Source organism: Vipera ursinii (assembly GCF_947247035.1).
Source record: "Vipera ursinii genome assembly, chromosome: 6".
In the NCBI taxonomy this organism is placed as follows: Eukaryota; Metazoa; Chordata; class Lepidosauria; order Squamata; family Viperidae; genus Vipera; species Vipera ursinii.
In genome coordinates, this window is record NC_139515.1 from 46,502,629 (window position 1) to 46,646,807 (window position 144,179).

Here is a 144,179-nt window from a genome sequence, read left to right on the forward strand (position 1 = left end):
GACTTATTGATATTTAATGTAAAGAAATTTAAGTAGTTTGTCTCAAAGAAATAAACCTATTCCCACTGTTTCAAAAAAAAAGAATATCAGAATCAGAACCAATACTAAAGTTTCACTGAAACGCAAAGTAACTAAAGCAACTAATAGATTCCATATTTGTTGCAGATAATTTCTGCAGAGCCATATGACATAAACTTACAATATCATTCGTAGCCCTGCCCACACTTTTAACAACTTTAAAAATGAATCTGTGTGATTATGATACTGGGTAGAATTTTCAGTGCAGTATATGCAGAGATTATTTTATTCAGAATAAATAAGAAATGTTCGTAAATATATCATTTTAAAACATACAGCAGTAATGGTGAATGTCCAATATTCATTACAATTCATTCATTCGTTCCTAAGACGTCTTCTTAACCCAATATTTAATTCTGTTACATCTTGATTGGTTATTTCCGTCTTTTTTGGTTCTTCCATGGTACTAAGTAAGTATTCATGATCAACATGCTGATACTTTTTTATACCATAAGACTCTTCCATATCTTCAAATGTAGTATCATGCTCACATTTTTCATACATATCCTCATCTATTTTGGCTTCCGGATGTTCGCTGAATGACTGTATTAGATCTTCAAGTTTCTCTTGGCATGTATGGTGGCTAATATCTTAATACACACAAGAGGAAATTGGAACACAACATTACAATTAGGTTGTTTTTGCAATTAAACCAATTTACTACCAGAAAATTAGAAACTTTTGTTTTTCTTACAATAGAGAGTGCATTGCATTAGTTTGATAGATCACCAGTTATGTTATCTATTAAATCATAAAGCAAGTTGTTGCAGTTGCTCAAAAAGCAAGTTAATAGGCAGTTAATAGGTCATATATAATATGGTAGTTAGTTAGCAAGAAACAATAAAAGCTCTAGCCTTGCCTGGAACTTTAAAAATAGATAAAATGGAACAAGCCAATTCATATGCACAAAAGAATATGCAGATTATTGCAACACTTGAGGAAAACCTGCTTAAAAATAATGATCAAGATATCTAGTGGTGATTTATTAGAGAGTGTAAATTCCTCCAAAAGTACCTTGTGGTTTCATGGCCGATTTGTCTAATCCACTTTCTTTCATCAGCTTTCTAATGGACTCAAGTTGTTCCATAATTTCATCTTTCTGCTCAGAAGCCAAAGTATTAATACTGAAAAGCCAAAAAGCTGTATCAGATTTAATCATGACAGAAAATAATTACAAATTTATTAAAATAATATTGAATTATTTTGCATTATTGCTAAATTTAGATCAACCACATTAACTATATTTTACTTAAATGAAACTAAAATTCAAATTAAGATTACATTGCTCATTTCTAATCAGCCCCACACGATATTAGGTGAAAACCAGACTAATATAAAATTCATTATATTTCTATTCATGTCTTAAAGCTATTCCAGGATCTTTTACATACAGTACTAAAACACAGATTAATACTCTATCCAAACCAGCTTATAATCTTAAAATCTAATTACTTTTTAAATGGTATTGTTGAATAATATCAGTATACTCTTTTAAAAGTACTGGAAATTCCTTCAATTTGTCAGCCACTACATGATTTTAATTATATTAGAAAGCCATTGCTGCAAAAGTTCTAAAATACAAATCTGCAATTATTTGGATAATGCAGAAACAGAATCCAACTAGATTTACTTTAAAGTAGGCATAAGCAACTATAGATATATTTACATTCTTGTACTTCAAGACACAGGTATAGCAAAAGAAATAAAGTACACTTGATGTAGAAGTAACTTTATTATTTCATTTATTTAATAGCATAATTAATGCTATAAGTTGTAAATTATCTCAGTAATATGATAGTAGTATAAATTTTTCAAAAATAAATACAAATTATGTGTTCAAAAGAAATGGTTAAAAAGCAGTGATGACACCTTTAAATTCTAATTATTGTTCCTTTTTACCCCTAAAAGGGGTAAAACTGTCTCAGTGAAATATCAGTTGTAATAAGCATTGCAAAAAAAAAATAGGAGAAAATATGCCATCCATGATATATTGACATTCTGTTCTTATTTTAGGTTCACAAACATGCTCCCAGATCTCGTTACCATATCTGAAGGTAAACATAACATTTAAATGAAATGCTATGATTTAATCTGACTCACCAGCTTGAAAGTGGATCTAACTGAGTCAATAATGAATTTAACATTTCTTCTGTTTGTGCAAGATGTTGCTCCAATTCCAAAAGTTGATGCTCTAAAGTGAGAATATACACTTTTTAAAAGCTAGCATAAATCAAACTTAAGATTAAACAAAAAAAAGTAAAGCAATAGGCAGAGGTGGAAGTATAATAGCTACAGTTCGATTCAGATTATAGGATCTGAAAAAAATATTTTTCTAATAAATAGGACACAAAGGAATTCCTACTGGGTTCTAAAACAGACTGTTTTATACCCTAGATGTTTTTCAAAAATGATTTTAAAAAGATCTGAACACGAACTGAAAATGAAGTACCTGTCATGGTTCCGACAGATGCAATTCTTCAAAGAACCTCGAGGCATCGTTTACCTTAAAGAGTCTTTAATCAAAAGAGCATAGCTTCCGCAGGTACATGGTCAAGCCGAAATCTGGATTCCCCTCCCCTAAGTGCACAGTATCAAAGCGCAGTTCCTCCCTCTAATTAATCGTCATAAATCACATTCTCCAATTAGTTTGAATTGTAAGCTTTCCCTCCTGTTAAACAACCAGCCAAATTCTTATCTTCTCTTATTTCAAAACAACCCTGACATTCTTTCTACTCCCCCCAGTATCAACTAATTTTAACTATAAAAGTAACACACAAGTTTTAAAGAAGCAAAGCTGCCTCTCCACATGTTGTCAAAGCAAGAACATCTGATGCTAGCAGCGTTGACAGTACCATTTCTAACAAACAAAATTATCATTGAAGGAGAATATTTGTAGCTCAGGGTTGAAATGAGGGGTCCTTGGGTGTTCCCTGAGCTTGCTTGTTTTCTTGCAGACGTTTCATTACCCTAACTAGGTAACATTATCACTGCTAGTCAGGAGTGCTGTTTGTTTCTCAGCACTAGCTAACATCATCAGTGCTAGTAAGGAGTGCTGCTTGTGCTCCTTACTGGCACAGATGATGTTACTTAATTAGAGTAATGAAACATCTGCAAGAAAACAAGCAAGCTCAGAGACCACCAAGGAATCCCTCAAACAAAATTACTACAAAACCACAATGCATTGAAGAGGAATTTAAACTGATTTTGTCCCAGTAAAATCAACCCAATGAATACCCCACTTAGATACAGTTTAATGTTGTATTTCTCTGAAGTTATATTTACATTGTCATGGTATATACAATGTGGCCTAATTAGCAGTCTGTTTATTGAATTTAAGAATATTTATATATCAATTCCAAACTTATTCTCTAATAGTACTTCTATATAAACAATGTACTTTTTCAGTTGGAATAGAATGCTGATTAAACCATTTTGTATGCAGTTATGCAGTATACTGTTTCTCCAGAGTTAAAACAAAATATTGCTTAATAATTAAAATGAAATGTCATTGTTTAGCTGCCAAAAGAACTTTGCTAAATAGCTTATGTGTTTATGAAGTCAGATATGATTCCATATTGCCAAGGAAAAAATTTACTGCAATAGAACTTCCATTCCAGCAAGGAACTGAAATAGGAACCTCACAATAAGCATACCTGGGACGAAAAGAACTCAAGTATATATTTTTCTATAAATATTGGTGATCTTTCTCAGCCCAATAAGGAATATTTAAAGAGTGCAAGTTACTTCTGCATAGTAAATGGATCATTTCATCTTGAATGTCTTTATTCACTTTGAACATTATGTCAGGGTCTAGGACATATTATTTATTAGGATTCTCCAGGTAGGTGAATCTCTTTTTCATATAAATTACTCATTAAAGCTTTAACTATGCCATTTTCTGAACTGAAAAATAAAGTCTCTTCTGTGTCTCCAAAAAGCTGTTGCACTCATCTGCTGCAATTAGGAACAACATGAGCTCCACCTTTTAAAACGAATGTCAATCATGAAAAAGAAAGTTAAAGAAATGCTATTCCACATAACTTTTTTTTTCTTTGACAGAATGTGAATGTATCAGCAAAGTACATTAAACTTTTGGCTGTTTTTCAATTTCAAGACATTATTCTCTTTGGATAAGAAGTTGTTCTCTGGATGAACAGAGAGTTTTTACCACAGAATTGTACTTTGAAGACAAAGTTTTCCACTTGCCAATTAAACAATGAAGCAATAATAAAAACTGAAATGGGAAGCTGCGGTTAATGAACTCGTGTATACATCTCAATTCTAAGTTAACATTTGATAATTTATACTAGGTCAATAAGGATTTAAAAACTATAAGCAAACATTGTAACCCAATTCTTACCTGTTTCTTTTGTTTTTTCTTCTGCATTTTTTTCTTTTTTTGATAAATTTTCTTCTTGTGATTTCATCTATAAAATCAGAAAACAATTTCTATAATAGCCTCAAATATGTAAGACTAATAAAGTAACAGTACTATATAAACAAAATATTTACATATTCCAAAATATTCCTACATTAACATGTTTTCTGTTTCGTTTCAGTACTTTAATAAAGTCAATAGCAATCCAGAATATTCAGATAAGTAAATTATAATAAAATTATAATTGTATTATAAACTTTATAATACAATTATAAAGTAAATTATAAAAAATGCCACCTTTTTCAGGTCAAGACTTTACATGCTTTCAGTTGCATAATGCAAATTCCAGAAAGTTAGCAACACAAGGACAAAATGCAATTTAATTTAAAATATAGCAAATTTAATTACTTCTCATATTTTATTTTATTTATTTATTTATTTTAATCCCATTTATATCCCGCCCTTCTCCAAAGACTCAGGGCGGCTTACAATTTAAGCACAAACCAACGTGCTTAGCAATAGCCTTCATTCTATGTATATGATTGCTTATTATTGCTCATTATTTTCCAATTTTGTCTCAAAAAGTATTTTGAAAGGTCTTAGGAGGGAGCTGTCACAAAAATCATGCAGAAAATACAAGCAGACCTGGAGATGCAAGTTGTGCACTCCCCCTGTATACTGGTACTTTTCATTAGATTATATGTGCCATGATATTTTAACTTTTACTTCAACATTTACTAAGATAAAAATGCTTGAATTTCTATGTGATACCATATATTGGGCAAAATAAGATATATTTATATAGGTGTTTATTACAAAATATTTCCACCTGGCAGTCCAGATTTGATTTTTTTTTATATTTACCTTTAAGAATTTGTATAAAGCAAACACACCCACACTAATAGCATATAGCGGCATTAGGGTTAATGCAAAGTCTTTACGATTGTCTCTAGTCCGTTCAGTCTTCAACTCCTTCTCCATTGCATTTCTCATTTGCTGGATGCTTTGATATGTTTTACTTTCAGGAGTTTCGAAATTTGTTGGTGTATGCAGACTTTTCTCAGCTGCGCCTACAAAATAAACATTTTAATAATTCAGAACCAGTTAAATCCAAAGCCAGTTAATAAAAACTAATGCTGTAATCTGATATTTATGTGATGAAGTACACTATATGTATAGATAGTTCCTGTCAACAAACACATTAATAAGAATCCCTGTACTATTTTAGCTTTATTAATAGTTTGTGAGAAAAGGGATAGAAATGATTATAGAGAGAACATGGATGTTTTTCCTTGAGACAGTGAAAGTCACCAAAAGCCAATTTTTTTCCTTTCTAAGAAATAATCCAAAGCAACCTGATCAATATTGGTGTGTTCCAAATATGTTGAAGTACTAACCCCATTTTCCTTAGCTCATACTGGCCAAGCTGTCTAGAAACGGCATAATAACCCAACAAATAGGGACATTAGCCAAGAAAGGCTAATTCGAGCTATAGTTGAACATGGTGTCAATGTTAAGGAACTTCTCTGTAAGGCACTTTAGGACTAGTTTCTTTTTAACATGTCCCCTTATTGCAGACGGAACCCTGACATCAAACCAAACAATTATGGAAAGAAGAGAGCTTTTTATTAGCAGAAGTGTTGTGACAATTTCATCAAGTTACAGTTTAAGATGAGGCTTTTTCATTTGCTTTGCTCTGTGGCGCCAATAACCAGTTCCCCTTTCGTTAACAAAATCTAATTCATTGGAAGAATAAGCCGTTATCTCTCTCTCTCTATCTATCTATCTATCTATCTATCTATCTATCTATCTATCTATCTATCTATCTATCTCTTTCGAACGATCCAAAGCAAAGCTAACAGCTATTCAAGGAAAGCCCGTTAAGAAAAATTAGAGCCGCCTCCCTAGCATCTTTGTCTGCCACGAAGGGACAGAATGTGGAACAGGGAAGAAATGGGCGCCGGTACGATACCGTGTCGGGGCTGGTGAGGAGCTGGCCGGCCAGAGGAAGTTTTGGCACTCCGCGGAAACTTCCCTCCCCCAGTGAATATCCTGGGCATCACTACGAATAGGCAAAGCACCAGCACGACGGAGACGAACACTTGTTGCATCGAAGAAAACGTCATGGCGTCACGCAGGGACAAAACTGCCCGCCGAGAAGGGGCTGTCGGCTTTACTATCGGTCACCTACAGTCACTCAAATAAACAAATACTAGCTGGAAGGAAGCTGGAAAAGGGGAGCGGAAGAAAAACAAACCATAGATTTGCGAAGAAAGACCTTCATCTTCGGTTTATTTTTTGTAGCGCCCCCTAATGGGCTCCAGGCACTGCTGGCGTGGCGATTAAGTGGAAGGAAGGGAATTTCCCTAGAAGCCACGCATTTCTAGCACAAAATCTTACTTTTGTTCACAAAAGAGCGAAAACCATTGCTTACAATTGTTTTAGGATATTATAAATATGTAGTTCTGCAACAAAGTTGACGAGAAAAAGGTAAACTGTTTTGGAATCAATTCAATTTCAGCACATTATCAGGGCTGTAAATGCAGAAAGAGGCTAATAAATTCTAATATCATACATAGTGTGTGTGTATATATACTGAATACTGGATACTGAATACTGGATACTGGATACTGAAAAATGCGGCTGATATAAAAAAAATTGAGTGTATGTCGATATTTAAAATATAACTTTGGCCAAAATGAGACACACATAAAATACCCTTGTTTCTGGAGAGTATGGCCATGTGCCAGTGCACCTACAACTATCTTGCTTACCACGCAGGACAGGAGGGGGGGAGCTGCCCCACGCACCCCGCAACCGCTTAGCGTGCCAGAAGGCCCCCGCAGCCAGGCCTACCACGCCCTAACATCTGTCGCGCCTCGCCTGTTCGGTAGTGACTTCTCCCAGTTTCTCCTTCTTCCTTTGAACAGCCCTTCGCTCCCATTGCTGTTTTTACAGTCCCGGAGTTTTGTCCGAAGCCTGTGCAGAGGGTCTTTGAAAACGAAGCACCGCAGCGATCGGGTAGGGTGGGGTGGGAACTCTTCCCTTCTCTTTTGGACCGGCTCCCAAATGGGCTGGAAGGAGCGGCCCAAGGACTCCAATCTGGCTTTACAGCAAGCAAGGGGATCGGAGGCATGTGAATGCACGCTAGTCTGGCGTCTCAAAAAATGTTTTTTTCCCCCTGCTGAATTTTCGCTGCCATAGTGTTTAACTTTCTTTAAAGTTTAAAGTTTACTTGATGCAGAATGGGAAGAAAAGAAAGTTAAACAGTATAAATCCGGCGGGAAATCCAGTTTTTTGAGACGCAAGACTAGCGTACAAAGCCAGATTGGAGTCCTCGGGCCGCTCCTTCCATTCCATTATAGAGCCGGTCCAAAAACGAAGGGAATGGTTCCCACCCCACCTGATAGCTGAGGGACTTCGTTTCTAAAGACCCTCTGTACAGGCTCCGGACAAACTGAGATCCGGGACTGAAAAAACAGCAATGGGAGCGAATGGCTGTTCAAAGAAGGAGAAAGTGGGAGAAGCCCAAGGGAGATCTCCTCCGACAACCTGCAAGCGGAGGCGGGGAGAGGGAAGGCAGGCGATCCGGACGAGCTGCATGGCAGCAGCAGGCGGGGGTGCTGGTGGAAGCCTTCCCCTGCCTGCCTCTGCTTGCTGCCGCCGTGCAGCACGTCTGGATCGCCTGCCTTCCCCGCCCCGCCTCCGCTTGCAGGGTGGCGGAGGTGGTCTTGGGCATGAAAAATGCTTTGGAGACCCTCCTCCATCACCCTGAAGAGCGTGAGAGCGGTAAGACCCAAAGGGCTAAAGGGAGGAATCGAGAGAGAAAACCTCAGTATCGGATTGAATTAAAACTTGGAAAAACCGGAGACGGGAAGGCCAGGAGCGGAGACTCAGATTTATCATAACCGGTTCGCCGAACTGAACAAAAAATAAGGTATCAGGTATCAGTTCGGTTGAACTGGTGCGAACCAGCTAAATCCCACCACTGCTTACCACCTACAGCCATTCACTTGAAGAGTTACCCCTCTGCTCCTTTTTTATTTTATCAAACTTTACTTTTAAAAATCTCTCCCCTCTCTCTTTCACATGTACACTCCTCAGTTGCCTGACTGCAGGAAAAATTGATGCAATAACCATTTCCCTTGCCCTGAGTCAATGCACAGCCTCTAAAAATTGGGGGAAAGCAAGCATGCATATTAATAGGGTTAGTGGACCATCAATCTATGGAACAAATTGGTATTTTGCATTGCATCCCCACTAGAACCAGTTTACTTTCTGTGTTGCCCTGTCTACTGGGCTTACCAGTCTTCATCTGTCTCTGTTGTCAGCCCTTCAAAGTAAAACAGGTCAGGAAACATACCACAAGAAATACTAAAACATTTTTTTTCCTGCTAATGGATTGTGGCAGAAATGAACAGTTGACTAGGATGGACTACAACTTGGGACTTTTATCTTCAGAGTGTGGTCAAAAAAATCAAATTGATAGACACAATGGTGTGGTCAAAGCTCCAACTAATTTTAAGTGTGTTCCCTAAAAAAATGGACAGATCATACCATCACAGCTGCCATCTTGATATTTTTATTATACCCTGCTTATGCCCCTGTAATTGAAAGACCCTTAAGTTATTCTCAAATACATTAGTTTTAAAGTAGTATTTCCCTCCTTAAGTTGATGTTACAGTGTACTACTACAGCTTCAAAATGTACAAACTTGATAAAGTTTCTCAGTTTATCTTCAAAATAATTCATGATGTGTTATGGAAGTGATTGGAGATGTTTTTGGGGGATGTTGGGAGACAAAGATGCCCTTTCTCCTTTGGTCTTTAATAAGCCTCCACCCTAACTATCTCTCTTTCATTGTGATGTCATCACAAACTTTTGGCATCACTGTACCCACTTGTGGCTACCTCTGCTTCATACTGATCATCTCCCCTCCCCTTATCCTTTTGACAGCTATTTGTCTCTAGAGCAAGAAGCCTTTACTATATTTCATTAAGGGAAAAGAGGAACATTCTTACAGTAGAATAGGCCAGTGTATTCCCCTTTTTTCTCTAATTCTAAGTAGAAACATGCTATAGAGCAGGGCTTTTCAACCAGTGGTACATTGGCACCTGGCAGGTGGTACACGACCATCCTAGAAAAGTAGCGGGGGAGGGGAATGGCAGCACCGCACAAGCCTGAGTGAGAGACGGCTGGAGCTGCAGGGCTGTCAGGGCTCAGGGGAAGCGCCAGGATCAGCGCCAGGGTCCAGCTGGAGCTCGGCGCTGATCCCGGTGCTTTTGAGCCCAGAAGAAGCGCTGATCAGCTGGAATGTCTTGTGATTTAGATTCAGATGCTTGGCAACTGATTCATCTTTATGATGGTCACAGTGTCCCAGGGTCATGGGAAGTGACCAAAACCTGCTGCAACCACCCAGCAGACAGGGAATAAAAACCAAACACCCCACCCCACCCCACCCCTGCTGCCAATCCTCAACAGAAATGCTCACAACAATGAAAACCTTGGACAGGAGGAAGAGCGTCGCCAGGCTGGCAGGTGTCTCGCTCAGCTGTGGTTTGGGGGCACTTTTTTCAGTGCCATTGTAACTTCGAACAGTCACCAAGCAAACTGTTGTAAGTCAAGGACTACCTTTACTTCATCACTTTTTTTCTTTTTATTTCTTTCTCTCTTTTTTTTGGTCATCAGGTTTTTGACACCTTGCTAGGCGACTGGTGGTACTCGAATGTTGCCATATCCTAAAAGTGGTACAATGGGTGAAAAGGTTGAAAAGCCCTGCTATAGAGCAGCTTTATTGATAAATCCCCTTTGAAAACTTATTTGAAAGGTTATTAAGATATAGTAATACTTCACAGATTTATAAAAAGCTGATGGTATATATTCAGTTAAGAAAATTTATTTTGCTTTTCTCACTTTTATGTTAAATGCTAAATCTCACTCTATTAAAAACAGTTTAGACATGAAAAACTATGATACTATAATATTTCAGAAGATCATAAAATTAAATTGTAGATATGGTTGTCTGTTTAAGAAATTGATTTCTCGGTGCTTTTTTAATTACTTCCAAAAATATTAGAACATTCAGAATTTGGCGAGGAAAACATCTCACTTTACAGTTCTACAAGGCTGAAAATTTAATAGTGCAGTTAAGAGAGACAGATGACAAAATGTAATTAAAGCTGGGTCTTGCAGGCTTTGCAGATATATAAAATATCCTTAGAAGTATACGGAATCCTGAAACTACATTATCTGGAAAAATGTGTGGATAGAATATGCCTCCAGACAAGCATTTTACAGTGATGGTACCATTGATAAACATTATGAGGAAATAAAATTCTAAATTTAAGATTATTCAGGAGTTTACAAATGTATGTGGACATACTATTTAGATTATTTTATCATTTTTATCAAAGAATGAATAAATAACCCAAACATAAATATGTGGTTTAAGACAGTATAGTTATGATAGCTATTACAATAATTCAGCAAAAATAGCTCTATATACAGTATTTTGAAATTAATCTTCTAGCACAAGAAAATCTGTATACATAACAGTTTAGAATAAATGAAATTATTGTAAAGGCACTCCATACATAGAATAAATCCAGGCTTAGCTGTTAATAGTTGTAATTTAATTTGGTTCAGCTTTCAAAAAATGTTTGGTGTGATTAATCAGAAGGTCTCCACTATTTTATTCTGGATTTATCTGTGCAAGTCTGGAGTGATGTCAGTGGAACATCTTTAGATGGAGTGGGCCTTGCTTTTCCTTGTTGCAGTGACTTAAAAATACTGAGGAGTATAAAACTAGGCTTTTATGGATATTTTGTCAGTTTCAATTTCTTCCTCCTGGGAAATAACAGAACTAGTATCAAGTCAATTTTAGTTCTCCAGCTGTACAAAATCTTAATTTCTTGCACAATGATGTGCAACTGTTGTTTCCTTCCTGCTTAGAACTACTCTGTCACTGTGACTTTCTATTTGTGTCTATTACCCTTTCAAAATTAGAATATATTTGGCACTGTTTAATTGAACACTTGTGTAGAAACATTTTTATGATTGGGGGCAATCTCATATGTTTCTTTATTTCACATTTTTCTGAAATTGTCAGATGCCCAGATGGGATGTGGGAGGAAGGCTAGACAAACCAGCCTACTGAAGTTGAGGCAGAATCTGCAAATAGCATAATTGCACAATGTTGTCAAAACCGTTCATTTATACTACAATGCTACAGTTAATGGGCGTTTTCCTACTATTTGGTAACCTGCTAAGGGAGATAGTAGCAAAGCTAGGGGAGAAAACCCATTTAGAATACTGTGGCTGGTGGCCCAAAGATCAAAACTACACAATTCTGCATAGAGTTGCAACAGAAGCAGGGAAAAGGGACTGATGTGGGCAATCCATTTTATGCTGACATTTTGTACTGACAGATTTTGCTTTGTCAATAATAGGGGAAAATATAGTAAGACAGAAAGAACTTTATTTCAATCATTGACCAATAAAAGTACAGTCAATAAAATGAACAACACAAAATGTTCATTTTAGGAGTAACGCTGTAGTTGTTTTCCCCAGCTCAAAATGGAAATATTTTGTTCCTTCAATTTCAACAACTGCAGACAGAATTCAAAAGGTCACAAAAGTTGTTCAATGGACTGGTGGTAGGATTGTGGATTGCTCACCCTTATTGAAACACCCTATAAAATAGAACAAAAGTATACTTGAGATATCTCCATTAACAACTGAAATAAAGTAGATGTAGAGATTTAAAACACCAGAAAGGTGCAAGGTAATTTATCTTTCAGTATCTTACAAAGTATTAATGCTTGTTTATTGAGGTTTCCATTTCTCTCAGGGCAAATAGATACCCATCAAAATATCACTGGATAAAACTGAGGAAAAGAAAATCCAAATCAGATATTGTTTCAGTCAGATTCTTCTGTACAGATTTATAGAGATACTTCCCTTATAGTGAAATTTTAGTTTTTTACAGAGTAGGTGCTATTAGGTGTTATTTTCAGTCTTTAACTGGATGGAAAGAAGGCCTTTACTGCATTATGTGATTGAGGTTTTGTTTGAATTACAGTAATACATTTTGGAGAAGTAGCATTACTTTCACATGCCATTTTTATAATAATGTCAATATGCAGCTTCCTGTTTATCATTAGTTGAATTGCTGTTATTACTTCTACATTGTTGATTTTCACATTATATTATTTAACTAAAAAGCGATCAGAATACTCAACTGATGCTATCCAGCCTATTGTGTGCATCCTGAGTCTTAGAGTGACTTTTCTTGAGACTATCATATACATCCGTTGAAGGAAAAATCTCCACCAGGGTCCAATCCAAGCCAGGAATAATCAAAATGGAGACTGCTTTAGAAAGGAGGTTGCAGTTTATTGAAGAGGAGAGCCAGACAGAAAGATGTTTGATAATGATGATAACTTTATTGTCACTTTGAATGTACACCAATCGGCATACATCAAAATGAAATTTCGTTGCATACAGCTCTCAAACAGCATCTTGATTTGTTTCAATACGACATGCATATTCATACATATATGGAGATCTAAACCCAGCACATTTTACAGGCCTAACCCAAAATAATGCCTCCCACAGAGCAGATGAGTAGAATGGGAGGCAGATAATTTGTTGACATTCAGTGGATCTTCATCTGACAAATCCTGAATTTTTTTCAAAATAGAAAAGTATATTTAGAAAAATGCAATAGGCTGTCCAATTTTCCAGACATAACTTCTGCTAACAAAAAAAAAAGTATGTTTATTCATCCGAGAGAAAAAAAACACACGCCCCTGGGTTCTTTCCAGGAGACTGCTGGCTAAGCCTATCTAGGATTAAAAATTGAAGTGGAATCCAGGGTACGACTTCTGAAAAACAAACTTCACGGACTAGGATAGAATTTACTCCCCAAAAAAGCCTGATGCGATTCAGAAGAGGGCTAGCAATCCTAACGGAGGAGGAGGAGGAAGGCGCTGGAGACTGAAGCAATCGTTTCCCACAAGTTTTGCAAGCCCGGCAGGCCACCCTTCAGGAAGATCCTGGGCGCCGGGCTACCAAGTTCCGCGACGGCGGCTGCAGGAAGACCATTAGTGCGCGCGCCGTTTCTCGCCAGTTCGCCGTTGCTGCGACCATGAAGAGCCTCTGGTGGTGGGGCGCGGCGGAGCTGGTGACTCTCCTCCTCCTCCTCGGAGAAGCGAAACGTAACTTTCCGCCTTTGCCTGACATCACCAACCGTACCTTTATCAAGCAATACGTTGACATCCATAACAAGTTCCGCAGCGAAGTCAAGCCCTCTGCCTCCAACATGCTCTACATGGTGAGCGGTTCGAAGGCTTGCCGGCGAGCGGGGGGCAGAAAGCTCGGGGGCATTAGAGGGGGGAAGGCAGCCAGGGGTCTGAGGAAAAGAGAAGCCTCTGCCTGTTAGCGTGCCGTCCCTTAGACGGGGGGGGGGGGGGGAAACCCAGTTAAGACATTCAAGTTCGCCCGCGGAGGGTGCTGCTCCCTGGGTCCGAAAGTCATTCGGATTGGTGCCTGTGATAGTGGCGAAAGTTTGTGGGACCGTCGAGCTGGAGAGAACGGATATCTCAAGAGAAAAAAAAACAGTTTTGTTTTTTCCCCGTGGAGCTTCAATTTAATCATTCCTCCAAAGTTAATTCCATATCCCACAACCAGGACTGAAAGGTTGGGACAAGGGCAAAGTCACCCAGCAAGTTTCCAAGCTTCAACCAGCAAATCTGAACGCCTTTATCTCCATGTAGTTTTGCGGTCCCAGGGGAACGCACCATGATTCCTGAGCTGTTTTCCATAGGGATTTTCCTGCCTACTTTCACCTTGTGCCTATTATCAGTTTACTTTTTCCCAAATAAGGGGATAGACGCATCCTTTTCACGAGAATATTTTTTATTGTTTGGTTTAGTTATATATACACATACACACACACACACACACATATATTGTTGTTGTTAGTTGCAAAGTCATGTCCAACCCATCGCGACCCTATGGACAATGTTCCTCCAGGCCTTCCTGTCCTCTACCATCTTCTGGAGTCCATCTAAGCTCACTCCTACTGCTTCAATGACTCCATCCAGCCACCTCATTCTCTGTCGTCCCCTTCTTCTTCTCCAGTGAGTCCTTCCTTCTCATTAGGTGGCCAAAGTATTTGAGTTTTAGCTTCAGGATCTGGCCTTCTAAAGAGCAGTCAGGGTTGATCTCCTCTAGGACTGACCGGTTTGATCGCCTTGCAGTCCAAGGAACTCGCAGAAGTCTTCTCCAGCACCATAGTTCAAATGCCTCAATTCTTTGGTGCTCAGCCTTTCTTATGGTCCAGCTTTCACTGCCATACATTGCAACTGGGAAGACCATAGCCTTGATTATACACACTTTTGTTGACAGGGTGATGTCTCTGCTTTTTAGTGTGCTGTCTAGATTTGTCATGGCTTTCCTCCCCAGGAGCAAGCGTCTTTTAATTTCTTGGCTACAGTCCCCATCTGCAGTGATCTTGGAGCCCAGGAAAATAAAATCTGTCACTACCTCCATTTCTTCCCCATCTATTTGCCAGGAATTGAGAGGGCCAGATGCCATGATCTTGGTTTTCTTAATGTTTAGTTTCAACCCAAGTTTTGCACTCTCCTTCTTCACCCGCAACAAGAGGCTCTTTAGTTCTTCTTCACTTTCTGCCATTAGAGTGGTATCATCTGCATATCTTAGGTTGTTGATGTTTCTTCCGGCAATCTTAATTCCAACTTTTGATTCATCTAGCCCTGCCTTTCTCATGATGTGCTCTGCATATAAGTTAAATAGGCAAGGCAACAGTATACAGCCTTGCCGGACTCCTTTCCCAATTTTGAACCAATCAGTGGTTCCGTGTCCAGTTCTCACTGTTGCTTCTTGTCCCGCATATAGATTTCTCAAGAGACAAATAAGATGGTCTGGTATGCCCATCTCTTTAAGGACTTGCCAGAGTTTGTTATGATCCACACAATCAAATGAAGCAGAAGTAGATGTTTTTCTGGAACTCTCTAGCTTTCTCCATGATCCAGCGTATGTTAGCAATTTGATCTCTAGTTCCTCTGCCTCTTCGAAATCCTGCCTGTACTTCTGGTAGTTCTCGATCCACATACTGCTGGAGTCTAGCTTGTAGGATTTTAAGCATAACTTTACTAGCATGAGAAATGAATGCAGTGGTGCGATAGTTTGAACATTCTTTGGCACTGCCTTTCTTTGGAATTGGAATGTAAACTGATTTTTCCAATCCTGTGGCCACTGTTGAGTTTTCCAAATTTGCTGGCAAATTGAGTGTAGCACGTTTACTGCATCGTCTTTTAAGATTTTGAATAGCTCAGCTGGAATACTGTCACCTCCACTAGCTTTGTTGTTGCTCAGCTTTTCTAAGGCCCACTTCACTTCACATTCTAGGATGTCTGGCTCAAGGTCAGTGTCCACCTCATTGTGATTATCAGGGACGTTAAGCTCATTCTTGTATAGTTCTTCTGTGTAATTTTGCCACATCTTCTTAATCTCTTCTGCCTCTGTTAGGTCCCTGCCATTTTGGTCCTTTATCATGCCCATTTTTGCATGAAACGTTCCTTTCATCTCTCCAATTTTCTTGAAAAGATCTCTGGTCCTCCCTATTCTATTGTTTTCTTCTATTTCTTTGCATTGTTCATTTAAGAAGGCATTCTTATCTCTTCTAGCTATTCTTTGGAATTCTGCATTTAATTGGGCATATCTTTCTTTTTCTCCCTTGCCTTTCGCTTCCCTCCTTTCCTCAGCTATTTGCAAAGCTTCCTCAGACAGCCATTTTGCTTTCTTGCATTTCTTTTTCTTTGGGATGGTTTTGGTTGCTACCTGTTGTACAATGTTGTGAACCTCTGTCCATAGTTCTTCAGGCACTCTGTCTATCAGATCTAATTCCTTAAATCTATTTGTCACCTCTACTGTATATTGAACAGGGATATGATTTAATTCATACCTGACTGGCCTAGCGCTTTTCCCTACTTTCTTTAATTTAAGCCTAAACTTTGCAACAAGAAGCTCATGGTCTGAGCCACAGTCAGCTCCTGGTCTTGTTTTTACTGACTGTATAGAGCTTCTCCATCTTTGGCTGCAGAGCATATAGTCAATCTGATTTCTGTGTTGACCGTCTGGTGATGTCCATGTGTAAAGCCGTCTCTTGGGTTGTTGGAAAAGAGTGTTTGCTATGACCATTGTATTCTCTTGACAAAATTCTATCAGCCTGTGCCCAGCTTCATTTTGTACTCCAAGGCCAAACTTGCCTGTTATTCCGGTTATCTTTTGTCTTCCTACTTTAGCATTCCAATCCCCCATGATGATAAGGACATCATTTCTGGGTGTTAGTTCTATAAAGTGCTGTAGGGCTTCATAGAACCGGTCAATTTCATCCTCTTCAGCACCGGTGGTTGGGGCATAGACTTGGACTACTGTGATATTGAATGGTTTGCCTTGGATTCGAACTGAGATCATTCTGTCATTTTGAGGATTGTATCCCAGTATTGCTTTTCCTATTTTTTTATTGACTATGAAGGCTACTCCATTTCTTCTGAGGGATTCTTGCCTGCAGTAGTATACCTGATGGTCATCTGAATTAAATTCACCCATTCCTGTCCATTTTAGTTCACTGATACCTAAGATGTCAATGTTTAGTCTTGTCATCTCTTGTTTGACCACGTCCAGCTTTCCTTGATTCATGGATCTTACATTCCAGGTTCCTATGGAGAAAAAATCTTTACAGCATCGGACTTTCCTTTCACCACCAGACATATCCACAGCTGAGCATCCTTTTGGCTTTGGCCCAGTCGCTTCATTCTTTCTGGCGCTACTAGTACTAGCCCTCTGCTCTTCCCCAGTAGCATATTGGATGCCTTCCGACATGAGGGGCTCATCTTCCAGCGTCATATCGCTTTGCCTTTTGGTACTGTCCATAGGGTTTTCATGGCAAAGATACTGGAGTGGGTTGCCATTTCCTTCTCCAGTGGATCACGTTTTGTCAGAACTCTCTGCTATGACCTGTCTGTCTTGGGTGGCCCTGCACGGCATAGCTCATAGCTTCATTGAATTACGCAAGCCCCTTCGCCACGACAAGGCAGTAATCCATGAAGGGTATATATATATATATATATATATATATATATATATATATATATATATATATATATATATATATATATATATATATATACACATACACATACATACATATATATATATATATATATATATATATATGTGTATGTGTGTGTATATATATTTATTTATTTGTTTGTTTGTTTTTATATACCGCCCTTCTCCCGAGGGACTCGGGGCGGTGTACAGAGCAAGGTAGGTATACAGTTAAACAATAGTAAAAAACAAATGAAACCCCAAGAGCTATCAGGCCAGGCTGGACTGCTGGAACAGGTAGGTTTTTAAGTCGCGCCGGAAGGTGCGAAGGTCGGGGGCCATCTGGATTTCGGTAGGCAAGCAGTTCCAGAGGGTTGGCGCACCCACTGAGAATGCCCTCCCCCTGGGGGCCACCAGCCGGCATTCTCTGACCGGTGGCACCCTGAGGAGGCCTTCTCTGTGGGAGCGCACAGGACGGGGGGGGGGGTGTTGACGCTGGCAGTAGGTGCTTCTGTAGGTAATCCGGACCCATGCCATGTAGGGCTTTGTATGTCATCACTAGCACCTTGAATTTCACTCGGAAGGCAACTGGAAGCCAGTGCAGCTCACGGAGAAGAGGTGTGATATGGGAGTATCGGGAAGCCCCCAAAAGTGTTCGTGCAGCTGCACTCTGCACCAGCTGAAGCTTCCGAGTGGCTCTCAAGGGCAGCCCCATGTAGAGAGCGTTGCAGTAGTCAATATATAATGTTAAGAATTTGTCAAGGCTTTTTGAATGCATCTTGCTAATTAACTCTTTCTTTCCTGCTTTGGCCTGACTCAAGGCTTATCCACAGGATATAGTCAACTTATGACAGATCATTATTTGTGTAAATTATTCAAATTGCTAATAAAGAATTTGGGAGGCTGAGATGATCATTTCGAACATTATGTTCTCATCAGTCAGTCATACCCTTTATCTGAGATTCGAACCTGGGCTGATTATATATTAGGCAGTTGTTTTAACTTCTTGAGCCACAGGTTCTTTCTCTCTTTTATTAGCTAGAAGGCAAGGGAAATATGTGTTAAGAATTTGTCAAGGCTTTTTGAATATATATGTGTGTGTGTGTGTGTGTGTGTGTGTGTGTGTGTGTGTGTGTGTCACATGTTAACTATTTAGATTACCTTGCTAGGCCCCAAACATGGGGCAAATCTTTATTTCCTGTTTTCAGCCTATCTTGAAGGCCATCGAACAGGCAGTAGTCACACCGGACAGCTCATATATTTGTGTAAATTACTAACAAAGAATTAAGGGAGACTGAAATGCATTTCTAACATTAGTTTTCATCATTCAGCCATACCCTTCTGAGATTTGAACCTGGGCTGATTGCACCTTAGGCAGTAGGGTGCAGTAAGGTGCAATCAGCCCAGGTTCGAATCTCAGAAGGGTATGGCTGACTGATGAAAACTAATAAGTTAGAAATGCATTTCAGTCTCCCTTAATTCTTTGTTAGTAATTTACACAAATATATGAGCTGTCCGGTGTGACTACTGCCTGTTCGATGGCCTTCAAGATAGGCTGAAAACAGGAAATAAAGATTTGCCCCATGTTTGGGGCCTAGCAAGGTAATCTAAATAATTAACATGTGACACATATCTCCCCTTGCAGAAGCTAACAAAAGTGAGAGAGATCCTGTGGCTCAAGAGGTAAAAACAACTGCCTAAGGTGCAATCAGCCCAGGTTCAAATCTCAGAAGGGTATGGCTGACTGATGAAAACTAATAAGTTAGAAATGCATTTCAGTCTCCCTTAATTCTTTGTTAGTAATTTACACAAATTATATATATATATATACATATATATATATGTTTAAGTATTTGTCAAGGTTTTTTGAATGGACCTTGCTAATTAACACTTTCATTCCTGTTTTGGCCCGGCTCAGGGCTTATCCACAGGAACTAGTCAACTTATGACAGCTCATTATTTGTGCAAATTACCGTATATACTTGAGTATAAGCCGAATTTTTCAGCCCACTTTTTGGGCTGAAAAATTCCACTTCGGCTTATACTCCAGTCAACAAAAAAAACTTACCGAGGACTTGTGCGCGGCCGAGGCTTTGGTGCTTCCGGGATCGCCCGCACCTCTCCCAAGCCACCGCCGTCCGAGACCTGCCGAAGTTTGGGGAGGTTTGGGGAGGTGCGCGCGCACCTCCCCAAACTCCGCGCCTTGCCTGCCTGCTTCTTTCCGCAGCGGAAAGAAGCAGGCAGGCAGGGCGCGGAGGAACGGAGACTTGCCGACGTTTGGGGAGGTTTGGGCGCCTCCCCAAACCTCGGCAGGTCTCCGTTCCTCCGCGCAGACCTGCCGACGTTTGGGAAGGTTTGGGCGCCTCCCCAGGTCTCCGTTCCTGTTTGGGGAGGTTTGGGCGCCTCCCCAAACCTCCCCAAACCTCGGCAGGTCTCCGTTCCTGTTTGGGGAGGTTTGGGCGCCTCCCCAAACCTCCCCAAACCTCGGCAGGTCTCCGTTCCTCCGCGCAGACCTGCCGACCTTTGGGGAGGTTTGGGCGCCTCCCCAAACGTCCCCAAACCTCGGCAGGTCTCCGTTCCTGTTTGGGGAGGTTTGGGCGCCTCCCCAAACCTCCCCAAACCTCGGCAGGTCTCCGTTCCTCCGCGCAGACCTGCCGACGTTTGGGGAGGTTTGGGCGCCTCCCCAAACGTCCCCAAACCTCGGCAGGTCTCCGTTCCTCCGCGCAGACCTGCCGACCTTTGGGGAGGTTTGGGCACCTCCCCAAACGTCCCCAAACCTCGGCAGGTCTCCGTTCCTGTTTGGGGAGGTTTGGGCGCCTCCCCAAACGTCCCCAAACCTCGGCAGGTCTCCGTTCCTGTTTGGGGAGCTTTGGGCGCCTCCCCAAACCTCCCCAAACCTCGGCAGGTCTCCGTTCCTCCGCGCAGACCTGCCGACCTTTGGGGAGGTTTGGGCGCCTCCCCAAACCTCCCCAAACCTCGGCAGGTCTCCGTTCCTGTTTGGGGAGGTTTGGGCGCCTCCCCAAACCTCCCCAAACCTCGGCAGGTCTCCGTTCCTCCGCGCAGACCTGCCGACCTTTGGGGAGGTTTGGGCGCCTCCCCAAACGTCCCCAAACCTCGGCAGGTCTCCGTTCCTCCGCGCAGACCTGCCGACCTTTGGGGAGGTTTGGGCGCCTCCCCAAACGTCCCCAAACCTCGGCAGGTCTCCGTTCCTGTTTGGGGAGGTTTGGGCGCCTCCCCAAACGTCCCCAAACCTCGGCAGGTCTCCGTTCCTCCGCGCAGACCTGCCGACCTTTGGGGAGGTTTGGGCGCCTCCCCAAACCTCCCCAAACCTCGGCAGGTCTCCGTTCCTGTTTGGGGAGGTTTGGGCGCCTCCCCAAACCTCGGCAGGTCTCCGTTCCTCCGCGCAGACCTGCCGACCTTTGGGGAGGTTTGGGCGCCTCCCCAAACGTCCCCAAACCTCGGCAGGTCTCCGTTCCTGTTTGGGGAGGTTTGGGCGCCTCCCCAAACGTCCCCAAACCTCGGCAGGTCTCCGTTCCTCCGCGCAGACCTGCCGACCTTTGGGGAGGTTTGGGCGCCTCCCCAAACGTCCCCAAACCTCGGCAGGTCTCCGTTCCTGTTTGGGGAGGTTTGGGCGCCTCCCCAAACGTCCCCAAACCTCGGCAGGTCTCCGTTCCTGTTTGGGGAGGTTTGGGCGCCTCCCCAAACGTCCCCAAACCTCGGCAGGTCTCCGTTCCTCCGCGCAGACCTGCCGACGTTTGGGGAGGTTTGGGCGCCTCCCCAAACGTCCCCAAACCTCGGCAGGTCTCCGTTCCTCCGCGCAGACCTGCCGACCTTTGGGGAGGTTTGGGCACCTCCCCAAACGTCCCCAAACCTCGGCAGGTCTCCGTTCCTGTTTGGGGAGGTTTGGGCGCCTCCCCAAACGTCCCCAAACCTCGGCAGGTCTCCGTTCCTGTTTGGGGAGCTTTGGGCGCCTCCCCAAACCTCCCCAAACCTCGGCAGGTCTCCGTTCCTCCGCGCAGACCTGCCGACCTTTGGGGAGGTTTGGGCGCCTCCCCAAACCTCCCCAAACCTCGGCAGGTCTCCGTTCCTGTTTGGGGAGGTTTGGGCGCCTCCCCAAACCTCCCCAAACCTCGGCAGGTCTCCGTTCCTCCGCGCAGACCTGCCGACCTTTGGGGAGGTTTGGGCGCCTCCCCAAACGTCCCCAAACCTCGGCAGGTCTCCGTTCCTGTTTGGGGAGGTTTGGGCGCCTCCCCAAACGTCCCCAAACCTCGGCAGGTCTCCGTTCCTCCGCGCAGACCTGCCGACCTTTGGGGAGGTTTGGGCGCCTCCCCAAACGTCCCCAAACCTCGGCAGGTCTCCGTTCCTGTTTGGGGAGCTTTGGGCGCCTCCCCAAACCTCCCCAAACCTCGGCAGGTCTCCGTTCCTCCGCGCAGACCTGCCGACCTTTGGGGAGGTTTGGGCGCCTCCCCAAACCTCCCCAAACCTCGGCAGGTCTCCGTTCCTGTTTGGGGAGGTTTGGGCGCCTCCCCAAACCTCCCCAAACCTCGGCAGGTCTCCGTTCCTCCGCGCAGACCTGCCGACCTTTGGGGAGGTTTGGGCGCCTCCCCAAACGTCCCCAAACCTCGGCAGGTCTCCGTTCCTGTTTGGGGAGGTTTGGGCGCCTCCCCAAACGTCCCCAAACCTCGGCAGGTCTCCGTTCCTCCGCGCAGACCTGCCGACCTTTGGGGAGGTTTGGGCGCCTCCCCAAACGTCCCCAAACCTCGGCAGGTCTCCGTTCCTGTTTGGGGAGGTTTGGGCGCCTCCCCAAACGTCCCCAAACCTCGGCAGGTCTCCGTTCCTGTTTGGGGAGGTTTGGGCGCCTCCCCAAACGTCCCCAAACCTTGGCAGGTCTCCGTTCCTCCGCGCAGACCTGCCGACCTTTGGGGAGGTTTGGGCGCCTCCCCAAACGTCCCCAAACCTTGGCAGGTCTCCGTTCCTGTTTGGGGAGCTTTGGGCGCCTCCCCAAACCTCCCCAAACCTCGGCAGGTCTCCGTTCCTCCGCGCAGACCTGCCGACCTTTGGGGAGGTTTGGGCGCCTCCCCAAACCTCCCCAAACCTCGGCAGGTCTGCGCGGAGGAACGGAGACCTGCCGAGGTTTGGGGAGGTTTGGGGAGGCGCCCAAACCTCCCCAAACAGGAACGGAGACCTGCCGAGGTTTGGGGAGGTTTGGGGAGGCGCCCAAACCTCCCCAAAGGTCGGCAGGTCTGCGCGGAGGAACGGAGACCTGCAGAGGTTTGGGGAGGTTTGGGGAGGCGCCCAAACCTCCCCAAAGGTCGGCAGGAGGAACGGAGACCTGCCGAGGTTTGGGGAGGTTTGGGGAGGCGCCCAAACCTCCCCAAAGGTCGGCAGGAGGAACGGAGACCTGCCGAGGTTTGGGGAGGTTTGGGGAGGCGCCCAAACCTCCCCAAAGGTCGGCAGGAGGAACGGAGACCTGCCGAGGTTTGGGGAGGTTTGGGGAGGCGCCCAAACCTCCCCAAAGGTCGGCAGGAGGAACGGAGACCTGCCGAGGTTTGGGGAGGTTTGGGGAGGCGCCCAAACCTCCCCAAAGGTCGGCAGGTCTGCGCGGAGGAACGGAGACCTGCAGAGGTTTGGGGAGGTTTGGGGAGGCGCCCAAACCTCCCCAAAGGTCGGCAGGAGGAACGGAGACCTGCCGAGGTTTGGGGAGGTTTGGGGAGGCGCCCAAACCTCCCCAAAGGTCGGCAGGAGGAACGGAGACCTGCCGAGGTTTGGGGAGGCGCCCAAACCTCCCCAAAGGTCGGCAGGTCTGCGCGGAGGAACGGAGACCTGCCGAGGTTTGGGGAGGTTTCGGGAGGCGCCCAAACCTCCCCAAAGGTCGGCAGGAGGAACGGAGACCTGCCGAGGTTTGGGGAGGCGCCCAAACCTCCCCAAAGGTCGGCAGGAGGAACGGAGACCTGCCGACGAGCCGCGGCCACACAGGGTATTCCTGTGTATTCAGGCTTGCAAAATGGCGGATCGAGCCTCTGCTGGCGGCAGAGGCTTGCAGAACGGTGGATCGGCTTATACTCGAGTCAATAACTTTTTCCAGTTTTTGGGGGTGAAATTGGGGGTCTCGGCTTATACTCGAGTCGGCTTATACTCAAGTATATACGGTATTCAAATTGCTAATAAAGAATTTGGGAGGCTAAGATGATCATTTAGAACTATTTATGTTCTCATCAGTTAGTCATACCCTTTATCTGAGATTCGAACCCGGGCTGATTATATATCAGGCAGTGTTTTAACCTCCTGAGCCACGGGTTCCTTCTCTCTTATATTAGCTGGAAGGCAAGGCAAATGTATGTTTAAGTATTTGTCAAGGTTTTTTGAATGGACCTTGCTAATTAACTCTTTCATTCCTGTTTTGGCCCGGCTCAGGGCTTATCCACAGGAACTAGTCAACTTATGACAGCTCATTATTTGTGCAAATTATTCAAATTGCTAATAAAGAATTTGGGAGGCTAAGATGATCATTTCGAACTATTTATGTTCTCATCAGTTAGTCATACCCTTTATCTGAGATTCGAACCCGGGCTGATTATATATCAGGCAGTGTTTTAACCTCCTGAGCCACGGGTTCCTTCTCTCTTATATTAGCTGGAAGGCAAGGCAAATGTATGTTTAAGTATTTGTCAAGGTTTTTTGAATGGACCTTGCTAATTAACTCTTTCATTCCTGTTTTGGCCCGGCTCAGGGCTTATCCACAGGAACTAGTCAACTTATGACAGCTCATTATTTGTGCAAATTATTCAAATTGCTAATAAAGAATTTGGGAGGCTAAGATGATCATTTCGAACTATTTATGTTCTCATCAGTTAGTCATACCCTTTATCTGAGATTCGAACCCGGGCTGATTATATATATATTGATATATAATATATATACTGATATATATATATATATTATATACAATATATATATCAGTATATATATTATATATCAATATATATACATTAGTATTTTTGTATATTTTTGTAGATATGTGTTGAATTACTTCTAAGCTGCAATCGTACTCAAGAAATTTATATAGTAAAAGAGTATATAAATTCAATGAATAAATACGAGGGCAATTCGGAAATAAACCTCCGTTTGGTTATCAATGACAGACACTTGCAGTTACAGAACTTTTATTATATACATTGGAAAAATACATTACTTTTTGACATAATCGCCATTCAAATTGAGGCGCTTGTCATAATGTCTTGCAAGGTTTGGAATTCCTTAGTAGCTGCTCAGCGTCAAATCTAGGCTATGGGGGGGCGCGAGGTGATCAAAAACATTCCAACGAGCTGCTTCAAAAGTTCTTGGGTGCATCTAGCGGTGTGCGGGTGAGCATTATTGTGAACCAACACCGCACCGGAAGTCAGCATGCCCCGACGCTTGTTATGAATGCCTTGTCTGAGTTTTTGTAACGTTTCACTGTAGACTTCTGAATTGATGGTCAAACCACGTTCCATGAACTTCACTAGCCTTCGGCATCTTCACATTTGGTGGGATTTTCTATGGCGCCATTTCTGGTGTGTTGGTTCACAATAATGCTTGCCTGCACTCCAGTAGACGCACCCAAGAACTTTTGAAGCAGTTCATTGGAATGTTTTTAATCATAGACACCCCCCCATAGTCCATATTTGGCACCGAGCGACTACTACTAAGGAATTTCAAACCTTGTAAGATGTTATGACAAGTGCCTCAATTTGAATGGCGATTATGTCGAAAAGTAATATAATCTTGTAGTTTTCTAATGTGCATAATAAAAGTTCTATACCTGCAAGTGTTTGTTATTGATAACCAAACAGAGGTTTATTTCCGAATTGCCCTCGTACAAGAAAATGAATGCATGTGTTTAAGAAAACAAAATGCAAACCATGGCAACCAAGGTATCCATTCGGTAATGATAAGCATCTGATTATGAATCCTGCCAGTGATCCCTAAGCCACATCCAGAGGTTTAAAGTTAAGTCATTAGAAGCACGTAAAAAGCATTTAACTTTTAAAAGTGAAGTCATTAAAAACATATCTAAGTATCAAAGCAAACAAGTTGCTGGAAGTTGAAACATTCTCCAATTCTCTCAGAATGTTAAGTTTCAAGTGAGCATTGAGTCTGGCTGCTGGACTCCATCAGCAGTCTCAGCATGAAAAGATTGGTTACTCATCTTGTGAGATGGCCTCACGAGACCGATGGTTCGTTAAGGTGCTTCCAAGTAAAAGAGCAGCACGCAGGGATGCAATCAGATAAAGCTTTATTAACGATAGAGTAAAGAGAAAGAGTTCCCTGGCATGGAGGCATCCATGCCTGGATTGAGCTCATGGATCAGCAAGCAAGCAAGTAGGAGAGAGAACAAAGAGAGCAGACGAGAGCAGCCCCTGAGCAGAGGTTTTTATGGGGGTTCTCAGCCCCTCCCTTACCAATTAACTCTCTCCAATGGGGCTGCAGGGGCCGGGGACCCCTGACCCACCAGTGGGAGCAAAGATGCCTCTTTGCTCCCATCTGATGACCTTTTTGGGGAACTGCCATGGCTGGCACAAAAACATCTAACACATCTAATAAATCAGAAGATGAGAAAGGAAATAGTTTTTAAGTTCTGCAGTGGGGGGATTATTCTCTACTATGCTGCAGCAACATTTACTTTGCTGATACTAGTTATTTATAGCTCCCTTTTTCATTTTAGGACAAGTTATTTCTGCCCGTTGCAGGGACCTTTTAAAGTTGAAAGATAACCTCTAATAAGAAATCTCTCAGTGCACAGATGGATACCAAAACTAGCTATAATGAACAGAATAAGGCTAGTATTTATTTGTATGTAACCCACATTAAAGTTTGTCACTACTGCCATAGAGGAAGGAAGTTAAAAGCAAATGTGGAATACTCTGTTCCCTAATCTGTATAATTACTACTGTTCTTTCTGCTAATCCACATTTCTACTGGTAACATTTAAATACATTTTTAAAAAACAATGTCTGGAATATGCAACCTGTGACAGAAGGAAAGGGTATGATCTAAGAAAAAGCAAAAGTAATTTCTTACCTAGTAATAATTTCTTAGAGGAATTACGATGATCTTGTCCTGGTTCTAATAGCTTTTTTCTCTATTCCTTTAAAAATGGGAGTTGCCAACATGTGCCACATACAGTAACTCTGGCTTTATATACAGTACTAGGTGGTGATAGTTCACAATATTTTTTTCTTCACATCTGGTAAGCAGAAAGATATTTTACCTGAACATCTCATGGTGGTTCTTATTCAGATTATGATCCATCATGATAATTGATAATTTATTTTGAAACCATATTGCTTTGATGTACACTTGCATGTTTTTAATGTACTTACATTAATCTCTAGATGTATAAAGTGAAGCTTGGAGGAAGCAAAAGTGCAGAAGATCTACACATATTAAGTAAACTTAATTCTGATTTACCGAGAGGTAGGGTAAGAATAGAAAGTTGAGAAGAATATCTTGGAAAAAGTTATAGCTGATCAGTTATAAAATCAATCTACATTGCAACAGTTTGTTGCACAACCATCCTATTAAATTTTCACTGGAGACTATTCTGCTTCAATATGTAATCAGTATCTACACATGTGATTCAAAGCATAGGTATAATGTTTTTCTTGTATATATATATTAAAATTATAAATTTTATTTTTATAATTATAGTTTTAAAAATGCAAAACCAACTTTTTATACAGACATTACAGGTAAGTAAGAATCATCTCTGAAAATGTTTTAGGTGTTATATCTTCTTGAAAATTCCAGATTTTAATAAAAAATAATTTGCTTTATATGAACTATGTGCATAGAAATTCCTATCAGTATTCTGATGGGTCTCAATTTGATATTTGCGCATTTACTAGAGGGAGATAAATATGATTAAAAGCTTAACTGATAATTTTATCTTTTGCAGACATTTGATTTAGCTTTAGCTAGAATTGCTAGAGCATGGGGAAATAAATGTGTTTGGAAACATAATCCTAATCAAAGGTACCATCCTGATCGTAAATTTAAGCCAACTGGAGAAAATATGTGGTTGGGAGGTGCAAGCCAAAATTTCTTTAATGTTAAGAATCCAATCACAGCATTTCACAATGAGGTAAAATACTACACTTTCTCTACCCATCACTGCACCAAAGTATGTGGACATTATACCCAGGTAAGATGTGTACTTTTGTGTTCACATAGTCCATTGTGATAGTAAATTATGAAGTACTGATTACAACTGCTTAGTAGGTGAAGTTATTGTGTAAGATTGCATATTTACAAACATAATGGTAAAAGGCAACTGGGAAATTCAAAAAGGAAAAAATTAATTCCGTCTGTAAACATTTGTTTATGCCACCTAACTCCAAATGACTCTGTGCTGAATATAATTCCTCCAAAATAAAAACAATACTAAGAGAGAACAAACAGTAGAACCAGACCTTAACGAAGAAGAAAGATGAGCAAAATGGTAAACAAAGATGGGATCAACCACCTAATCAAGACCTAAGAGAATAGTCAGGTCTGTATGCTTTTTTGGAACACCAACAAGGAGGGAATCATCCAAATCTCAGTGGGTATCTCATTGCATAATGCAATTGCTGCCACAGAGAAGGGTGTTTCCTGGCATCAGATAGATGACATTGTTTAATTGAAGGACCCCAGAGTGCATCAACACTATTAGTTTTAATTGGCCAGATACCACAGGAGATAGGCAGTCCCTCAAATAACCGTGTCCTGTACCATGTAGCAGTTCATAGGTGATAAGCAGTACCTTGAAGCAAATTGGTATCCGGTGCAAGTTATGGAGCAAAGACGTTACATAGTCATGTGGCATGTCCATAACTGCTCACACTGTTGTAGATGTGGACCTGCTGCTTTTGAGGCAGCGTTGCATAGAGTGCGGTGCAATAGTCAAGACATGAGTGGCTATCTGAAGGGCCTTCCAATTGAGGAAAGGCTAAAACTGCTGCACCAGATGAAGCTGAACAAAGACTTTTCTAAAGATCTCTAGATTTCATAACAGCCTTGAATGAAGAAGTGCAATCCCATCCAAGTTCAGAGATAAAATAACTCAGAACCAGTTGGTCCTGGAAACCACAACCACTTCTTCTTGGTAGGATTCAATCAGAGACAGTTTTCCGCATTCTACATGCCTTTATATCCTGAAACAAAATATCAAAAAGTCTCAGCCAGCAGTTATAATTGCTTATCGTCAAGTAAACCAGACCGAGAATCAACTCCACAGGAAGGCTACAACTATTGAGTGGCTATAATAACAGAATCTTGGAAGCCTGGTTGTGCTATGTCTGTTTTGGCCATTTGTTCATACATTGGATTGTTTTGGATTTAAGCCATGTGTCTCCTCATGGCTTTGGCTAATAGATCTGGCCTTTGTCAAAAGTTGTTGTCTTTATTCTCTCTAGTTATCATCAGCATATTGATTATACTAAACCCAAGAGTGATGTAGGATATCACAGAGTGGGTTCATGTTGATGTTGAATAGAAAGAGAGAAAAAGTTGAATCTTGTGGCACCCTAATTGAAGAGGGGCCTAGAAAATGACCTTTCTCCCCAAACAACATCAACAGAATTGTCTCTAAAGAAAACAGGGGAATAACTGCAAAATGGTGCCACTCCTTTGCAATATCTGGAGCCAGTCCAGAAGGATACTATGGTCGAGAAATCAAGGAGCAGAAGAATGGATGCACCACTCCCATTGCAGATTTGCCAGTGGTCTCCTACAAACACAATCAAGGCGGTCTCTTATCAAATCCTAGCCTGAAACCCAACTCAAACGAGTCTAGATAATCCCCTTCCTCCAGAGTTCTGGAGTTCCTGGACTGCAGCTACAGTCTGACCAAAAGGGAAGGTTGGAAACAAATTGGTTTTGATTCTGGCAGGCATACTGCGTACCATCTCTCCCACAAACAGTGAGGCATCATAGCATGGACCCAGTTACAGATCATCTCCTTGGCTGCTTTGACAATGTGGAAGGGGCCCAAATGCAGCACATGGGTGGCTAAATTAACAGCACAAAGAATCCTGAGCCAAGGTCTCAGCTGAGCTGCCCGGTATACATCCTTGAAAACCCTCAAACATTTGGGACTCTATAGGATTCATCGCTTTGAACATTCTGATTGTCTCCCTATAGTAAATGAGGCACCAATAAGACAAAGTAAACAAAGTGGTCTGTCAATGGCAATGGATTGGTGTTAATGTCCTTTGCTACCACATCAGTTACAAGTTTCTCAAGACATTTTTTTAAAAAAAAAAACATCTGACATGCAACCCCTGGTATGTGTTGGGCCATCAGAAACAAATTCATGACAGTATTCCAGACTCTACACGACTAGGTGGCATATTAAAATCTCATATGCTCTTATCACCAGCCCAGGAGTGGACTGTTCAAAGTTACGATGACACTGAAAAAAGTGACTTATGACCATTTTTCAAACGTGTGACTGTTGCAGCGTCCCCAAAGTTACATGATCAAAATTTGGGTACATGGCAACTGACTCGTATTTATGACAGTTGCAGTGTCCCAGGGTCATGTGATCAGCTTTTGCATCCTTCCAACAAGCAAAGTCAATGGGGAAGCCATATTCACTTAATAACCGTGTTACTAGCTTAACAATTGCAATGGTTAACAATTGTGGCAAAAAAGATTGTAAAATGGGGCAAAACTCACCTAATAAACATAAATTTTGTGCTCAATTGTGGTTGTAAATTGAAAACTACCTGTATTTTGTTTGAGGCAAATTTTAATGTAATTAACTCCCTCTTTGAGGGAGATGGGTGGTTTAGAAATGTGAAAAATAAATATTTATTGGCCAAATGCAGATCAAAACAGAAAGAGATTGGAGAGAAACTGACATTCAAAACAGGCGTTCTTCCTTTTTCAGGTAGTTTGGGCTACTTCACACAAAGTTGGTTGTGCTGTTGTTTACTGCCGTTACATGGATGGAAAGGAAAAAAATAATAACATTTTAGTGTGCAATTATGCTCCAGCGTAAGTTAACACATATTAAAGAAATCTGAAATTGTGTTATGCATTTACATATATTATTTTAAACAATTTATTTTCAATTAGTTTGCTGTCTGTAATACTTTAAATGTTATAATTTGACATATATTTTTATTAACTTTATTTTAAAAAATCAGCTGGTGAGTTATAAGGAAACTGCATAGAAAATTTTCAAACGGTGCCAGAACATGACTAGAAATTTATGACAACCCATGAAAGAATGGGGAGGAGGGCAAAAATGGTTGGAGCAGTTTCCTGCCTCTTTTCTTCCTTTCTTCCCCCTTCCCTTCCTCCCTCCCTTTCACCATTCCTTTTCCCATCCCTCAAGAGATGGTACATGTGTCAAGGAAGCCACATGGAGGGCAGTGCTGGTCGAGCAAGGCACATAAAGTGGCAGCACAGACAGGAATGCACTGGCACTGTGGAACTACCTTCCTTTTCTTACCTTTTCAATGGCTGATGCTGGGTGGTGAAGGGAGGAAAGGATTGCAAGACTGGCTGGGAAATTCACAGAATGTTGAAAATGAAGGTCATGTGACTGAAGTAGCAGTCCACCTGCACAACAGCCTTCCTTTGGGAAGAAGTAATACATCCATATTTTGGATGTATTCTGTAAGTTAGCCCATTTGAGGTACCTTCCTCTATGATACACTGTTTCATCCAGTTAATGGTCATGACAATTAGACTTTTAGTAGTATATAGATTTCAAAGTTACATCTTAACTTTATATAAATGTGTAAGTAAATGTAATCTCTTTGTTAGAGGCCACATATCAATGGTAGAATACATACTGTATTTTATATAGAAGAACCCAATTGCTAGCACAGGTAGTCCCTAGGACCATTTGTTCAAAGCTACTGAGGTGCTGAAAAAACTGACTTATGAACCATCATTGTACTCAACAAACATTGCACCATCCCCAAGTCCATGTGATTGTAATTTGGGCACTTGGCAATCAGTTTGCATTTATGATGGTTGCAGTGTCGCACGATTGTGATTTGTGACCTTCCCAACCTGATTTTCTGACAAAATCAGTAGGGAAAGCTGGATTCACTTAATAATGTGATTCACTTAATGAAAAATGGGTATAAAATCAGGTCCAGTCACATGATAACTCATTTAACCATTGAGAAATTCTGGTTCCAATTCTAGGTATAAGTCAAGGACTACTTGTATGTAAAAATTATTAAAAGTAAATCTAGTTCTATGAATTAATTGAAAAGACTTTTTCTTTATTTACTCTGAATATACTGTTAGGCAGCTTCATGCATCTCATAAATAAATGTATGTTCTGGAAAAAAGGTGGCAAGATAAATGTCATTACGTAGTATTTTTTTTTTAACTCCAAAATTTACTTGAATTGTTTTGCAATTTTATCCTGTAAACCTTTTCGTACTATTCAAAAAAGAAAAGTTCCTATTTTATAAATTATAAACTAGTTTTGATCCTGTCAGATTTTCTATCAATCACATTTTTGCCTAGCTGGTGCTATTTTCAATTGTGCAAGGGGGAGGAAAATAGGCAGTTTTGATGGTGGAAGAAGATATGCAAATAATCTTATACAATTTGCCCACCATGTATTTGTTGGAGTGAACAAGTACAGTTAAATATATTTACATCTCCATCACAATTTACATCTCTCTCCATTGAAAAGACGGGGGTCCCTCAACCTGTGGGCCGCAGCCCACAATCGGGCTGTTGGCCACTGGGCCGGGTGAGTGGCTGGCCAGTGCATGCATGTGTGCACACTTGCACGCCCCACTCGCTGCAGTGTTGCGGCGTCACACGGGTGCTAGCATCGGCACAAGCGCACCTCCCACTCATGCTAGTGTTACAGCATTGAGCCAGGCGCTAGCGTCGCTGCAAGTGCACATTCCTCCCACTCACGCTAGCATCGCAGCATCACTTGGGCGCTAGCATCGCTTGGGTGTTTGTGGCCCTATTTGTTTCATGCAATCGCAGGCTGTTAGTGCCCGTAAAGGTGCCTCAACACCACCATCCCCCGCCCCGGGCTGCCAACCCAGAAAGGTTGCGGACCCCTGTTTTAAGCTATGGAAAGAATCGGCTGGGAATAGAATGGATGAGGTCTTGGTTTATGAAATAAAGAGATTAAACTTTCCAACCTTCCCCCTGGACATTGTGCAACACAAATGAGAGCATCAGGGAGCCTGTTGTGAAGAAAATGATGAGCTATAAGATTGCAAAGGTAGGAAGATTATGGAAATTGAAGAGCAGAAGAACAAAGTGAATACTACCCCAACTCTTACATTCAGTGCTCAGGTCATTTATTATGCCTTTCAATCTTAATCAAAGAGGCAGAGCAAGTAGGCTGTATCTTAATAGGAAATTTGAAAAACTAGATATTGTTGGCTTTCAACTTCTATTACTAATGGGCACTTCTGCAGAATAGGGGAGGTCATGGGAGGAGAACTACAAACAGCGGAGTTTGGAACATTGTCATAATTCTGGTGGAGGCAGGGAGTATATTTCAGAACATGTTGGATTGACTCCTGTTTAGTACAAGAATCCAAATGAAATAATTCCCAACCATGGCTTTCTTTTGCTTAAAGACAGAGTGGTGAGTCCTCTGTCACATAAATTGTCCCATATGACAATGTGGTACTAACACAACTAAAATAGATTTAATCCCAATATAGATCCTTTTAAAAGAAGTTATAACCTTTGTGAAGAATGAAAACATCTAGAATTCATTCTGATTAATTTTCACATGAAACTATTAACTCATATACACACACATACATGAACTTTAATTTGTATTTCTGGTTTATTATATTTTCTTCCATTACACAAAATTATGAGATATAAATATTTGCGAAATTGGACATACTTTATTTGCATTGCTGACAGAATAGTACAATGGAATGCATCTATTATTTAGCATTACTACTCTTGAGGTCTGTCTCTTTCTGTCTATCTATCTATATCTATCTATCTATCTATCTATCTATCTATCTATCTATCTATATATATATATATATATATATATATATATATATATATAATATATATATATAATTTATTGGGTACCCATCTTATCATAGAGTAACTGGGCAGCTTACAGTTACATCTAAGTAAAACAAAGTTAAAATCAAATTAAAAATTAAAAACACATGGGGAGGGTGAGGGCAGAGTGGTGCATCTGTTATTCCGAAAAACATTAAACATGAGTCACTTAATTGTTATTGTTTTAATTTAAAAAATCAGATTATTTTCAAGGATTATGAGATTTTAGCACTGTACCACAAAGGATAATTGACATTCTCTAAGAAATACCATGAGACCCAAAACTTGTTCAAGATTTTGCATAACATTTTGACTTGGTATCTTCAGATAAAGTCATTGACATTTTCAGCTAAATTTTCAGTTTAGCTTTGTCTACTTAACAATATTTGGTATGATTTAAGAATATATTCATCCACTGTTTTTTAGAGGCAATTACCGTGGAGTACGCCCTTATAAAGAGGGAAAACCATGCAGTAACTGTCCAGAAGGAAACACTTGTAAAGACAATCTCTGTAGTGAGTACAAATCTGAATAAAATAGTAGTTCCAGGAGAAAACAAGAGAATCATGTTACAGTTCATTAAAATCATTTTGATTTTCAGTCTTTTCAGTTTTTATTTTGGTAGAGCAGTGGTATTTTTTTCTCCTTTTGGGGGAAAAAAAGGTACATGGGGTTTCTTTCCATTGCCCAAATGAGTATCTTATAAAAATAGGAGTAAACATTCCATTATAATCAATTTGATAGTTCTGCTTGTATTTTAAAGACTGGTTAATATGGCATCACTGCTACGGCTAATTTTTTATTTTTTTTATTTTAATTCCATTTGTATCCCGCCCTTCTCCGAAGACTCAGGGCGGCTTACAAGCTTAGCAGTAATTAATGTATTCATTGTGTAAGAAATGAAAATGTTTATCAAGAGAAAATATTCTAAAAGCTTGTCTGAACCTTGTTTGTTTTTAAAAACAGGAAATCCTGAACGTGAGAAAGAAAACAGCATTCGTATGTATTACAATTGCCTTTTATATTTTAAATTTACTTTTAAAAGAGGATCATTACATTCCCTCTCTTGTTTTTTTAACCTAGGTTATTCACGATGGTATCCACCATTTGAAAGTCGGATTATATGTGATCCATCTTGCATTGCTGTTGCAGTTTTAAGGCCATTGTTAATGTTTTTAGCATTTGGTGTTGTTTATTACTTACAAACCTGTTATCCAGGTTTAAGTTTTTCTAAATAATCTTCAGTATTCTGTATGCATAAAACTTTGACTACTTTTGTTAATTATAAGATTATATTTACATGAATTGTTACATTATTTTCCTGTTCTATCTTTTAAAAGTAGATTTGGTTCAATTCATCGTTTTTATGGAATTTTGTGAAACAAATTCTTAATGTTTCTTAATTTTGATTACTGTACTAATAAAGTTCCTTTTTTGTTCAGATGATACTAATATAAACCAAAATATATTTAATATGTTCCATGTTTTGTAAACATGTATATTAAAATAAGAGAGTTGTGATTAATAAATATTAATATGATAAATTGCACATACCTTCTGTATATATTGAACTCCGTTTAACTCAACGATGTATGATTTCACCAGCAGTCATGTTCAGAAAGCACCTATATATAATTATTGAATAGGACACAATTGTGTGGCTCATGGTTGCTCCAGCACTGCATTTAGATCTAGCAAAGGTGCAAGGTCAGGATCCAGTAATTTAACAATAGCAATAGCACTTAGCCTTATATACTGCTTCATAGTGCTTTACAGCACAGGTCCCCAACCTTTTGGGCACTAGGGACTGGTTCCATGGAGAAAAGTTTTTCTGCAGACTGGAGAGTGTATGGTTTTGTGTGCTGCCTGCATCCCACGGATGGGGCTTTGCTTCTTTGTGCAGACTGGTTGCTAGCGTGCCACAGACTGGTATTGGTTCACGGACCGGGGGTTGGGGACCCCTGCTTTACAGCACACTCTAATCGTTTTACAGAGTCAGCAATTGCCCCTAACAATCTGGGTTCTCATTTTACTGACCTCGAAGGGATGGAAGGCTAAATGAACCTTGAGCCAGTGAGGATCGAACTCCTGGCAGTCAGCAGAACTAGCCTGTAATACTACATGCTAACCAATTTGCCACCATGACTCTAGATTACTGTACTAATGCAGTACTGTATTACTGTACTGTACTAATAAGGTTCCTCATCATATTGACAAAAAGTTTGATAAAAACAATATTAGCATTCTGAATTATACTCTGCATACCATACACACATACATTTGTTGCTCCTATTCATACCACAACCAGAATGTGGTTCCCTATCCTCTCATTACATGTAGTCTATACTAACTGAAATTCTTGTAAATGGTACAGTTGGCATGTAAGGTCTATAATGTCTAAAGATGAAATTTGGCTGATTTCTTGGTTTGTTAGATTCAGTCTAAATTATGGTCTGTTTCTATAATTCAGTCCAAAGTATTTGATAGAAAACATAGGCTTGCTTTTTTTGTATAATGATTTTACCATGTTTTCCCTATATGTATACAGCCTCTATTCTGGCTGACCACAGTGAATTAAAAGGAAAAAATAATAACATCCTAACAGCCAAAATTCTCTGGGTCATTTACAGTAAAATTATCCATCTTCAGTAAAACAGTTCTACCTTGATTATATGGCTAGTACCAGTAAACAAAAACATCTATGGCTATTTTTTAAAAGGAGCTGAAACATCAAACAAAAACTGTAGAAAGCTAGGATAAAGCGTGAAAAATTAACATTTGATCTGAGAACACACAGATGCCTTGAGCTATGGAGGACAGATAGCCCTTGTTTAGCTACCACAATTAGGATCAGCAACTTAGTTACTACAGTAAATGATACAATAATTAAGTAAAAGATCATGTGACCATGACTGTGCTTATGATTTTACTTCAGCTTTTCTTTTCCCTACTCCATCACTTTTTGGAATGCTCATCCCTAGCTGTGATAATTAGCAAGGAATTAATACTTATTTTTACACTCATTGGAGAAGAAGGAATTACAAGAGAGTAAGCAGGCATACTATAAGGAATACACATCAAAAGGAATGTGGTAGTGCTGCTGTTTGCCTAGTATGTTTGCAGCTTCAATTTTCCAGTTTATACCCTTCCAGGTATTTCCAAAGGGACTTTGAATTGATGGTATTTCATGGTCTCAGCTGTATTCAGGAAATAAGCTGAGAAATAAAATATTGGAATTTGCAGGTAGTCTATTTTCCCATCTGCAAGAACTCTTGTTTCTTTATTGTTTCTAGGGTTAAGATATTTCAAGGACAAGGTGAAAGACCTTTTCCAAAGCTCCTCACTAGAATTGAGAGGGTTGGCATATGATCAAGTAAAAACATGCAAAAAGATGTAAGTGGGGAGATGTAAATAATTTATTTTTTTCCATGTGGAGTGGAGTAAGAAGACAGGACCTCTGGTATCAGACTGCAATTTTTGTTCTTATTTTTCAGTAGAGTAACAAACTTGGCAAGTTGGTACCTTCATATGGAGGAGATGTAGCAGCTGGAAGTTCCATACAATGCTGCATAATGAATATTTGCCCCACTGAATATTTGATAAATTGTGTGCATCACATTTGTATTTATTCTTACAACCAAATGGAAGGGCCTTTTCCAGGATGATTTGATCCCAATCTGGCTTTTTAAGTCTATCAACAATGCAGCCATTGCCATTCAGATCCATTCCATTTACTTAACTGCTGTTCATTATTTTTTTTCTTCTTCCATTCATTCCAGCATCATGGACTTCTCAAAGGAAATGGGTCTTTACATAATGTGTCTGAAGTATAATGTGAGCCTGCTCATTTATGCCTCAAATGAGGACTTATGATCACTTTTTTCCTTTTGGGGAAACTTGTCTAATACAAACTTCAAAAGTATCAATACTCTTTCTATCCTATTTCTGCCTTTCTTGCCACAGTTGTTAACTGAATTTGGCTTCCCCATTGACTCTGCGTCTCAGAAGTTTACAAGAGATGACCCCAGGATAATGTAGGTAATGTAGGGTAATGAGAAGCATAATTGCTTTATGAATAGACTCTGAATGGCCCCTAATCAATTTCTGTTTTCTTAACAACTTTAATAACTTTGCTCTAATTATTTATTGTAAAGAAAAAATACAGCAACAGTTAAAAGTCTTGATTCAAACAAAAAGAAAGTCTCACTGGGGAAATTCATGAATGCTGTTCAAGGTCATTTAATAGTCTCTTCATTATCAGTTTGATCTGGAAGCAATCAGTGAACATGGAAACAGTAATATGATAAATGAACCAGCAACCAAGATATTGACTGTGACTTTACATCTGAATAAAGATCATTGGTGAGGGATGGACATTGTCACCTAAATATAGTGCTGTGTGATTTTTGTAGTACATCTGATAGAAACTTACTTATCCCAAAACATGGGATAGCAAAGAAGTAAACCTAACTTCACTGGACAGCTTTTTTGACAGGCATCCTGAGCAAGCCAAGAAAAAAACAAATGTGGAAAAAGTGTGAGGAAAAAAAATAATTTTTTTGCAGGATAAATTGAAAAATAGAAATTCAGTAATTTTTTTTATTCTGATAATATTTTGTTTATTTACTTGGAGGAAAAAATATGTTTACAACCCAATTAATTCATTGGTCAAACATCTCTCTCTCTCTCTCTCTCTCTCTCTCTCTCTCTCTCTCTCTCTGTGTGTGTGTGTGTGTGTGTGTCTGTGTGTCTGTGTGTGTCTCTGTGTGTGTGTGTTTCGTTATCTTTTCTATTTACTTATTTTCTGACTGTTGATGCAATTCTTTCCAGCTACTATATAACTTTTAAACCTACCTTGGCAAATGTAGAAAATCTCCATGGTCCTAGTATGGCAAGAACTGATTCATTACAATTGATAGAAATACAGGACAATTATTGTATTTATGTATGTAATGCTATTTACTCATTTTGTTTTGTTCTGTTCTACTGATAAAATCTGGCTTCTTAAATCATTGAAGTTCCTGATATTTAATTTTAAATTTGGATTTCAACATTTAATGCAAACCATAAAAAACAGCAATGAATATTTTAAAATTAGTCCGCTTGCCAATATAAATCAAAGGACACTTTATGTTCCTTCATTACTTAAGATTTACATACAAGAGAGTGTAAAACGGAGCAATTCAGTGGGTGAAAGTGACTCATCACTAGGCTCTGCCTTGAAGGTATTTGCTCAATTCATTTCCGGGTGCCTGTAATCTTTAACAGCGGAACCAAAGATGAAATAAAAGCCAAGTAGAAGTTGCCAAACAGAATAGCCTAAGAGACTTTGTTTACAACTTGGTTTATGTTTAAAATATTTTGGCTCATTGTGTAGCAGTCCAGAATGACAGAAAAAAACCTGATCTTTGGTGTTTTATTGTTCCTGAAACTACTAGTATGCTGTTGTTTTTATACCCAACATACCTTACCGGATATTGAAAATGCACAATTTATTGAAGAATGTGTCGGAGTGCATAATAGATTCCGATCCAGTGTGGACCCACCAGCTAGCAACATGAAACGGATGGTAAGGGAATCATCATAATCTGTAGCAATGATAAATGTACAGTTCATACTTCCTGTAGGTTTAGAATTGACTTAGATATTTCTAGTTCTTTTAAGAGGATTTTGCTATGCTGAAACTAATTCACTGACAAGGTTTGCTACTGATTCTGCTTCTTTTGAAGCTTTGGAAATTTTGAGCAGGCATAGCAAACATCAACTCCAAATGGAAGCTATGAGAACTCCTACTTTTGGCAAAATAGTTGCTATGGGAGACACAACTAGTCAAAATACCATTTACACTTTAACCCTTTAGGTTCTTTTTTGTCATCCTAACATTTGTTGATCTCTTTTCTGAGCAGTTAGGTATATTTTCAAACAAAGCACTATTTTCCCCCCTTAAAAATGTCTCTAGCACCCAGGACTACCTGCTTCATGGTATGCCAACTTCAAAAATAATTAAATTATATAATTAAAAAATTAGATGGGATAGAAATCCCAAAGAATACCAGTGTATCATGTTATTATTCCTTAGTACTTCTGACAAATGTAGTGAGTTGGTGTAAAAAAACCTGACCTTTCTGGGAGGAACAAATCTGGCATATCAAAGCCATGTTTTGATAATTGTTTCACTAAACTTACCAACTATTTGTGCAGCGAACAATCACACCAATTGGGTCAAACAGTTACAAAATTTCACTTAGTGATTGTTCAAAGTTACAACAGTACTGAAAAAAGTGATGACCATTTTTCACTTAGCATCCCCATGGTCATGGGATTTACATTTAGATGCTTGACAACTGACTCAATGGCTGCAGTGTCTCGGGGTCATGTGATCACTTTTTGCGACCTTCTGACAAGTAATGTCAATGGGGAAACCAGATTCTCTTAACAACCATATTATTAATTTAACAACTGCAGTGATTTGGGACTTCCAGTTTTGCACAGTAGTGACTTGTGGATTCTCTGCACCCCTGTGGCTAATTTCGCCCTTCCTGGGGACCCTAAATGGGTCTAAATCTCCCCGGAGTGATGGCAAAGAAAGAAGGGTGCTCCAGCGACTCTGGAACAGCGGTTCCATTCGATTTGGGGAAAGCCTTCTAACACAACAGGAGAAAGGCTGGCTGTATTGCATCGACCAGCCCAAGCTACTAGCAACCGAAGTCCAAAAGCACTAACCAGCACAACTGTGAACAGTGTGCTTGAAACTGGGTTAGCAATTTGATCTTCTCTTTTCTACATTTAATTTCCTGGAAAAGATCCCCAAGAAGCAAAATACCTCTTAAAGGGAAGGAGGGGGATTTTTGCCCCACCCTTATACTAACGGAAGCGGCGAATTAATCTTTTTATGGAGGATCAAAATATATGGAAGTGAAATAATTATAAAACCTGAAATTTGAAGCCTAAATCTGGATAAATCTAAAATTGTTTAAATGGTTAAAACTAATTTTATAGATAATTGTTTATTTTGGAAATTGAAAAACAAATAGTTGCTAACACCTAGTAGTGGATGAAGACTATGACAGCTATGACTTTAATATAAAACTTGGCAAAACTGGGAAAAGCAAATCTGTGTGACCTTCAAAGTTTTAACAAAGAACAGCTGTGACAAACAAAATACAATAATCTGGGCTGTAGACAAAGAGAAAATTATAAATTTTAGAAAAAAAAACTTTTTTGAACTATTTCGATTATAAATATCTATTTAATCGGGACTCTAAAGCTATTTGCAGAGAAAAGGAAGGAAGAGAAAAACTCAGATTCATGGCCATCATGGATCAGAGACATGTAGAAAGAACATCAAGAAAACATAAATATTTTACAGGAGGAGATGTATACTGCAATTAATTCAAACAACAATGACTAAACCACAAAGAAATCCAAAATAATTTTGAAAATATAAATCAATCTATTTCTAAGTTTACAACAAAAAATTCCTAGACATCAACAGACAAGAAGCAAATAAAACAGATAAATGGATATAGAATTGAGAATAGAGACTTAAAGATGGAACTTAACAAAACAAGGAAACAATTTAATCCTAGTGGGGAAAAATTCACAAGAATTGGAAAAACAACCTATCCCTTAAGACTACAAAATAAATCTGAGGACAAGAAAACAGATTGGATAAAATGAATTGTAGAGATGTCAGGAACATCAGAGAGAAAGGAAATAATAAGAGAAGCAGAGAAAAAGAAAAAGAGATTTTCAACAAACATGGAAAGGCAGAAGCCCTGTACAAAGACACTTCACCTGATTTATTTTTTATATCTACAGCAACATTTACGAACATACAGAAAAACTTTTTGATTCAGCAAAATACATTGATTAAGAAGATACTGGGCAAAGGAAAAAGACTAAACTGGAAACCAAGAAAATAGATGATGGGACTTACCAGAGACAATACTTAAAAAGAAACATTTGTTTCAATATGGTTAAAGAAATAGAAAAGTTTAGGAATATATATGTCATTTCAAGAGGGATGAATTCACTAAATAATATAGTATCATTTCCCCCTTTTTTGTTCCCTTTCTTGATATTAGTAATATAAAAAAGTTGAAATGACTTATATAAAGGAAATGTTTTAGATACTTAAATGTGATTGAATTTAAGAAAATTATAATGGATAAAAATGTTTTGAATAAGAGTTAAAGGACTAGATGACTAGATGTATTAAATGGAATGTTTAAAGATTAAATATATTTTTCATTATGGTTAAAAAATAAGAAATTTAGGAAATAAATATATATTATTATATATTATAAATATATAATATATATATATATATTAGTATGTTATTTTTTATGTTTCTTTACTCTTGGTCTCCTTTCTTTTTTTCATTGTTTTATCTATTCCTTAAGAAATGTAAAAGTGTGGGATGGTACATATGGAAAAATAGAGTTAAATTTTTAAATGTAATTAATTTTTGAGAAAATCTTAACCAGTAAGAATACCTAGATTTGGTGGGAGAAACAAACTAAAATAAGGACTGTAACAGGATCTATAATAAAGCAACCAGAATGATTGGATAGCAAAGAAATAGTATATTGATGTGATTATTATTTTAGGAATATTAGGAAAAATTATATATTTAAATATCTAAACAATAAGAATTGTATTAACTCAAGGTTTGCAAAAGAGGATATTTTGGGAAAAGAGGAAATCAACTAAAACCATTCTGTGGATTATGGATTATAGAAATCAATTGTTAATGATTGTTTTACAAATGTAACCCAGACAACACACTCTTCACCAATTATTACGTAATTGATTTATGTTTTTTTAAAAACTCAATAAAATAATTACAAAAAACCCCCAAGTGCAGTGATTCATTTAACAAATGTGGCAAGAAAAGTCATAAAATGGAGCAAAACTCACTTAACAAATTTCTCACTTAACAACATACATTTTGGGCTCAATTGTGGTCGTAAGTTGAGGACTACCTGCATTTAGGGAATACCAAGTTTCACCCACTTTCTCCAAGAAATGCTACTAGCATCCCATGAACCTTGACTTCAGGAACATGTTGGCAATGCTTCATAGTATCACAAGCCACCCAATGTTTGGGGTGTACGTTCCATTCTGGGCCTTGGCATAAAGTTCCCCCGCACATGTGTGCTAGTCATTTCTAACTCTAGGGGCCGGTGTTCATCTCCGTTTCAAAGCCGAAGAGCCGAAGAGCCAGCGTTTGTCCGAGGATGTCTCCATGGTCATGTGGCTGGCATGGCTAGACACCAAAGGCGCACAGAACGCTGTTACCTTCCCACCGCAGTGGTCCCTATTTTTCTACTTGCATTTTTTACATGCTTTCAAACTGCTAGGTTGGCAGAAGCTAGGACGAGTAACAGGTGCTCACTCTGTTATGCGGCACTCGGGATTTGACCCGCCAAACTGCCGACCTTCTGATTGACAAGCTCAGTGTCCTAACCCAACTGAGCCACCGCGTCCCTTGGGCCTTGGCATACAGCTCTGTAATGAATACATGGGCTGTTTCTCCTAGCCCTTTCTTGGTGGCCTACATAGGTAAAAGGGGAGAACTGCCTTAGCTTTAGTTGTTCTAGTTCTACCAGGTAACTGGCTAGTCAGTTTAATCCTATGCAAGTCTGAATATCCGGTGGGCTAAATTTAAGCCATAAGGGATTTATTGATCCAGCTAAGCATTTTATGAGAACAGGGACTACACAAGCTTAATCTTAGCCAAAAGGCTGAGAACCAGTGGAAATGGACTAAATGTGTATCCCATTTAATGTGACCAGCTATTGAGGCAAATTTTAAATAGCAGCTGTGAGAAGAAAACCACAACCAGTGTGTTGCAAAATGAACAAGGTGTCATAGTCCCACAGGATCCCCTTTCCCCTAACAGGCTGTTACTTTTAAAAGAAGAATAGTGTATAAAATAATGTTTATGCCTTTTCTGACTTTACTTCAAAGATAGTATGCTAGTTTGATTCATGGATTACATGATTTGATTTTGGCTTAATGTAGTTGTAGTTTATTCCACAACATATGGTACAATGCAATCATAATAATGTAAAATTTTCACATTTTTGCTATCTATTTATATAGTTACAGTCATATCCATACTGATGAGTCATGAACAAGCAGGCAGCTAGGTGTTTTTGTAAAAACTACAAAGCAGAATACAAAGCCAGGGCAGGAGGCATTGAGCATTCTGGTTTATGTATTCCCCTATCTGCAGAAGTGAGTTAGTAGTGAGGGATAAAAATTATATACAAATCTATGTGGCAGGGTGGGATGGGGAATTACTTTGTAAAAGACAATTGCATTATTTTGAAAAATAACCCAGGAATATCAAATAACGTGATCATAATATATATTATGCTTTTATAGAGTTGGGACGATGATCTTGCAAAGACTGCTCTTGGCTGGGCAAAGATGTGCAAATTTAATCATAATCCTGATCTCCAATCACCAGGGAAGGCCCACCCAAACTTCACAGTAATTGGAGAAAATATTTGGACTGGAACCATTTGGTATTTTAATGTGACTTTAGCCCTCACTGCTTGGTACAATGAAGTCCAACATTACAATTATGCTACTCAAAGTTGTAAAGATGTATGTGGGCATTATACTCAGGTAAGTCATTAATTATATCTTGCATTATGACTTCTAAAAATAGCAGTTGGCAGTTATTTAAAAAACCTGGATTAATGCAATTATATCTTCCAAATTGCTTGATTCCACTTGGCAAGCCTGCAATTGTAGTTTAAAAATTGCTTACGCCAAAAAGTGACCAATCTGTAAAGGCACATGTTGAGCCACCAGAAATTCCACCCCCCCAATCCTAACTTTTAAAAACTAATTGCCATTTTCCATGGCCCAATGGCTTTGTGCCTTGGTTATCCCTGTTGGCATTTGCTGTGGACTGCCATTGAACCCAATCTCAAACTTAACAGCAACTCATTAGCTATTCTTGCATCCATTTTATTTAATAACCTGAAGGAAAAAGAAATATGCATTGTTTTGTCCAGTGACAGAAAATGTTCCTTCTCTGATACTTTGGGCCTAGCCAAAATAAATCATCCATTTCTACTGATCCTTAATGGAATGATAAAAGTCACAGACAAATTTTTATCAGGTGTTTTTATTATATAAATATGTTTACACATGATCATTTGGAACAAACAACAGTTGAATCTCATTTATTCAGATCTCTGACCATGGGAACAACTTTCCATATGTTTAAGGAAAGACTCTTAGGTCCTATAAATCTACAGATTCATCACACAAAAATTCATTTCCCTATCCCCATCCCAATCTATATGTGAAAAAGCTGACACTATTCTGAAAGGTTTTATTAGTATTTACAGTAGATATGAAAAAATAAGAGAGAGTGGTGTTTTCAAAATAATTTCATAATCTAAGTCTATGCATCTCATCTGAAAAAAACAGCAGCAGTGAGTTTGGTTAGGCAAAGCAGCAAGGGTACTTCACATAAGTTTGTTAAGTTTATTTTGGTATATTACCTGTCAGTGATTGATTTAGTATGCCTGTAAATTAATTCTTTGTTAATATTTTGAACACTAACATCATATGTCACCATTATCGTTAAAGAAAATGCTACATAGCAGGTGTCCTATTTTTAGCACAACTGCGGGCTAGTAGTATACACTAAATTACCACTGAATATACCAATTTATTTTCAGATGGTCTGGGCAGATACCTACAAAGTTGGCTGTGCTGTTCACTTTTGTCCTATAGTAGAAGGCTTTCATGGACCTAATGCCGCACACTTCATTTGTGACTATGGACCTAGGTAAGATTTTTCAATTGCAATTTGTGTCAGAAATTATCTTAGGAAGATCTCTAACTCCTTTAGGAATTGAGAAACTATGTCTATTCAGGCCCATTTACTTCTTTGATTATAGCTCAAGATTAAAACGCACAGTAAGAACAAATGCTGAGTTCTATCTCCAGAATGCAAATTTAGCTTTGGTTGGTCATGTACCAGACCTATCCATACCAGATTAGTCTAACTTTAATTACATGGAATGGGTTGAATTATGAGGAAATCAATCCTATTAACGTTCCGGATCCTTTTAAAGCACTGGGGCAAGATTTAAAATCCTAAATAATTTAGGCTAACCTTTCCCACCCTTCAGATATGTAAACTACAATTTAAAGAGTTCCAAACCAGTATGTTTAATATTTTCTAACTGGTTGGGGAATTCTGGGAGAATATCCATACATCTTAAAAGTTGCCAAAGAGAAACACTGTACTAAAGGAAGGCCTGACAGTAGGCTATTCCTTTAAGATTGTTAATGCCAAGGACAAAAGCATTGCAAGCAGCAACTGTGTAATTCCACTGGAAGATGAATCCAGGGACTCTCACTCTCTCTCTCTCTCGTGTGCCCATAATCCTTGACTATGAAGATCTTTTTGATTATAAGCTTTTCAAATAATTAAGTAAGTTCTCAGCTGAGTTTCATAATTTTATTTTGGTGGATTTAATTGTTACTACTTAGACTGTTTTGTTTTTGTTATTATTACAAGTGAGAAACTAAGACTGGGAATTTTTTTAAAAGCAGAGTAGAAATATAGTTGAAACAGAGAAAAAAACAGGTCCTAACCCTCTTCTCCTAAGGTCTTCTGATTTTACTCATCTTGATCCTGCCTTAGTGTCTTATTAGTTACAGTGCCATGGCATACTTTTTTAGAGAAGACCTTACTTGGTATTCAACCTTTTAATCCCATGAGAGAGAGATCCCACACAGCCTGTGACCTTACTTGCTAGTGAAAAAAAAGTGGAAATAAAATAAATGCTATGTCACCTTCTGTTCCTAGTAATTTTAAGTATGTGGCTAAGAAAGGAAGTAGCTTCCTTCCTTCCCCCTTTGGAGAGATCAGTAGCACAAATTATAATGTATAAACTCCTTTGTAACTATATGTAGAAACAAAAAAGAAAAAATAAAAGTGTTGGACAAAACATAGTAGTCTAAAACCAACAGCAAAAATTCCAAGAAAGCTTTTTTTTAAAAAAAGTATTAATCTTTGTTCATGTGTTATCTTGAAGTTCAGGTCATAGTTCAGCTGAGTGTGTTAATTTCTCAACGATTCATTCAAAGGATAGTATTTTGGTAATTACAGATTTCAGTGATGTGGTTAGTGATTTTTTTTAAACATTCGTTCATTTATTGGTGTTGAGCACAGAAAACTGGAGAATACGGTACTTAAATACTATTCCTTTTTTAGTGAGTTGAAAGATTTAAAGCAAAGTTGGTATTCAATCTCCCTTTTATGTAAGATGGGAATAGCAGAACATAAAGGCAAAGGCTGACAAAGAAGAAAGGAATTCATTGCACTTTAAACACTATTACTGAATATTTAATAACCATTTTTTGCTTTTAATATAAATTTAATAGTCCAAACAATCAAATTCAAAGTACTTTCATAAATCAAACTGAAATGATTTGGAAATAGTAAAGAATACTAGCAAATAAATGTCCAGCTTCAGTTTCAGGGGTCCATCTCATTGATTTAAACTTAGGAAACCTCTTGTTATATTTGGCTGTGTTACTAGTAACACCATTCTGTGGTTTTAATGACCAGTACTTACCAGAAATTATTCTAGATTATAATTCAGTTAAAGCACTGACCTGAAAGAAGAAGAGTGGTTGAACTTTTTCTCCTGTCTTTGTATCAAGTGAGCTGACAAAATTGTTGTTTTGCACAGTGGGAATTATCCAACATGGCCATATAAATCAGGAGTACCATGCAGTGAATGTCATGGAGAACCTTGCTTACACAGACTTTGTGGTAAGTAAAAGGACTAGCATGCATTTCTTCATCTGTCACAATTAGGGTCTTTAAAAAAAAACCTTTCAAAACAGAACTTCCATGAATAAAATACCAATCTTTAATTATCTAGGAAGTCTCAAATTTACACAAGTTTCTTCTATTTATATTAATTTGTTATTAGTCTAGATGCAACTGTAAATAACTTTTGAAATTTATTTGTAGGTGAAGTATGGGTGGCGCCATATTGTGATACCTACTGCATCATCGTTCTAGTCCTGAGAACATCTTCATTTTTAATAACTTTTGTAACTGTCTTTTTTCTGAAGCAACATTATCCTAGAATGTATACGTATAAATAAGCTGGAACAAAAAGTAAGCACTTTTGTAAAGTATTAAACAATGACGATAAAAATAGTAAGACATCCATGATTTTTAGATACATTTTCAAAATATTTTTTAGGATTTAAAAAAAGTACAAGTAGCAGAAAAAGGTCTTCCACAGATAAACATGAACTGAACATAAAGTTATCACTGACAACAACATTCACCAAGTACCATTCTACTCTGCTCTTGGCTCTTTGTTGATCTGAGTGAAAAAAAATAATTCAACATTCAATTGCATCCAGCATTTGGAAAGCAAAGTTCTCCAGTAACATAAAGAAAACTTAAAGCAGTCCCCTTCCATAAAGATGGAGGAAATATGTAAATATGCAAGCCTAGTAAACAAAATCAATTAATAAACAATCTACATTTTTGTTTAGAAAATGTTTCAGCTGCCCTCAGAAAACCTGTTATTTCTTGCAATGTTCTAAACAACTATCAGTCCCATGCAATAAAACAAATAAAACCAAGTTTGTTGGTATTTGTACACTGTACAAAATATTCTCAATGATAATCCTGCATATACTATCATTTTTACACCATTAACTTACACCAAGTCAACTGTTTATTCTAATGGGATATCACACGTATGGAAATATTTCCCACATTGTTTAAAATACAACAAAGCAACCTGTCAATTTTAGATTAAAAACGTGGAAAGGTAATTTTCCCTTTCTTCCCTCAAGGAATGCAACTTTTCATCTTCTATGATGTTAACTGACAATAAGGCAAATAAACAAAAACAAATATAAAACTGAGTTCATAGCTTTCTTCCTTGCAAAAAGTGAAGTGCTATAACTTTAAAGATGATTTCTTTTTCTTTTCACCTGCTGCAATTTTTAATTTAATCTCTTCTTCTGGTGGTGCTCCAAGCTTCTTCTTTGCTTTTTTAACCTTTTCTTTAATTGCTTCAATATCAATCTTTGTTTCACTTGTTGCTACACAGTAAGAGAGTAATTTTTTCTCATTAGTATGTCTGATCCAAGAGATACGCAAAATTTTCAAGCATAACAAGTAAATCCATTTTTCAATGAAAGCATAAAACACAATCAAGAGTTACATGCCAAGCTAACAAATCCAGTTGTATAAAAGTGGCATACAGAGATGTTGCTAAAGAGTTTACAAGTTGTAAGCTTCTAATTCAGCCATAAGATGTAGATTTTTGGATCCAAAAATATAAATTAAATTTGAATAACTTCCAAAGCATATTAATAGTATTTCAGATTAATCTAGTTATTAATACTTTGATTAGTAAGCATGGAAAGGGACGCGGTGGCTCAGTGGGTTAGGACGCTGAGCTTGTCGATCAGAAGGTCGACAGTTTGGCGGGTCAAATCCCGAGTGCCGCTTAGCAGAGTGAGCGCCTGTTACTCGTCCCAGCTTCTGCCAACCTAGCAGTTTGAAAGCACGTAAAAATGCAAGTAGAAAAATAGGGACCACTGCGGTGGGAAGGTAACAGCGTTCCGTGCGCCTTTGGCGTCTAGTCATGCCGGCCACATGACCATGGAGACATCCTCGGACAAACGCTGGCTCTTCGGCTTTGAAACGGAGATGAGCACCAGCCCCTAGAGTCGGAAACAACTAGCACGCATGTGCGGGGGAACCTTTACCTTTACCTTTAGTAAGCATGGTCTTCAAGCTAATTCTTAATCAGCCAGCACAGGAACTTTGGGAAAATAGCAGTTATCTGAAACTACCTTTACAAAGGAATTTTTTAACTGTTTTTGTCTACAAAAGGTAGTGTCCATGCTACAAGAGTAGAGTTCTTTAGTATCAGTGATTTACCCCATCTTGCTTAAAATTACTATTATTGGGCTGGATCAATTCTTGGTCTTGCAAATCACAGCCTATTAATTTTATAAATTAGCTTTTTTAGATTTAAAGAATATAAATGTCAAGAGGGATGTATTCTTGTTACCATGTGTATTTAAAAAAAAACAATGTATTTCCTTGAATTAGAATATAATTATCATTTTTAGCCTCAGTCTTCTCAACAGAGAGCCCTGGCAGTAGTAATTTATTCTTTAAGTAACTGATCAAAATGCTTCCTCTCAATAGGGAGACTGTCATTTGCAAAATGTTAAGTATAATAAGAAACTAATCTTACTTTTCTTTGGTTTCACAGCAGGCTTTTCTTTAGGTGGAATAAAAGCTTTATTTCTTTCCTGTTGTCGCTTGCTAATTGCTTCTGCTTGCTTTGCCTAAACATAAAAAAAACATGTAGCGTAGCACATACCAAATTAAATACATATTAGGTTAACAAATCAATCTTCATTCTGGTCACAACCAGCAACTATGTTAATTAACAAAGAATTCAAGAGACTGTACCTTTATCTCTTCTACTCTCTTACGCTTCTTCTGACTTTCTTTCAAGAAATATTCACCACTTGCTAATTCTTTATCAACCTGTAAAAGTAGCATGAGCATACATATTCCACAGTAAAAATTGTTGCCTTGGTTCCATATTTTAAAAAACAGTTGTTGTGATTCCTTATTTAAAAAATCAGAAGTTAATGGTTTTCATAATTCTGACATCACTGCCAAGTATATTGAGAAAATATACTATTAAACATAAAACTCTTTTCATATATACACAATAAACTTATATTATTAATTTAACCTACTAAGTTCATTTTGGGTAGCAAATCATTACACACACATATTGCAATGAAAGACTATTATTTCCAAAAAGCTGCAATTGGTTATTGTTATCTTTAGTCTATATTTATAGGGAAACGTTGGTTAAATTTCACAATACATTAAAATAAGGAATGGGGAATCTATGCCATCCAGATGATATTAGAGTTATTGTTGACTTTATTTATCACATTTTGGAACAGCCCATCTCCCACACTATATTTGAGGGCTACCTTCTCTCTTAAAACAACTGGTACATCATAGTTGGCTATCCATGTACTACAGACATCAGCTGTCAGAAAACTCTTTTATGTTGTTCAGTAACATTTCAGATTAAACAGACCTGACTTTCTGGTTGTGGAGGTGGGAAGGGAGTGTATTCTTTCTTGGCATTTTTCTTCTTTGGTTCCTTCCGTTTGTTCAAATTCTTGTGTTTGAACTTGGGCAAAAAACGTTCCCAGCTTTGCTGTCTTAATTCAGGATCTTTTAACAATTCTCTTTTAATCATTAGTGTCTGCAAACATATTAAAATATCAAGCAGTAAGTTAGAAGAAAAATTATATCAATTTATCTAACCTAAGGAAAAATCATGAGGCTTCATATCATATCCCGGATATAAAATAAACTCATTTAAAATTGTATAAACACAGGAGAGTGTTTCAATTATAAGTAACAATTAGCTCAATTTAAGGATTCTTCTGTTTCAGATGATTTTTAATACAAGTAGTCCTTGACTTACGACTATTCCTTCATCAACCATTCAAAATTATGACACTGCTGAACAAACCTTTGACTTTTCGGTGGGTGTGGCTGCTAAGCCCAATAGTTTTAAGAGGTTTTAGTTTCACTTTTGTGGGTTAAAAAAATATTCCAGAGACTTCTGTTTTTGCACCTGTAGCGCATGGCCGCACGAGAGCAGACTTCTGCTCCCCACGGCTAGTTTCGTCCTGCTCGGGGGAGCCTAGATGGGTCCAAAGTCACCCTGAAGAGATGACTGTGAAGGCGGGGCGCCCCGTTGATCACAAAGCAATGGCAATCGCTCCCTTTGATCCGGAGAAAGCCCTCTGAACCTGACAGGAGAAAGGTTAGCATGAGATCTGCAGGTAGCCCAAGCTACTTGCAGCCAAAGTCCCAGAGCACGAACCTGAACATCGGTGAACAGCATCCTTGGAATTGGTGAGAGTACTGACCTTCTTTCTTCTATCTACTAACTAAATCCTTGAAAAGATCCCAAAGCAAGAAAACTTGCAGAAGTTAAGGGAGGGGACTATATCCCCATTCTCTTATACATGGAAGCGGTGAATTAATATTAAAGAAGGAAAGAGGTATACTAAAATTTGATTTAAAATACTACAGTCTGGACAAATCTAGGAACTAAAAACCTGTCATGCTTATACCCTAAAATTTATTGATGGAATTTTAAAAATATATAACAAAAATAACTTTTTGAATGAAAAAAAACTAAAAAAATAACTGCTGACATCTAGTGGAGAATCAGAGAACAGAAAACTAACAATAAGGACTCAGAAATTGGCAGAATGCCTAGAAACAAAGAAAAAGTTGTTCCTTTGAATTGCAAATAGCCTTGAAGATAGCTGAGAACAAAGGAAGAGCCAGCTATAAGATTAAAAAGTGTCTGAAACAAAAACAAAAAACTCACCTGGACTGTTGCTTAAATCTAAGAACTGTTTATGGAAAAGAAAAACCTTGGCTTTTTGGCTAATCTTTTAGAGGAGAATCTACAGGAAGGATTTAAAGTGGCTTAACACACTGAACTGTAATTTTGACTGACTGATAAACTCACTTTTGAATTAAAACATTGATGAAAGAATATTTCAAGGGGGGAGACAAAATTGATATCACATACGTATCAGAAAATGACAGGACGCCACATTCAGTATTTTCTCCTGAAGGACTTAGCCTGGAAAATCAAGTGCCTCCAGAAGCAATACTTCAAGGCAAGATAAATACTTTCCAGGAGGAAATATATGTAATGTTAGGACAAATACAAATGACAATAGACTCAAACCACGAGGAAATTCGAAACAACATTGATGATTTAAATAAGCATATTTCCAATGTAAATCTACAATTAAAAACACCCAGGAAATAACAACAAATGAACAAATAAATCAGTCAGCAGACTACAAATTAGAAGAGTGTGATCAAATTGATGAAATAACAAAGGAAAAGAATTACAATTTGACACAGGAAAAAATCTACAAGGTTCTGATACAAGAAAAATGGAATGGACTATAGAATTATCAAGAGAACCATCAAAGTTTGGGAGACAGAAAGTATTCATCTTACTTACTTCATCTTCTGTACTCCCAACAACATTTGTTAAAATACAGGAACTGCTGGGTAAGCGGATTACATCAACTTACTCAGCAAAAGAAGATGACCAGAGACAGATACAAGAGATTTGACTCGTCCTACCAGCTGGACTATTATGTCAATAAACATTTATTTGAATATGGCTAAAAGAACAGAGAATTTTGAACATCAAGGGGCCTTATAACAAGAAGGATAAGAGATTTAATTAATATACTATGTTCTATAATATATGAAATGTTAAAATAGCAGGCTGATGTAACTTTTATTAATATACATGAAATATAAACTGATTAAAAAGGATGTTATATCTAGATACTATAAGATAGATAAAAAGTATAGTATTTTTATAATGCATGACATAAAATATTGGGATGATGTACCTAAACGGGAAAATTTGGACAGTTAGATGACTAACATATGAAGAAATTATGACTGATAAGAATTGGATTGAATATAAGAGAAATTAAGCGAATAAAAATTATAAAAATAGGATGCATGCTGAACTAATGAGAGGATGGTAATGAGAATAATATAAGCTGAAACAATGTTATATATATATATATATATATATATATATATATATATATATATATATATATATATATATATTGGCTAAGGTTGAAGAAGGAGAATACAAATGGGAGAAGGGAAGATCAAAGAGATATATCATTAATTAATGTATTATTTATGGAATTATCAAATTTAATTATTACTGATTGTTAATTATTATTCTCCTTTTTTACTTGTTAAAATATAAACCAAGACAACACGCTGTACACCAGGCACTGGAGATTGTTATAGTTAAAAACCAATAAAATATTTATAAAAGAAAAAAAATACTGGTGTACAGTACTGAATAGATTTATATTGAAGAAGTTGATGTTAAATATGTAAACCCAGACATGTTGGTTTACTAAGCTCTAAAGACTGTAATTTTAAAAAAATCAATAAAACTTATTAAAAAAGAATGCAGAGATTGGATAAAATTTTGTCCAGGGTTTTAAAGCATCCCCACAGCTTAAGAAATTTCAAAATTCCTGAATGAGAATGAGCTCTGCAGATCAAAGGTTTAGTTTGACCCAGTATGCCACTGTAATAAATGTAATAACTACCTTTAAAAAAAAACAAATGTTCCTAGAGATGACTTCAATAGAAGGAGCCATTGAAATGGAAGCAGCCACACTGTAGCATCCCATAACCTGCACACAACCTGCAGTAAGTCTCCTAAGAACTCCCTCACCACCTAAGGCACCCCATGTTCCATTTAATAATCTGCATGGTCACTTAAAGAAAGCCATGATATGGTCCTAAATTGAGCCAGGTCATGTGGTGACCCGCTCAACAACCCCAATCATTTATGACCAAAAGTCTGGACTCTATTGTGGTTGTAAGTCAAGGATTACCTGTAGAACCAATAAACCGCAGACATGCAAAAAATAAGAAGCAAATTGCACATTTATTTGAATTTTGTGTTCACATGAATTTGCAGTCTTAAATATTTAAAGGAGCAAATATATACCCTATAGATTTATACTCTGCTGAATTAGGGGTTGCTAGGTATAGAAAACTTCCATGATCTTTTCAAGGATGCTCCCTTGGGTAGTTGGAGGAATTTGTCATTTTCAACAGCAAAGAAGCTGAAAACAGCTAAAAATCAATGTAGTATGCAAAGTTACTGCATTCCCTTGTTCTCTGACCATGCCTTAGAATAAGTTAGAATTACAACCTGTATTTTCTAGAACTGACATCTTTATTTTAATTTAATGGGTTAATTATCATTCTCTGACGTCTATTGAATATGCGGTTTGGGATTCAATTCAATCAATTTCACTGCAGAATTCTGGGAAAACATACAATTCCTCTGCCCAAAACACAGCCAAAATTATTTTAGATCAAATATTTTTATTTTACCTTGATATTATAAATGGGATGAATATTCTTCATGGTATCCAAGACAACTTTCCTAACCTAATTTTTAAAAAAGACAAGATTGCAAACTGATTTAATTTAAACCAAAGGTGAGCAAACATTTTTAATCAGATAGCTACATACTGTACTCTTGTTTCTGCCCTGCCCAAGTCCTGCAGGTGTAGGACTAAAATTTTGGTTCCATTTCTCCTTCTGAATATTTTTTGTGGAGCAGTAAGAGTGTAGGGGCTGTTAAGAGGCAAAACTGGTATCTTATACCCTGAAATGGGAGAAAATTCTGGAATTGCTAGTGGATGCTAAAGGCTGCATGCAACCTGTAGGATACAGATTTAATTAAAATATCTAGTTCCTAGATGATTACATTTCTAATACCGGAAGATCATTTTAAAACCAATGTTATTTTCTATAAGTATGATTATGTGTCCTTTAGTAATTTCAAAAAATTAATGAAGACATAAGTGGAACAGCAGATTGGCAATTAAATTATACATATTGCACAAAGGCTTACTAGTGTGTAAGAATTTGGATCAGGTCAAATTTGTATTTTATTCTTAAGTTGCACACTGTCATTTTTTTCGGCAGTGATCAGATTTCTGCTAGCAAGACATTCTGCTTCATCTATATCGTGTTTTGTCTTCCACAATATGACCATAGAGTTTAGCTTGTTAGAAAAAATTATGTTAACACAACTTCAATATAACAACTGATTTCTTAGGTAATTTTCTAATTTATTACTATTATGGACCAGTATATAGGTTCTTTTTTAATGTATATTCATTTTATATTAATATATAACATTAACAAATGAAAATGAAAACTACTATTACAGCTTGAACTGAATGTGCAAAATGTTCTATCCCAAGATGATCTTACCTCTTTTAAACCACTGAAAGGTCCAAGAGCTGAAACAGTGTTCCCCTGAACCATGATATAGCAGCTGGTTAATATTTCTAGCGCCTATGTCAAAATAAGATAACAGTATACATTTCAGGATGCAATACTCATAGGTACGTATTTTACTGAATATGAAAACAAGCATTCAGATCATATTTACAGAGGACCTATTTTTGGAATAAGCATGCCTTGGAATGAGTTACAAGAACAAAGACATACCTTTAGAGTAGATCCATTTGGACCAATAAGCCTCTGTCTTCTTTTTATAAATCTTTCTCGGTTTCTGACCAAGGACCCTATTTTAATGATGTCACATGCTGTATCATCTTCAAGGATACGTACAGACTAGATGGAAATCAGAGATAGTTTCAAGTTAAATATATACAGATATAATCAAGTATCTAGTTATAAAATATTCATTTTCTTCTAATAAATTATTTTGAATCAGGATTCTTAATCAGGCTGAGTTTGTTATCAGAGCTCTTGAAATTAAAGTTTAGAAAGATAGAAAAACAAACCTGCTCAAATGGAACACTTCTCGCTAAAAGTTTTATTAAATCTCGGGCTCTGATGATGATATATGGATCAAAGGTCTTCTTTGTTGTGCTGACAGTCATGCTTCCTTCAATTAGGTCTAAAACTGCATTTATATGCTGTAGCGTAAGAGAACAAACTATTCTCAGAAGAACGGAACAAATTCTTAATGATCTCAGAAATGTATGTAATCAATAAAATTTACAAACAAAAAAAATCTATTGGTATCTAGGAGCAAAGAGGAATTAAACATTTCCATAATGCTAAGAAACCTTAAGTAGATGCCTTTTAAAATTAAAAGGACTTATATGAAGGAAGTTTGGATTTGTGTTGCCAATCAGGGACTCAGGCCCATGCTCCAATGAGGCTTCCACTGCAACCTTTGAAATCTCCAGGTCCTATTTCCTACTCTTTTTCTTTTGTTATCTCTTCTCTGCCATCTCCCAATAGCCTGGATATTTTACTTGGGAAGTCAATCTGGAGCCAGAAGAAACAAGCAAATGGTAGAACAGAGGGGATGAGCACAAGGGCATATGTTAAGGAACATAAGTCATTAATTACATCCTGGTCAGGGCACCCCAAAATCTTGGAATCAGTATTATCCCTTTTGCTTTCAAACGTATTTGTGACAGAAGCCTATTAATAAAACATCTGAGATACATGTATTTCTAAATAACTGATATGATACATACTGTACCTAAGTATTATAGGAACTCTTGTGCAGTCAAAATAGAAATCTCTTGCTTAAGGAACATATTACTATAGTCTTCTTTATCTGCATATATGGAATTCACAAAGTAGACAGTGAATGAGAGAGTCATCTATAGTTAACACCTATTATTCATCAATATAGCTAAGACATGGTTTTCCTCAAAATACATGCTTTTTAAGTGGTTTGGTAACATTACCTCTGTGAAAGTATAAGTAAAGATTCTTACATGTTCCTTCAAAGCTTTCTGCACTAATGGCCAGCATTCCTTCAAATAAGCTTCTCTGTATTTAGGGAAAAGAGTAGCAAAGCTGCTTTCTTCAAGAAGCCCCTTGGGGTTATCTTCTTTTGTAAAAGGTGGTTCTTTCCATCCATCAGGCACAGTGAGAAGTCCTGATTCATCTTCTGTGGGCAAAAATATTTATGTTAGAATGTCTTTCAAACATAAAAATATTTGGATTAAAGATTATTAACTGGAGAAACAGAATGTTCAGCAACAAGTTCTATTCCACTTCTTCAAAGAAAGAATAAGCAGACAAGTTTGCATCTAGCAATGAGGTTCCCTAGTTGGTCAAAAGGAAGCAGTGCTATGACAGTGCCAATCTGGAGGCAGAAAAAGAACACCTGGCAAGGAGATGCATTTCATTTGCCCCTTTGTTGGTGCAAAATCTACCATAGTCCAGCAGTGGTTGGTTATAAATGCAGCCGTAAGACTTTTGTAAAAAGGATAATTAAATAACTCAACTTTTTAAATAACTGGGGACTTCTATGTATTTTGTTGCAATCCACTTCAGTAGTTTACACTGCAGCTTTGGAGAGAGAAAAATCTAAAAGCAGAGCATTTCCTAAGACCTGCTGTTGGAAAAAAAACCAAAAATCCTCCCAAAACAGTTAACAGTGAAGCAGTGTCTCTTTTCTTTCACACACCAGTGTGATTTGACAATTCCTCCTCATTCTAGACATACAAAAGTACTTTGTATCCAGATGTGTGTGTTTGTGTGTGTGTATGAATGATAATAGAAAAGCTGGTGGGCCGACACTATTGTATGCCTTTATACATCTTCTCTTGAAAGAAAAGCACAGCTACTCAGAATTTAGCTATTTTGCACTTTAGCCCAAAACCATTCACAGCAATTAATAATACACTGAAAAAACAGACCTGAACACACTAAAAATTCAGCTATAAATTGTCCGACACATAATTCTAAGATGAATTTAATTTAAAAATAAATGACATCCACTACATAGTTATTATCCACGGAGAGAACAACAATACCCTATCTGATTTGCAAAAATACGCACGGCCAAAAGTTGTTTTGTATTTCTTAGTGATATGGATTTTGAAGCCCAGATATGGTAATTAGCACCGAGCAGCAAACAGCCAGCGACCTCAACACAATATGTTCACAACCAACTTCAACACAAATTAGTTTATGCGCCCAAGTGCTCCCTTTAAAAAAACAGCATAAGCCAACACAGCGCGACACGTCCAACTAGCAGTCACGCTTCGACAAGGGAGGATGGTATCACCTGGGGTCGTGTCGTCGGTCTTGGGTAGTCGGGTCGCAGCTCCGCGTTTTCGGCGCCCAGCCTTCCCAGACGCCGCCATCTTGCTTCCACTTCGCGGCTGCGCAGTCTCCGCCTCTCAGCGGCCACGTGAGAAGACAGAAGCGGAAATACGGAGATCCTGGGAGGATGGAGGAGGTCGGCGGAGTACTCCGTAGAGATACAAAAATAGGATATTAGATAACTTAAAATTGCGGTAAATTTCTCTGGCGAATCTTTTTCCCAACGCAACCTCGTATTTGTCTATCATTTGCGTTGGCAATAAAATGAACCTGGAATCAGTTTTAAGACAGAATTGTTAATAGAGAATCAATCAAGGGGAGTTGACTTGGCGATTCTTTCCAATTTTAGAAACCTACAGCCCTCCGAATCGTAATTTCAGAGGATGCTTTGCAGTAGTGCACTCTGAAGAAGCCTTCATTATTATGATTTCTGAATTAAGTACCGACCTACTGTATTGAAAGCTGGTCTTCTAATAAGAATTCTTGTTTTGAAGTTCTAAGACAACATTTTTCTGAATAACTGTTTTATTTGGGTTTAGCTCTTATCAAATTAAAAAGTGCCAGTTCCAATTCCTTTTACAAAACCGATCCAAAAATTCTCATAATTCCTAAAGTTTAGTTGCAATAATTAAGAAGATAACACTAATCTTTGAAAGCGTATTTTATTAATTAGCGGCTACCAATTCTACAAACACTTTTTCCATGTTAAAGTTGAGGTTGATTCAAAACAAAACCCTACAGTATTTGGCATCCTTTGTAATGCCATACTTCATGGCTACCCAAATGCTATAAAAATCTCCAAGATAGCAATGACGGCTAACTGAGCCTTTGGTAGATAATATCTTTAGCAATATCTCAGTTTTTTACTCTGAGTAGTTTTTTTAATACTCAATATTTAAAATATCGCTTCTGGAGCTGAGGAATCAATTACACATTCTCATTAATGGACAGGAAATGGGTTTTCTTGAAAAGTGGCAAAATAATAACTATAGCACTAGGTTGAAATTTCTGCAGTATCAAGTGGTGTGTTTTCATCAGATCAAACATGACTTCTATAATGTGACATGTAAGTCATTTACTAGTTCCTTTTTCTGTGGGTCTTAACAAATTACTAGAGAATTCTGTGATTCATTGGATCATTATTTGAGAGAAAGATAGTAAACCTGATGGGTCTAGAACAGAGGTAGGCAACCTCGGCTCTTTTATGACTCATGGACTTCAACTCCTAGCTGGCTCAGGAATTCTGGGAGTTGAAGTCCATGAGTCATAAAAGAGCCGAGGTTGCCTACCCCTGGTCTAGAAAGATGATTAAATTTTGGGGTGACAATGCAGGGGATAAAAAAGAATATAAGAAGAATATACTTAAGAAAATAATATAAATAGAAAAATAATTTTACTGGCAAATGAACTTCAATAAAAAGTTCATGTTTACTTACCTAAATAGATAAACAGAATGACCATGAGAAGGCAAAAAATAAAAATAAAACAGCGGTACTAGGAGTGATATCCAACTTCCTGCACTCCCCATTGAATTGGTTTGTTGGACACTGAATTGGTTTGTTGGAGACCTATCATTGGAGACTGATAGGGGAGCATCAGAAATTGTTATCATGTGACTGAGGATGCTGGCCATGATTTTGTGAATAAAATTAGTCTGAACATCATGGAAATTTCAAATCCATAGGAGTCATGGGTCTTATTTTTTCATGTATTCTTTAAGTTAGCAGATTTTAGGTACCTTGGTTCAAAAATTGTTATGGTATAAATGCATCATTTGGGCTATCTTGAGGGTACAAACAGATCAATACAACGAGAATTTTATTAGTATATCGAGAGATTATAATTGTTTCCCAGTCTGTTTTACAACTCTGTGATTTCTAGATAATATCTAATAGAAGTTGTAACCAAGTCCAAGCTAATTTGCTTATCACTTTTAAAATCAGCCGAGACTGGGTAGATATACTGCCATCCATTTATGCTAAATTAAAGATTTATATGGTTTATTATTTCAGTGGTTTATGTGAGAGGGCATGCTGCCTGAAAAGTGGCTAGCATCTGGGCTGATAGTGCCCTGCCCCTTTGACCTAACTCTAACAAAACATAACATAACCATAACCCTCCCTCAGGCAGCCATGCTGCCCAGCAATGAACAGCTGTAAAAGCCAAGCAAAGAGACAGCTGAGTGGGGTGGATGATGTTAGTATTGTTCGGAATGTGAGAGGAAAGATGGTTTCTATTGCTTTAAGGCAGAAATGTCAAACTCGCGACGTCATGTGACGTCGCACGACGTATCAGAGCTTTTTCCCCATTGCCAGCAATGGGGTGGGCAAGGTTTCCTCATGTTGTGTCCGGTCCACAGGCCAGCAGTTTGACACCTCTGCTTTATGGGAACAGAGCCACTGGGAGCAAACTAGTGCTAATAGACCAGATATAGGCCATGGAGGAGGAGCTCCCTGTCAATCATGGAATGACGGTGTGATCCAAGAGAAGGCCTCCAACCCAGCAGGAGAAAGGCTAGCTGCACTCTGGTGAGTAGCCCAAGCTACTGGCATCTGAAGTCCAAAAGCACCAACTAAGAACAACTGTGAACAGCAAGTTGGAGCTGGGTGAGAATGTTGATCTTCTCTTCTCTATTTTGAAACTGATTTCCTGGAAAACATGCCCAAGAAGCAAAAAAAATCTCCAAAAGTGAGAAGGGGATTACAATGCCACCCTTTCATAGATGGAAGCGACGATTTAATTTTTAGGGGGGGGGGCAGAAATGCATTGAAATGGACAAATGTAAAGCTATAATCTGGATAAAACTGAAAGCTATGGAAATTGTTAAGATTTTCTATTTAAAAGAATATTGATGAAATTATAAGAAAATGATCTTTTTGTTTTAAAAGTTAGAAAATAAACACCTACTGACATCTAGTGGTGGAACAGAGTATAGAACTACAGCTGCCCTGCCTCAGAAATTGGCAAGACACTCAGAAACAGAGCACAATTCATCCTTTTGATCCTCGGTGACTTAGCTAAACAGAGAACAGCTAACAGAGGAAAGAAAATACACTGGGCTGTCTATTGAAGAATGCGAAATACAATTGCTATGAAAACTGCTGACCTTCGTAGATTATTAACACTTACTGAGCTCAGATTTTTAAGTTTAAGAATTGTTTGCAGAGAAAGAAAAATTTGACTTTTTGGCTATTCTAGGGGGGAAGTTACCAGATTGTTTTTAAATGGTTGAACATTTTGGACTGTTTATAAAGATAAGAAACATATAAAACTATAGTGTTTGGAATTTAAGACTAGTTGGTTTTATGAAAATGGAGGTTGCAAATACAACTAAAAGAGGTAAGAAACCACATGCAATATTCTCGTTTAAGGTCCCCAGTCTGGAACATCAGAGAACTGCAGGAGTAATATTTCAAGACAAGACAAATATCTTCCACGAGGAAATGTATGCTATGTTACAACTAATGCAAATGATAATTGCTTCAAATCAAGATGAGATTAAAAATATTTTTATGATACAAATGAGCACATCCTTGACCTAAGTTCACAATTAAAAAATTCTCAGAAAATGGTGACAAAGAATGAACAAATAAATCAGATAGTAGAATAAAAACCAGAGGAAAGTGACCCAAAGATGAAAGCCATAAATAAAGAAAATTACAGCTTAACACAGACAAAAATCCGCACAATTTTGCTATAATATTGGAAATGGAAAAGACATCTTTCAAGACTTCAAAACAAAGCAGAAGATAAGAAAGAAGATTTGATAAAATAGACAGTAGAGCTGTTAGGAGAACCACTAGAGTTTGGGAGAAAAATGCTTTTTTTTAGTAGTAGGGATCACAAATTATAGTAGTTCTAGTAGTAGGAATTCCTGGGGAAGTGTGTGAGAAGGAACTGCAAATATTACCTATTGTGTCCTTGTGTGTGGGTTGCCTAAAGCAGGGCCTTTTAACCGGTGTCTGTGGTACATTGGCATGTGGCAGGTGGTACCCAGCCCAGCCCAAGTGTAGAGATAGAGGTCATATAAAGGTTACGTAGAGGCCGTGCGTAGCAAACTGCCATGCCTCAGTACCTGTTTACCTCAAATGTCTATGAGCTCACCTAATTAGCACCACCAGGAACCATCAAGATATGTGAGACTCTACCCTGGCTGGGATGTTCTTAAAGATTGACAAGGAGAATACACCAATAACGATGCTGTTGCCATATACTCTTTGCTGCTTGTTAAAACTGGAGAGAAAGCAATAAACTCTGTGAAGGCAGACAGACATTTTGGATATCCTGCTATGACTGGTTTCTGAATCCATCACCCAAGGTAGCGGGGGAGGGAACGAGCCAAAGCGGCGGAGCGCAGGACTTGCCTTGAGAGAGTCCTCGGGGGGCTGCTGGGGTGAGGCAAATGCCCCAGGATCAGAACTTCTGGCACACCCAGAAGATAAAGGAGAAGGAGGGAGGGTGGCGACAGGAGAGGCTATAAAAGGCAGTTTGGGCGGGAGGGGGAGAGATGCAGCCTTGGAAGGAGGAGGAAGAGTTAGCTGCACTGAAGGTAAAAGAAGGAGGAGGGGCGAGAGAGGAGAGGACAAAAAACAGGCCAGGTGTGCACACAGGTGGCAGTGACAAACAGGTAAGAAATGCAGCTGGGGAAGGGTTGCAGCATGAGAGTTCTTCCCTCCCTCCCTCCCTCTCATTCTTCCTTCCTTCCTTCCTTCCTTCCTTCCTTCCTTCCTTCCTTCCTTCCTTCCTTCCTTCCTTCCTTCCTCTGTGCCTTGCTGCCGGTGGCCATGGCTTGAAAGTCCACTGTAAATTGCTGGACAAGAGCTGCAAGGCTGAAGCGCATTCTCCTCACTGTGTGGAGTGGCGAGGTGAACCGGCAACATGCTGAACCTGCCTGGGCGTGTGCAGAGGCTGAGGCACATGCGCTCTCCTCTGCCTCTGCATGTGCACAGGCAGGTTCGGCGCGGTAAGGAAAATGCACCACTGCCTGCCAAAACCAGGGTGGGGTGTGGGCGGCGTAGTGCAGGTAATGTGGACTCTCATAGCGCTCGCAGCGTCCCTTCTCCTGGAGTCCACGGGTGTGTGAAGAGGGCGGGGGCCATTTGCTGGTCTACTTCAGGGGATGCCTGTTTTTCTCCCTCTCTCATTACAAATATCTTCCCACCACTCTGCTCTTAAAGCTGTGAGGCTCTTGTCCAGCAATTTATAGTGGCCTTTCAAGCCATGGCCACTGGCAGCAGAGCCACCAGCCGTGCTGGCAGCCTGTCCCTCTCCCGTTGTCCCTTCCTGGGCACGGAGGGTGGGAGGGAAGGAAGGAAGGGACAATGGGAGGGACAGAGGGAGGGAAGGAAGGCACCCATGCTTGTCCCACCCCCCTCCACCAGAGATGCACGGATCCCCCCCACATCCCCGCCCGCACCCCTCACTGGCACCCCACAATCTGAGTGATGACCTGGCCACGCCCCCCCGGCTATTGACTGCATGTCAAAAAGTTGCGAAAGGTGATCAAATGACCCTGGGACACTGTGACCGTCATAAGTATGAATCAGTTGTCAAGCATCCAAATGTAAATCACATGACCCTGGGGATGCTTCAACAGTCATAAGTGTGAAAAATGGTCATGTCACTTTTTCCAGTGCCATTGTAACATCAAACAGTCACTAAACAAATTGTTGTAAGTCGAGGACTACCTGTACTTTATCATTTTTTTCCTTTTTTGTCATAAAGTTTTTGACACCTTGCTAGGTGACTGGTGGTACCCGGATATAGCCTTATCCTAAAAGTGGTACAATGGGTGAAAAGTTTGAAAGGCCCTGGCCTAAAGGCCAAGAAGGCTTGTGCTCAGCCGAGGCCCACTGACCGTGGATGCAGATAAAAACCTGTGACAGTTAATAAAAGCTTTTTCAGCACTGAACTTTCCACTAACAGATCTTATTTTGGTATTATAGCACATGGATCTGGCTGGCTGGAGATTGCGCTTATCCATCACTCCAGGATCTATACCACAGTTTTCCAAGATGCAGTTCTGACCATGAATCAGGATAAGGACAGTGTTCATCATCCAGCCAATATTTGTGTTATTTTTGAAGAAATAATCTTTTTTTTCCAAACCCCCATAGTCACAGCATAAAGAGAATTGCACAAGCAAAACCATGGTGTCCTGGAGTTTGTCATAAATTTTGGAAGGCAGAGAAGTACTTTTGGAGTGAAAACATGGCAACTCTATGCAATGAGTGCACCATATAACTTTCTGAGTGGTAGAATATTGATACCTTACCAGCCCTGTCCTCTTTAAACTTTTTCCAGCCTTGAAGCTTGCTGCAAAATTAAAAGATCACACTCAGTAAACATAAAAAATACATTTTACATTTGGATATAGGGCGTTCACTCCATTAATATTCCAGGTGATAGCCTTAATCTCCATGTGTGCAGAAAGTAGCAGATTCCTGTATCACTATCTCTGCTCTATCCTCTTCTACAGTACTCTTGACATTGTTCTGCCACAAATTTCTTATCTCCATCCAGTTTCTCAGCTAACTCTAAAATTAGTTTATGTGTAATCAGAAAATCCTTGGCTTTTTCTATAGAGTTCAATCTGAATCTTTGCTCCTGATAAGTAAATATATTAACTTTTCATAATTTTTATTCTAACTTGTATAAAAAACAAGGGTTAGCTAGATGTAAAATAGATGAATATCTTACCAAAATTATTATAATCCCAGAGGCAAGTTGTGAATGACAATAACACTCTTCGAAATATCAGAAGCTATTAAAAAAATGAAACCAGGTAAAGCTCCAGGACCAAATGGCCTTACAAGTCAATACTATAAGTGCCTCAAGGAAGAACATCTACAGCCACTAAAGGGCATAATGAATTATATACTTCAGGAGGGAAGAATACCCCAAAAGTGGAAGGAAGTGAATATTGCATTATTACTGAAGGAGAGCCAAGATCCTACAAAGACAAAGAATTACAGACCAATTTCACTATTGAACAATGACTACAAATTCTTTGCTGCAATTCTGGCAGATAGACTAAAGAATATTTTACAGGTATTGGTATTCATGAAGACCAATCTGGCTTTCTGCCAAAAAGACAGTTAAGGGATAATGTGAGGACTGTTCTGAATATCGTTGAACATTTACAATACCACAGTGAGAAACAGGCAGCTTTAATATTCCTAGATGCAGAGAAGGCCTTTGACGATTTAAATTGGACTTCTCTAAGTTTAAAGTCCTGGAAGAAATGGACTTTGGAGAGAGCTTTATTCAAAGAGTTAAAGCTATTTACACGTCACACAAGCAGTTAGTTAATTAAAATGAATGTTTTATCAAAGATGCTCTTTCTGTTCCAGACAATACCAATACTTGCAATGGATATTCCATTTAAACTGGCAGAGAGATATTTCTAAATTTATATGGCAAGGAAAGAAACCAAGATTGAAGTACAAGTTATTGCAAGATGCCAAGGAAAGAGGGTTCTGGGTTTACCAGATTTGAAATTGTATTTTGATGCATGCTGTTTGGTTTGGTTAAAAGAGTGGATGAACCTCCAAAATAAGAGGCTGCTTGATTTGGAAGGCCATGAATTAAGGTTTGGATGGCATGGCTATTTATGGTATAAAGTTAAAGTAAATGTTGATTTTAATAACCATTTTATTAGATGCATGTCTTAAGAGTTTGGAATAAATATAAAACAAGGTTTTTATGAAATTGCCCCTATGTGTCTCCTCAAGAAGCTTTTTTTAAGAAAAGAAATGGTGGTGAAGCCGGACTGGTGGATGTATGATAAAATAATATCTTTCAACTCTGGAGACCCCATCCTCAAGTCTAGGGAAGAATTAGAATTAGAGGTTATGCTTGCCACTGGTTTACATATCAACAAATGAAGAAAAGATTTAAACTAGACAAGAAAAGCCATAGTTTTGAGTTTGTTAAAACTGAATTGGAAGTCCTACTATGTGGTAGTGATGATCATATAATTGCCAAGGTCTATAAAACATTATTAAAATTAAATTTGGAAAATGAGCATGTAAAACATTGTATGATCCAGTGGGCAAGGAATTTTGGGTCTAATGCAGGGGTAGGCAACTTCGGCTCTTTTATGACTCATGGACTTCAACTCCCAGAACTCCTGAGCCAACATGTCTCAGTTTGGAAACTCCTTTCCCCAGAAAGGGAGTTTCCAAGCTGAGCCATGTTGGCTCAGGGATTCTGGGAGTTGAAGTCCATGAGTCATAAAAGAGCCAAAGTTGCCTACCCCTGGTACAATGTGATGCTTGAACGATGGGAGAATATGTGGGTAAAAGGCATTAAATTATAACTTAAAAGAAATTTTTTACAAATTGATGTATCTCTGGTATTTAACACCAGATATGTTATCTAGAAAGTATAAAGGTATTTCAAATGAATGTTGGAAATGTAAATGTAAATGTGATAAGGCAAAAAAATATTGGAGTAGGATTCATATATTAATGCAGAACATTCTTAAAGTGAACGTAAAGATTAAACCAGAAACTTTCCTTCTGGGTCTAATGGAAAGTGAACTGGGGAAAAAATGGAACTCTGATTTTATATATGGTGACGATAGCAAGATTGCTCTACGCACAAAAGTGGAAGGATGCCTCAATTCCTACCACAGACAAATGGTTACAAAAGCTGATGGAATTAGCAGAGGGCCAAATTGACTGTGCCGATAAAAGAAAAGAGTACCTTTGTTTCTGCTTGGAAACCGCTTCTGGACTTTGTGCTTGAGGTGGAAAAAAAGGATATTATGATTTTGGTTTTTATTGATTAGACTGATTTGCCAATACAAAAATGGCTAGTGCATACTACTATAGAAAATGTAAAAAGTTGAGATTTGATTTTAGTGTTTCATTTTACTGCAACAGAGAGTGTCAGAAGTAAATGCCTTTTGTTTCTACTCCTCCCTTTCTTCACACTTTTTTTTCTTTTTCTCTACTGTCGTCCCCTACTATTGCTTTTGTATTTTCACATTTTATGTTATAAATCAGACATGTCAAATTTGCGACGTCACATAATGTCGCACAACATATTGGGACTGTTTTGCCATTGCCAGTAGTGGGGTGGGCACGGCTTCCACGAGATGTGTCTAGCCCGCGGGCCGGCAGTTTGACACCCCTGTTATAAATGAATAAAACTAAATTAAAAAATAAACATAAATTGTACATTTGAATGTAGTTTTTTGTGAGTAGTGGTACAGTATTTTATACAGATGATTAATTATTCATAGAAAATTTAGATTTCTCTGCTGGGTGAAAACATGATTTTTTTTTCATAGACGTTTGTTGGAAATTGGATATGTAATGTATCTGATGATACAGTTCATGACAATTCAATTATGAGAAGCCTCTGAAGAGGTCTTTCCATTTAAGATTGCAAATGTGGTATGCAGATAATCTTCACCAATGCAATTTCATTGTGCCCAATGAATCAAGGAGATACTTTCACATCTTCGTAATTGATAAAATGTTATAACCCCACTGTATTATTATGAACTCTAATCCAGAGGGCTTTTTAACAGCACACATAAATATTCAGTTGGGTTTCTGAAGAGCAAAAAATGCTGATCTTGCTCAATCATCTTGCGGCAATTTCTTGTACGCATATTAAGCAGCTATTCAGTTTCCTTTTAACTGCATATCAAAAAAGGGAAAATCATTGAACAAGTTCCATGTTTACTGGAAAAACAAAACAATGATATTCAGCTCTTTATATTGTTAGCTTGCATGACAAAATACCTTACAAACAATTCTTCAGTAATAACTTGGAGAAAAGGCTTGAAATATTTCATTGTTACATTATTATATGTAAATATATTTTGAATGTAAATAACAATAAAATGAGACATATTGCCCTTAAATTAAAAGATGTGAAAACTGGGCTTCAGGTCTCCTGACAAGTGCTGAGGGAAGAGGAAAAGACTAAGGAAAGGCCAGTATTTTTACTACTACTACTAACTATGGTACTACTACTATTACGTAAATGATATTGCTTCATTGTGAGAGTGACATTTCCAAGAGTAAAACTATGATACATTAATCTGTATAAATTTACACATTAATGCTGTTCTACAACCTCAAATACTCAAGACAGTGCGGTTGGAGCTGCATCTCTGAGCTGTGAACAATTTTTTTTTAATTTTAATCCCATTTATATCCCGCCCTTCTCCGAAGACTCAGGGCAGCTTACAATCTAAGCACAAATTAAATGTGCTTAGCAATATTCACACTAATAAGGCAGCAATTTTTAGCACAAAGTATGCAGCTGGAAGCAATTCTGTATGAAATATTCAAAGAATAAGGGTGAGTTGGTGGTGAAAATATAAGAGCCTACAGAGGCTCACTAAATGATTTTGGGCCAGTCACTCACCCTATAGCGGTGAAAAGGAGGACTGTTGGAACTCCAGAATGAATGTTGGGATAGAATCAAATAAATGCTGTATGACTATCACATAAAAAAATAATAATCCAAAAATCATTATATGACAGTGAAGAGGAATAAAAAAATGCCATACAGTGGTCATCTGTATTTATGCTACCTGATTTGATACCTATAGATAACTGATATGGAATTGCTTCTAGTTATAGATTTCTCAATGAACACTGCTGCCATCTACAGATACGATATCCCAAATTCTATTGTGTTGTTGTCTAAAAAATCCCTGTTTATATTCTGACATATTCTACACTATGCCATGCACCATTCTGGCTCTCAGTTCTTTGTATTCAATGCTAGGTTTTTGGAATCTAGTTATGGTAGCCATACAAGCAATGAATACGAATGTTGTTTTCCTTTCTGTCATTAGTGTGAGGCTGCAGCCACCCTTAAAACTGAATCCTACTGTTACTTAAGCTGCAGCTACTGCTATTCCACCAACTGGGCTCCTGGAAACTGGGACATTTTTAGTGCAAATACTTTCCTCAGAACTTGCGGGACATGGTAACCCTTAGTTCAGTGATAAATGGCATGGGTCCGGATTATTTACGGGAGTACCTTTTGCCGGCGTTAACTTCCCATTGTCCTGTGCACTCCCACAGAGAGGGCCTCCTCAGGGTGCCGTCGGTCAGGGAATGTCGACTGGCGGCCCCCAGAGGGAGAGCATTCTCTGTGGGCGTGCCTAGCCCACAGCTTCCTGTTGAGCTCCGGATGGCTCCCGACCTTCGCTCTTTTCGCTGCAACCTGAAGACTTGGCTATTTGAACTTGCCGGCCTGGACTGAGGGACTGGGATTTTAGATTTTAAATTTTAATATTTTAAATTTTAGAATGTGTTTTATTGTTTAGGGCTAGTCGGTTTAATTTCATTTTAATTTTTGTATATTATGTGTTGTTTCATAGTGTTTTAATTGCCCTGTACACCGCCCCGAGTCCCTTGGGAGAGGGGCGGTATATAAATCATAATAATAATAATAATAATAATAATAATAATAATAATAATAATAATAATAATAATAATAAATGATCACAGCTTTTGACATCAACAAATTGGGTTAGAAAAAACTTGTGAAATTGGAAGATTAGTTAGAGCCAAAAATTGTGCACTAGATAGATCAGTGATCTGTCTCAATTTTTAATTGCTTCCTGTATTCCTGTAAAAAGATGTACTGCAGCTCTTAAGCTCGTATTGATTGATGAATGATTTCAAATTGTTTTCAACTCCTAACAACCACATAGTTTTTTCCCCCAATGATTTATCCCTAACCTGTTCTTTCAAGTCTCCCAATGGTGCACTCATTGCACATCTACTTTGATGCTGGTTGTTCTCTTCTTCTCTTTCCTTCTACCTTTCTAGAATTAGATCCTTTTCCAGGGGGCTGGGTATTCACAACATGTGTCTAAAATCAAATCAACCTTTATTGTCAAAGTACAACATGTGTACAATGAGATTGTCTGAGCCTCCCTTCGTGCACTTCTCCAACACGTTTCACTGTGAGGACAAAAGAAAAGAAAATCCCTAACCCAGTGAATTCTACTAACAAACACACAATTTTATTGCACCATGTGAGCTTATTGCACAGCGCGCCAGCCCCACAAGTCTATCATACTGTGTTGACATAGAATAATATAAAGCATTAATAAAGGAAATATAACAGAGGAAACTGGTAGAGATTGGATTTAGCTGCAAAAAGTGTGTAAACATTGTGAAAATATTGCATTGTCTTTAAATGGATACTTACAGTAGAGGAAAGTTGGTATCTCTGTTAAATTTGGGTTTTAAAACCATCAGTTTGAATTGACCAAATTGACTTGGTCTTAGGGAATTAGTAGCTCATCACATCTAGAGACTGGAAGAGACGCTGCAAGAATTGAAAAGCATATACAGAGCTGATCTGATAACAATATTCCTTTTCCCAATCCCTTCCAAAGATTCAGACTGGAAGGAGGAAAATAAAATGCAGGGAGAGATCTTGGAAAGGAAATATTTTAGGCTTACTGTGTAACTGTCAATAGAAGGTGATTTTTTTCCTCCTCTACCACTAGGTGGGAGTCATTGTTCAATGCATTTTCTTTGAGACTTGTTTTTTATTTGCCCTTCGGTAATGTACATTTAGAGAAGCATTTTATAGGAAGAAAGGTCTACTGCTGTGTAAGCTTCCTACTAATCTAAATCAGAGTTAAAGAAAATCTTCCACTAGACTGTAGTGCTGAAGCTTTCTAACAACTGTTCAACCTTTGGGGTATAATTAAATCATACTGCAATCCCATCAAAAATTGGCAGTTTTCAACTGGTGAATCATAATTACTTTAATAGGGGTTTTGATAGTAATTATAGCTGAATAGACTTCCAATAAAAATCTGTTTGAAAAGGTTTTTGTAGTTTATTCATTGGTAGTAACTGAATTTTCCAATTGCTGGAGAATCTAAGCTATATCTATACACACACTCAATTGAAATATCAGTCATTGGCTAAGCATCAAACTGATATGTAAGAGTGTTGCTTTAAAAAATTCAGATGGGAATTGTAATAAATTGTAATTTCTTCTTCTGAGTCAAATGTGAATTCTTGTTCCTTAAGATTTGTTTTTGTTTTTGAGCATTTGAATCACTTGAGCTAGAGAAAGCATTTATTATCTTAATAAAAATAAGACACCAGTAAAACAAAGGAGCTAGGATAGCATCCCATAAAATGCACTAAACGTCAAATGAAGGGCAACTGTCGCATTTTTTCACTTTGCCTCATTTATTCCTAGGTCTTTTGCCTATTCACCTCCCTTGCCAACTGGAGGAAATAACAAAATAATAATAACAACAACAACAATAATAATCCTGCTTTCATAACAAAGATAAGTAAGTGAATGAAATAGCTTGTGAGGGACCCTGTGAAAAATAGACTACAGCAGTGATGGCAAACCGTTTAGAGACCGAGTGCCCAAACTGCAACCTAAAACCCACTTATGTATTGTCGGGTGCCAGGTGGGTGTGGCCCATTGGGTGGGTGTGGCCAATTGGGTGGGCATGGCTGTGGTGGTAACGGCAGACTGGGTGGGACTAAAAAGTTCAATCAATTCCAACTTTGTGAGATCTCTTTTTTTTCCTGCGAGAAGTTGAAACTGATTTATTGATTGAACCTTTTTTTTCCTTTTTTTGCACACGGAGAAGGCCTAAAGCGAAAAGGTTTTATAAAACCCAGCTGAAAGCCTAGGACTGGGGTGACGGTACACGTGCCCACAGAGAGGGCTCTGCATGCCACCAGTGGCACACATGCCATAGGTTCGCCACCACGGGACTACTGTAGAGTCACAGATTGCAGAGAGCCATGGTTTATTCAGTTTTAGATGAGACTCCCTGGGTGTTAGCTCCTGGCCAAACCTGTCTAGCCTAAATAGTAGTAAGCTGCAAGTAGTCCTCAATTTATGACCACAATTGGTCATAAATTTCCATTGCTGAGCAAGGCAATGGTTAAGTGAGTCACGCCCAATTTTATAATCTTTTTTCTATAGTTGTTAAATAAATCACTGCAGTTGTTACATGTATCACATGGAAGTTAAAAAAACAGGGCTTCCCCCATTGATTTTGCTTGCCAGAAACCAGCTGGGAAGATCATAAATGTTGATCACATGACCCTGGGATGCTGCAACCATTATAAATACATACTGGTGCCAAGCACGCAAATTTTGATCATGTAACTGTGAGTATGTTGCAATGGTCATAAGTGTGAAGACTGGTCATATGTCACTCTTTTCAATGCTTTTGTAACTTTGATAGTCACTAAACAAATTGTTGTAAGTCAAGGACCACCTAGAGTTAGTATGCAGATGGGAAACTACTGGAGACTGAGGGCTACAGGCTAAACTTTGAAAACATATCTGGGAAGAAGTCAGTGGGCAATCATTTCTGACCATTGCCAAGAAAACGACACAAACTTGCCCATAAAATTACTACAGTTGAGCTCGACTTGAAGGAGAATTTACATGAATCCAGAATTACTATTACTGCTTCAATAATCTGATAATGTTGCTCATGACTAGAATGAATAGAAGAACTTGGCTAGACACCCAGACATAACTTATAGACTAAACCAGGGGTAGGCAACCTTGGCTCTTTTATGACTCGTGGACTTCAACTCCCAGAATTCCTGAGCCAGCATGGCTCAGGAATTCTGGGAGTTGAAGTCCACGAGTCATAAAAGAGCCAAGGTTGCCTACCCCTGGACTAAACCCTTTGATGTCCTTGGAATTTATAGTCCTGGAGATAGTGGCTGGAAAAGAAGAATCTCTTTGGGTTGCTTTTCTCTACGGAATGGATTATAATTAAAAACATAAATTGTTTTGAAGTCATCGGACTTCCTTGGATTACAAATACAGCTTGACCCAGAATTTTATAAGCTGTTTTGAGACAGAGTGAAGGGCAAGAAATTAGTGTTAGCAAAACACTTTGGACTGTAATTTTGAAAGATTGACAACACAGAACCTTGGGATAAATGTTATATTTTTTCTTTTTTTCTCTTTCTTTTTCCCTTTTTCTTTTCTTTTTTTTTTAACCTACTTCTCCTATCTGTTAAGAGCTCATTGGATTATAAATTTTGAACTACCCGGTGGATTACAAAGTATGATTAAAAGATTAAGATGAGTGTCCCAAATTTATCCAAAGCTTGTAAAAAAAGTACCCTCTGCCCCTTCCTCTACCTCTGCAAGTCCCGTCTATCAGAGATCAATTAACACAATGTTCCAATAAGAAAAGGCTAATAACTTCTAGAAAGAAACACAAGCGAGACTGCAAGCAATTCAAGAGGCAATTGCCACTCATATGGCAGCTACAACGAAAAATCATGAAGAGATGAAAGATGATCTTGATAAAATGAACCAAAAAAATAATAATATGGATTTTCAATTTGAAAATTTTAAACAGATGATCACAAAAAATGAATAGATTCAAAAAATAGAAGATAAATCAGCAGAGGTGGACCAGAAATTAGAAAACTTAAAAGATGAAAACCAGAAATTGATGCAAATAAATGGAGAACTAGAGGATTCAATAGCACTTATGGAAATGGAAAATGCTTCTTACTTTTTAAGATTTCAAAACATAATGGAAGATAAGGAAGAAGACCTTGTAGACCTGATAACAGAATTACTAGCTGACGCATTAGAAATTGGAAAACAGGAAATGGAAGGAGAATTAGATCAAATCTATTAAGTCAATTCAAACTACACAAGAAGAAACAAAGTTCCTAGATAAGTACACGTAAGAGACAAGATTTTGTGAAGAGAGATGACCCTTTGAAATATAAAGAAAAAGATATTGTAGTTCTCAAACAAATTCCTAGGAGAATAAGAGAATATCAAAGAGAATATCAATTTCTAACTAGAAAATTAATTGAAAAAGGAGTGAACTTTAGATGGCTGATCCCAGAAGGGATTTTAATTTATTGGGAAACGTTAAGCTTATGGAGAAAATAGAAGAATTTGGAGAATTGGCAGGGTTGAAAATAAACAGAGAAAAGACTAAAGTGCTTACTAAAAACTTAACAGAAAAACAAAAACTTAACATATTTCGCTTTTTATTTTTAGTCCTTTAATTTCTGTATCTTGTCTAATATTTGTATTTAGAACTTCCAAGGTCAAAGTAAATAACAACGGAGATAATGGACATCCTTGCCTTGTACCTTTTCTTATCTCAAAGTTCTCAGTATACTCTCCATTCACAATCACTTTCGCTGTTTGTTTATTGTATATTGTTTTAATCATATTTATAAAGTTCTGTCCAAAGTCCATTATTTTTAATTGCTGAATCATAAATTGCCAGGAAACATTATCAAATGCCTTTTGGGCATCTAGAATTATTAGTGCCAGTTGTTTCCCTGGATGTAATTCATAATATTCCAATACATCCATTATCACTCTTAAATTATTTTTAATTTGTCTCTTTGGTTAAAAACCATTTTGGTCTGAATGTATAAATTCAGTTAAGAATCTTTTCAGTCTCTCTGCCATTATTGAAGTAAAAATTTTATAACCCACATTTAGTAACAATATCAGTCTGTAATTTTTTCATCTGTGTCGAATCTGAATCTTCTTTTGGTATTAAGGTAATATTTGCTTCTGTCCGTGTATTTGGGAGTTTTGCCTCCAACAAAAGTTCATTGCAAACATCTTTCAACGGTTCACTTAATATATCTTGTAAAGCTTTATATAACTCTGCCGGTAGTCCACCTGGCCTGGTGTTTTCTTGTTGTTGTTGTTTTTTGTCTTTCCATCATTGTTATTTTTTCCTCTAATATAGTCTTACAGATTTCTGAAATTTTGGGAAGATTTGGAAGATTATTTTCTCTCTTGGAATTTCTTCTATGTCATACAGTTTCTTATAATATTCTTTAATTATCTTTTTTATTTCTTCATTTTTAAATTGTAGGCAATTTAATTAATTTAATTTCTTAGCCTGATTTCGTTTGGCCCATCAACCCCAAGGGGTCAGAAAGTTGCCCTGGAGTGGCAACGAAGAAGGAAGGATGCTTCAGATGGCAGCCAGTCTGGACAGACTGAAGAAACCATCCAAAAGGATGGAAGAAAGGCTGCCTGGTAAGCCCAGACAGCTCAAGTCATTGCCAGCCAGAAGTGAGGAGCCGCAGCTGATGGTGAACAACGTGCTGAAACTGGGTGAGCCTGTTCTTTTATTCCTTTTCCTTACTTATTCATTTATTTTATTATATTTATATACCACCCTTTCCCGAAGGACTCAGGGCAGTTTACAGAGTGATTAAAACAAAAAATACAAAAGTTAAAAACAGATTAAAAAAAATTATATCCGTCCCTGAACAAATAAAACCCCAGTTAAAATTAAAATTAAGATTAAAATTCTTAGCCTGGGCCAGAGAGCTTGAAGAGCCAGGTCTTCAGGTCCCGGCGGAACGAACGGAGGTTGGGGGTGGTCCTAAGCTCCACTGGCAGCTGGTTCCAAAGGGCAGGCGCACCCACTGAGAAGGCCCTATCCCTGGGTGTTGTTGGCCGGCAGTCTCTTACTGGCGGTACCCTGAGAAGACCCTCCCTGTGGGAGTGCACTGGACGAAAGGAGCTTGATGGACTTAGAAATGTTGATCCCCTGATTGGGAAGAAGCTATGCAGTAAAGACCCCAGAAGGACTAGGGAAGAAGAGAGTTAAAAGCGGCGAGCAATTACAAGAGGGAAAGGATTTTAAGGAAGACAAAAGAATTCTGAAAAATCAAACTTACAAATTACCATACACATTTTATTCAAATAGTCATAAATCCTGGTCCAGAACTGACATGATTTGGATGACATCTGAACTGAGGACAAGTATGCAGGAAAATAGAACCAGGTACATGGGCAGATCACAATCCCTTGAAAATGGCATGGAAAGGAATACTAAAAAAATCAAGATGGACTTTGAACAAATCTATATTAAAAGAAAGATAATTCATAGAATTAGCAAAAAAAGAAATGAAGTTTTTCTTCAAAGAAAATAAAAAAGAAGGTACAACATTACAAAATGTATGGGATACAGCCAAAGCATACTTTAGACTGAATAAGCTAACAATAATCTTCTCTTCCAATGTTGAAAATCAAAATTAAAGCATGCACAATTTAGCCACGCTCTTGGCTAATTATTATTATCAGCATTATTCTGAAGGGTTAAACTACTCCCTTTTCTAATGACTGTAAATCCAGAGGTTTTTTATAAGTTTTTTTATTGATTTTCCAATATTACAATAGTATCTTTAAAAACCCCTTCATGGATTACTGCCTTGTCGTGGCGAAGGGGCTTGCGTAATTCAATGAAGCTATGGGCTATGCCGTGCAGGGCCACCCAAGACGGACAGGTCATAGCAGAGAGTTCTGACAAAACGTGATCCACTGGAGAAGGAAATGGCAACCCACTCCAGTATCTTTGCCATGAAAACCCTATGGACAGTACCAAAAGGCAAAACGATATGACGCTGGAAGATGAGCCCCTCAGGTCGGAAGGCGTCCAACATGCTACTGGGGAAGAGCAGAGGGCTAGTACTAGTAGCGCCAGAAAGAATGAAGCGACTGGGCCAAAGCCGAAAGGACGCTCAGCTGTGGATATGTCTGGTGGTGAAAGGAAAGTCCGATGCTGTAAAGATTTTTTCTCCATAGGAACCTGGAATGTAAGATCCATGAATCAAGGAAAGCTGGACGTGGTCAAACAAGAGATGACAAGACTAAACATTGACATCTTAGGTATCAGCGAACTAAAATGGACAGGAATGGGTGAATTTAATTCAGATGACCATCAGGTATACTACTGTGGGCAAGAATCCCTCAGAAGAAATGGAGTAGCCTTCATAGTCAATAAAAAAATAGGAAAAGCAATACTGGGATACAATCCTCAAAATGACAGAATGATCTCAGTTCGAATCCAAGGCAAACCATTCAATATCACAGTAGTCCAAGTCTATGCCCCAACCACCAGTGCTGAAGAGGATGAAATTGACCGGTTCTATGAAGCCCTACAGCACCTTATAGAACTAACACCCAGAAATGATGTCCTTATCATCATGGGGGATTGGAATGCTAAAGTAGGAAGCCAAAAGATAACTGGAATAACAGGCAAGTTTGGCCTTGGAGTACAAAATGAAGCAGGGCACAGGCTGATAGAATTTTGTCAACAGAATACGATGGTCATAGCAAACACTCTTTTCCAACAACCCAAGAGACGGCTTTACACATGGACATCACCAGACGGTCAACACAGAAATCAGATTGACTATATGCTCTGCAGCCAAAGATGGAGAAGCTCTATACAGTCAGTAAAAACAAGACCAGGAGCTGACTGTGGCTCAGACCATGAGCTTCTTGTTGCAAAGTTTAGGCTTAAATTAAAGAAAGTAGGGAAAAGCGCTAGGCCAGTCAGGTATGAATTAAATCATATTCCTGTTGAATATACAGTAGAGGTGACAAATAGATTTAAGGAATTAGATCTGATAGACAGAGTGCCTGAAGAACTATGGACAGAGGTTCGCAACATTGTACAACAGGTAGCAACCAAAACCATCCCAAAGAAAAAGAAATGCAAGAAAGCAAAATGGCTGTCTGAGGAAGCTTTGCAAATAGCTGAGGAAAGGAGGGAAGCGAAAGGCAAGGGAGAAAAAGAAAGATATGCCCAATTGAATGCAGAATTCCAAAGAATAGCTAGAAGAGATAAGAATGCCTTCTTAAATGAACAATGCAAAGAAATAGAAGAAAACAATAGAATAGGGAGGACCAGAGATCTTTTCAAGAAAATTGGAGAGATGAAAGGAACGTTTCATGCAAAAATGGGCATGATAAAGGACCAAAATGGCAGGGACCTAACAGAGGCAGAAGAGATTAAGAAGAGGTGGCAAAATTACACAGAAGAATTATACAAGAATGAGCTTAACGTCCCTGATAATCACAATGAGGTGGTCACTGACCTCGAGCCAGACATCCTAGAATGTGAAGTGAAGTGGGCCTTAGAAAAGCTGAGCAACAACAAAGCTAGTGGAGGTGACAGTATTCCAGCTGAGCTATTCAAAATCTTAAAAGACGATGCAGTAAAAGTGCTACACTCAATTTGCCAGCAAATTTGGAAAACTCAACAGTGGCCACAGGATTGGAAAAGATCAGTTTACATTCCAATTCCAAAGAAAGGCAGTGCCAAAGAATGTTCAAACTATCGCACCATTGCACTCATTTCTCATGCTAGTAAAGTTATGCTTAAAATTCTACAAGCTAGACTCCAGCAGTATGTGGATCGAGAACTACCAGAAGTACAGGCAGGATTTCGAAGAGGCAGAGGAACTAGAGATCAAATTGCTAACATACGCTGGATCATGGAGAAAGCTAGAGAGTTCCAGAAAAACATCTACTTCTGCTTCATTGACTATGCTAAAGCCTTTGATTGTGTGGATCATAACAAACTGTGGCAAGTCCTTAAAGAGAGGGGCATACCAGACCATCTTATTTGTCTCTTGAGAAATCTATATGCGGGCCAAGAAGCAACAGTGAGAACTGGACACGGAACCACTGATTGGTTCAAAATTGGGAAAGGAGTCCGGCAAGGCTGTATACTGTCGCCTTGCCTATTTAACTTATATGCAGAGCACATCATGAGAAAGGCAGGGCTAGATGAATCAAAAGTTGGAATTAAGATTGCCGGAAGAAACATCAACAACCTAAGATATGCAGATGATACCACTCTAATGGCAGAAAGTGAAGAAGAACTAAAGAGCCTGGTGTTGCGGGTGAAGAAGGAGAGTGCAAAACTTGGGTTGAAACTAAACATTAAGAAAACCAAGATCATGGCATCTGGCCCTCTCAATTCCTGGCAAATAGATGGGGAAGAAATGGAGGTAGTGACAGATTTTATTTTCCTTGGCTCCAAGATCACTGCAGATGGGGACTGTAGCCAAGAAATTAAAAGACGCTTGCTCCTTGGGAGGAAAGCCATGGCAAATCTAGACAGCACACTAAAAAGCAGAGACATCACCCTGTCAACAAAAATCCGTATAGTCAAGGCTATGGTCTTCCCAGTTGCAATGTATGGCAGTGAAAGCTGGACCATAAGAAAGGCTGAGCGCCAAAGAATTGAAGCCTTTGAACTATGGTGCTGGAGAAGACTCCTGCGAGTTCCTTGGACTGCAAGGCGATCAAACCGGTCAGTCCTAGAGGAGATCAACCCTGACTGCTCTTTAGAAGGCCAGATCCTGAAGCTAAAACTCAAATACTTTGGCCACCTAATGAGAAGGAAGGACTCACTGGAGAAGAGCCTAATGCTGGGAAAGATTGAGGGCAATAGAAGAAGGGGACGACAGAGAATGAGGTGGCTGGATGGAGTCACTGAAGCAGTAGGCGTGAGCTTAGATGGACTCCAGAAGATGGTAGAGGACAGGAAGGCCTGGAGGAACATTGTCCATAGGGTCGCGATGGGTCGGACACGACTTCGCAACTAACAACAACATCTTTAAAAAGCAACGTGGTGTCTGGGTTACAATAGTTCCATTTTGTACAAATACATATTATTACAAATCTCCAATTTATTATAACCAGAATTTCCTCTCTTTTTTCCTTTGATACATATTATCTCTTATCTAAATAAACATACTTCTTATTTTTATCCATCAGTTATTAAGTAGTTTTCTTACATTTATTAATACTTTAATATTTTATATTTTAACATTCCATCTTTAAGACATCAAACACCTTATATATTTTTCCAGCTTTAATTTTGCATTAATACTAAAATTAAACGTTTGAAAGTTTCTCAATTTTATATTTCTAGGTGACCTCCCTTCCCTTTACACAATTTCTAATACCTGGTGATATAGATACACTTCTTATTTATTTCATTTCCATATCAACAAGATAAAGCAATATGATATTCTTGTTTTCATTATAATTTCCACATATTAAAAATTAGCCAAAAATTTCTCCGATTTCAACATTTAATACATCCTTTCATCTTTCATATCACCACATCCATGTATATTGATTACATTATATTACTCTTAATATATATACATCTTAATCAATTTCATTTAAACAGCTCGGTATTTCAATTTAACAGTTAATATTCATACATCTGAGTTTGTTTTTATTTTTTGTTTTGTTTTTTTTAATTAGCTAGTATTTTAATCTATTCATCAAAACAATCTCTCATAATCCAAGTACAATCCTGTCTAATCTCGTATTCCGTTTCAGGCCTTTTAGATATGTCCATTCTTTTTCAGTCTTATTCTTGCTTTTTTCCTTTGCCATATGATTTTTCACTTCTTTGCTTCAGGGTCATCAAAGAATTCTTGTATTGTTATATTGTATTGAAGTGGTCCTCCAATCTTCCTTTTTGAAGGGTTGAGGGGGTCTGATGAAAACACCAAATCCTCTCATTATCTTCATCTCTTGATATAGTTGTTCTGGACTATATAATTTTTCTTCCATTCATTTCTCATTTTTATCTTCAAGTGTCTGTGTTTGTTGAGTAGTTAATTCTTCCATCAATATATTTAATTGTTCAATTTTTTCTGTTGTGTTCTGTTCCAATAAATTATTAGTTGTAGTCAAAATTTGAGTTTGCTTTTCCAAGATGCTTTCTGGTTTTTCCCCAAAATCTTTTATTTCATCACCGGCTGTAGACAGAAACTGATAAGTTTGGTAGGATATTTTCAACATAGCATAGATTTGTTTTTGCATTTCTTCCATAGTGGAGTTTCACATCTGGTGTTGAAGGCTAGTCTTATCTTGTTTTTCTAAGGAGCCAGCCAAATCTCTTCTCTCTCTGTTTTTTTTAAAAAAAGAGTATCAAATTTCAATTTCAATTTCAAGTTTAGGCACTGAGTGTCCCCCAAGCACTTTCTTTTCTGTTTCTTTTAGGGAGGTATCTGTAAATCTCTTTCAATTATTTCTTCTATTTTGGAAGAACAGAGCCAAATTTTCAAATACGAGTAGGAGGTAAGAAGTAGATAGTCAAAAGCTTTTAGTCCACAAGTTATAAAGTTCTAATTGAGATCAATTTGATTTTTTCAACTTTTTTAAAAAAACGCCCTGGAGGTTAGATTGCTGCTCTCTTGAAGGGAGGGTTGAAACTCCCCCCTCCCTCTCCACAGGGGGAAAAGTACTTAGCAGCTTATTTAGGTGAAAGGAAGAAGATTGGGATATCAGAGGGGAATCTTACCAGTCTCTTCCACGCTACTTTAATGTTGCCTGGTGGTAAGTATGACTTTGTCTGTCTGCAGCCTAGTAACTGGCCATGTTGCTATAGCCAGTCTTTCGTCTGCCAGTTCGAAGGGAATGCAGGCACTAATGGGGGGGTACAGCTCCCCCACATTTCTGCAAAAGCCCCTTCTTGCTGGTCACCCCTGGACGTGGAAGATGAGAGCCATCCTCCAGACATCCATGTTGGGTGCATAGGCAAACCGGAAGCCTCAGAGTAAATTATTGGCTAATTATTATTATCAGTATTATTCTGAAGGGTTAAACTACTCCCTTTTCTAATGACTGTAAATCTAGAGGTTTTTTTAATGTATCAGTATCATAATCTTGTCTTCCTGGTATTATCTTTTAATTCACACACCTGAAAAAGATGGCAAACTTATATTTTTATGTTTATTGCTATTTATAAAAGGATGGCATTAAAGAGAGAAAGAAAAAACTGGAAATAATGCAGTTTCACCCTAAGTCCTACTAAAACACTGATTTTGGTGGCCATCAGTACAGGGGTGATCTGGATCTCAAGGGGAACATTGCTTCAGAGAAGAGGGGCAGCAATTAAAAAGGGCCATTCCTGGGTCCAAATGATGGCAATTCCTGAGTGAAGGGACCTGAGGGCTTACTCTACTGTCAAATAGGCAAACATAATTGGGAGATCGTCCTGAAGATATAAAGTCCTAAGCTATGAATGGCTTTTAAACTGACAACCTACACCTTGAATTGCACCCAGAAGCCAATATGACTCTCAAAGTAGTAGCATCAGATGGGTAAATCATCATTACTTGAGCTTCTGTATCCTGGACTAACAGTGGACTTCAAGATCACTTTCATATGGGAAAAAAGTGAAATAATCCAAACAAAAGGTGATTAAGATGAATGACTAAAAAAGGGTCTTCTATTCTAGGAAAAATCATAAATGTTGCACCAAATGGAATAATACAAATATAGCCCCTTTACAACAGCTGCCATCTACTCTTTAAGCAGGAGCTAAGAGTCAAGATTGGGTTAGAAAAAACTCGTGTGAAACTGGAAGACTAAAAGCTGAAAATTTTCACTACATGGATCAATGATTTGTCTCAATTTTTAATTGCTTCCTTGTTCATTCACTTGGGCCCTCCTTGCTTCTCTTTCCCTCCCTCATTTTTTTGTCCTTTTCTCCCTCACTTTATTTTTCCTCACTACAGCATCTGCTGTTAGCTAATGAATCAAACTGAATGAATTGACCATGCCAGCACCCTCCCTTAGCAGTGAACTTTCTTCCCTGCTGGTCAATTTATTTGGGGCAGAATTGGCTGAGTCAATGGGACAATTCACTGCATCCTTGAAGGTGCAACACTAGCAGGGGAATCAAGATTGTGTAAAGTCAGGCAACCAGCAAGTGCCAAAGCCACAGAGAGGAACTATAGGTCAACAGAAGAGCAATAATTGAGAATAATCAGAAATGAGAGACCTCAGTCTGAAATAGCCAATTACATATTCGATGATTCTGTCTGCTCTGGGCCATCTAACTATGCTATCAAGAGAATGGTCAGCAAAACATACAAATTTTTACCCATTTTGCAAATACTGCTGAAAGCTCTTGTACTTAATGTTGGCGAGTCAAGGATGATTTCATTCTGTCTTTGTGATGGATTGGGGTTGAGATGAAGGCAAAGTCAAGGACATGTGGCAGGAAAAAATATATTGCTGGAGTATATTTGTAATGTGCTTATAAGGCACTGAGGAACTCAATGCAAAAATGAAATGATAACTTTTTTATTTAAGTAGCAGGATTTTTTTTATGGCTGGGATGGTAGTACCTAGCTGAAGTTAAAAAAAAAACTGAACAGAATTTGACTTAATTAGTTTACATGTATGTAAATGTATTTAAAACATAAGCCACCCTCATACAGCTTGCTACTCGGGGCAGTAAAAAAGATTTCAAAGAAAATCAAGTCCTGAATAAGGACAACAAAAATATGTACCATACAAAAACCAACATAATAAAAGAAAAACAAACAAAAAGCTTAAAATATCTAAGCAACTTCTAAGTGAGGCTGCCAATACACTTTCATTGCATAAAATAGGTTCAAGAATCATTCTGGCCCAATGTCTTGGACCCTTCTCAAGAAATCCAAAACCTAGGCTAGATTGGTAAGTTGTACAGCAAACTGAGTCACTCAGTTTAAAGGAGTGTTTATCAATCCTTATCTATGGCTGTAGTGTAACTACCTCACTATTTCAAGAGGCAAACAGGGCTCTTTTTTCTAGAAGTTTGATATTTGTGAACTTTCTTGCAGAGATGTTGGAGAAGGCAATGTTATGCTGGAGTTGACTGTTCTATATTTTTAATCTGTTTGCAGTATATGTTCTTGCTTACCCATCTCTGTTCCTGAAAGGATCAGATGGTTGAGCACAGCTGCACATTCCAACTCTCTCCATAGGGGTAATTCACATTAATAGTTTAGGAAGTACCTCATGTATTTTTGGAGGAGATATAAATAAATATAATACTTCCTGTTTAGCAGCTTATCAGAATAGTTGATCTCTGAGGTGGGGCTACTATGCTAATTCAATGCTTCCTTTTCACAATCATTTTCAATACTTAATTGTAAACTCATCATTTCAGCTGGATGCTTTGCAGAATTGTCTAGGGTGTCTCCATAAACTCTTTCTCTCTTTTTTTTAAAAAAAGTCTTTTAAAGTTAAAAAATTGAAAACTTTTTGAGGCAGAATATTGCTTAGAATTATGAAAATTTATTCATTTATGTGCCTCAGAAACACAGATTTCAAAAAGTTACACATGATTATTTGGAATGTAGTGCCCAGAACCAGTGAAACTGTTCACTCTTAATCAGCTCAGAAGAGCTAGAAGTATGTGGATCAAGAGGAGTTTTGCCAGGGTGGGAGTTTCCTTAAATTTCCTTTCAAATCCTTCAGTCCTAAAATGTAATGGCTAGATTTGGAAGAGAAATCTGTTTTTGACAACAACAAAAATAAATAAATCTTGCCTTCTGTTGAGTATAGTTTAAAATTTTTGTAAATAAAAGTCAACAGTAAAGGAACAGTCAAGAAATATACTCAAGACTAATACTTGATACAGTAGTCACGAAGGCCTTAAAAATATTTAAATGCCATGATGTATCTATATCTACAAAGATCAGAATTGTGCAAGTAATGATATTCCCTGTGACATTCAATGGAAGCAAAGTTGGGTTTTGAAAAAGCAGGCCAGAAAGAGTATTGACAATTTGGATGTTGGAGAAGACTCCTAAGAATGTCTTGGGTAGGCAAGAAAACAAACAACTGGATCATTAAACAAATCAACCCAGAGTCCTCACTGGAGGCACAAATGATCAGGCTCAAATTATCTTATGATGAATATGTTATGTATTGCGTTGGTTTGAAGCATGAGGCGAGACGAGTAGGTGAAAACAGGAACATGCTTTATTGAGCTGCTGGAACAGCAGCATCTGCACCGCTATTTATCAGAATGGCCACTAGGTGGCAGCCAATAGGTTTAAAGTACTACAGTTCCCACATAAATCAGCCAATGGCTGAGCAGGAGAATCTAAGTCTGGCTAAAACACCCAAGCTGTTACACAGGCAACCGTTAGCAGCAATTACAACACATGAACTTTGCACACAAGAAAAAACCCAATACATTACAGGATACATTATGCAAATACCTCACTCTAAAGAAGGCTCTAATGCTATGAAAAGAAAAGGAAAAAGAAGAGCACAACCAGCAGCAAAGAGGATGGATTTAATTAGAGTGGTGATAGGTGCACCACTGGAAGATCTGAAGGATCAAGTTAGGGACAGAATGGAGGTCTGTTATCATGGAGTAAAATTATGTGTTCAGTAAAAGACAATATTAACTTGATGGTGCATAATCAAACATAATCAATTTAATCAAAGCATTTGTCACCATTTTTCAAGATATTAGAGATATTTTTCTATTTGTTCATATGTTTACAATATAACAACACTATTTGTATTTCTGCAGATATACTGTAGAAGTGAAATTTCCTTTAAAGGAAATATTTTTTAAAAAACAGAAACAGAGGAGATATAAAGGAATAACCTACATGTGAGTTGGGTGGCTATATAAATTTGTTGAATAAAAAATAAACAAAGTTTCTTCCATGAGATCAGGATAGCATTCTTCAGCCTACAGACTATGTTTCATCCCAGCCTCATTTTTTCAAATTCCACGAGTCCTCAAAGTTGTGTGGTCATAATCTCTAATTATTTTCCTTTTTTGTTTATAAAATAAGATTTCATGCAATCTGAATTGGATGATCCCTAACTTGCATAAGATTGAGTTGCCTCCACCCACACTGGTTTCTTCGGTAGGAGAACTAAAGAGGTTGGCTGCTGTCTTTGTCTGGAATGACTTTTGACTTCTTAGTGTAGCTAAGAACATCCCTGGCAAGTATTAAACAGGGCTAAACATGCTTAGCTTCTAAACTCATACAAGGTTAACCCTAGTCTCAAAACCAGAAAAATGACCAAATTTCTTCAGTTATGTAACCATACCCACTACCATCCTTATGCTTTTAGAAACCCAAAAGTTTTGGCTTTTTTTTTTAGATGATCCCTGGCCATCAAAAATGACCAGACCATGCAGTGAAATGATTACTCTGGAATTCAGTTAAGATGTCTATTACTTTAACACACATCCCCTTATAACAGTGTGTGTGTGTGTGTGTGTGTGTGTGTGTGTGTGTGGTTAATTTTCAATAGGGAAAATGTGAGGAAATCCTGGGTATAACCTTCCAGTTATTCCACTGGGCTATTACATATTACATAAAACATATGTCTGTGAATAAAACAAAGCCCATTAAAATCATTTAGGGAGAGGAATTGCTTCTGGAGATACTTTTTCTGTAAACACGTATTTAACAAAATTAACTTGCTCTCAGGGAGATTTTTTTTTGAATACTTTTGTGTTATTTCCAAAACTTTCACATAGCCTTAGATTATTTTTAATTGTGTTATTTTCTAATAATACACACTAAGTAATGAATGTACTTACTGTACTTATTTCAGATATTCAGCTTATCGGACATAAAGGTTCTGTTTTCAGTCTTCCTACAAAGGCACAGTACAATGTTCTGGCATTTTTAGGTTATAGAGCAAGATCATAGGATGGTGGTGGTAGGTATGGTTGAACAAACTTCCTGCAGGTTTGATCTGACAAGCAGCCCAATTCACTCAGGACACAGATCTGTAAATAAGGATCTTTCTTCTCCTCCAGAGCATCACCTCCTGAGCGATGCCAGCTGCTTTGGCTGTGGGTGTGGGTGTGGGTTTGTTGAAGACAACAAACACTGTCCCTGTGAATGTATTTGGCCATCCCAAGGGCGGCTGGGCTGTCAAAGCCATTCCACACAGGGTGAGAGAGGCAGCAATCCTCTCACTTCAGCCACAATTTTACCTATGTACAGCAAAGGAACTGTACTAGGAGGAAACCATAGCATCTTCCTTTATACTGCATCGATGAAAATGGTAACCACTCCAAAGGTGATGATATTTCTTTCTATCCTAACAAGCCCAAACGAACTAGGGAAGCTATTTTTAGGTTTGTAATTTATCTAGCCTGAGTGTGTAGCTTCTAGGCTTTCTAGCTGGGATTCTTATTCTTTAACAGCCACACTTGATATATCCAAAATGCTTTGTGGATATCTGTTTGAATGGCATCATGCCAGCACATCAGCATTTTCTCCCATCTTTCATTAACTACACTGAAATATATTTAGATGGACAACATACTAATTTAATTTAATTTAATTTAATAACATTTATATACCGCCCTTCTCCCTGAGGACTCAGGGCGGTTCACAGGGCAGAATAAAATAGTGAATACAAACATTAAAAAAGATTAAACAAATTGCCCTAATTAAAACAGTATAAATACAACACTAAAAACCCCCAGAAAAGTTAAAAAAACAAAAATAAAATAACCCCAACACTCCCCCTCAGGCTAGGCCGGCTTGTACAAACAGAAATGTCTTAAGATCGCGACGAAAGGAGCGAAGATCGGGCGCCATCCGGAGCTCAACCGGTAGCTGATTCCACAGCTCCGGAGCGCCCACAGAGAAGGATCTCCCCCTGGGGGCCACCAATCGACATTCTCTGATCGGTGGCACCCTGAGGAGGCCCTCTCTGTGGGAACGCACAGGGCGCAGGGAGCTTGATGCCGGCAGCAGATGTTCCCTGAGGTACTCCGGCCCCATGCCATGGAGTGCTTTAAATACCGTTACCAGTACCTTGAATCTCACCCGGAAGACAACTGGCAACCAATGCAGCTCACGGAGCAGAGGCGTAACGTGGGAGTATCGGGAGACTCCCAACACCACTCTCGCGGCTGCATTCTGTACCAGTTGGAGCTTCCGAGTAGTCCTCAAGGGCAGCCCCATGTAGAGAGCGTTGCAGTAGTCCAGACGAGAGGACACGAGCGCATGAGTGACCGTGCATAAATCGTCCCGGCTAAGATAGGGCCGCAACTGATGCACCAGGCGAACCTGTGCGAAGGCCCCCCTAGTCACGGCTCCTATATGGTCTTCCAAAGTGAGCCGTGAATCTAGGAGGACCCCCAAGTTGCGAGCCCTATCTACGGGGGGTAATAGTTCACCCCCCATAACTAGAGGTGGAATGTCCGAATAAACCCGGGACGAAGGTATGCAAAGCCACTCAGTCTTGTCGGGGTTGAGCTGGAGTCTGTTCCTCCCCATCCAGACCCGAACCGCCTCCAGGCAACGGGACATCACGTTGAGGGCATCACTGGGGTGGTTTGGGGTCGAAAAGAAAAGTTGGGTATCATCAGCGTACTGATGGTACCCAACTCCAAAGCCACGAATGATCTCACCCAGCGGCTTCATGTAGATGTTGAACAGGAGAGGCGAGAGGACCGACCCCTGAGGAACTCCACAAATGAGAGACCTCGCGGTCGACCTCTGCCCCCCTGCCAACACCGACTGCGAACGTCCCAAGAGATAGGAGGAGAACCACTGTAAAACTGTGCCTCCCACTCCCAATCCCCTGAGACGCCGCAGCAAGATACCATGGTCGATGGTATCGAAAGCCGCCGAGAGGTCTAATAGGACTAGGACAGAGGAATGCCCCCTGTCCCGAGCCCTCCAGAGATCATTCACCAGCGCGACCAATGCCGTCTCCGTGCTGTACCCGGGCCTGAAACCCGATTGGTACGGGTCTAGATAATCCGCTTCATCCAGGACCAAAGGGAGCTGATGCGCCACCACACTCTCAACAACCTTCGCAAGAAAGCGAAGGTTGGAGACAGGACGAAAGTTGTTCAATACAGCCGGGTCCAGGGCAGGCTTCTTGAGGAGAGGCCTCACCACCGCCTCCTTCAAGACGGCGGGGAAGATACCCTCACTCAAAGAGGCCGATATAACTGCCTGGAACCAGCTGCGTGTCCTCTCCCGGGCTGCATAAACCAGCCAGGAAGGGCACGGGTCCAGTAAACATGTGGTGGTGCTCAGCCTCCCCATGATCCTGTCCACTTCTGTTACTAGATAACAGAAAGACCATACCGTCTTCAGGAAGCGAAAAATACCAGTTGCAATGACTGGATACTTCATACCAATTTATACTTAACATCTTTAAATTCTAGATTAGCCACAGCTTGTGAAGGATTGCTTGTATAATGTAATGCTTTACAAAATTGCAACATAATGTATCTATGCATTACAAAAAAAATCCCAAGCACAGCAGAAAAAAAATATTAAAAATCCAAAGCAATTTCGAGAGTTTCTGGTGACGTCGCTGAAAGATGGGCACTGGGGAATGAAGCTCCATTCCCCAAGCCCAATTTCTACCAGCTGGGGAGTCCAATAGGACCGAAAGTTGCCCCGTAGAGAGTGAAACTTTGCTGATCCAAACTTTGCTGATCCAAAGAGCACTTGGGACCAGCAGGAAGAAAGGCTAACCTCACCCATGCGGTCAGCCAGAAGCAGCTGATTGTCAGAAACATCGAATTCTAAAAGCGGAAAGCAAAACAGCTGATCCAGGTGAGACTACTTTCCTTATCTCTCTACAAGCGGAATGCTTTTCTGGGAAAAAGCATTCAAAAGCAAGAAATCCTCAAGTTCCAGGAAGGGGGGGGTTCCTTACCCCTCCCTCCTGAACTATAAGCAGCATTTTAAGCTTTGGGGAAATTAAAACTAACTTATAACAATTTTGTGAAGATAACAGGCATAAAAGAAGGATAATTTGGGAAACTTTTGGATTTATAAATCTTTTTTTGTTTATTCCTTGTTTAACTTCTTAAGCTTTTTTTTAAAGTATGGTGGGAACAGACATCTAATGACCTCTACTGGCAAAACTGAGAACTACATTTAATCTTGCTTTTTTCCTCTTTTCTTTATCTTACTATTTTGATTGGAGTTTTAAAACTTGGCTGTATGCCCAGACACAGCTTATAGTTTAAACATTTTGATGTCCTTGGAATTTATAGTCCTGAAGATTGTGGCTGAAAAAGAAAAGACTCTTTTTGGATGGCCCTTTTCTACAGGATGGATTACAATTATAAATAAAAATTGTTTTTTTTTAAAGTCATCTGACTTCCCTGGATTACAAATACAGCTTGGCCTGGAATTTTTACAAACTGTTTTGAAAGAGCGAATAACAAGAAATTTCTTTGAACAGAACACTTTGGATTACAAATTTTGGTATATAATTTTTTTCTTTTTTCTCTGCTACTTTTTCCTTTTTTTCTTTTTTCCCTATTTTTATTATTTACCTCTCATATTTGTTAGGAGCCTGTTGGATTATAAATTTTGATTTACTTGGTGGATTATAAAGTATGATTAAAAGATAAAGATGACTGTCTCTAATCTATTTAAAGTTGAAAAAAGGAACCTCTGCTTCCTCTTCTGTTTCTGCAAGTCCAGTTTATCAGAGATCAATTGATACAATGCTCCAACAAGAAAAGGCTAATAACTTCCAAAAGGAAACTCAAGCGACTCTACAAGCAATTCAAGAGGCAATCGCTACTCACATGGTGGTTACAATGAGAAATCATGAGGAAATGAGAAGTAATTTTGATACAATGGATAAAAAAAATAACAACATGGACTCTCAATTTGAAAATTTTAAACAGATGATTACAGATAATCAACAAAGAATCCAAAAAGTAGAAGATAAATCAACCAGGGTTGATCAGAAATTAGAAGTCTTAAAAAATCAGAAACTGATGCAAATAAATTGAGAACTAGAAGACTCGATAGCTGGGATGGAGATGGAAAGAGTCTCATACTTTTTAAGATTTCAAAATATAATGGAAGATCTCCTAAACTTGATAACAGAATTATTGGCAGACGCATTAGGAATTGGGAAAGAGCAAATGGAAGGAAAATTAGATCAGATCTATCGAGTCAACTCAAACTATGCTAGAAGAAATAAAGTCCCCAGGGAAGTACATGTTAAATTTCTCAAAAGATCTATAAGAGACGAGATTCTGAGAAGAGTAAGAGATGAACCTTTGAAATACAAAGAAAAAGAAATTGTAGTCCTCAAACAAATTCATAGGAGAATAAGAGAATCCCGAAGAGAATACCAGTTTCTAACTAGGAAATTAATTGAAAAAGGAGTGAATTTCAGATGGCTGATTCCAGAAGGGATTTTAATCTATTGGGTGATATCTTCATTCTTAAAATGATGTTGATATTGAATTGGGTTCCTTCCAGCTTTCTTTATCTTCTTCTAGAGTGGATGTATACAAGTGCAATATTCAACTCTTCATATTCTTCAGTAAGGCTTATCCGTTGTGCAGGAATCTTATTTTGCTTTGTGGGAAGTTTTAATGTCCACAGTGTATTCAGCTACACTGCACATGCTTTAAAATAGTCTCAAATAGACTACTACAATGCTCTTTGCATGGGGCTGCCCTTGAGGACCACTCGGAGGCTCCAGCTGGTGCAGAATGCGGCCGCACGAGTTGTGATGGGGTCTCCCGATACTCCCATGTAACACCTCTATTCCGCGAGCTGCATTGGCTCCAAGTTGCCCTCCGGGTGAGATTCAAGGTGCTGCTGATGACCTACAAAGCCCTAAATGACATGGGTCCGGATTATTTATGGGAGCACCTTCTGCCGGCATTAACTTCCCATCGTCCTGTGCGCTCCCACAGAGAGGGCCTCCTCAGGGTGCCGTCGGTCAGGGAGTGCTGGCTGGCGGCCCCCAGGGGGAGAGCATTCTCTGTGGGCACGCCTGCCCTCTGGAATCAGCTCCCTGTTGAGCTCCGGATGGCTCCTGACCTTCGCTCTTTTCGCCGTGACCTGAAAATCTGGTTATTTGAGCTTGCCGGCCTGGACTGAGGGATTGGGATTTTAAATTTTAGAATTTGATTTACTTGGTTTGGGGCTAAATTTAATTTAAATTATTTTTAGCTTTGTATGCCATGTTTTAATTGCCCTGTACACCGCCCCGAGTCCTTTGGGAGAAGGGCGGTATATAAATCTAAATAAATAAATAAATAAATAAATAAATAAATAAATAAATAAATAAATAAATAAATAAATAAAATAACTAAAAACTATAAATAAAATAAATAAAAGAGGTACTTCAGCCTATACACAAGAGTGAGCACAGCATCTCTCTGCTATTGGTTAAAGAGCTGAGACTTTTGCAGGCTCCTGTATAAGCCTTAGGTAGAGAATGTGTCAGATATGCCCTTTTTGTTAAACAATTATTAAATAATGCAGACAAAAAACAATATATGGAAACTAATCAAGGAGAGAAGCAATCTAGAACTAAGGAGAAATTTCCTGGCAGAATAATTAATCAGTGGAACAACATGCCTTCAGAAGTTGTGCTCCATCACTGGAGGCTTTTAAAAAGAGACTGGATGGCCATTTGTTTGGAATGGTATCAAGTCTCTTGCCTGAGCAGGAGGTTGGACTAGAAGACCTCCAAGGTCCCTTCCAACTCTGTTATTCTGTATTCCCTTCATCAGCTATCTGAATGAAGCCCTGCTTTGAAACCTTTCAGCAAAATGAGGAATCACTCTAATTCTGTTCAGTGGAACAGCACCATCAGAGCACAGGCAACAGCATTTTCTGCATATTTGCAGTACATGCACTGAAGATGTTATTCACAAAGGAAATATATGATTGAGGTAGACTGACCCCCATCTCTGCTTTTTGCTGAAGCAGACAATTTCATTTGCAAAGTGAAATACTGCATTGATGCAGACTGCCTACAACCTGCTTGCTCATACTGTTTATAACAAGTCATATCAGCTCTATTGTTGCTTATCTTCCAAAGTTATGAACATTATGTGTTCTTAGATTAAAATCCCAGCCAGACTTATTTACTGATCCTACCTCTGACCAGTAACTCTGATAGTACAGGAACAAAGGAGCTTGTTCTGATCATGTTTAAGTATTATTGAAATTTAGTTGATAATTTCCATTACTTATTATGATTGGTTGCACAGTCAGCCAAATGTTTATACAAGATTTGGCATTTTTATCTACCTATTCTCAAGGACTTGTAATAGGCAAATGTTGTTTGATTTTGTTAAAGGCTTCATCGCAGGATGTAAACTGCCTTTTGCAATTGACCAAGGGTGGCTTTTCTAAATGCCAATGGTGTTGTTCTAGTTGTTTGGAGATTGCACCCAAGGTACCTATTAGTTTTGGTACTATATTTGCTTTCTTTTGCTTCAGTCATTCTACTCCTATTTGCAGGTCTTTGTATTTTGTTATTTTTGTCCTAACTAGCTTTGTAGGATGAACCAGTGAGATATATTTAGTTCCTCATATCTGAAATAAAATTCTGAAATTACGTTTGAGTGTTTCAAATACATCTGAATTCTAAATTTTCTTTTGTCCTATGAAGTACAATGAAAGCTGCATTTAGAAAACGTTAAGAATGGGGCTGAGAGAGAAAATGAAATGGCCATTCATTTGGACTTGAAGCATAGCTAATGAAATGCTGCAGAGGAGAGTCTTAAGGAGGCCCTCAGTTCGATATGCTTCATCGGTAAGGATCCTGCTATGCTATATTTTTAATTTCGGTAACACAGGGATAAACACATTTGGTAAATGTCAATGATATTAAAATATACTATTGTAAAAGAAAGAAATGTTTTCCATTAACTTTCTGTCAGTGAATTCACACATGTTCTGTACAACATTCTGTGAAATTTGTTTCCCATTTTTGTATCAACATCTACCCAGTTTAGAACAATAACTCTTAACATCTCTTCTGGTAGATAGTAATAGAATTCATTGTGCAGCAGAAACTCAAGCAGATTGCAACTGTCCTAGCATGCATAATTTATGGTTTCATAATTTTCATCTAATTTATGGTCTTGGGTTTTTTAATATAGCTAATATTCTTTGAATAATAATGGTCAAAGTTTCAGTCATTAATTGCAAAATATAATTAGAGATGATAAGAACATTTGAAAATGTCTTCTCTGGAACAATCAAATAGTTTGTGTAATTATATTTTAATCATTCTAAAGATTATCCTCACTTGTCAGAAATTCAGATGAACCCCAAGCAGCTGTGCCCTCCAGCTGTGCTAGTTGGGATTTCTGGGAATCTAAGTCCCAAGACATCTGTTGGGACTTAGATTCCACATCCAGGTGGAAAAATTCTATAAACATGGTTATGTTGTAAGCACATTCCTTTTCCCTTTTTTCATCTTAGAAATTTTAAACAAAACTCATACATGTCTAGCATCAACAATTAAGGTTTATGAGAGAAGGAGTGCACAATTCAAAGCTTCAGGCCACCTATAGACACCAAAACCTTGTATACTGTCCTGAAGGATCTCCAAACACTGTCTCTAAGTTGTAATATCTAATGTGATATTACTTATTCACAACAAAATATAATACTAAGAATAATTAATTATTTTTTAAAAAAATTTAATCATGTTAACTTGTTTCTTAGACCTGTCTACTTTTTTATTCAAAAGCCTCAGGGGAAAAAATACCGTGGTCTTCTATGCCCACATTGTCACTGGCTAGAAGCAATACAATTGAAAAATGCAAGCAATGCTTGCTATAATGTCATATTCTTCTATTTGACCTTGGGCCAGCCATTTGATTTGTATGACTGCCAGTTCCTTTTGATTCTGTGGACATAATATTTCTTATATTTGTCTTACTTTGCTTAAATATCTACGTCTTTGTAATGAAAAGGTTTCTTAATGTGTGTACATGCCTAGTGCCTAGCACAATGTGATCTTGATCTTACTGGAGCCTTTAGGCACCAGAGCATGACTGACAGGTTATCTTTGCAGGCAGCCCAGTATGAAAAATTATAGATAGCTCAGACAAAAACAAAGCAATACTTGTCAAAACAATTCTGAGATGCAGTTAAAAGCAAACATCAGCAATATCTGTGTACTTGGCAAATATAATATTATTTCCTTTCCTTCTTCTGTGAACCTAAATACAGGTTTATAAACAACAATGAATTCAGCAGAGGGTTTTATATCGCTGTGTCACATATTTTTAAATTTTGTTTTCCATGCAGGCAGAGAAGATTTCTTCTATGCAGTTCCATACTGAACTTCCACTATTTTGGCTGATCCAGGCTTCTCAGACAGGGAGACATGAGATGAAAGCAATGTCTTGAGCATACTTCATATAAATGCAATTACCAGGACATGCTTGTATCATTGTTAAATGGAGGAAAAATTACCACATTTCATTATCAATATTGATATGTGTCCATTATTTATATGTGTTTTACATATTTGCTAAATGTTATCTCCTGGTACACAAATATATATATATACACTAATGGATGACTCCATATTAAATTTATGCCACATACACATACAAAATAGAGTAATTCTGACTCTATTTTTAATAATTGCTGGCTCTCAGAACTACATTTTCAAAATAAGCCATCCTGAATAAGATGCAACAGATCACTGTACTAAGAAAACCTATGGAGGTGGCATTTGCCAAGCAGACAAAGAAGAAATATAGTATTGGCAGGTTGGAAATACTATCTATAAATATGAGATTTATGCATACCAATTTGGAAGTAAGTCTTATATCAATCAGGGGAATTACCTTTGAGCAGTAAGAATTGAATTACACAATTCCATACTGTAGCTAAATGAAGTCCCTTGGGGCAAGAGAAAAGGGATATTAGCCATTCATTGCCACCAGCTGCAGGCATTTCCGGCTGCTGCTTACTGCCAAAAACTCTGGAGTTTTCTAAAGAAAGGCAGAAGAGATAAATCCTTGTTTCCTTCTTCTTTGTAATGTACAAAAGCCTTCGGTGCCAGATTGGTTCATAGATTTTGAAAGTGGATGTTGATCTATAATTAAGTTAGTATCAATGACCCCTTCCTTCATTGGTCCTTGCAGCAGCACTAAACTACAGGTTATTGGTTAGCAAGAGGGGATGCTTGGTTAGGGATCCATATCTTTTACCACTTTTGTATTCCTGAGAATTTATATCTGGTTCTGAATATTAAGAAGCTCATTAATCATTTTGTTCATAGACTGGTTCTTAACATTTGTCACAACTGAGCTAAGATAAGTAGCTTTAGATTTGACATAAAGAAACTTAGGATGATATTTCTTGGGAAATATCTATGTTCAGAGCAAGCCTATCTTGTCATGAGCAATTAAGGATACTGTAGAGGGCATAACATGAGATTATCCTTGCAACTTAATCAGTTCAAACTAAATATTTCAGTTAATTCTATTTTGGATATTCTCACCATGACAGGACAACCGTGGTCTGGATGTGGGAGGAAAATCATGGCACAGGAATATCATTTTGCAATGAATTTAATATTATCATGGTTTATTTCCTCAGCAGGAGTGCTGGAATGAAATAATATAGAAGTAAAGTTATCATATGACTAACTTTTATGACCTGTGCTGAAAAGACCCTCCTGAGTACAGAGAAAGTAAACGTACAGATCTTGTTTGTTAGCTTTATCAGCAGATTCAGAGTAGCCAGGATAACTTCAAGTAACCTTCTATATATATCATGAGTGATGTTCAGTAGTGTAATTTCTTTAGTAGAATAGGAAAAGTCCACAACTAATATTTACTGGTGGACAATTCAATTTCTATTATATTAAATATTACTTTGAGTATGAATTAGTTAATAAGCTCAAAGTACTTTTCCAGGCTGAGAAGAAATCTTTTATGTAGGAGGTATTCACAGAAGGGCCATTGAAACAAAATTCCTCCTTAAATATTAATTGCCAAACCTTGACCTAACAATGCAAAAAATGGGGAATGCATTGTTTGTCTTTTCCTGAGTTAAGCATATGCACTTAATACTTGCCGAAACTAAAGCAATTTCTATAAGAACTTCTGCCAAATGTCAAAGTAAAAGTGACATGGTTAAAAACTTTAAGTTAATAACAAAATGATGCACCAGAAAGAGTAGTCTCTTAATAGGTGAGAATAAGATAAGGACAACAAATGGTAGCATTGCAAGCCCTCAGATTAAAACCACTCATTCAGCAATCTTTCAAACTTGTGATGGCACTGAATAAGGGGGACTTATGACACATCCTCAGTGTTGTGGTGATCACATTGTCTCCATTGTCACATGATGTTGGAATTGGCTAGTAGGATAGCACAAAGTACCAATAAAGGAGAATATTTATAACTCAGGATTGAAATGAGGGGTCCTTAATGCTCTCTGAGACTGGTTGTTTTCTTGCAGATGTTTTATTGCCCAAACTAGCTAGCACTGCTGATGTTACCTAGTGTGTGTAATGAAAACAACCAGGCTCAGAGAGCATCAAGGACGCCTCATAGGACAAAGTGCTGGAGAGAAACCATTGCCTCAAAAGAGTTTAATATAGTTGGAATTGGAAAATAGTTTTAAAACACAGATAGGCAATATCTTTGAAAAGGTTTGTGAGTGTGAAATAGACAACAGATAAGGAGCCAGTTTGATCTAATAATGGATAAGGCTACAAAGAAAGATCTTGAATTCAAATCCTGCCCTAGCCATGAAAGCCACTTACTCTCTCTCAGCTCAATTCACCCCACAGGGTTGTTGTTATGGGGAACATAGTAGGAGAAAGGTGTATTAGAAAGCAAAAGAAAGAAAGAAAGAAAGAAAGAAAGAAAGAAAGAAAGAAAGAAAGAAAGAAGGAAGGAAGGAAGAAAAAAATATGAAAATGAAACCAATTTAATGGCTCCTCACCAATCCCTCTCCATCAAGCAAATTAGAACATCTCTTTTGTTTTTTATTTCTTCCATGCAGGTGGTTTATCTTCATGCTTTATCTTCAAACATTTAGCTGGAAAAAATAAACACATGGGCCATTTTTTTGTCATATGTTTAATGCAGGAAATGGGTTTGTTCTCATTGGCATTACCTCAAGGCATATTGTAAAAAAGACAATTCCCCATTGTTCTTAAAGGGCATTTACCTCCACGGTGGTTGTAATTAAATGATTAATCAGCCTTGCAAAGTTACATGTATAAACAGTAAAAGATTTCATCTACAGTATTCAACAATGGAAAAGTTCTTTGAGAATCAGAACACTTTGCAGTCAACTTAAATCAATTATCCAGTATATGTGCAAAGAGATAAAAAGTAGGATTGCATTCTTCAGGACACATAGTTGGGCATTTGCTAGATATAGAATTATTTGGGCAAATAATTATAGATCTTTTAGATGTTATTTGAGCAACTCTACTAGATATAGGTGCTGAGGGTCATTTCATTTTAAAGAAATGAAATTCTGTTCTAATAGCACAATAAGCTAGAATGCTTTGCTTTTCAGCTATATTTTCAGCCACGAAACATCAGATAATATGATTCCTAAGGAAAAGCATCATGATATTCCACAGCGGTATTGCTCAGCCTTACAATATGAATCATGTTGGGATTTCATCTGGCTTTGTCCTTGATGCTAAGAGTTCTGTTCCATCTGAAAGGCATTTGCTTAACAAGTCAGGCATAATTACTTGGCTACTGCTGCAAATTGGACACCTGATTTCCACATCCTCACATATACGATGTGTGTGACCCCACCACAAATCCTCATTCTCTACATAGTGAATAAGAGTATGTTAGATTTGTAGCGCTATTTACAGTTATAGTTCTGTTCAATTCCAATGTAACCAAGACAGATCTTGGTTCTTTATTTAATTTTTATTTCTGCACATTCAGTTAAAGCATTTTTGCTACAACTCCTGGTAAGACAACCTAAAATGGCAACATTAAGTTTAAAGTTTTGTAATAGAAAAAACTGCTACTTAAAATTCAGTGGAAACAAGTCAACAGCTGCCTTCATATCTCTGTTTATTGTCTCCAGCCCATACAGTCCCTACAGGCTGCCAGGATGTCTATACCTGAGAAAGAACTTAATTTAAACCTTAGGTTTTGCCATTTATTCATTCCCTAAAAGGGGTGGAGATTCTGAGACTTAAAGAAATTGAGAGAACAGCAGGTGCATTCATATCAAGAGCTCTGTCCATGCAGCTGCGGCTTTCATGATTAACGCTGGCATGGCTTATAAATCAAAGTTGCATTGATCTTGGATGCCCCAGTACATCTATTTCCTGTTACTCAAATGGGCTTCCTGCTAGGATGGAGTTGGCCCAATTGGATACCGTACTGTATATAAAAGTACAAGAAAGCATTTCTTGAATACCCATTCTAGTCTCTTCACCTGTTTCACTGCAGGTGGGTTTTTTGTCTGGTGCGATGAAAAGAAAAGCATATAATTAAACTACGTGCCATCATCCTCTGGCTAATGCAAAGTATTCCTCCTATTTTGTCTGAAAAAAAATTCATTTTATCAAAAGGCTTTAATGGCATATTCTCCCAGTAATACTGGAAATGCAGCAGTAAATTGGATCGCTTAATTTTAAAAGCAAGTAGTTTAGTTTGCACAATGTGAATTGTGTTGTATTGTAAGAATAATAATTCCTATGAGTTTTATATTTATTGCACTTTACAGAAAATATTTCCAATTATGATGGCTTCCCATAGCAGTTGCAGGCCATGAAGGCTCGTCTGAGGCTAGAAAAGGATCTGATAAATATTGATGGTTCTTCCTTTCAACTGCACTAGAATGCCACCTTTATTTATTTATTTATTTATTTAGTTATATTTATATACCGCCCTATTCCCTGAGGACTCAGGGAATTAAAAATCCAAAATACAAAAATTAAGAACAAATTAAAAAGTATTAAATTAACCCTGTAGTCAGTTAAAAACCCCAAATTAAAAATTCTTCCTCAGTCTGGGCCCGAGAGCTGAAAAAGCCAGGTCTTCAGGCCCCGGCGGAATGATCGGAGGTCGGGGGCAGTCCTCAGCTCCACCGGCAGCTGGTTCCAGAGGGCAGGCGCTCCCACTGAGAAGGCCCTATCCCTGGGTGTCACCCGCCGGCAATCTCTCACCGGCGGAACCCTGAGCAGACCCTCCCTGTGGGAGCGCACTGGGCGAAGGGCGTTTGATGCCGGCAGCAAGTGTTCCCTCAAATATCCCGGACCCAGGCCATGTAGGGCTTTATAGGTGATAACCAGCACCTTGAATTTCACCCGGAGGGCAACCGGAAGCCAATGCAGCTCGCGGAGTAGAGGTGTTACATGGGAGTATCGGGAAACCCCCATTACAACTCGCGCGGCCGCATTCTGCACCAGTTGAAGCCTCCGAGTGGTCTTCAAGGGCAGCCCCATGTAGAGAGCGTTACAGTAGTCCAAACGGGAGGTCACAAGCGCATGAGTGACTGTGCGTAGGGCGTCCCGGTCCAGATAGGGACGCAACTGGCGCACCAGGCGAACCTGTGCAAAAGCCCCCCTGGTCACGGCTCCTATGTGATCTTCAAAATTGAGCCGTGAATCCAGGAGGACGCCCAAGTTGCGAGCCCTATCAACGGGGGGTAACACCTCACCCCCCTTTATGGCTGTGAGGCGATACAAAATTAGGTTGGCATACTAGATGCAGTCATCAATGCTGAGTCTTATTCTGCCTAAGTTCTAAAAAAGCCAATGAGCAATGTTACTGTTTCACTTTTAATTGGAAAGATGTGAGGGAAAGCAAGTGATGGTATCTCCTGCCTGTGGGAAAAAGCCCTCCACAATTGACATTCCCTGTGGGTTAGAGCAGCAATTTCTCAGCATGAGCATTAATACTTTCCAAAAATTTCCACTGCTAACTAGTAGCAATTTAATATGACGTGTTGATTCTAATGTGTGATGTCTTACCAGCAACTGTGAAAACAAGCTAACTTCATTTGTTTGGGGTAATTCTTTGGCCCAAGGTGTGTGTAGCAGGAGAAGAGGGTGAGGTGTTTGTGTGTGGAACTTTTTCCTTCAATTAAAAATGTTGAAATGAAATTTGAATTCAGTCCCTTAAATTTTAAAGGAAAGAGATATTTTGAAATGTATGATAAACCGCCACTCAACACATGGCAATGTCCAGACTTTCAGTTTTGTGCTGTAGCGCACAGCCATGGGATTGCAGGGTTCCACACGCCACGGCTAATGTCCCCCTGCTGGGGGACCCTAAATGGGTCTAAAGTTGCCCCCGAGAGGCGATGAAGAAAGAAGGGTGCCCCATGATTGCAGAATGATGGTGGTTGTTCCACTTGATCTGGGGGAAGCCCTCCAACCCAACAGGAGAAAGGCTGGCCACATCTTGCTGACCAGCCCAAGGTACTAGCAGCCAAAGTCCAAAGGCACTAACCAGTACAACGGTGAACAGCGTGCTTGAAACTGAGTGAGGAATTTGATCTTCTCTTTCCTATTTTATATCTGATTTCCTGGAAAAGGCCCCCAACAAGCAAAAATCCTCCCAAAGTGAAAAGAGAGGGGACTACACCCCCACCCTCCTATAGACAAAAGTAGTGAATTAAACTCTTACAAGGAACAAAAATATATTAAAATGAGATTAAAAATACTACAGTCTGGATAAATTTGAAAACTAAGAAAACTGCTAAAACTTCATACCTGAAAGATAATAATAATAATAACTCTTTGCTTTAAACGTTGGAAAATGAACAGTGACATCTAGTGGAGGATTAGAGAAAACTATAGCTGCATTGACTCAGAATTTGGCAGGATGCCCAGAAATAACAAAAAACATCTGGGAATAAAGCACTGAGCTATCTACTACAGGGTGAAACTATATATGTTTAGAAACTGCTGACCTTCTGTGATTATAAATACACTAAGCTTGGCTTTTGGCTAATCTTTTAAAAGGGAATTCTGGAGAGCTTTCTGGTGGTTAAACATTTTGCATTGAAATTTTGGCTGGTTGATAATCATAAGACCCCTGAAAAGAAGAAGTGTTACAAAATACTGTTTTCAGTGGTGCCTTGATAAATTGGAAATGTGTTGGATTATAAAAACCATATATAAAGATAAGAACTACATGAGACTTGGCTGTTTGGATTTTAAGACAGGTTGGTTTGATAAAGCTAATTAAAGAGACTACGGTACCGGTGAAAAACTACTTAGAGGGGGGGGAGATAAAATGGATGTTGTATATTTATCTAAAAGTGATGTAAAACCACACCTAACACCTCCTCCTGAAGACCCCACCTTGAAACAGAGAAGGAAAAACGCAGGAAAAATGACTCAAGACAAAGCAAGCACATTCCAGGAAAAAATATATGCAATGCTGTGACAGAATCAAATGACAATTGTCTTAAATTATGATGAGAATAAAAACAACTTTGATAACATAAATGAACATATCTCTAACTTAAACTTACAATTAAATAACACTCAAAAATGATGATAAAGAATGAACAAACAAATCAGACAATAGAATACAAACCAGAGGAAAGTGACTCAAATATGCAAGCTAAAAATGAAGAGAACTACAACTTAATATAAACAAAAGAAAATCTGCAAAATTTTGCTACAACAAAGGAAATAAAAAAGATGTTTTATCTTCCAGTACCTCAAAACAAACTGGTGGACAAAAAAGAAGATTTAATAAAATGGATTAAAAGAGCTGTCAGGAGAACCATCAAAGTGTGGGAGACAAAAAATGATTATTCTACTCAACTTGTCTTTTTTTTATCCCCAACAACATCTACCAAAATACAACCTGACAAGCTAAACCTACTGATCTGGAAAATAACCTGGCAAAAGAAGAAGATTAGAGTTAGAATTAAGAGATGTGATTCAATTTACCAGATGAAATACTATATGACTAAACACTTGTTTGAATGTGATTAAAATATGGTTAAAAAAAGTTTGGATATAAAGAGGCCCTATAGTAAGATTACTAGATGGTGTACTATATGATTAAATACTTGTTTGAACATGGCCAAAAGAACAGACAAAGCTTGGACATAAAGGGGCCCTACAGTAAGAGGGATAAGATATATAAGTAGTATAATACTTATATAATATATCAAATGTAAAAATATTGAGACAGTGTATTTGAATGAAAAGTTTGGATATTCAAAGGTAATGAACTTTGAGAAAATCATGACTGATAAGAGTGGTTTGAATACTGAGGGGAAATTAAGCTTAAATAAGAATCTTGAAAACAGAACATATAACAACTTAATAAGTTGACTTCTTTAAATACAATTGAAACATAAGCTGATTAGAAAAGTTGTTATATGTTGATGTTATTGTTATATGTACAAATACTAGAAAAATGTTAATACTCAACTTTGTATGTATTGAAAGTAATAAGAATTATATTTGTTTAATGTAGACAAAAGGAGAATATTACCGTAAGAAAAGAGGATCAAGGAAATATATTGTTAACCAATATATTGATCAGTTATAGAAATTAATTACTATTGATTGTTTTTAAATATATGAACCCAGTCAACACACTGTTCACTAAGTACTAAGGATTGTTATTATAAAAAATTAATAAAATATATTTTAAAAAACCACATGGCAATGTCCAGAAAGACCTGGGCATCAGTTCATCTTGTAATTGAGACCACCTGTCTCTGATCATCATAAAACTGGCATATAAAAGCATGCAGAGATATTCTAATAATTAATTGCCCTATATTATTGAAGGTCCTCTGCTTGGGACTTGCCACAATCGAAGTGGCTTTACATGCTTTTTCTATCAAGAAATAGGAAATAGAAATAGGAAAAAGGAAATGGTTGGTTCTTCAGGGCAACACAAAGGAGTGCAAAAGATTTTTCATACTAGTGTGGATATCACTGGTTCATTTTCTATACATACCTATACATTCAGTTTTAATCCATATTTGACCTAAAACAAATGTTTATAAAAATACCCCATTGGAAAAAAAAATTTGCACTTGTAGTCAGATTTTGAATGTAAATAGGTCATTCAGATTATGCCCCTCTCCACTTAAATTTTCTGCTAATATTTTGACCAGTACTTTGAAAATAAAATGCCACATTTACTGAAAAAAATGATGGTGAATTTAATGCAAACCTGTCTAAAAGCAAGACAAGATAGTTTAAGTCACATTCTCAATTATTCTAAGTGAATAATTGGAAAGGTAAGTTGGGAGAAAATTAGTCTACCTTTGTAATAAATATACTTCAGGTATAGCTTTCTGGACTCAGATAAAAAAAATTGAACCAGACTGTGAATATATGTGAGACACACAGAGACACAGAGAGACTTGCTTTACATATTTGCTTTTAAAGACCTTTATTATATGTGGGTTTTGAGTACAGAATCCTCTTGTGTAAGCAAATGTATTCGAAACACGTAACATGCTTATATTTCTAAAACAGGCTCATAAATAGCAGATTGGTCTTGCAAAGCATTTGCGGAGAGAGCTATTCAGGAGGGAAAAGTAGAATTCTAATAACCACAACGCTCCCACATCTCATCAACTGCAAGTTTCTCTAAACGCATTAAATTGCTTACTGCTGAGGCGGTAGAATAGTCAGGGGCTTTTCCCCCCTGTCTTTTCAGAAGGGACAACCAGTAGTTGCAGTTACTTACTAAGTGTGCTCATGATAAGAAGCCAGCAGAAAAAAAGAGAAAGGAATCTTATTACAGTCATATTCCCACCAAAGGGGAAAGCATCAAGACCGGAACTGGGGCAGGGGCCATATTCCAATAGAAAGCTAGAGTGATGGGCTTGGCTGTCAGAACCCCATCTGAGAGGGATATCACTAAAGCACAAAAGACTATCCGCCCCCACCCCCCACTTTTCCAGGAACAGTCTACCCATCTGTAGTTCATGCAGTGCCTGATCCATCAAGAGATGGCGATGGACCCTAAAGGTTGACAAACAGAATCCTGTAGCAGAAGTGTCATATTGAATAACCTGCCCCTCAGTCCTTTGCTACGTGGGTGACTAGGAGAAGTTTGTTCGGCATGAACTTTGGCTGTTGATGGGGCATGGGGATGGGGTGTAAGCCTATGCAAAAGCTTCCAGATAAGGATACTGTCTATTTGCCCCTGCCTACCCAAATCACCTGCAGTGCCTGATTAACAAGAATGGGGTCAATGAGGATGCTCATCACTCCAAGATCCCTTGCATAACTTGCTATTCTTGCTGGCATCTGTACTGGCTGCATTGATTGAAGGAATCTTAGTTCAGCCACACTCACTGCACACAACCTGCTGACAAAGCTGTTGATGTTCCTTGCAGATTTGGAACTGGAGGGCAAATATGATTTCAAGGTTCTATTATTTGTCATTGCATGAACCATCTCTCAGCCTCTACCTTCTGTAGGCCACTGGGAGGGAAGGGGTTTGCCTGCATCGACTGAAAGTGGCCAATAGGAATTGAGCAGATACCGCCCACTGTCAAGTTATCTGCTTCATGGTGACCAAAGCACCCTCTTCCACCCTCTCTCCCTCCCTCCCTCCCTCCCTCCCTCCCTCAGGGTGTATGTGTGTTTGTGTATGTGTGTCTGTATGAACATGTATGTATGTATTAGAGCCCACAATTCCACAGACCCAATATGCATTCACCAACTAGTTAAGAGCCCATATGTACAGTATATTAATTATTGCAATATAAAAAACAAAGGAAAATTTCTAGGATTACTTCATATCATACATTTTAAATAGTCAAAAGTCAGAATTTTTCTAGCATCTGGCCAGGGGAGTAGATGCAAATATCTGTAATTCTTGTATACTTTTCATATGTTCTTTTAGAAAAGCATGTGAATATTTTGTTGGATATAAGTTTATTTAGTGGAGAAAGAACCATATGCCATCAAATTATATTAACAATTTATATGTGTTTATATCTTGATGTCAGCAATAATTCTCATGTGCTCTCCATTAAACTGTACAATAAGTACATTTCATTGCTTTCTTTTAATGTAATATACAGTAGAGAACCATGGTGAAAATCCATATGCATTCAATTGCATTTTATAAAATATTTTTTAATGATCCTGTCTTTCTTCTTTTATCTGAAGGTCACTGATTGAATATGCAGTTTAATTACTGCATGACTAAGCAAACAATCCACATTCACTTCCTAACAACTTCCCCTATGTTATTCAATTTTATAGGTTAGTATTCCTGTAGTGTAAAGTAGATAAGTGGATTCATCAAATATTCATTCACATGGTTTTGGAATGACATAAAGCCATGATTGTCCTGCTTTGGACCTTATGCAGAAAAAAACTTCAGCAGGTATGACTCCTGGTTTCATCTTCAGAAAATCTGGTTGTGGATTAGGATTGTCAATTGTATCTGCCATTTTGCTATAGCTTTGTAAGAGAATACCTGCTGGTAGAAACAGGATACATTCAAACACCAAGTACAAACAATAAGTTTTGTAACGCTTGGTTTATTTGTCAATACAGGTAGTCCTTGATTTATGACCACAATTGAAACCAAACTTTCTGTTGTTAAGTGAGACATTTGTTAAGTGAGGTTTGCCCCATTTTATGACCTTTCTTGCCACAGTTGTCAAATGAATGACTGCAGTTGAAAAGTTAGTAACCCGGTTGTTAAGTGAATCTGGCTTCCTCGTTGACTTGCTTGTCAAAAGGTTGCAAAAGGTGATCACATGACCTTGGGACACAGCAATGCTCATAAGTATGAACCAGTTGCCATGCATTTGAATTTTGATCAGATGATCAAGGGGACAGTTACAAAGGTTGTAACTGTGAAAAATGGTCATAAGACATTTTTTTCAATTCTGTTGTAACTTTGAAAGGTCACTAAATGAACTGTTGTAAGTCAAAGACTACCTGTACACAATCATCCTCCAAAATGAACAAACTATCACTGTGGCCACGACCACAGATCCCAGAGTTGGGATGGGAACTTTTTGTCTGGAAATGATTTCCTACTGATAAATTTCAACAGGACACACTAAAATGTCAGTAATCACATCATAAATGGGCAGTAACTGGATTAAATTTGTGTCATAGCTATAGAAGCTTTTGTTCTCTCCACCTGACCAATACGTGCATCTAGAAATAATACTGAGGTTTTGTTATTTTGAAGAGGCCAGTGGGGTAGGAAGGATTAGATTTAGGCAGGTATCTCTGAACTGTTTCATTAAATACCGTAGAACAGGGCTTTTCAACCTTTTCACCCATTGTACCACTTTTAGGATATGGCAACATCCAAGTACCACCAGTTGCCTAGCAAGGTGTCAAAAACTTGATGACCCCCCCCCCAAAAAAAGAAAAAAAGTGATAAAGTACAGGTAGTCTTCAACTTACAACAGCTCGCTTAGTGACTGTTTAAAGTTACAATGGCACTGAAAAAAGTGCCCCCCCAAGCCACAGCCGAGCAAGACACCTGCCTGCCTGCCTGGCGGCACTCTTCTTCCTGTCCAAGGTTTTCATTGTTGTGAGCATTTCTGTTGAGGATTGGCAACAGGGGTGGTGGTGGTGGGGCATTTGACTTTTATTCCCCCATCTGCTGGGTGGTTGCAGTAGGTTTTGGTCACTTCACATGACACTGGGACATTGGGACCATCATAAATATGTATCAATTGCCAAGCATCTGAATGTAAATCACAAGACCCTGGAGATGCTGCAACATTCCAGCTGATCGGTGCTTCTTCTAGGCTCAGCAGAAGTGCCAGGATCAGTGCTGCTTTCCAGCTGATTGGTGCTTCAGGGCTCAGCAGAAGCACCAGGATCAGCACTGAGCTCCAGCTGGAGCATAGCACTGATCCTGGCGCTTCCACTGAGCCCTGACAGCCCCCCAAAAGCGCTGATCTTGGCGTTTCTGCTGAGCCCTGACAGCCCTGCAGCTCCAGCATCTCTCACTCAGGCTTGTGCGGTGCTGCCACCGGTTCAACTCATTGCCCTCCCCCACTACTACTTTTCTAGGATGGTTGCATACCACCTGCCAGGTGCCAATGTACTACAGGTGGTACCCGTACCACTGATTGAAAAGCCCTGCCATAGAACACATACCTTCTTACATGACGTTTCTATAAGTGGATCCCATTGCAGGGAAGGGAGCAACCAGGTGCCTGCTGACTGTCAGCATAATTTTCATCTGTTGCAGACCAAAGGATGGAGGTATGGGAAATGATGGGAGGGAGTCACTTTCCTCCATCCAAAGTAAAGAGTGGGAGATGCACAAACAAGTGTCATTCCTCCTGAAGGTGAAGCATGGGAAATAAACAATAGTAATCTTTGCAATAGAGCAAGGAAATAGGACATTTAAGAATGTATCACAAATCCCCATTGCTTTGTGATGTGTGATGAAGCTGCAGAGATGAAGTTCCACAACAGCCTTCATGCACGCTTTTGTTTTCAGATCAAGTAAGCTTTGTTAACATGCCATAAAAAACTGTTCTGTACCAGCCTGCTACCGGCCCTGCAGAAAAAGCAGGGACAACCCCTTTACAAACGTCAAGAGGCTGGAATAAAGCCTGCCAAATTTATTAACATAAAACAGACACCAACCATGAAACAGGAGCTATGAAACAGGACTATTCAAGCGGTTGCCTTCAGCAAACCAGCCCTACCACACATTCCCCTTTTATACAGTTCAGGGCGTGGCTTCTCTCTGCCTCCTTCCGAGGTGCCCCATTGCCTTCCTCTGTTTATTCCTGATTGACTGCCTCCTGCGTCGGGCGTCCTTGAACAGGGCCAGCTGTGGGTCATCTTCATCCACGCTGTCAGGCTCACACAGCTGGGTCTCCGTCGTGACCAGGTGGGAGGGGCCTGGCTGAGGGCTCCTCAAGGCCATCACCAGCAAGCTCTTCAACACCCCCCTCCTCCTCCTCTGAGTCGTCCGACCCAACTGCCGAACCCACAGGCTGACCCTGAATCACAACACAAATTAGATAGTCTGATCTTGCACTGGGAACAGTCCACTGTGTTCTTTTTTGAGTTCAATAAATGACGGTAATGGTTAGAGAAAAGGGCACCATAACAGTGTTTCACAAACAACTTCGTTGACCTTGCTTTTTGCTAAGGAAGGCTCAGTTATTCACAAGAGAAAATTGTGAATTGTTGTGGAGAAAATCGGAGGAAGAAGGAGTATTGTGCACGTTTGCTACCTTGACTTACTTATAAAAATAATCAAGGCATAATAAAAATAAATAAATGTGGGTCATTTAAAAACTATCTGCTAAAGCATATTGTAATAAGTGTATAAATAAACATTCTCCATTCCCTGATGTTCCTCTTGGCCCTTCAAATACCTCCCACCCCAACAAAATCACCTGAGGCTTTTCTTTCTGGTGATCTTGCCAACCTCTCTCACCTTTCCTCCTAGTCTGTTAGGCACTGTGCCTGCTCCATGGACACTACCAGCTGTTTCCATTTCTTCCACCACCTCACTGATGCCAAACAAAAAGCCTATTCCCATCTCCCCTTAAGTTGCTGCCCTTCTCTTTTATCAGGAGAAGAGAATTCCTGCCTGGCAGAAGACCAAAATGTGTGTTTTTGTGTTGAGAGGGGAGGAACCATTCCTATCTACTACACTACCTTATAGGCAACATTTTGGTAGCTGGGGCAATGTTTATTTTACTTTATTTTATTGAGGAAACCAGCATATAGATAGGTCTGAGTTTTTCCATTTTTACACAGATCAAGAAGAGGTTTATACGCATGTAGTTTTATTTGAGTCCAATGATACAGGGATTCCTGGTGCCACCCCAAAAATAAAGATTTGAGGGCCTTCTGACAGGACAGCTCAGCCCTGCCCTGTGAATTTTTTTTCTTTGCTTGCTTAAATAATATGCTTGTCAAAGTGAAATAAATGTATGTACTGTTAACATACTTAGAGTTAATGTGTCTCAAGATACATTCATAGAAGCATGCTGTAAAACCTCTCAAACACTGCAGCATACTGGGTACAGTTCATTATAGTGCTCATGTCATTAACTTGATTGCTTTGCTTAATATCCACAATTGCACTTCAAATTTAGTATTTTTTCCAAGTTACTGAAAGTATATAATTGAAACTAAGTGCATTTAGCACCTATCCTATCATTTCTCAATCTGTTAAGCTAGTTGTTGCTTAATAAAGCATAGAGTCCAAAGCCGGAACATACAAGAAGAACACTCTTCTGGGATTTTAAACAATTGTTATGCATACAGCAAAACAGCACTGATCACCTATAAAAGCATATTTATCCTCATGTTCTCTTTACAGTGAATAAGGAACAGTCCAGATGGATAGCAATATGTTCACAATATGATTTATATTAGTTATCAAGTTAGCTTTTTAAGATGCAGCTGTTAGGAGCTTCCCAATCTGGCACTGTCAATAAATTTTTATTTTTAAAATATTTTTAATTTCCCATTTACAGATATGGAGAATCTACATTGGTGGTAGTAGACATAATTCCAGATATGACATCATCATTGCAATTGAATGCAATGGACACGTCACAGCAGAGAAATGATGTTGTTCCTTCTACTTAGCCACCAGTTGTTTCTTTCCTTCTATCTTATATTTCCAAGAACCTATTTGATGTGTCAAGTGGAAACATGATAGCAAAGACCATGGACACTGCAGCATATAAATATGGGCGGATAGTTGAGTTAAGGGTGAATCATATGTAATATCTGCCCTTCACTCTTCAGTAAAGCTGAAAAGGTAGAAAGATTCTGTATGTAGTGATAAAATAATAGTAAAATTTAAGATAGACACAAGTGCAGAAACAAACATGTTATCTTTAGAAGAGTTTAGGCATTATCATAAAAATGGTTAAACCTTCAAACCAATTTAGTATTGTATGTAGAATAATGTATCATGTGGTAGACATCTCTGCATGTACAATGTTATGAGTGGCAGCATGAAAAGAGATGGATCTAGTTTGTTTAGTGGATTTGTTATAAAAGGAATTTGTTGGTATTTCTCAAATACTTCAATCTGTTCCTGGTTCCAAAAAATGGCTTCCCACTGACATAGCAGAAACAATCATATATTTTATACATAGCATCAGTGAGCGGTTGATGTAATATGTTTGCTTGTATCTGGAAAGCCTACCATGTTTCTTGAATCAAAAGAGATTCCCAAACCAGCTGTTCAAAAGAAAACAAAAGAAAAATTATTGATCACATTTCATCTTAGTACTATATGGCTAGAACTAAGTTACAGTAATGTACGGTCGAAATGGCGGTAAATAATTTAGTTTTATGAATGCAATCAATATGCATGTTTCAATGTAATAGAAGCCCTAGTAACTTCAGGATTATTTAGATAATTGGGAAGTTAATGAAATGAAGGACACTGTAGTTTTTGATAGCTTAACATCAGATTCCTTTGACATTCAAAGTGGAGTGAAGCAGGGCTGTGTCCTCACGCCAACTTTATTCAGGATCTTTTTTGCTGTCATGCTGAAACAGGCTTTTGGAACTGCAACAGAGGGTATTTATCTCCAGACCAGATCAGATGGAAAACTCTTTAATCTCTCTATATTGAGAGCAAAGTCTAAAGTCCAGCTGAAATGCCTACGGGATGTCCTCTTCACTGACGATGCTCCTGTTACTGCTCACTCTGCCGAAGACCTTCAACAACTTATGGACCGTTTTAGCAAGGCCTGCTAAGACTTTGTACTAACAATCAGCCTGGAAAAAAAAAAACAAAGTCATGGGTCAGGACATGGATTCACCTCCCTGTATTACAATCTCTGCACAGGAACTGAAGGTTGCCAATGAGTGAGTGAAAGCATAAAAATTCTCCCTTCTGTTTCCAGCTTCTCTGAAAATGCCCAATGGAAGTTTCCTTTGGAATACAGCCATTTTCAGAAGAAAAAATAAACTTCTGGCTTCAAAATTCCCTCCTCCTCCTCCTCCCCCAAAAGCTGGGTACATTAACTATAACCATGCAGTAAATGTCACATCTACTTTAGTCCTTAAACAAACATAAATGCAAATGGTCCTTTCTTTGGATTTCAACCAAGTGAGCATTCAGGCACTGTCTTCCATGGCAGGAGTACTCCTAATAACAAGATTGCTTCATTCTAAATGCAGCCTCCTTAATCCTGGGAAAGATCAACAAAATCACACAGGGGGAAAAGAGAGAGAAAGTACTGAGCATACCAGGAAGAGAAGGGAAATTTCAGTACAGTAATTGGGTTTATAAACTAAATAAGAAAGAATTTATGTATTTATTTAATTGGATTTATATACCGCCCTTTCCCGCAGGACTCAGGGTGGTTTACAGGGTATTTAAAACAGGAAATACAAAAGTTAAAAACAATTAAAAATAATTACAACAGTCCCTGAAAAAGTAAAAAACCCCAATTAAAATTAAAATTAAAATTCTCAGCCTGGGCCAGAGAGCTCGAAGAGCCAGAATAAAGGATGGCATAGGCCTGGAAACACTCAATTATGGAATTTTACTGTATGACTTTGGAACTGACACGCTTTTAGTTCTACCTAACTCTAAGTGTTTTTGTGATTGGAAAAAAAATTCCAAGAAGTACTATGTATGTTGCTTGAATTCCTGCTAGAAAGGTTCAATATATAAATTCAGCCCATGCATCCTGCCACATATTTAATCCCGCCTACTTTATCCTACGTAGGTTGTTTGGAAGATCCTTGTTGTTTTGTTTTTGGTGTTTTAAAAACTTTTTTAGTTATTCAGACGTGAGAGGACCAAATACTCAAACATTTATTATTTGAATAAAATGTATAGACTACATTTTGTTTTGTGCTGAGTGTTTCCAACAGCCCTATACTTGTTTACTCAGAACTAAGTATCCTGTGTTAAATGAAGCTTACTTCCTAATGCAGGTTTCAGTGCAATTTAATATATTTGCCAGTGGAACAAGAAAGATTATGCAGAGAAAAAGCAAGTTACATTTGTGGGATCAGGAGCTGCATGAATACATAAGTGTAAATACACACTTCGGTAGCTTCTATTTGCATTCAATAAAGTGGATCATAATAATGAAAATGTACTTCTTAAACCAAATTTACTTGCATGTAATTATTATGGATGAGGAACAAAGTGTCTGATCATGGAGTTCCTTTCCAATGTCAAGAAAAACGAATGTGGTGGAGTGGTTAAGATACTGGAGTAAACTAGGAAATCCCAAATTTAAGCACATTCTCTGCTATGAAAATTTTATGAATGACCTGGGGCCATTTTCTCTTTGATCAACCTAATTTATAGAGTTTTGCTATGAGGATCAAATTGGAGATAAGATTACTCTGCAGGTTGCCTTGAACAGCTGGATGAAAGATTGAACTTTTCCAGAATAGAACAACAGGAACACAAACCCTACAAACCTGACTTCCTGTTCATGCAGTAATTTAATTATTAGGCTGATCTCATATTTTAGAATATACCCTTATATTGTAATAATTAACAAATCGGCTACAAATATATGATTTAACAAACAAAGTCCTTATACCTATATGAAGGTGGCATTCAGACAGAATGAGTGGTTGGGATAAATCTAGGCTTTAAATCTGGCTAAGGGTTTCTTCAAAGATCAACTTTCATATATCCCCAATACAGTTAGAAACATACCTGGGATTCATCTAAGCAGCTTTAAACTATGCATAGGTCAATCAAGATCCTTCAAGCTTTAATTGTTGATATGATTCTGTAAGGTCCCAGTCCCTTACTTAAACGTGAGATACCATATCAATCTAATCAGATAACCCAAGCAGAGACTTCTTGATCAAGCAGCATTAAATTAAGCAACTGGGTGGCCAACAATCTGGAATACTGGCAGAGTTATGTCCAGAAGTGCCATGCATTAGAAAGTTGGTTGCATTGCTTTATAAACTTTGTTAGCCAATGAAAATCAGACAATAGAGCCATTACATCATAAAGAAGACATCAACCATTCCTGTACACTCTCTTATTCCTTCTTCAGTATATCACATTCATGTACATGTTTCCCACACTTGCATGAAATTTGTCTGGCGCAAAAGCCGATTACAAAAAGCAAGAAAGCAACAGTTAGACCACAGGTCTGCAACCCGCGGCTCTGAAGCTGCATGTGGCTCTTTCAGCCGTCTCCTGCGGCTCCCAGTCCTCTGCCATGTGCAGTCCAAAAAAAAAAAAGTGGGACTAAAAAAGTTCAACCAATCAATTCAAATATGCAGGGTAGGTGCATATCTCGCCTTGGCTCCACTCTTCAGTCAAACCCTGTTCTGCGCATGCACGCATGTACACACATGCGCACACATTTTTTGCGGCTCCCAGTTTTTCCTTTTGTGAGGGAACCGGTTCCGAGTGGCTCTTTCACTGTTTCAGGTTGCTGACCCCTGAGTTAGACTAAACAATTTCCTTTTGTTCCAGAACCCTTCATTCCCCCCTTTTTGTTACTTGGTGACCTGTGATGTATATTCCTTTGTTATTGCGGTGATAATCAGGACCTTGGCTGGCTTACGGGGTTTACCACTATTTACAGAGAATGCTATGACTTTCATCCCCGAGATGGTAGAAGTAACTGTTCTGTGGATAACAGGAATCAAAGATGGCAAAAAAAGACCTCTAAATGCTAACATAACCAGAAAATTTTCCCTTCACCAATCACCAAAGATCTCTCCAAACCAGCTTGTGTCCATGGCAGCTGTCTAGGTTTCCGAAGAAGCTAGGTGTATTTCCTCCACACAGACAGGCAGCAACATGTAAAAAGGAAAAAAAACATATCCCCCTTTAATTTTGTAGTGTTATTTTAAGCAATTAATTTTCTTTATCTTTCTGTCCATGTACTTCTCGCTTTGGGCGAATGGAGGTTCCTGCACAAGCATAATATAGAGAAGCAAAACAGCATTATGTTATTGTAAACATAATGGCATGCTCTTGATTTGTAATTATTTCTATTACAGCTTGCAGTCTAACAAGTCTATTAAGTATATAAACAAGAGTCCTATAACTTATACATTCCATCTTCTTGTCACGTAGTAGGTCCATCTGGGGCAGTCCAGTTGAGGGTGGCATCTGTTAAGATTGGTCTATAAGGTAGACAGTTGGGGAATATTTGCCATGGGATTTTGGGGTTAGGCCGAATAGGTGGTAATCCACCAAAAGGATACTGGGGTGCTTACCTGAAAGAGGCATTCACACCTAAGTCTCCCCAAGTTTTTTACCAGAACCTTCTGTTTTTAAAACAGAGGCTTCCCACTATGGAAGTGGTCAGAGTCCACATATTGGCCCTATTGGTGGCTTTTCAAGTTAGATTTTGACTAGTCAGGGCAGTAAAATTTATTTCACATGCTTCCCAAGGCCATTGTTCACCCACACTAGTATGCACACACATATAACAGTTAGTCACATTTAGAGATGAAGCAATTCTTTTGGGCCAGATCAATAAAAAGATTCTTTGATTACTGAGGGAATTTCAATTGTGGTTTCCAGTTCATCGTAAAAAGAATGAAAAACTCAAAAATGCTTCTAGGACAGTGGTATAAAGTGTCAAGTTGAACCCATATTTGTGTCTGGTTTAATCGATAGCTGGTCCAAATGATGCTGAGAAGTCTGCTGGTCTGGTTATCTCAAAGACACTGGATTGCAGGAATCAGCGTTGCACTGAGAAGTGCTGTCTCCTTTAATCATATTGAATTTTCCTTTGATTGTGCCAGGTTGGGTAGGATGTAGTTTACATTAAATGTCTCCATACTTAGTCCATTTAGCTTGATCATAGTCAACAGGTCTACATTCATCAAAGGAGACTCTGACATTTGTTCATAAGTCTCGAATTATTCTTTTCAAGAGGTATACTCTATGCGTCCTTCCATATGTCCAGGTTTGAAGTTTTTGGTAGGGCTTTAGTGTATTGACAGGAGCATGGCAAATGACCCTGTCCCCCACTTAGAATATGTAGTCTTGTTATGAACACAACTCCCTTTTGTTCCTTTAAGTATTGGACCCATGGTCTGAAGAAAGGTGTGAGGGAAACAGCAGCAACAAAAATGTAGCAATATACAGTCTAGATATTACGAACCCAAGTTCCGGGGTAGTCCAGTCCACTGAAGCTTTTCTCCTAGTTAGAACAGTTCAACAGGTGAGGCAGGTCAAATTTTTACTTTCAGGCCGTCCAGCTGCAGAGCTTGTCACTGGAGAGGGAATGATGGGACTTTCCATGGACTCATACTGTCATTCCTTAAGTCTCACTGTAGTTGAGGTCATGAAGACTTGGCATGGTTGGGACCACTAAGGACTGGTACTCATAGGTGACAGTTCTTTCACCTGAACCCACTCTCCAGGAACAATGGTCAGAGACAGGTGGTAGGGCAGCCTGGGCCTATACTGGAATAGAAGACAAAACCTGTGCCAGATTATGCAAATACTGAGTAACATTCTTCTCTTCTTCATTGACATTCTTGAACCTTCATGCAACTCTCCTATCCATCATTTCAAACAGGACAAGGCAAATTTTCCAGAGTTGAGGCCTGTATTGAAATGGCCTCACTACTAGTTGTCATAACCTGTCCAGCCATTGCATCTTTGTTCCAGAACCCTTCAATCCCAAGTCTAAAGCTCGCACAGGGCCATTAGCAATCAGTATTTGCCCTTTCTGATCAATAACTGGGCACAGAAAACTGTTAGCCAATCAGTACCATCTTACTTGCAAATAAGTAAGTACCTCAGGTCCAGATCTATAAAAAATACAAGTATTAAATAGCATTTTACGTGTTTCCTCATAGCAAACCTCTGTTGCCTTAATTTCCTTTACTACATAATATTATTATGTTACTACAATGGGAGCCAGCAGCTGGGGTATGTAAAGTATCCCTTCCAATGAGAGTCTATTCAAACACAAGCAGTGATATATAACTATTTGTGAAGAAGCATTTGTTGCTTGCAATGAATTTCTCATCCACAGGCACAATACCACTGGCACAGGGATACAGTATATTGAAATTGCTCACCATTCCAAGCCTTCACTTTCATGCCATGTTCTCTGCTGGAATTGCTCCTTCATCTGGAATACTTCCAACTCTATTAATCTGTGTAAATCAGCACCTCCATTCATGCATATGATATAAATACTTTTCTGTAGCATCATCAGCCAGATTCAGTGAGGAAACATTCTTCATCAGTTTCCTGATCCTTGACCTTGATTTTCTCTTGATTCTCTTTCTGGATCTTTGCAGCTGCAAGGAAAAATAGATATGGAAGATACAATAATCTCCAAGCTTTTTAAATGTTCAGGTAAAATAGAGTAGAGATGCAGAAAACTTTAAATTTCACCTTAAATAAAAGTTTCTTTTCTTTAACCACCACTTACCAATCAAATTGATGGCCACCCATAGTTATATATCTGTAAAAAGAACTGTTGGGATAGTGTTCAACAATCTCGTGAATCTCATCTAGTTTGTTTAAGAGATTTATGAACCACCAATGCATTGTTTGTTGTTTCTGCTTTATTCAAACTGATGTTTGCTCTTTTCTATTATGGCTGTATACAGCAATAGAACTGTTTGTCTGCCTATAGTTACCAAGTCATTGTCCAAACATAAATGTGGGATGGGATGGGGAGGGGAAGTGACTTTTTGCTGCAAGCTTGTAGAGTACCTATTGTCATATAGCTCTGATCCATGACTGCCAAACTATTATCATGATACTATCAAAGATCAAAGCAATTTGGCATGTAAGTGCATGGCAGGCATTTGAATGGCTTCCTGCGTAGAGAGAGAGTATCTTCTGTTATGGATCAAATGAAATGGAACAATAAGCGCTGCTAGTTACTAGTTGATCACTAGTCTTTAAAAGCTGTGAAAAAATGTTTGAGAAGGGTATATTTACTGGCAATACTGGCAATTACAAGTTTTAATAACCATTTGGCATTTGTCAATAATTTAATTTTTATTTCATTATTCAGTAACTTGTGGTTCTTTTTGACCCGTCAGACATAATTTCATCGAGAGTATATGTCAGTTACAGTGACTTTTCATTCTTCCAAGCTTACTGTATATGTGGATCTAGCAGCTGTGTCTTTTTTCAGCTTCTTTTTATTTTCTTTCATTTTCTTTGGTATCCTGATTTTTAATGATTACATTTGCCTTTGGATTATGAATCCAAAATATTTAAGTTTTACCTCTATTTTTAATGATAGACAGTGGACTGCCTAGTTTTACTTCATCTAGTATTGAATTATTTGTTGTTCTTGCAATCTAAGGTAATAGTGACTATTTCCTCCAAAACCACAATTCAACTGCTTTAATATTTCTTTGTCCAGCCTTTCTAGTAATCCACTTTTCACAATTATCTCTTACAGCTGGGAAAATAACAGCCTTGACAAGGCATACCACTTTTATCAGTGTGAAGTCTTTAATATTTTATTTAAATATTTCAAAGTCTTGCTTTCAATTAGTAATTATAGCTACAGTTCTCATCCCCATGTATTTTTGACCCTAGGAAGATAATATCGAACTGGTGCTGCCTGTTGATATACTTTCGGGTTTTTGAGCAGCAGATCATAACTTTCACTTTCATCTTTTACCTTCAACAAGAGGTATTGTCAGAATCCATTTATATTCCATTCCTAACTCCCTATCTGTGCAGACCTAAATCTCATCCCTTACTGGATTCTGCCATTCTCAAGGAGGGGAAGAGAAGATGTTAATTGGCCATCCCTATCCATTAGATAAGAAAACCAAGATCATGGCATCCGGCCCTCTCAATTCCTGGCAAATAGATGGGGAAGAAATGGAGGTAGTGACAGATTTTATTTTCCTGGGCTCCAAGATCACTGCAGATGGAGACTGTAGCCAAGAAATTAAAAGACGCTTGCTCCTCGGGAAGAAAGCCATGAGAAATCTAGACAGCACACTAAAAAACAGAGACATCACCCTGTCAACAAAAGTGCGTATAGTCAAGGCTATGGTCTTCCCAGTTGCAATGTATGGCAGTGAAAGTTGGACCATAAGAAAGGCCGAGCGCCAAAGAATTGAGGCCTTTGAGCTATGGTGTTGGAGAAGACTCCTGCGAATCCCTTGGACTGCAAGGCGATCAAACTGGTCAGTCCTAGAGGAGATCAACCCTGACTGTTCTTTAGAAGGCCAGATCCTGAAGCTAAAATTCAAATACTTTGGCCACCTAATGAGAAGGAAGGACTCACTGGAGAAGAGCCTAATGCTGGGAAAGATTGAGGGCAATAGAAGAAGGGGACGACAGAGAATGAGGTGGCTGGATGGAGTCACTGAAGCAGTAGGCGTGAGCTTAAATGGACTCCAGCAGAAGGTAGAGGACAGGAAGGCCTGGAGGAACGTTGTCCATAGGGTCGTGATGGGTCAGACACGACTTCACAGCTAACAATAACAACAACAACAACCCATTAGATGCAAGGATCTTTATTCAGCCTGCCTGGGGGCCATCATCAAAGACCAGGGAAAGAACCTTTGAACTGAGAAGAACAAAGAAAGAGGGGGGATTCTGGTTTGTATCTCCAAATGGAATTTGAAGGGGAGGAAGCAAATGTTGTAAATGCATGGAAGGTCTCTTTTCCCATGAAGGGTTTTGACACATGAAACTTAATTGATCTGGGACTGACCAAATGGACTGAGGGGAGGAGTTTTTACTTGGGGACACTTTAAAACTATCAATTTGCAACACAGTTTCCAGATCCTGTCTAGATTATCCACTATCAACCATGTTTTAGTAAAAGTTCCTGTTTGGACAATCCTGTCTCCAAGAGTTCTTCTTTCCTAAGATGTGGATTGGGGTGGGTCCTGACAGGTATGTTAAAGCGTCTCTCTTCCAGTCACTGAAATGGCACCATCACTATAACAGAGTTTATTAGTATGTTCTTCAGCATTTTTAAATATAACCTTTATGTCTTGCAGATCAGTATGAGTCATGATGTATCCTGTGTGTATGTTTAATTTTTGCTTCTTGGTCATCATACAAATTATTCAGTGAAATGGCTTGGTATACCAACGTTTTATCTTCATAAATGACAGATAAGGGTATAGAAGGAGAACTCATCAAACTTGCAGATGCCATTAAGCTGGCAGGAATAGCTAACACCCCAGAAGACAAGTTTAGGATCCAAAAAGATCTTGACAGACTTGAGTACTGGGCTCTGTCTAACAAAACGAAATTCAGTGGTGAAAAAAGTAAGGTTCTATATTTCGGCAAGAAAAACCAAATGCACAGGTACAGTATAGGTGGTACCTTGTTCAATAGTAGTAACTGTGAGAGGGTTCTTGGAGTCATAGTGGACAATTACTTAAATGTGAGCCAGCAGTGTGCTGCAGCTGCCAAAAAAGCCAACACAGTTCTAGGCTGCATTAACAGAGGGATAGAATCAAGATCACGTGAAGTATTAACACCATTTTGCAATGCCTTGGTAAGGCCACACTTGGAATACTGCATCCAGTTTGGGTCATCATGATGTAAAAAAGATGTTGAGACTCTGGAAAGAGTGCAGAGAAGAACAACAAAGATGATCAGGGGACTGGAGGTTGAAACATATAAAGAATGATTGCTGGAATTGGGTATGTCTAGTTCAATGAAAATAAGGACTAGTGGTGGCATGATAGCAATGTTCCAATATCCCAGGGATCAAAAAAGAGAGTAAAGCTATTCTCCAAGGCACCCAAGGGCAGGAAAAGAAGCAATAGATGGAAACTGATCAAGGAGAGAAGCAACCCAGAACTAAGAAGAAATTTCATGATGGTTAGAACAATTATTCATTGGAACAACTTGCCTCCAGAAGTTGTAAATGCTCCAACACTGGAAGTTTTTAAAAAGAAATTGGACAACCATTTGTCTGAAATGGTATAGTGTTTCCTGTCTGACCAGGGGGTTGGATTAGAAGACCTCTCAGGTCCCTTCCAACTCTGTCTTTCTGTTCTATTCTATTCTATTCTATTCTATTCTATTCTATTCTATTCTATTCTATTCTATTCTATTCTATTCTATTCTATTCTATTCTATTCTATTCTATTCTATTCTATTCTATTATTCTATTCTAAGGAGTTTGTACAACATCAGGTCTTGTTTTTGCTGAACAAAATAGACATTCAACTTTGCTTTAAGAAAAAACAGTCTACAGTATAGTCTATTGTAGTAATTGTACTGTTCATCTTGCCAGAGGCATTGATTAGTTGGGTGCAAAAAATAACATGTAAGCACATTCCTAGAGTTATGATTATGTTTCATGTAGGAATAAGTGGAACAGTCTTATTTTTAGCTTGCCTGGTTTCATTTAGATAGTCTGGCATCCTTCAGATAACTAGAACCCATCTCCCATGTGATTGGGAACATCTTTAGATTATTTTATACATATATTATATATAAAATACATATTTATACAGCTGGGCAATCACATTCCAGGTCCACTTAGATCAATAGACTTAATCCTGGCAACTGTATCTCATATCACAGCTTTAATGGAGTAATCAGAGAATGACAAAGCAAACATATATGCACTTTCTCTGAAATTAGTATAATAGAATTGGAGAAACTGAACTATGAACTAGAATGTCCAAAGTTAAATTTCAACCAAGTTATGAATTAAGGCTTAAATAGCCTCAAGCAAATTAAGCAATTTGCTTATCAATAACTTTCTCACCATATATAGGTTTTCTTTATAGGCATATTTTGAAAATAATGCAGACTTTGAGAATAAATCTAGTGATCGACATTGTGGGATTTGTTGTCTAGTTGAAATAAACAATCACCAACCAAAACCTCCAAGAGAAAACAATGGTAATTTATTTGTAGTCCTTTGCAAAGGAGGTACTCCAAGCACACAGTGGAACACCCTGAATCGTCAATATTTTTCTTTATATTCCCTATTGCCATTACAAATTTATCTCCCACCTTTCCTAATTGGCTTAGTAATCATGCTGTAATTATGTTGTCACAACCTATCCAAAGCTCCTAAAGTGAATACATTATCTCTCCCCGATTACATCTCCCACTATTCTGCCCTTGTTTACAGATTACATTTTATGGTTGTTAGTTCCTAGGAGTTGTCTCTAGAGTTACTATCATATCAGTAAATTCTGGTTAAGACCAGTTTTCAGCATAGCAGAGACCTTCCTAGATACAATTCTCAAACTTCAGCTAGGCTCATGAGATTAAAATATATACAATGTATTGTCTTCAGAGGCTAGCATGTCTTCTACAGTTTCTGTAAAAACAATAGACCCTTTTTCTCCACAACATGATGGTTCTTCTCACTCTACACATCCATGCAATATCATAACTGCTTCTAAGAGCCCCGCTGACTGGGAAATGATTTACATGCACTCTGCATGTGTTCATTAATCCTGTTGCGCATCTGGCCCTGACTATACAACTATTTGGGTCTTAGCCATATTGTTCCTCCTGTCCAAAGCTCATTGGAATTTATTAATCTTGGCTTTTTCTTTTATGCCATCAGGAATTATTTTTCACTTCCAACTCTAACCAAACAGTTGGATGCCTAAAATATTTATTTTCCATTTGGGGGATCTTTTATTTATTTATTAAACAAATTTATTTGGCCCTTCAGCTTACACATGGTGACCCCAGGTGGCAAACAGTAATAAAAAGCCAATTTTTTTAACCCTTTCCCCCATCCTCTTGATAAGAAAAGGTAAGAACCTATTTTTGCAAGCTGAAGCCTGCATGTAACATCGGGGCATTAAATATGATAGTCCTGTAATGAAGAGAAATTGTTCCATTTTATCTCAGAAATGTGGCCAGCTTTTATGGCTCACCAGATACTTTTCTATATTTACAGACAAAAAACAAAATGATTGGGAGGGAACTAAAATCTCATTAACAGCATGGACAGGATTTGTTCTTAATTGGAACAAATGCTAAGAAATTATCCATCTAGATTATAAACGACTTTGAATAGATTTCTAAACTGTCAGGCTTATTGCATCTTATATTTTACTAACAAAAACATAAGGGTAATAGAAAAATATGGACAAGGAAGCTAAAGAATGGGACATTACTAATTAGAACATTTCATGGCACTGAAATACTAAGCAGCTCCTAAATTCTTAGCATCCTAACAGCAATTAATACTATCACATTGAGCTGCTCTGCTAATTTATAGAATCCACAGCCTATTTTAGCTATTGGTTGAGTGTTTCCTACCAGTCACTGATGTAAAGTCATACAAACTTCCAGGTAGCAGCATTTATGTTATATAGTATTCATGTTGGATGATGAAGAAAAACATGCAAGAACATACAGTCCTTATGGAATCATCACAATTTATTGTTGTAGGGATTTAGAAGGAGACAGGCCTTGACTTATGACTAGAAAATTAGAGGGCTCTCTATGAAAATCTTGTCCCTTAATCTAACTAAACACTTCCAAAAGAATTTAAGAAAATATAAAAAAGCTCTTCTGAATCAGAGCAGTGGAAACCTAGTATCACCACTGTGATTTATTTCTTTTCAGTTTTCAGAAAATTCTATAATTTCAATCTGTTTCATTCTGCAGGTTGCTAATGTAGGTATTAAACTATCATTCTGATAAAATAATAACCATACAATAGAAGAATGTCCCAGGAATGCCTATTGATCTTAGAGAAGGAAAGTCAGTATAGGCTTTTTCTGGAATCCTTCTTCTCCTACACATTACAGTTCTAATACTAAAAAAGAAAAATGAGAGACTTAGCCTATATAATGTGTGGATTAGGAGGTGTGATAGATCTTCTGGATCTGCAGATTCTTATCACACCATCAGCTGCAGAAATTTTGATCTAATTCTGTCTGCAGTTTAATTTATTTCAATTCCATTGCTTTTGGAAAATATGATAGCAGCATGAATTATAAATAAGCACATCTCTCTGACAAGTTAGTATTATGCTATTGCTAATACAGGACTGTCTTTTGTTGGAAGTGAAGAGCAAGTCAGACCACTCAGATGCTCTTCAAGCTACCCTACATCTAAGCAGTAGGTATAAAAAAGAAGAATATTATATTTATTAAGGAGATGCAACACACATTATAGTACTACATTACTTGAAAGTATTACAGTGGATAACAAAGATTTTGCTTCCTGAACATTTTGGGTGTATCTTATAGATTTTTGTCTGCTACTCATGAAAATAACCTGTAATTTAATCTATCACATACTATTTTATCTTCTGCTTTTGTACAGCCATTAGTACCTGTTGGCTATGCTGCACATATGAAAAAAATATGAAAACATGGAACTCTTGTTGAAGCACATCCAGTACACCAAGGACAACTGAAATGTCTGTGGAGATCTGAAAGTAGTGCCTTTAATGAAGGAGAATATTTGTAGCTCAAGGTTGAAATGAAGTAGTGGATTTGCTGCTAGGAATGCAGCTTGGATACACCAAGTACACATATGCAAATGGGATAGCTGTGCAACATACATTAAAAAGAGTACCTTACACGGTACATTAAAAAGAAATGGCCATTCCAAAACAATTTGGTTCCAGGAAAGAAAAATGTGGCAAACAAATTGCTTGTTGACCTGACAAAAATATTTTTGACTCCGCTTCACATAAAACTTGGACTGATGTTGTGAAAGCAATGAATAAGAGAACATGAAGGTTTTCAGTATTTGAGACAGAGGTTTCCAAGAATACCTGATGCCAGCATTAAGGAAGACAGTTTTGTCAGTGCACAGATCAGATACATCACCAATGACAAGTTATTCAAAACTCTGTTAGTGGGGCCAGAGAAAATTGCCTGGAAAGTATTCAAGGGCGTCATTGAGAATTTTCTTGGCAACTACAAACTACATTCAGCTGATTGACAAATTTCTTATAGCATACAACACCATGAAATGCAACATGTCACTGAAGATTCATTTTCTGCATTCAAGCTTGGACTTCTTTCCAGAAAATCTAGGGGGAGTCAGTGACAAACATGATGAACGGTTTCACTAAGACATTGCCACAATGGAAAAATGGTATCAGGGCAACTGGAATCCATCAGTGATGGCTGGCTATTGTTGGGCCCTGTAGCAAGATGCATTGGACACTGAATACAAACAAAAATCAAAAGTTTTTGGCCTTGTTGAACTCATGCAATAAATATATCAGAAACATTATGCCATTAAATACATTATAGTCATTAAAAGCTAATTTCATACTTCCCAAGATTCCTATGTGACACATTCATTCCAAAATTACATTTGTGTTCAGTTTGAAATGATCTCTCATAATCACCAAAAGTATTTCAGGAAAGAAAAGTTTTGGAAAAAATAGTTGTCTAGTATTATCAGAGGACCGGGAAAAATAAATAGCAAGATTTTTTTTTTATCTTGACTTAATAATAGAACACGGAATCATCCAATAATGCTGATTAGTGAAGATTTAGGACATTTCATAGGAAGCACCTGCTTTGGGTGCCAAATAGTTGAACTAAGCCAAACAGTACCATATCATGCACTAATGATTACCAGGTCAGACAGTTTTAAAGAAGGGATAACAATATGCATAGAAAAGTGTAGGACTTTCAACTTGCAATTGTGCCTGCTAGCTTGAGTTTTTTGCCTCATGCACACACACACTGTCCTGCGGTTTCAAAAAGGATTAAAAACTCATAGAGTACACAGCTATCGACGGCCATGAAAGTAATGCAGTAATTCCACGATCAGAATTTGGTTGGTCACTTATTGAATTGAATGCTGCATTAGATGGGCCTTTAAGCCTGGCCCATTGGACTCTTCTTATACTATATAAGAGTGTGGCAGGGTGTAACATTAGGAACAGTTCAGCAATTAACGTTTTCCCAAGAACTATATTATATATTATGAGTAGGTGATTTATTCCAGGATTTCAGTTCTCCAAATAAAATGTTTCTTATGAAAATTATGAAATCTTTTTAGAAAATCAATAGGAAACCAAAACCCAAATGTGCTGAAGGGGAGCAGTATGAATTTTCCTTTCAGCAGTGTTTTTCCCAAGTTCCTATTGTGTTTAACTGATTTAAAAATCATTACATTAAATTCTGTACGAATGTATAACTTTGCATTTGTGTGGCATATAAATGGAATAGCTTTTGAAGTCTTCTGAGCAAAAAAAACCCAACATCATTGAAGAAGATAAACTATGAAACACCTGTCATATTTCTGCATTTATTAAAAAGTTAAGATTTACAATTCAAGATTGTAAGAATCTCATTTCTCCTCACAGGGTGCAAATGCTATTATCCCATTCTGGCAAGAACAGGTGTTGTGTAGGAAAAGTTTGTCAATTGAAAAAAAGAGATGGAAAAGATTACTCATGGGATATATTCACATAAAAGCAACAGGTCTGGACCACAGACACCATGCTTTTCTTTTCGGGGTAATTTTATCCAAACTATGCAGTGTGAGTAGTTGCATGTAGAGTTTCCCACCTGTTCTAATGCACAGATGGTGTTCATTTCTGAGCTTTCACATGATTTGACATTTTTTTTCACATATCACCTAAGCCTAGGAATGAAATGTAATCACCTAAGAGGTCTGTAATTGATTCTTCACTGATTGTCTGTGCTGAGCTGGGCACAACATGTATTCTTCTGTCTGGATAAGTATTGCACAAATGATGTGCTCAGGGCAGACAATATTCTCTTTATACTTATTTTCAGCAATGTTAAATATGCAAGGAATTGTATTATTTAGCAACAGCTTGGACTAAAACTGATTCTTTTATTTTTAAAAATTCCTTAAAAGGATCTGTTAACTTTTTAATTAAATTCCTAGCCAAGGTTTGAAGGAACCTAGAAACTTCTGGATATTTTGAACTATATTTCCTGTAATCCACAAATGTGGCATATGGAAGCTGTAATCCAAAGACTAGAGTACATCAGAATATTTGTGTAAAAACTCAGTCCAAACTCATATGATAGCAGAAATACAAGCAGTCTTCTGAAAATCCATAAATTGTGGGGTAGAAAAAGGGAAACATCTGCTTATATCAGGCACATTCCATTTAGTGATGGCAATAAAACAAACTAAACATGGAATAAGGTAAGTTTCTATTCTAGATCTCTGGACAAAACACAGACTAGTTAGAATTGTCCATCCAGATGTACTATAGATCCAAATGGATTCCAGTAGATACTTTCCACTGATGTCCTGTTTAGCTGGTAGCAATAGTAGGTGACACTTCGCATGACTACTTTTAAGCAGCCTCTTCCTAATAGCCAATTGCAGTTGACTCCTGATTTTCTGAGCTGCTCAGGAAATAAAGTGACAGATGTATGCCTGCAGCACTGTGGAGGAAGGTAGATGTTTATAGTGGTAACCAGAATGTCTTGTCATGTTACCTTTTGGCCTAAAGTCTGATGAAGTGGGTAGGAAGCTTGCCAATATATTCCATGACACATGTGATTGGGATCCATGCTTCTCCTGATTCTTGTGGAGTGATGGTGTGGTCAACTGGACAAACATGGCCAATGTCTCAATTTATGAGGGAATATTTAAGCAGCTTGAAAACAGTTATATTGTAGTCCTTCCTTAAGAGACCCTTCTTTGATCCAGCTGTACTAAACTAGTATCATCCAGTCTCCATTCTTCCATTTTAGGGAAGGTTGTTGATGTCATGGTGGGGAGACAACTACAGAGCAACCTAGAGGAAATGGATTATCTGGCCCTTTTTAATTCAAAGGTGAGACCTGGAATTCAGATGTGAAGCTTAAACCGTATCAGTCACCCAACTTGATGATGTTTCTCAGGATCTAAATAGACGTTGCTTGTGCCTTCTGGTTTTGTTAGATTTCTTGGCAGAATCTGATTCTTAACAGCTATTGTATCTTTTTGGGCCACCTGTAGGAGCTAAAAATTGTTGCCATCTACTATGGTTTCTTGGTGGGTAGTCAAAAACAGTGATTATAGAAAGGGAGAGGTCATCCCAATGGCCCCATGGATTTGGAATGTTATAGAGTTAGAAACTTCTCCCCCTCCCCCTTTTTGACATCTATAGGAAGCCATTTGGAGATGTTATTAATTGGTTTGGATGTGGTATCACATCCAAATATACATCACCATCACCAGCCCTCCAGGCAATCCATTTGAAGTTTTGTCTTAGTGTCTAGAAAATGGTGTTTCTCAGCCTTTTATAATTGGGGAAACATGCTGCCTAGGGAATTCTGGGAGTTGAAGACCAAATTTCATAAAGTTCCCAAGATTGTTTTTATAGGCTGTTAGTGTCTCAATGGGAAGAAACCAAACTAAAGTGGAAATCAAACAACTCAAAGGTACAAAGTATTGCTTTTGAATGGGGTGACATTGCAAATAAAGCAAGTCTGTGATTTGGGAATCTTCCTAGACTCATGATAAGTTCTTGGTGGGCAAGTGGAGGTAATGGGCAGGAGGGCCTTTGCCCAGTTTTAATGAACAAGTGCTGGAGCAAGAGCACTAGCAACTACAGTTCACACCTTTATCATTACCAGGCTGGACTGGCCACAGTGTGCTGCAGTTTTCTCTACATGTGGCTACCCTTAAGTATCACAAAAGAAATTACAATTAGTACGAAATGCAGTAGCCCATTTGTTTGCTGGCATAAACATACCTGTGCTTCAGCCTTACACTATTTACCAACAAGTTTCTGGATGAAATTTAAAATACTCATTTTAACTTATAAAACCCTACTTTGCTTGACTCCAAGGCACATCCAGGACTATCACTTTCTACCAGAACTGACTTGTCCAATATAAATTATAATAAAAAATGTTGCTGGTCCCCATACAGCACATTTAGTGAGAACCTAGGATGAGTTGCATGTCCATTACAACCCCAATTTTGTAGAATAGCTTTTCATAGGAGGTGCAACTTGCCCAAAATTTATTTGCTTAGCTAGTCAAAAGCAGAGCTCTTCCAGATGAACATTTTAATTAATTGATCAGCAAGGTACCATCACATTGTTCATTGTTTAGGGTCACTGTTTTAATGTGAAAATAATGATGTTTTTTTATAGTTTCACTGTTTTAGTTATTATTCTTGTATTGTGATCATGTTTGTTTTTGTTAACTGTCAAAAAGATTGCAATGGTGTAAAAATCCACTAAAATATTTTAAAATGTACATGTTATTACTGTAACACCATTTGCATAACGCAGCATTAGTCCACCAAACCAGTGAGATATTCTCAAGAAAGCAGCCATTCTATTTTTAATTTGTAGGTGGGGAGAAACCTGTGGGAAGTGACAGTACTTTCTGTCAATCACAGGCTACCAAATCAAACATAGGGACACAAAGAGTACGTCAGTGTCAAAAAAAGAATTTTCATTGATATTAGACTGTGCTGAAGGAAAAGTCTTCATCATGGTTCAGTCCAAGCTGGGAATAAACAACATGGAAACTGCTTTAGAAAGAAGGTTGCAGTTTATTGAAGAGGAGAGCCAGACAGGAAGATGGCTCTGGAAGAAAAGAGAGAGAGCACATGTAGGGAGTGGGTTTTTATACCCTCTGGGGCTCTTGAGGTTGTTTCCTGTTCCTGTTTGAGGCTTTGTATTTCCTATGTCATGTATTCTGACCTGAGTGTGAGTGTGCCCTTTGGTTTACATCTGCATTTTTATAGAACTGGTTTGTGCTTGGGTAGGGAGATTTGGGGCTATTTTTAAAAAAACTTTTCTGCCTCTTTAAGATCCTTTGAGGAAATATATTTTTCTGCCCTTTTAATATTTCCTTCCCCGGGCGACTGACTTCCCACAACTATTTTAAAAAACTAAAAGAAAAAAATCTTAGGGGAATGGAAGGCAGCTGGCCAACGTTACATATTTTGTAATTAATGATAAAATGGATGCATTTATTTTTGTATAGCCCTAAATGGATGGGAAGAATATCTTTAAAAGGTCATCTCACATTGACCAATCCAATTATTTTCTCAAAGACTATATATATAATCTAAGGCACAATCATATGATGTGAGAATGCAGCTTTCTATGTCTTAGCAATCAGACTGTTACACATTTGTTATAGGGAGGAAAAAGGAAAATGAGAATAAACTTCAGACATGCTTGAAGTTCTTTCTGGATATCATTTCTCTTAGATCTATATATCTATTCTCCAGTTTGAGATTTTCTGAAGGCAGTTAGAAATGTATTCACTGAAGGAATAATAATAATAAAGCAACATTCTTTGCAATAGGTTGATGGCTCAAACCTTTTCCCAAAATGGAGAATGTGTTTGTGCAATTTCAGAAACAGACTGATTTCTCTTGGACTCATATTCCATGTTGCATTTATCCTAAGAGTGGGAGCCAGTCCCTTCATAAAAGTAAAGTTGAATTTTTTTTTAGAAGCAACATTTTCTTTATAAGATTATCTATTCTATAAAAATGTATGACAAAATGCTATGTCTGGAAAAAATATTCAATTCTGCTTTTGTAAAAGTATATGATCCACTCGTACTTATTAAATGTCATTGCAATACAACAGCAATATTCAGTGACAACTGCTAGAGATTTGGCAGGTTGTTTTCATTTCGTTGCCATGAGTCAAGAAAAAGATGAAAGTGCAGATATATGAGACAAAAGTATCTAAATCATACAATCATTTGGTCTATGAAGAAAGGTTCTAGAAGAAAAATTGCTTGGCAAAAAATAAAAAATTTAAAGTGATTTGTTCTGTGTACAAAATATAGTCATTGTGATCTGTTAGAATTTGAATTATGAGAGTATCTAAGAAAAATATACATACTAGGGGTAACCAAAAAGTAACATGATCAGCTAATTTTGCCATCCAGTTAATCCTTGAAATACAATTGAGACCAGAATCTAAGTTGTTTAGCAAAGTGGTCGTTAAGCAAGATGCCCATGTGACTGCTTTGCTCATCAGCTGCAATCCTGGCTCTCCCTGTTGAAGTCATAAAGCAAGCTCCTGGGTCATTAAGTGGATGGAGCAAAAGATCTGCCAGCAACTTCAGTTCCGCTCCATTTATGGAAGGGAACTCCTGCAGCAGGTTGCATAAATGGAGCCCAGATCTTTGGGATCTGACCTCCATTTCTGCAGCTTACCAGGGGAGTTCCCCTCTCCTTGGCAAGCAGCCCTTTTGTTTTCCAGGGCAGCCTGCAAGGCAGTGGGGGAGGGAGACTGTCAGCTGCACACGGAGCTGGCATTCTCTGTTGGCTGAAATTCCCTTCCAGTAGGCAGCCCTTTTGCTCTCTTCTATCTTTCCTGCTGGCTTCTCAATTGATTTTCTGGGGCAGCTGGCAGAGAAGATTGCAGATGGCAATCACACGATCATGGGGTAATTGGCAACTAGTCATAAATGTAAATAGTTTTCCAAGCACCCAGACTGTGATCACGTGACCGTGGGGATGATGGTACAATGTTTTGCAAGATCCAGAAGTGCTTTATGGGCTGTAAAGCACTCATTCTGTGGCTGTCATAATTCCAGACCATCGTTATATAAAGGGTTGTTAGTGGAGGATTACTGGTACTCTTCTTCAAATTGGATATCATGTTAAATAAAAATAGATAAACCATGAAGGTTGCTGTTTCTATCACTGTCATTGATTCAGCAGCCCATGGAATCAGCTTCCGTGCAGAATGTAAATAACCAGGTTATTTGTGTACATAATCTAAATGCTTGGAAAACCCCAAATGAAGCCTATGCCATTTTATGTAAAGGAGCTGCTAGCAGTGAGACACAGAGATAAAAATAATAGAGCAATTAATATATTATAGTTTCATGGTGCAGGATTATTGATAGACACAGAGTGAGGACCATAAAAATAATATATTTATTACTAAAAGAGATTTGTTCTAAAAAGAGGCACTAATGATGCAGTTTTCTCTCTTTCTTGCCCTCTTAGTTCTTTTTAATGGGATCTATCATGTATGTTGGCTGAAGAATCAGTGCAGTGGTGGTGACGCAAAAAGCAGCTCGTTTAAGGAGCCTGTTCCATCTACTGAATAATACATCCATTTACAGAATGAAGAGCCCTCATTCCCTTTGTATATCATAATGTTAACTGCTTTCATTGAAAATACTCTTTCATTGATCCAGTGAAAATCTGCATTAGGTTGCAACCCAGAATTTTACACTTAATCAGTTTCTTTTTAAAAGCTTTTGTGTAGAATCCAGGCATAGAGGGAGACTGATCACATATTCATCTGCTACAGCACTAAAGGTATTAATAATACCTTTGAAGCAGCATTGAAAAGCAAACCGTGTGCAGGCTTGCTGAATAAGGGGGAGCAAAGATGGATGAAAAGCCAAGGCTCAAGAGACCAGCATAAAGTTGGGAGTACAAATTAATCAAACGCAAAATGCAATTTGAGGAACAAAAATGCTGCTTATTTTCATAAAGCTTATTTATTATTTCCAGTATTCCTCAAACAGCTTGATTTCTTGGTATTGGGTCCCTTTATAGTAGTCAAATAAATGTGTATAACTCCCAGTGCATATCCAAAGAACTGAAAAATGAATTCCACAGGTTCATAATTCAGCTTTGATAGCATAAGCACCAAGTAATAAGGCCTTCAAACATCACAGGCATCCGGGGAGGGTGGGGGGAAGATGTCAAAAAAATCAAAATGATGGTCCTGACCACACAATCAAAGCCCTGCCCATTCTAACATGTTTTTTGTGCAAAATGCACAGAAAAAAGAAGGGCAAGGATTTTACTGCCCCAACCATGGTTATCCTCTTGGTAGCTGACTCCCACGTGCAGGCCCCCTTGTCCATCAGAAATTTGTCTTCTTTATTCAGAATAGTTCCATTTCAAGACTCACAACGGTCTAAATTCTAAGCTCTAAGCTTCATCTTTTGTGAGATGTTGTCCAATTCAGGCCCAATTTGTTTGTTTTTATGTACCTTTTTGGGAGGGAGAGCAAAATCATAAATGTTGCCCAACAATAGTTTCACACCTTGACACAGATCAACTAGTTCCAACCTCCTCCACAACAGTGAGATACCTTGCACTCCTATTTAACATATACTGTACAACAGTTCATCTAGTGACTGTTCGAATTTCCAATGGCACTGAAAAAGTGAATTATGACCATTTTTCACACTTACAACTGTTGCAGCATCCCCATGGTCATGTGATCAGAATTCAGATGCTTGGCATATTAATAATATTAATAATATTAATAATAATAATAATAATAATAATAATAATAATAATAATAATAATAATAATAATAATAATAATAATAATAATAATAATAATTTTATTTATATACCGCCCTTCTCCCGAAGGACTCAGGGTGGTGAACAGGGCAAACATATAAAAATACAAAGATACAAAAGTTAAAAAGAATTAAACACAATGCCCAGCTAAAAGAATAAATAGATATATTAAAAACAACAGTAAAATCCCCCCTCCATCAGGCCAGGCCGGCTTGTTCGAATAAGTGAGTCTTCAGATCACGTCGGAAGGAGAGAAGGTCGGGCGCCATCCGGAGCTCGACCGGCAACTGATTCCATAAATCTGGGGTGCCCACAGAGAAGGACCTCCCCCTGGGGGCCACCAGATGACATTCTCTGACCGGTGGCACCCTGAGGAGGCCCTCTCTGTGGGAACGCACAGGGCGGAGGGAAGTTGATACCGGCAGCAGGTGATCACTGAGGTACTCCGGACCCATGCCATGTAGGGCCTTGAACACCATTACCAGTACCTTGAATCTCACCCGGAAGACAACTGGGAGCCAATGCAGCTCACGGAGCAGAGGTGTAACATGGGAGTATCGGGAGACTCCCAACACAACTCTCGCGGCTGCATTCTGTACCAGTTGGAGCCTCCGAGTGGTCCTCAAGGGCAGCCCCATGTAGAGAGTGTTGCAGTAGTCCAAACGAGAGGTCACGAGTGCATGAGTGACCGTACACAGGGCATCCCGGTCTAGATAGGGCTGCAACTGGCGCACCAGGCAAACCTGGGCGAAGGCCCCCCTAGTCACGGCCACTATGTGGTCTTCCAAAGTAAGCCGTGAATCTAGGAGGACTCCCAAGTTGCGAGCCCTATCTACGGGGGGTAATAGCTCACCCCCCATAGAAAGAGATGGAATATTCTGAATATCCCGGGATGCCAGTATGCACAGCCACTCAGTCTTGTCGGGGTTGAGTTGGAGTCTGTTCCTCCCCATCCAGACCCGAACCGCTTCCAGGCAACGGGACATCACGTCGAGGGCATCACTGGGGTGGTTTGGGGTCGAAATAAAAAGCTGGGTATCATCAGCGTACTGATGATACCCAACTCCAAAACCACGAATGATCTCGCCCAGCGGTTTCACGTAGATGTTGAACAGGAGAGGCGAGAGGACCGACCCCTGAGGAACTCCACAAGCGAGAGGCCTCGAGGTCGACCTCTGCCCCCCTGCCAACACCGACTGTGAACATCCCAGGAGATAGGAGGAGAACCACTGAAAAACTGTGCCTCCCACTCCCAATCCCCTGAGACGCCGCAGCAGGATACCATGGTCGATTGCAGAGTCCTGGGGTCATGTGATCACCTTTTGAGACATTCTGTCAAGCAAATTCCATGGGGAAGCCAGATTTACTAACTAATTTATAACAAGTGAAGTGATTCAGTTAACAGCTGTGGCAACAAAGATCATACAATGGGGCAAAACTCACTTAAAACAGAAATTTTGGGCTCAATTGTGGTCATAAGTCGAGGATTACCTGTATGTCTTAAAATGCTCATCTTGTACAAATAGCTGTCATCTTCTTTGGTTTCTTTTGGGTAGAATAATGTTTTGTTGGATAAATCTGACTTTAAAAGATCAGATTTCAACAGAATATTAAATGAAATTTTCTTTTGGTAATAGTAGCTTAGCACTGGAACCTCAGAGGTGGTAGGATTCCCCTTATTTGGGTTGCACAGTCTTCCACCAGGGGTCCCTGAATTTGGATTCCTCTCCTGAGCAGGAGGTTAGCCGGAGTAGTTAAAATGGTATCTTCAGACTATGCAGTCCTATGACTCTCTGCCAGAGGGACAATTAAATCCAGGTCTCTATTTTATAAAAACAACAAAGAGAATTATAAAGTGGGTTTCTGAGGAAAACTGGATTTTTGCTTGTTTTTCTGTGCTCTTGTCAGGACCCACATCAACTAATCACCCAAGAAAGCAGAACTCTTGAAATAGATATTGTCTCAAAAGGAAACTTTTATTAGGGACTAGTGACAGTAGAGAGTGTAAGGCGAGATCTGAAGAAAAGCCCATGTGAGTGATATAATTAAAGCAAGCAGTATGCCCCCACCCACCAAAGTCATAATGTCCATTTGAACTTCAGCCAATTCACAGGTAGCTTGATGGCTGGCTAACTGGTATGGTAGGCGTGCATCTCAAGGTCTTCTCCAGCTCTCGTTTCCTTGCAACTGTCTCCTAGATAAGCCTCACTGTTCCACTCAGGCCATGGGGGGGGGCTGGATGGTGGCACAGAGGTCAAATGCCCAGCCCAGCCCTCAAGCACCCAAGGCACTAAGCCCAGCCCCACTTCCCCAAGGGGGTGCGCAGCTGCACTTACCTCCTCAAGGCTGCTGCTGCTGTGCTTGCTCTCCTTAGCCAGGTTGCTCATGATGGATACAAAGGCAAAGTCAAGAGGGAGGCCCACTCCCTCTCCATGTGAGGAGACCTGGCCTTGTATCCAAAGCTTCCTTAGCAATAGGATGGGAGACCCCCCAGGATAGGCCAGGAGGAGGGGGCAAGGGGATGGTGAAAGGGCAGCAGGGAAGGACTAAGGCAGGACTTCCCTCAGACCCTCCCTCTCCTTCCTTCCTTCCTTCCTTCCTTCCTTCCTTCCTTCCTTCCTTCTTCCTTCCTTCCTTCCTTCCTTCCTTCCTTCCTTCCTTCCTTCCTTCCTTCCTTCCTTCCTTCCTTCCTTCAAGTGGTGGCAAAATATTTGAGATGAGGGAGGGAGAAAAACAGGCAAGAAACTCAGCTGGGGAAGTGTCATCATTCGTGAGGAATAAAGAAATGCATCATCGCCTGGAAGTGGCCAGCACATGGTCCTCGCCTACTTCACATATCTGGCTTGGTGGGCTCTGGGGGAGTGGATGCCATCCATGAGCAGCGTGAGAGTCGATGTTACCTGCACAATGCTGCCCAGCCCCCAGCCTGCCCGGGTTTGGTAGGCAGCGGGGTGCTCTCCTCACAGTGCTGAGAGGCTGAGCCGGGTGGCATGAATCTGAACAGAAGCGCAATGTTGCCCAGCCCCTAGCCTGTCCAAAGTAGGCAGGGCCATGTGCTGGCCACTTCCAGGTAATGGTGCATTTCTTCATTCCTCACAAAGGGTGATACCTCCCCAGTGCACACCCAGGGGGCGGGGCCGACACGGCAGGGGCTGGTCCCTTGCTGTTTCCAGATGGCCTTGTGGAGCTAACACTGAATGCGTTTCAGCATAGATGGCCACCACGAAATTGTACATTGGCTCTGGGCCAGCCTGGGCCAGGGCCAAGGCAGCGGGGGCCATTCCCTCACTGTTTCCAGGATGGCTTCACAGGCCACATGAAACCACTTTGCAGGCCACATCTGGGCCCCGGGCCTTGTGTTTGACATGTCTGCCCTAGACATAACAATTGTCAACAAAGTTTGTAGATTGAATGTGGCAGTACCTGGAGAAACCAGAACAGAAGAGAAAGAGCTGGAGAAATTCATAAAACAAAGACCTGCAAATAGAAATAGAAGAACTGTGGCAAGAAAGCAAAGATAGAACCAACAATAATAGGCAACTTAAGAGCAATTCCAAAGCATCAACACTTGAACATCATTGGTATTGACAAAACCATTATCAGTCAATTGCAAGAGGCAGCTTTACTTGGAACAGCTTATTTCTCTAGATGATACCTTTAATATTATTAAACAACATCTGTCTATGTCAGGATTTTGGGAAGAACTTGATAGGTGAACAAAAATGCCAAATCTATTCTAAACATTTGGCTGACTGTGTGACTAACCATAATAATAATATCCAAAAGCATACTCCAGATTTTCCCTTTCTGCTTTCATTATAGTGATTAATATCAGAATATTTCACACAATTGCTTACTGGCATAGAATATTCTTAACTATGTACTTAATAGTTGTAAGTAATTTTCCCTATCTATGTAATTTTACTTCACATCATAAATACAAAACAACTTTTATTGCTTTTCCATATGATCTTGCTTCATTGTATTTTCATAAAAATCCATTTACAAGGATTCCCTTCCCACTTTGCCATGTTTATTAAATGAAGTTGTTTAAGTGCCAGAGGGATGCTGTTGTCATGGTAACAATATTATTTCCCAAAGCCTATTTGCTGGTATATGATGTCAGCGAAACAGAGAATTTGTCATTAAGTCTCATACAATCTACATGGGCTCTTGAAAGACAGGAATATCACCATAGAAAAATGCATGGCAATTGAAACAATTTAAAATAAAGTCTTCAGGAGTTATCGGGAAATGTTTGTACATTTGTGTATTTGTTGCAATATAGCTTTTTTATATTGGGCTTCTTTGTGTTGAGGAAAAAGTCTTCATCACGGTTCAGTCCAAGCTGGGAATAAACAATATGGTAACTGCTTTAGAAAGAAGGTTGCAGTTTATTGAAGAGGAGAGCCAGACAGGAAGATGGCTCTGGAAGAAGAGAGAGAGAGCACATGTAGGGAGTGGGTTTTTATACCCTCTGGGGCTGTTGAGGTTGTTTCCTGTTCCTGTTTGAGGCTTTGTATTTTCTGTGTCATATATTTTGACCTGAGTCTCAGTGTGCCCCTTTGGCATCTGTGGGTTAATCCTATTATGTCCTGTCTTAGAGTTTGGGTGCGGTATGTAGATTTTAGGTGTCTTTGTCTTCTTAAACTTCTAGCTTCAACCTTCCTGAATGGTTTATATCTGCATTTCTACAGAGCTGCTTTCTGCTTGGGGAAGGGAGACTTGGGGATATTAAGAAAAAACTGGGCATGCTTTTCTGCCTCTTTAAGATCCTTTTAGGAAATATATTTTTCTGCCCTTTTAATATTTCCTTCTCTGGGGGGCTGACTTCCCACAAATCCTCCCTTTGTGCCATAAGTGTGTGAATGACACACTTACTGGCACAAGATCAAAACTGATCTGGTCAGGGAGACTTGGTAAACACGCTTTAAACTGTTAAGCCAAAAAAAAGAAAAGAAAAGAAAGAGGGGAAGAGACTAATGGAGGCAGCAGAAAAAGATCCCAGCAGTGGCTTCCCAAAGGGGAGCTTCCAACCCATAAAGGTCTAAAAGTCAGGGCAAAAGTTCTGTTAGGTGGGAAAGAAATTTATAGTTTCCAATATTCTGTGCCAATTATTTTCAAATGTTGGATGTCACTTTGAGCTTCCAGTCAGGTTTGCACATGCCTCTCAAAATTCTTCATAGCCATGGTCTTCATCGGTACATAACCACTGGCTGCCCATTTTCAAGTATTGTTTCCTACCTTAGCTTTTAGTTCAGTGCATCCAGGTTTGTAATGTCCAATTGAGGTTAGCCAGTATGCAAGCCAGGCTATTAAATTTTCTTAAATTGCACATAGTGAGCCATAGGACTCCCAATCACCAGTGCAAGATATTCAGGGCTTAGGTTTGGAGTTCTCTTTTCTGCTATCTCCTCAATCAGGGCATATGAATTGCAAATCACCTGAGGGGCCCCGGTTCCCTCCCCCTTGGAATTTGCTGGAAGTTGGTCCTACAAAGTTTTAATGACACAGGGCAAGAATCAGGCTGCAGCTTTACAGAAAGTAGGTGAAAGAGATAGACTCAGTGTGATTATAATGGGGTGTGTGTGTGTGAGTGTGTGTGTGTGTGTGTGTGTGTGTGTGCAGCTACTAATACAAAACAGGCAACACAAACATTTTGGATAAATTTTCCTCCCACCAGACAGAAATTCAAGGTGTTCAGGACTTGCTGTGCCAACTATTTCCAAATGCCATCACTCCATAAATACATCCAACTGGCTTATTACAATACAAATGGGGCAAGAAAGAAAACCTTACAGTGAGTTTCTACCCTCCCCCCATAGTCTTCCTAATTTTCTTCTGAGGTTTCATGTGGGGACCAATGGCTCCAGGGTTGCTTCCTTCCTCTTCAGCTTTCACAGGCATCTGGGGGAATGGTAGGACTTGGGAAAATCTGTTCCACTCTGGTTGCAAGGTGGCTTTTTAGTGGACGGCTGGATTCAAAACCCAATTCCATGGCTCAAATGAATAGAGGCAGCATCTGGGTCAGTGTGCTCTGCTTCCAAAAGGTTACTGAGTCATCTATGCAGGGCTGAAAGACATGAGAACAAGTTTTCCCTCCCCTCTTTCTGGATGGACTCTCCCAGGAGAGGCAGACAAAGGCATGGAGAACAGAGAGTAAGAAAAGGAGAAGTAGATGGGGGGGCAGGGTAGCTTGCAGGCAGAGTTTGAAAAGGTATTAATACTGCAGTTGTTAAAGATACAGATAAGATGGGGACAACATGGATGAGGACAAAAGAGATGCTGCATTCTGGTAAGAGAACAATAAAATGAAAGGTCTCACTTCTGAACTGAACCTTTGTAACATGTTAGAGAGGACTTTAGGACTTGCAACTTGAAAAATGCTGGGCATGTTTCAGGAAAAGGATAGATAGATAAAACCCATTTACAACATGTACAGTAAATGCAAGAGTGCATGTAAAAATGCAAGTAGAAAAATAGGGACCACTACGGTGGGAAGGTAACCGTTCCGTGTGCCTTTGGCATCTAGTCATGCCAGCCACATGACCACGGAGACGTCCTCGGACAAGCGCTGGCTCTTCGGCTTTGAAACGGAGATGAGCACTGGCCCCTAGAGTCGGAAACGACTAGCACGCATGTGCGGGGGAACCTTTACCTTTACCTTTAATACAATCATGAGATTCAAATCAAGATGATCACTTTTCAGGAGATTGGTGACAAATAGCAAAAATAAATAATTACATAGTAAATTTTGAATAATTTGCCAGTTACCGTAGAGTTGCAAATGATTAAAGATATTTCCTTAATTAATAGTTAATTTATAGTATATTAATATTAGAAGTGAATTAAACTACTTGATGCAATCATATAAATTAATGGCACAAAATGTGGGATACTTTTTCTTAAAGTTATATATTTTGGCTCTCAACTAGCTCACTTAAATGCATCTGTGGTGTTCTTTCCCTTTTCTTCTATATTGGGATATGCATTTTACAGTTCTTAATATAATTTCCAAACTATCTGAAAGCTATCTCTTCAGAACAACAGCAATCTCTTTTGTGAGGAAGGGGGTAAAGCAAAGAGAGAAGAAGAGGGGGGAAAGAGAAAAGAGAAAGAAGAAGAAAGGGGAAAAGAAAAAAAAACAAAAGGAAAAAAGTGGTCTCACACAACTTTGGCTCTGCCAATTGCTCACTTAAGTCCATCCCATCATTCTCATGTGCTCCTTGATAAAAGATAATTTCCAAACACTGTTCTGTATGAACACTTGTATTGCCAATCACTATGTATGTACAAAAGACATTATTTATACAAATAATGTGAAGACTGGGTGTATGTAAAATGTTAGGCAATTTCCTATTCTCAGTGTGCACTTAACATTTAAACAGCTCTTGTCCTGTGCTCATATCTACTTGTCTATAAATCATCTTTAAAAATTGTGTCCAGACTGAAACATCTGGCAACAGCTTCAAAGTATTCCACCCAAACTGAAAATAAATGCAGTTCACCCTTGGACAATTCTCAGCTGCTGTGTGCTCCCATCCTTCTTTTCCAGGGAATTAGTGTCCAATTGATGGATCTTTCTAGATTAAAATAAGAGGGGGAGAGGGGGGAATTGAATTTTTATAAAGTTAAAGTATTAAAATGTGTTGTTGTTGTTGTTAGTTGCGAAGTTGTGTCCGACCCAATGCGATCCCATGGACAATGTTCCTCCAGACCTTCCTGTCCTCTACCATCTTCTGGAGTCCATTTAGGCTCACACCTACTGCTTCAGTGACTCCATCCAGCCACCTCATTTTTTGTCGTCCCCTTCTTCTCTTGCCCTCAACTTTTCCCAGCATTAGGCTCTTCTCCAGTGATTCCTTCCTTCTCCTTAGGTGGCCAAAGTATTTGAATTTCAACTTCAGGATCTGGCCTTCTAAAGAGCAGTCATGGTTGATCACCTCTAGGACTGACTTGCAGGAGTCTTCTCCAGCACCATAGTTCAAAGGCCTAGATTCTTTGGTGGTCAGCCTTTCTTATAGTCCAACTTTTACAACTGGGACTGGGAAGACCATAGCCTTGACTATACGCACTTTTGTTGGCAGGGTGATGTCTCTGCTTTTAATTTCTTGGCTGCAGTCCCCATCTGTGGTGATCTTGGAGCCCAGGAAAATAAAATCTGTCACTACCTCCATTTCTTCCCCATCTATTTGCCAGGAATTGAGAGGGCCGGATGCCATGACCTTGGTTTTATTAATGTTACGTTTCAAGCTAACTTTTGCACTCTCCTTCTTCACCCGCAACAAGGGGATCTTTAGTTGTTCTTCACTTTCTGCCACTAGAGTGGTATCATCTGCATATCTTAGGTTGTTGGTATTGCTCCTGGCAATCTTAATTCCAACTTTTGATTCATCTAGCCCTGCCTTTCTCATGATGTGCTCTGCATATAAGTTAAATAGGCAGGGCGACAGTATACAGCCTTGCCGGACTCCTTTACCAATTTTGAACCAATCAGTGGTTCCATGTCCAGTTCTCACTGTTGTTTCTTGACCCGCATATAGGTTTCTCAAGAGACAAATAAGATGGTCTGGTACTCCCATCTCTTTAAGAACTTGCCACAGTTTGTTATGATCCACACAATCAAAGGCTTTAGCATAGTCAATGAAGCAGAAGTAGATGTTTTTCTGGAACTCTCTAGCTTTCTCCATGATCCAGCGTATGTTAGCAATTTGATCTCTACTTCCTCTGCCTCTTCAAAATCCTGCCTGTACTTCTGGTAGTTCTCAATCCACATACTGCTGGAGTCTAACTTGTAGGATTTTAAGCATAACTTTACTAGCATGTGAAATGAGTGCAATGGTGTGATACTTTGAACATTCTTTGGCACTACCTTTCTTTGGAATTGGAATGTAAACTGATCTTTTCCAATCCTGTGGCCACTGTTGAGTTTTCCAAATCTGCTGGCAAATTGAGTATAACACTTTTACTGCATTGTCTTTTAAGATTTTGAATAGCTCAGCTGGAATACTGTCACCTCCACTAGCTTTGTTGTTGCTCAGCTGTCCTAAGGCCCACTTCACTTCACATTCTAGGATGTCTGGCTTGAGGTCAGTGACCACCTCATCATGGTTATCAGGGATGTTAAGCTCGTTCTTGTATAGTTCTTCTGTGTAAATTTTCCACCTCTTCTTAATCTCTTCTGCCTCTGTTAGGTACCTGCCATTTTGGTCCTTTATCATGCCCATTTTTGCATGAAATGTTCCCTTCATCTCTCCAATTTTCTTGAAGAGATCTCTGGTCCTCCCTGTTCTATTGTTTTCTTCTATTTCTTTGCACTGTTCATTTAAGAAGGCTGTCAAGATTCTGACGTATGAGCTTTTCAAGTAACTCTGAGGCATTGTTTACCTTAAAAGTCCTTTATTAGCCTAATACACTGGCAAATGCTTGCTCGAAGGAAGCTGGAATCTGAAATCTCCACCCCTTGCACAATATATTAAAACACAATTTTCCACCTTTCTAATTTTGTCATTAATCATATTCTCCAATTAATTTAAAGAATCAGTTTCCCTTCCATTAGAAAACCCACCAAGGTCTTTTCTCTAGTGGCCTTGAAAGGTGTAATCCTACTCGTCTCCCCTCCCAACCTTAAACTAAATCTTTTAAAGCAATACACAAGTTTAACATATGAAACAGCTACTTCTTCATCTCTTGTCAAGCAATAACATTCGATGTTAGCAGCGTTGACAAAGGCATTCTTATCTCTTCTAGCTATTCTAGCTATTCTCATCATATCCCTGATGAATATACAGTAGAGGTGACAAATAGATTTAAGGAATTAGATCTGATAGACAGAGTGCCTGAAGAAGTATGGACGGAGGTTCACAACATTGTACAAGAGGTAGCAACTAAAACCATCCCAAAGAAAAAGAAATGCAAGAAAGCAAAATGACTGTCTGAGGAAGCTTTGCAAATAGCTGAGGAAAGGAGGGAAGCGAAAGGCAAGGGAGAAAAAGAAAGATACGCCCAATTGAATGCAGAATTCCAGAGAATAGCTAGAAATTAAAATGTTCTTAGATGTTGGTACAAGTATCTAAACATATTTTTATTATGTTTATTATGACAGTTATTAATGTTCTTTGTAAATAGGACATTGGCAGAAACATGGGGATTTCTTACTTTTTTTCTTACCTTGTGCTTCCCAATTTCCCCTTTTTTATTAAAAAAAATCAATTGATGCAGTGTTGTATCAGTTTTTGGGGAAGATGTGGAAGATACTAGAGAGCATTGGCTCAGATGAAGGAGCTTTCATTCCTCTGCAAAGTAGTCTCTCTCTTTTTTTTGGATTAATCAGAAAAAAACTGAAATGTGCTAATAAAATGGACAAGAACACTATAGCTTAACATGAATTGTGTATTTTGGAAGTGAAGGTGAAAAATATGCTGTGAAGATGAATGAAAGATTAATAGATGCTAAAATCATTTATTTCTGCCCTCCAAACTTAGTTGCCTGTTTATTTCAGATTTTTTTACAAAAGTTCATTGACCTAATACAGAACATTTTCAGTACAGCAAAAATGTTGAGATTTTTTCATAACTTCAAATGACATGAATAACTTGATCAACTCTCTATAGAGAGACACTCAAAATAACACCAAGTTTATTGAGGTAAAAAGATTGTGATTATGTACATTATTTAGTATTTTCAGTATACATGAAATTTCTGCTAATTATGCTTTTGTAACACATATTTAGCCACAGGGCAGATCAAAGCTTTTATTTAGCATTTTATGTGCCCCCCATAATTTATTGCCAAGATCCTTAAGATTAGTGAAGTGCCAAATATTATATTTACTATATTAAGAAATGATCATCTATAAAAAAAACCATTGATTTTAACTTGGAGATCTAATTGCTAGAAGGGAATTGATTTTTACAGTTGGCTTCAAACTTCTAGTTGCTGACCAAGCAGATCCATAAGATGTTTGGTTTATTAAGTTGGAATGTTGTGGGATAAAAATTGAATTTTCAACACAAACTGTTCTCATTGCTAAATCCCTTGGTGTGACAGCCCTGTTCCAATCATAAACTAGGTCTAGTGTTTTACAAATAGAACTGTTTTCAGACATTTAATGACAGATCATTAAATCTGTTTGTAAGTTGGAAACTGGCCTAGCATAACACAGGGTTATGAGCACCACCCTTTGTCAAAGCTATTTGGTTTGGGACATTGTTTAAACTGAAGACCATCTTATATATATTAACTTTACCTTCATAGAAAAAAGTTGGAATG

The 144,179-nt window shown here is 38.7% G+C and overlaps 4 protein-coding genes and 1 long non-coding RNA gene across 8 annotated transcripts; 2 read left to right on the top strand and 3 right to left on the bottom strand.

The window, feature by feature from the left end:
- Positions 1 to 271: 271 nt before the first annotated feature.
- On the bottom strand, positions 272 to 6,690 carry CCDC107 (coiled-coil domain containing 107). Of its 3 annotated transcripts, none has more exons than XM_083366477.1 (6): positions 6,429 to 6,690; positions 5,321 to 5,520; positions 4,439 to 4,505; positions 2,179 to 2,269; positions 1,093 to 1,202; positions 272 to 668 (listed from the first exon to the last, which is right to left on the bottom strand). In XM_083366477.1, the coding sequence occupies exons 1-6, from the start codon at positions 6,580 to 6,582 to the stop codon at positions 394 to 396; spliced, it is 897 nt and encodes a 298-aa protein (XP_083222603.1). In that variant the 5' UTR covers positions 6,583 to 6,690; the 3' UTR covers positions 272 to 393. The 3 variants fall into 3 exon arrangements, with proteins under 3 accessions (XP_083222603.1, XP_083222602.1, XP_083222604.1); XM_083366476.1 differs by having other exon boundaries at positions 5,321 to 5,526; positions 6,429 to 6,683; XM_083366478.1 differs by having other exon boundaries at positions 5,321 to 5,526; positions 6,559 to 6,672.
- Positions 6,691 to 13,248: 6,558 nt separating this feature from the next.
- LOC310642200 (GLIPR1-like protein 1) lies at positions 13,249 to 35,064 on the top strand. Of its 2 annotated transcripts, XM_083365717.1 has the most exons (6): positions 13,249 to 13,790; positions 27,531 to 27,776; positions 30,507 to 30,613; positions 34,079 to 34,167; positions 34,619 to 34,651; positions 34,736 to 35,064. In XM_083365717.1, the coding sequence occupies exons 1-6, from the start codon at positions 13,605 to 13,607 to the stop codon at positions 34,888 to 34,890; spliced, it is 816 nt and encodes a 271-aa protein (XP_083221843.1). In that variant the 5' UTR covers positions 13,249 to 13,604; the 3' UTR covers positions 34,891 to 35,064. The 2 variants fall into 2 exon arrangements, with proteins under 2 accessions (XP_083221843.1, XP_083221842.1); XM_083365716.1 differs by having other exon boundaries at positions 34,619 to 34,928.
- On the bottom strand, positions 28,757 to 31,494 carry LOC310642202. The gene is made up of 3 exons (XR_014492845.1): positions 31,074 to 31,494; positions 30,478 to 30,550; positions 28,757 to 28,767 (listed from the first exon to the last, which is right to left on the bottom strand). It is a non-coding gene; the product is annotated as an uncharacterized lncRNA (long non-coding RNA).
- Positions 35,065 to 38,948: 3,884 nt separating the features above from the next.
- On the top strand, positions 38,949 to 47,815 carry LOC310642201 (glioma pathogenesis-related protein 1-like; the record flags this gene model as incomplete). The annotated part of the gene is made up of 5 exons (XM_083365718.1): positions 38,949 to 39,221; positions 44,048 to 44,293; positions 45,364 to 45,473; positions 47,392 to 47,474; positions 47,679 to 47,815. Exons 1-5 carry the CDS (start codon positions 39,039 to 39,041, stop codon positions 47,813 to 47,815), a joined length of 759 nt encoding a protein of 252 aa, XP_083221844.1. The 5' UTR covers positions 38,949 to 39,038.
- KRR1 (KRR1 small subunit processome component homolog) lies at positions 47,552 to 58,538 on the bottom strand. The gene is made up of 10 exons (XM_083365715.1): positions 58,408 to 58,538; positions 57,107 to 57,282; positions 56,153 to 56,287; positions 55,854 to 55,979; positions 55,614 to 55,697; positions 54,723 to 54,779; positions 50,818 to 50,988; positions 50,166 to 50,243; positions 49,945 to 50,038; positions 47,552 to 48,775 (listed from the first exon to the last, which is right to left on the bottom strand). The coding sequence occupies exons 1-10, from the start codon at positions 58,484 to 58,486 to the stop codon at positions 48,630 to 48,632; spliced, it is 1,146 nt and encodes a 381-aa protein (XP_083221841.1). The 5' UTR covers positions 58,487 to 58,538; the 3' UTR covers positions 47,552 to 48,629.
- Between the last annotated feature and the right edge of the window lie 85,641 nt (positions 58,539 to 144,179).

Coding starts and splice junctions, on each gene's coding strand:
- CCDC107 (XM_083366476.1), bottom strand. CDS start 6,582: ATGACGTTTTCTTCGATGCAACAAGTGTTCGTCTCCGTCGTGCTGGTG. Junction 4,506..5,320: donor CTTTATACAAATTCTTAAAG/GTAAATATAAAA, acceptor CTGATTTTATAG/ATGAAATCACAAGAAGAAAA. Junction 669..1,092: donor ATCGGCCATGAAACCACAAG/GTACTTTTGGAG, acceptor GTGTGTATTAAG/ATATTAGCCACCATACATGC.
- LOC310642200 (XM_083365716.1), top strand. CDS start 13,605: ATGAAGAGCCTCTGGTGGTGGGGCGCGGCGGAGCTGGTGACTCTCCTC. Junction 30,614..34,078: donor GTGTGCAATTATGCTCCAGC/GTAAGTTAACAC, acceptor ACTGTTTTTTAG/AGGCAATTACCGTGGAGTAC. Junction 34,168..34,618: donor TTGTAAAGACAATCTCTGTA/GTGAGTACAAAT, acceptor TTTTAAAAACAG/GAAATCCTGAACGTGAGAAA.
- KRR1 (XM_083365715.1), bottom strand. CDS start 58,486: ATGGCGGCGTCTGGGAAGGCTGGGCGCCGAAAACGCGGAGCTGCGACC. Junction 57,283..58,407: donor GACCGACGACACGACCCCAG/GTGATACCATCC, acceptor TTTTGCCCACAG/AAGATGAATCAGGACTTCTC. Junction 54,780..55,613: donor CTTTCAGTGGTTTAAAAGAG/GTAAGATCATCT, acceptor TTTAAAAATTAG/GTTAGGAAAGTTGTCTTGGA.